General features: G+C 35.5%; 2 protein-coding genes and 1 long non-coding RNA gene across 6 annotated transcripts in view; 2 read left to right on the top strand and 1 right to left on the bottom strand.

The window, feature by feature from the left end:
* Nucleotides 1-16,088, bottom strand: part of LOC123547163 (39S ribosomal protein L43, mitochondrial-like) — an 18,941-nt gene extending 2,853 nt beyond the window's left edge. The window contains exons 1-2 of the mRNA XM_045334058.2: nt 15,922-16,088; nt 4,558-4,664 (exon numbers count right to left, since the gene is read on the bottom strand). Of these exons, the coding sequence (XP_045189993.2) occupies nt 4,558-4,664; nt 15,922-16,052 (238 nt within the window). The 5' untranslated portion in view covers nt 16,053-16,088. The remainder of the gene's footprint in view (nt 1-4,557; nt 4,665-15,921) is intronic.
* A 10,731-nt stretch (nt 16,089-26,819) lies between these two features.
* On the top strand, nt 26,820-124,362 carry LOC123547164 (BTB/POZ domain-containing protein 16-like). Of its 4 annotated transcripts, XM_045334059.2 has the most exons (19): nt 26,820-27,166; nt 37,807-37,873; nt 54,350-54,506; nt 57,688-57,856; nt 62,174-62,289; nt 62,877-62,900; nt 68,608-68,655; nt 71,905-72,079; nt 72,969-73,144; nt 73,976-74,090; nt 93,008-93,077; nt 99,385-99,447; nt 101,818-102,005; nt 107,192-107,283; nt 115,146-115,228; nt 117,375-117,452; nt 118,252-118,350; nt 123,411-123,599; nt 124,189-124,362. In XM_045334059.2, the coding sequence occupies exons 1-19, from the start codon at nt 27,051-27,053 to the stop codon at nt 124,255-124,257; spliced, it is 2,094 nt and encodes a 697-aa protein (XP_045189994.2). In that variant the 5' UTR covers nt 26,820-27,050; the 3' UTR covers nt 124,258-124,362. The 4 variants fall into 4 exon arrangements, with proteins under 4 accessions (XP_045189994.2, XP_045189995.2, XP_045189996.2 ...); XM_045334060.2 differs by lacking the exon at nt 62,877-62,900; XM_045334061.2 differs by lacking the exon at nt 68,608-68,655.
* A 9,172-nt stretch (nt 124,363-133,534) lies between these two features.
* LOC123547998 (uncharacterized) lies at nt 133,535-140,780 on the top strand. The gene is made up of 5 exons (XR_008372539.1): nt 133,535-133,671; nt 137,657-137,719; nt 138,280-138,397; nt 138,775-138,886; nt 140,645-140,780. It is a non-coding gene; the product is annotated as an uncharacterized LOC123547998 (long non-coding RNA).
* Nucleotides 140,781-144,179: the final 3,399 nt, after the last annotated feature.

Genomic DNA, 144,179 nt, shown 5'->3' with positions numbered 1-144,179 from the left:
CCCATAACTCTGCAATTTTTGTCGCTGAAAGAACCTAACATGCCCCATGCACAACTACTGTTGTTACTGATCACTTGTGTGAAGTTTCATTAAATTGTGTCAAGGGGATGAGGAGAGATGGTGCGCACAAGAGTGTGTCTATGTATATAGTATAGTAACAAAAAGAACAAAGTCCCATAACTCTGCAAATTTTTTTTCTAAAAGAACCTAACATGCCCCATGCACAACTACTGTTGGTACTGATCACTTGTGTGAAGTTTCATTAAATTGTGTCAAGGGGATGAGGAGAGATGGTGCGCACAAGATTGTGTCTATGTATATAGTACAGTAACAAAAAAAACAAAGTTCCATAACTCTGCAAATTTTTTTTCTAAAAGAACCTAACATGCCCCATGCACAACTACTGTTGGTACTGATCACTTGTGTGAAGTTTCATTAAATTCTGTCAAGGGGATAAGGAGAGATGGTGCGCACAAGATTGCGTCTACGGACAGACGGACAGACAGACAGACAGACGGACAGACAGACAACCTGAAACCAGTATAAGCCCCCCTTACAACTTTGTTGTCGGGGGGTACAATAAAATCAATAATGAAACCACTATCGTGCAGACAAGAAATTGTTGACGGACGGACGGACGCATGCACAGACGAAGGGTGATCACAAAAGCTCACCTTGTCACTATGTGACAGGTGAGCTAAAAAAAAAAAATGCGAATGCGAGAGCGATGATAACAATGCAGATACAGATAATTATCATGGTCTTCCATTCTACAATAAATCTCAGTCATCTTTTACTCCTCCAGCTTGTCGCGATATGTACTTAGACTTTTATATAACAGCTGTTACTGAAGAAATATTACAGAATTGTAACAAGAAAAGACGATATAGTAATATTTCAAAAACTGAACTAGATTCGCTCAGAAAATTATCTCAAGATGAATCGATTGTTATCAAGAAAGCTGACAAATCTAATACAATTGTTATAATGAACACGGAGGATTACAAGAAAGAGATTCTGAGGCAACTTAGTGATGGTAAATATTATGAAAAACTTAAACAAGATCCTAAAGATAATGTTCTTAAGAATATATCTAAATGTATTGAAAGTATAGAAGAGACAAATAGTAATGTAACTAAGGAATTTGACATGTTTCCAGAGTCTGTTAGAACTCCGGTATTTTACGTGCTGCCGAAAATACATTAGACTCCCAACAGCAATCTACCGCTAAATTATCCCGGGCGACCCATTGTGTCGGCATGCAGCTCGCCCACGGAGAACATTTCAAAATATCTTGATTATATACTCAAACCGCACATGATAAACTTACCGTCTAATATAAAGACACAACTGACTTTATTGAAAAGATTAAAAGTTTCAAATTCAAAAGTAAGGCTACTTATTTAGTGACACTAGATGTTTCTTCTCTATACACAAACATACCGCACAGCGACGGAATAGACGCATGTAAATATTTTTTGGACAAGCATTGCCATGGAAGATTGAAAAGTGACGATGTCGCAAACCTCATTAAACTTGTTCTGCAAAATAATTATTTCAAATTTGATGAAGATTTTTATCTCCAAAAAATGGGTACTGCGATGGGCAGCTCAATGGCACCAATCATACGCATCTTTTATTTATGGAAAATTTGAACAAGACTTCCTTAGAAACGAGATCTACAACCGACACTTTGGCTGCGTTTCCGGATGATATTTTATGGTGTGGGATCTTTCCCTTGGAAGAACTAGAAAACTTCATCAGGATTTTAAACAGTTTTCATCCTGACATAAAGTTTCGCATACTATTTCACAAGTTTCGCTCTCGTTTCTAGTGTAAATATATCAAGGGAGAGAATTTATGTGTCGAAACTAACATATATGTGAAAGGAAACTAATAACCACCAGTACCTGGACTATACATCATGTCATCCCAAACAATGTAAGAACGGCATTCCGTATAGTCAAGCAAACGCTTTAGACGTATAATATCAGATGATGACAAGTTCAAACATTCACTATACAGCTTCGTAAATTCTTCGTTGACGGGGTTTACCCACATGATGTGTTAGACCGTGCCTTCCAAAAAGTAGTCAATATATCTCAGCAAGAAGCTTTACAGACTCAAGTTGGGACAAAAATAGTGTAACCCTTTTACTATTGTGTTGACCAGCGTTTCCACGTATTGGTAACACTATTAATAAATACTGGAGTATTCTGAACCTATCAAAAAGCTTTACAACTAAATCCGTTTATGGGGAACTGAAAACTTTTTGTTGCCTATAGACGCCGAAAAATTTATAAGACTATTTGATAAGTTCAGAGTTCAAAGCAAGTGATAAACTTTATCTCTCACAGAGATGTAATGGTAGCCGATGTTCGCATTGTACCAATATCGAAACAGGTTCAGAATTTACCAGTCAAATGACTGGTCAAGCATACATTTTACATCATAACGTAAACTGTAAAAGAACTTTTGTAATTTATTTGATTACTTGCAAAAAATGTGACAAACAGATGTGGGACAAACTAAGAAACCTGTATCAAAACGCATGAACAGTCACCGTTTTGATATAAATAGTTTTACTGACCCACTTTTCCTCAATGGTTGCATACATTTAAATTTACGAGTCATTGCTTAAAGGATTTTTCTTTTTGCCTATTGATTTTGTAAGAAATGACTTTTGATCGTCTCGCAAAGAAACGTGTGGATACATAAACTGAAAACCCCTCTATCCAGATGGTTTAAATTCTAAAGTTTTATTTGAATTAATTGACCAATCAACTAATTTTATTGATCTACAATATAGATATGTAATGCCGAGTATATCGTTGTTTTTTCCTATTTCTGTTTTTTATTACATAAGTTAGGAAATTTTGTATAAACACTATCCGACAATTTATCGGTCTTTTTGTTAAATCCTTTAAAGGAAGTTATTTTTGATTTATTTAACTTTTGGTAAATAATGTAGATTAAACTTTGTATACATTTTACCGCCTTTTTTACGCGACTTTGGTTTAACGACGTCACGTCCGTTGTTTTTATTGTTTTCTTCCCTGAGGAAGGCTTAACACCGAAACGTTGGAAGTTAATAATTATCTATAAACAAACGCTACACGTGTTGTTGTTGATTTTTCTTATTTGTTAATAACAGGTGAGCTAAAAATACATAAAAATGAAATTGATTCAAACACATTTAAATTATGTTTATACACAATTACACAAAAATGTGTTTGGAAATACATATAAATACTGCTTGAAGACTACCAAAGCCACTGAACATTTTAAACATTGACCCAGAATTTCATTTTTCCCTGGCTTTTCTAAAATTTCCTTTTTCACTGACCACTATCAAGATTTCCTTGACAATTCACTGCCTTTTCAAGGTAAATGGCAACCCTGTTGGTATTAGTAATTTAGTACTGACAAAATACAAGTACTGATGAAGGCTTAAGTTACATGAAAACATCACAAATGATACTAACTGACACAATTATTCATACAAGAGGACCACTATGGCCCGAAATAGCTCACCTGAGTTACACCGCTTGCTTCAATAGTTCTGGCAGACGGTTTTGCAAAGAAAATGTCTGTGAACTTATTTTGCAATAGTGCCAGTGTTCTATGACAAGAATATTTTAGAAGTTTCTACAAAATAGGGATGAAGGTAAGAGGATTGGGAAATAATGACATAGGACACTAACAGACAATATCAAACAAATAGATTTTTTTAGTTTCCACTACATACATATAGGGAAAAGTGACCACTACTCCTGGTGGCCATGTTTTTTTGATGAATCGGAACAATTTAAACAGTCTTTGTAAAGGGTCACCAAAGGAACATTTGTGTAAATGGGCCTGCATTTGGTGGCTATTGTAATAATTTGAACAACCTTGGAAGATGGTCACACAAGGACCATTTGTGTAAAATTATTTTTAAATCCAGCTAGTAATTTCACACAAGAAGATTTTTCATCTTTCTTTAGGGAAACATACAGCGAAGTGACAATGCCCCCTGGTGGACATGTTTTTGAAGAATCATAATAATTTGAATAACCTTGGTAGATGGCCATGTTTTTCAATGGATCAGAATAATTCGAAAAACCTTGGTATAGGTTAAAAGGATCATTTGTGTGAAATTATTTCAAAATCAGACTAGCGGTTAAGGAGATGTCATTTAAAGATTTTTCTGTTTTTAGCACTGGCCCCCACTATGTGCAACCAAGCGGAATGGTTTGAAATTTTTGAAAGAAGACCACCCAAAGAACATCTTGGCCAAGTTTCATCAACTTCCACCACACATTTTCAGAGATGTTGTTGGAACAAATGTGTAGTTGGCCGGACGGCGGATGATGAATGATCATAATATAGCTCACACTGAGCACTATATACTTCTAGCTCTCGAGTTAACAGTAAAATTGTTGATGACAGACTACACAAGACAACAGACAATGGGCGATAGCCATCGCTCATCTTTAGCACTTTGTGCTGAAGTGAGTCAAAAATGTAGACTCTAATTGTCATATTTTCACCCTACTAAAAATATATCACACTTACAATACTCTGCTGTTAACATTGGAGTTCTGTGTCTTCTTGGCTTAATGTAAAATACAATACCAGGATTCTGTTTGGTGAAGTCAAGTAAGTCTTCTTCAACAAAATCCCTGAAGAAAAAAACACTGCTGTGAATAACCAGATTGTGAAAAAGAACACCCCCTATGGGCACCAACGCCCATCTGCAACTTATAAGTGACTGACATTAGGCAATAATTAAGCAAGAAAAGAGTTACATCGTGGGCTTGGTGCACGAATGTTGTAAGTCAAAATTTGAAAACTTTACAGGAGAGAGAAAAAACATTTTTATTTTGAAATATAAATTAAAACTAAAGTTTCCTTTATTTATTCACTATATCATAAATGCTTATGAACAGAAAACAGAGAACAGTCAGATTATTTCCACCAAAGCTGAAATATTTAATTATAACTTGGATATAACATTTGTGCGCTGAAATCCAAATGGAAAATATTGTGCACAATTGTTATAACTAAAACTCGAGACAACATCAAGTGCGCATTATTCAAATGAAAATAACTCATTTCAGGAGTATCACAGTGAATAAAATTTGAACATTTTAGACATGAGAATTACTTAATTAAGATCATTCACACATGTATTTTGACAAAAAGTTTGTTCAGCTCTTCAAAATGTATTAAACAGTAGTTAACATTTTTCATACAAGTCCATATTTTGCCTAACCTGTTTGTCATATGGCTTTGAAACTTTGACCATTTGTTTACCATCATAGTCTACATAACTAGGACAAAGACTTTAGCTCAGTTATGGCCCTTTTTTGACATAGAAATTAGTTAATTTTGGCATACCATTCCATATTTTGTCTAAACTGTTAGATATATATGGCTCTGAAACTTTGAACACTTGCTTACTATCATGGTCAAACATTTCCATATAGTGCAAGACTTATCCACATCCACAAATACAGGACCATTAGTTGTCTTAAAATCTATTTTTCTTTTTGTCTAAAAATCTCTGGATATATTTTCATACTTCCATCAATTCTTTGAATTGTTGGGCACGCTGTCAACAGACAGCTCTTGTTTTCATTCAATTTACCGAGCATTAAACACGATTATTTGAATGTTTGCTTTTATAAGTATACCGTCAAAGAATGTCAGATACATGTGGAGGTAGTTTTTTTATTACTCATAAAAATATAGTAATTACTTTTTCGGAAATCTCCTTAGAAAACTCGTTCGTTGAAGTTTTACCATCTAGTGGATAACCTACAGTTACACTGTTTTTCTTTTACAAATATGAGGTTAAAGTATGTCTAAATATTGATAAATGTCAATCAACAATGAACAAGTAGATTTGTGTGTGTGAAATGGCTAAGCGTATTTGCATTGCGATCAAAATTTCTGCAGTATTGTCGAGGCCGTCGTGGTAAGCTCAGGTGGTAAAAGCACAACTGTGACCTTCAAATTACAGGTCGCAGGATTGATCTAGTTTTCTGTGATTCATAAAGTTGTCAGCTACTTTTGGAGTAGTTGTTAGCACCGATAAAAATCTGGGAACACCAGGTAAAACATAGGAAGTGAAATAAAGTAATTTCATTGGTGTTATCACAACTGTCACCGTTTTCATCCTAGAACGTCCGAATAATGTCAAGTAAATAAAGCAAAGACCCAGTCTCCTGTAGCTTGTTAAGAGTGTTCAATTTGCTTCCCTTCGTGTGGGGGTAAAGGGAGACTGCAACGGCACTCTCGGATGAAAACCTTGTCATTCATTTCAGAGAATTTTTTATTGAATGTTTTAATCAAGCTTTCTGAGAAATGTTCTGAAAAACCGACTAGAAAGTCAAACTATGAACAGTTGAAAAACATATAATAGCGATTGGGTGATTCTGCACAAATCTCGTAACTCGTCTTTTCTCCTGCGATAATCTCGAAACTCAGATTATGATATGATTGGGAGAGTCACACAACCGAAAACTGCGTTTTGAAAAAAAAAAATTGTAGATAATGATTGATCTATCATCAATCAACTTCTCATTCAATGACAAAAAATATTTTGTATGCCTATTAAGTGACCTTACACCACAACACTGAAAATTTATTGAAAAATAAAATCTTGTATATTGTAGACACTAATCTATCGTCAAATTTTTCGGAACTTCTGTTTTCTGTTCTAATGTTTCTATAGCGTTGTACAAATATATATAAACTAGAATAAAATGCAACACATTTTTTTTAAAGTTTTGCAAAAACATGGAAATCAAACAACTAATTCTTGTCTTCAACCCTTATCATGCTGGACACGATTGATTCTGCCTTTGCGACCAGTGTAGATCATGATCAGCCTGCAATATTTATAAAATAGTTTAATCCTGATCATTTTTCTAAGACTAAAAGCGGGCATAATTTACCCAAAATACAAGTCAGAGTTATGGGACTTGACCCAGTGAGGTTGGAGTCTAACCAGTAATTTATGATGTTTTGGGATTTTTGACTGTCTTAATTCATTTCCTAACGGCTAAAACAAGATCAGATAGGGAATTTATGTTGCAATTTTGCCAAAAAAATAAAGTTTTTCAAATCCTAAATTTTTTCAGCCATGTCATGGTCTAATATACCAGGGACCAAATACCAAAAAACCTTTTGACTAGGACTGTCTGCTATAAATTTACAAAGGGAGCAATTCTATGAGGTAGCAGAGTCACGGACACTACAAACACTAGGCATAACAAAGTGTAAATTTTTGGAAAACAATGAAGTTAAGATTCATTTGACTGTAACTTGTTAAACAAGTACAATTTACAAGTTTCACTCGAAAACCACTCGATAGAAGACATCATTGTGTTAATATTTGCATAAGAAGTATGATTATAAAACACAAATTGTTTTTTAAACTTTTCAAATTCTTTTATTTAACAGAACAGCTGACAATGATAAGGAAACACTTCAGTTCACTAACAAAAACATTGTGCTTTTATGCAAAACAGATGCTCAGGACTAAAAGTTTATGAGTTTTGAAAATAAATTGGTTTATTAAGACGTTTTAAAATGTCTACGGACACTACAAAAAAATGTTTCTGATTTGATGATGATTCCAACAATGCTGTTTCAATATACAGAGAAAGTTTTGTAATGACTAACTAAAGTAAGGTTTTACACAATCATAAAAAAACAACTGATGTGAATGTTTCTTTTTTTATGGGTTTCATATTTCCAAAACCGAGACAAAAAATTTTTTTCTCATGGTGTTTCTTAAGTAGAAAATGTATTATCTAACCTCTATCCTGGCATTTAAAAAGTATAAAGATTTTGCATAAAAAGCACAATCTTGTAGCCACAAACAAATGCTTAACATTTTAAACATTTTAAATTCATTAACTTGTCTTAAAGAATCACTGTTATAACATCTACGGGACACTACAGAAATTCATATGTGTCTAAACCTTAGTTTCACCATCATTTTTAACCTTTTTGTTACAATTTAGTTTAGAAAATTGACTTTCAAACAGCCATACTTCGAAAAATAACAGTAGAAAACTATTGAATTATTCACAGCTATGAAATCTTTTGTTGAAAAATGTCCATTTAAAAATAAAAATATTAACATTTGAGACAAAAAACTTGTATTCCAAAACAGTTTGTACTAACAAATTAACTCATCAAAAACAACAAAAACCTACCTCAATCAAACCCTTTTTGAACAAACAGCAAACAATTTGAAAAAGAATAACACATGTGACATTTCGATGAACCAAATAGTGGTGCATTCTACGGACAAAATACATACTAGTGCATGAGTATTTACCAGACTGTAGTAACAGTAACACAAGTTTTTAAACTTCAGTGAACATGATAGTTTTGAATACACTTAGAAACAAAATCTTTTAATAGGAAAATTTGAAAAAAAAATACACAAAATTTGATACAAAATTTTATTCCGATGTGGTTTTGCTGGTTACCTTCAAACACACACAATATCACACAGTCACACACGTAAACAGACCCGACAGAAAGACAGACAGAGAGAAAGAACAGGTACATACAACGCTAAAGTAAGTCTTAACAGTTTTTGTCCCGAATTCGACACTTTTTTAGGGATAGCAGTTTACTCAGAATTGATAGCTTATGAGATTTTAGCTCGACTATTTATAGAATAGTGAGCTATTGCACTCGCCCATGCGTCGGCGTCGGCGTCGCCGTCCGCGTCCGCGTCCCGATTTTGGTTAAGGTTTTGTATGTAATGGTATCTCAGTAACCATTGTGGGGAATTGGATTGAAACTTTTACACACTTATTCACTGGACAAACTGACTTTCATTGCCCCAGGTTCCATAACTCTATTTTGCTTTTTTACAAAAATTTTGCCCCTTTTTTTCGACTTAGAAATTTTTGGTTAAGGTTTTGTATGTAAGCTGGTAACTCAGTAACCATTGTGGGAATGGATTGAAACTTCACACACTTATTCACTGTGATGAACTGATCTACATTGCACAGGTTTTCCCTAACTCTATTTTGCTTTTTTTCAAAATTATGCCCTTTTTCGACTTAGGGAAAATTTTGGTTAAGGTTTTGTATGTAAGTGGTATCTCAGTACTTACTAATGGGAATGGATTGAAACTTCACATTATTGTTCACTATCATGATCTGACATTTCCCCTAAGCAAGTCCATAACTCTACTCTCTTTTTTTTCAAAATTATGCCCCTTTTTCGACCCCTTTGCAGTTTTTGGTTGAATTTTTTTATTTTAATCTGATATTCAGTATCCCCCTAATTGGAATGGATTTAAAAATTCACACACTTGTTCCCCGTCATGATCTAACATGCACTGTGAAGGTCCCATAACTCTACTTGGCATTTTTACAAAATTTTTGCCCCTTTGACTTAGCAGTTTTTGTTAAGTTTTTGTATGTAAGGTGTACTCAGTATCCACAAATTGGAAAAAGGGTGAAACTTCACACACTTGTTACTGTCATGATATGACAAAGCAGACAAAAGGTTCAATACCTCTACTTTGCATTTTACAAAATTATGCCCTTTTCAACTTTTGGGATTATTCAATTGACAAGGCTGTTGAATAGTCGAGCGTTGCTGTCTCCGACAGCTCTTGTTAAGAAAGGTAATACTCATATCTAACCAATAAAATATAAATGCCTTAAAACACATTTAATCAATTTTATTCAGAAAATCGACCCGTAGTATTTCCTAGTCAATTTTTGTTAGGGTCAGATACGCCAAAATAGAGCATAAACCAGTGGGTGTTTACCCTCTTTAACCACTGTGAAAACAAGCAAAACAATACATTCCTTGTGTAGTTAACTTTTCGTACACAAAATAATCATATAATTCAAAGACGTAAAGGTCCATTAGTTTTTATTAGCTAACTATTATAAATATAGAGTATTACTCCCCCACTCCTCGCAATCCTGTCCCGTCCCGATTGGTTAAATTTTTGTATTTAAGCTGGTATCTCGCCCACTTGTGGGAATGGATTGAAACTTCACACACTTATCAAATGTGATAAACTGACTACATTGCACAGGTTCCATAATCGTTTTTTTTTTACAAAATTATGCCCCTTTTTTAACTTAGACATTTTTGGTTAAGGTTTTGTATGTAAGCTGGTATCTCAGTAACCAACTTGTGGGAATGGATTGAAACTTCACACACTTATTTTCTGTATAAACTGACTTACATTGCACAGGTTCCATAATCTATTTTGCTTTTTTTACAAAATTATGCCCCTTTTTCGAAATTAGAATTTTTTGGTTAAGGTTTTGTATGTAAGCTGGTATCTCAGTACTCACTAATGGGAATGGATTGAAACTTTACACACTTGTTCACTATCATGATCTGATAAAGCAGGCGGTTATACGTCAGCGTAATAATTTAACGAGGGCACAGTCCTAGTGCAATTATTTGTACGACATATTACCGCCCGAATTATTTTGATTCTAATATGCCTTTAATCTTAGGGAAAAAAGTAGATAAAATATGTAGCACTCTTTGCAACAAAAAACACTAACTTCACTGCCGAAACGTGACGTTTATTCTAGCTTTTTGTGTTTTAACAGAGAATGCATATGAGAATATTTCTTTTCGCAACGTTATATCTATCAAGGCTTTATCTAACTTCTGTTTATTCCTAAATCTTCTCTGTTGTTCTCTTTTTGACGTCTTAGTTCATTGCACAGTACCGGATTTAGTCTGTTTTGCTATTCTCTAAATTTCCCTTTCCCTTTTTTCTCTCTCTGTCCTTAAGTTTCATCTTTTCGTATTTTGCACTGTCACTTTTAACTTTTGCCCTGTATCTACGCATAATTTTTGGCCTTCTTACTCTCAAGCACATAATTTTTTCATCTATTCATTGTTATCTTTCGTAATGTTTTTTTTTGGTCTCATTTTGTTATAAATTTTCCCTTTTTTTAATTTTTAATTTTTTAAAAAGCTGTAAACACTAAGTATATTAGAGATTGTGTACATATCATGCATTCTTGTAGTGTCCCTAGATCAAGTGACAATATAAAAAATCGCTCTGTTAAGAGATCAAGTGTGGTTAAATGTACATTATAGTTTGCTGATTCATATTAGATAGTTATACTGTATGTAAATAACGCAATCTGGCTAAAGTACACTTAGTGAAACTCGTTTTATAACTTGCTAAAGTTCATTTTCACTTGAAAAGTAGACAAAAACATATTTTTCTAAAATACTCTGAAAGATGAAGTTTTATCTCTTTGGAATCAGTATATCCTTATAAAAACTCAATAATAACCCAAGCTCATTGATTATGTACTGGTTTTAAGAAAATTACTACAGTTAAATTATTGATCTACGGACACTACGGTCTAGGACAAATTTCTGTTGCTTCCCAACAAATAACCAGTCGCAAAGCAGAAAGATGTTTAGTTCTGCAATTCTCTGAGGGCGTTCAAATAGAAAATAATACAAAATAGTAAATATTATTTGGGTCTTACAATTTACTATTGCAAACATTGATCTACGGACAATACGAAAAAGTCATGTTACCAATTTTGACTCAATTTTTTTCATTGGACCTGAAGCAAATCTTTATATTCAGAGTGGATATGATTATCAGCAACAGCACACACTACCATACTGTATCTGGCATATCACTGTTGCCTTTGTAATAGGGTGATGAGACAGACCTTCAAAAACCAAAAAAACCATAACGAAGGCTGTTTTCATATTTTTTTTATTAAAACTTATACCTTCACTGACAAAGAATAATTTGACTTTCTTTAATTTGAAATGCCACATTTTAAGTCTGTTATTGCCAATTCACATTAATGTAATACGCTTTGATCACTTGCTTGCTTAAAAATTTTCCATTTTTATTTGCAAACAACCATAACGATTTAAAAACACCATTTTTCGACATATTATCTTTTACAGTGTGTAAGAAATTGTAGGACAGTATGTAATGTTATACATCTTAAGAAAGCCCGAAACCTGTACTTTTGCATGCACAAAGTACTTATTCCCTATCTGTCAACAGTAAGGAAGGCCATCACCATAACATGGGCCCATTTCATTTTCCCTATCTGATCTTGTTTTAGCCGTAACAGGAAAATGCAGATATTTTTCTTTATACTGATGTAAAAATATCTTTTTTTTTACTAATTTTGTTCTAAGGTGAGCTTTTTATTATTCTACATGAAAAAATTATTATTCTTTGACCTGGTAACTAACAGTTCATTGGATAATTATATTCTTTATTCTATTATCTATATTCTTTAGTTAGACATTGTGAAAATATTCTTAGGACGGGCTTCGGAATGTGTTTGATATTGGGGCCGCGAAAGGTGGGGTAGGTACTGGAGGGAGATACCTCCTCCCATAATGGGGGTACAGGGAGGCTCCCCGGAAATTTTTTGCTCTGGTACATTTTAGGGGTATTGACTCCAGTATTTTCTTACCATTTACATAATGTTACAAATTTAAGAAATGATTTAAAAAGTTTTTCATGATGAAAACATGTGAAATCAGAGAATACATACCTCATCATAGTGAAGCCAAGCACTGAACACTGAATGAGCACTGTTCAGGATTTTTTATTCCAGAAGTGCGTTTTGGAAATTTGAAATTTAGTGGTTGGTTAGGAGTATCCATTATGAGTATTATAAAAGATATGACATAAGTTAAACTTCACTTCTTATTTTGTTTGAAATATCAATTTTTGAGTAAAAACAATTTATGCAATTAATTCCTTACATATTAGCGGTGTGATAAATCTTAATACTTAATTACCTCTTCCATAAAAAAAAACATGACAATTATTTTTCTTAATTTTCTATATTAATTCCGTAGATCTTAGCGGCAGGGTATATTATGTGGTATCATTTTTAAGTGTATTGACTCTATATTGTGTGGCTTCTTTAATAAACTTAGCTATCTTAAGAAGCAATTTAGCATTTTTCGAAGACATTGAATTATTATTATTTTTCTGAATAGTGGGCCATTTTGTATTACCAAGGTTCTTCTTTCTAATATCTGTATATTGAGTGTAGGACAAAATCCCCAGCAGATTTTTCAATATCTATAATTATCTACATCTAATGAATGTGAATGGAAAGAGGTGTCTTGAAAATAATTATAATCATAGAGTATAATATCGATAACTGATGCACTTATTAAAGAACAAAATTCAGCCAAAAGACTCAAAAAGAGATTTATGTTAACTGTGCCATTGGTTAACTGTATCCATTATTTTAACTAATGTAGATATTTTCAGGACACAAATATCGCATAAAATATGAGAACGCCAGAAAATATTGGCAAAGATTAATGAGTGCCAGGTCAGTACTTACGGACAATTATAACTCACAGGACCACTGCATCCGCTTTATTTGATTTTATATATATGTAGAATATGATAATTACTTCCAGCTTATAGAAGGATTATTTACACATGAAACAGGAAATAGTACTTGTATAAAATAAATCTCAAACCTTTTTGGGATATTTTATTCCAGAAAAAAACCCTAAAATGTGTAATAATTAAGGGATACATACAAACAAATCATTGTTCCTTTGACTTCTCAATTCGATTGAAAGGTGCTGATTACCAGAATCGCGTAATGACATTATTGCAATTAAACAAATTTAATCAAAATGGTAACCAGTCAATCTTTCACACCTCTTGATTGAATTACCAGCTGCAAAACAGTAATCAAAGCTGACATTGATCAATCATGATACTGTTGCTGTTACATTTTAATTGTGTTCTATGTGTTAGGATTATGATATTTATAAACAATATAACAATTTGTCCATGTATAATGACAATTATCAGTATTACTAACTTTGTGTGATACTTTTGATGAAGCACTTGTTGGAAATTGTGATAAACCAAAATTAGATAATGCCAATCAACTTCTTCTTGTAAGAAATTTATCAAAACCTGTATTATAAGGATATAGTATTTTTTATCCAGAGAAAATACTATTACTCCATGCTTTCTGGAATGAAAGCAAACCAACACATGTAACATCCTTAATAAATTTCATGGTGAATTCCAAGGACGTTTCAACTTGTAAAATTGTATTGATATTTCATCGTTTTTTTAATTCATGTTTGCAGCTTCGTTTTTGATCAAGTTTTTCATATTAATGTTTAAAGTGGTATTATTGGCTTTTATTAACATAACTGTAATCTTTATAGTTTTCCCCAATTAATATGATTAAGATAGTTTTATTGTCCAACATCGGGAAACTCGGAAAACATGAAAGAACATTATGGTTAGATTATCTCTCATGTAATTAGATATTTGATTCGATTTTTATTCTAGTAAAATAATATATAAACTACTAACATAAAATTAGAAAGAATGTAAAATAATTATGTATATAAAACACTAATGAAAATGCTATAAATGATACTTTAATGCTTTATAGCACTAGCCAGCTATTATCCAAAGTAGTACAACTTCAAATAGAAATAAGCATTATTTTGACGATCAGACAACCTTATCAAATGTAAATATTTCTTACTTCTTTTTATATATGTTGTAACATAAAGGTTAATTCTCTATAGATAAATACAAAAATTAACTTAATTGCTTTAAGTGTATTGAAGTTCTAAGCACTTTTATGATTGCCACGTTCCCGAAAATGCCACATTTTCACATAGAAAAATATGCTATTTTGACGATCAGATTACCTTATTAAATGTAAATATTTTCTATTTTTTACATACATCTTTGCACAGAGGTTCCATTATAATTTATAGATAACGTTAACAAATAAATAAATTGCTTTAAAAATAATAAGTTCTCAGCCATGGCTACTTATCCAAAATGCTACTACTTCACATAAAAAAATCCTTATTTTGGGTACCAAATTAATGCATCAAATATAAGTTTTTCTATTTATTTTTAAATATATGTAGTATTGGAGTATAGGATTTTTCCATATTAAATAATCTTTACAACCCTTTAAACATATTATAAATTATATGGAGAGGGGGAACTGTCACCCTTACATAACATTGTGGGTGGAATTGTCCGGGAGTGAATTGTCTTGGGGGGAATTGTCTTGAGGGGGAATCATCTTGCGGGGGAATAGTCTGACAACTAGTGGGGAGCCCCAATTTTCCAAATCGGCTATTTTCACCAGTCTATTCTATTTCAAACACTGCATACTGCAATAGAATGTAGAACATTGCTTTCTGAGGTTCTTGCCCTATGTTTCATAAACATATGAATGCCTTTACACTGCTCAAAAATACTGTCGGGATTTAACATTCGTTTAAATTTCACTAGTCCAGGTATCCTATAGGAGAGATCGCCATTACGTCACGCATAAATTAAATACCTGTTTATCTGGTGGTGGGTAAAACAAATGTTTTTACACCGTTTGTGTATGGGATCTGAATTTTTAATTTTTAATAACTTTTTCGCTCATTTATGGATTTTAAAAATTAAAAAAGTTTTGGAATGCTTAGGATTTTCATATTTTCCCATTTAAATATCTTTTTAAAATGAATATCCGTTTTAAATGACGTAAGATTTTAATAGCGGCGTAGCGATCCTCCAAACATTTTGAAAAAACACTGTAAGTTAAGCGTTCATAATTAATCCATTTAATTTCGAATTTATAATCAAAAGTAATCAATAAATTGCTTGTTTTATACACTTTCCATTGATCAAAAAATTATTGATATATTATTTGTGTTTTAAGAAAGTTTAAGCCGTTAGAAAAACATCACTGTTTACAAAAAACATGGACGCTCATCGTCGGCCCACCCGGTCTTTGTCTTATCAGTTCTAAAAATAGAAAATACAATGGATCTGTTTACAAACACGATCACTCCTATTTCTGTACTATCCGAGTACACGTAAAGTTTCATGAAATAAATGCAGACATTTACCTAGCAGCTAAACTTGAGGGATGTGACTTGCAAAGGGAAAGTGTTATCCTTTGCAGTTGACATACATGCCTTCCAACACCATTTTGCAATACATTTTTAAGAAAAGCACTAGGAAGCGAAGAGCTGGTCATATTGTCCTTGGTACGATTGATTATAATGTTCCATAATTTGACCGATTTGTTCTTATTGTTGAACAGTCTTGTTGATCATTTAAAAAACAGAAAATTTTAATTCTTCCTCTTCTTATTCTTCATTTTCCTTTTCTTTCATTCCATAACTGCACAGATCAGGAAAAATACCCAGCAAACAGAAGTCAACTTAATTGAAGACGTACCTCATACACATTCTGTTGTTTAACAGTCGCTGTGGCTGTGACCAGAAAAAGATGCGTTCGTGATTTCTAACAGATAAAGACGTCTTTTAAAAGACATTTTAAAGCCGTCATAATGACATCTTTTGTATACGACCAGATTCAAGTTTTCGATCTTCTAAGCTGGAATGACATTTACAATATAAATTGTTAGAAAAACTGACGATATTGGATATATGTTGGATCGAAAATTTGATCATTTCATTACTTCGTAATAGAGCTGAAGGGTACGTATACGTATGGCTGTTTTTATTGAAAGGTTATATATAAGTTTATGTAAGTTTTTTTTATATACGTTACTATAAATAGTAACAAAAAAAAATCGTTAAAAACGGCCATTACGGCCTCTGTTAACGAATCCATAATGGCGCCATAATCATAACGGCCCCGGGTAACAGGAACGTCAGCACGTTCTGACGTTGACGTCATGTAGCAACGTCATTATGGCGTGCGAAAGGGTGCTGAATGATTTTCAGATCGATTGTCAAATATTTATGGCATTGTTGATGAAAAAAACAAACAATACAAATTATGCTTTTAAGTTTTTGGAAAATACGTGAAATGAAAATACAAAAATAAATATGAAGAGAAGGTATATAATAAAAAGGTCAATAAACGGCTGCTTTTAACTTCTAGCCATAATTATAATGGCACACCTAGTTTCATAATAGCCCGAGGGCTTTAAGTCAATAAGCGGCTGCTTGCATCTTCTAGCCATAATGGCACACCTAGTTTTATAATGGCCCTCGGGCTAAAGCCCTCGGACAATTATGATACTATGTGTGCCATTATGGCAAGAAGACACAACCAAGCCGAATATTAACCTCTTAATACATCATGTAAAGAAACTTAATGCAAACAAGTGAGTACATAACTTCATGATTTTATTCATCAATGATATTATACTTTATATTGAAGGGTTATGGAATATTTATTAGACTTTTTAATCTATTTGCATTTTTAAATATATCTTATATTTACAAATTCGGAAAGAATTTTTAGTTTTTATTAACGGTTTTGCTTTAAGCTTTTACGTATGTATTTCATTTACAAGACTATACGGGAAAATAATAAATAATAATAATGAAACATTCGCATTCGATACATTTTAGGTGATACTAGAACCAGCGTATTAGCCGTTTTAACATTTTTGAGAATTAAACTATCAAGTTCAAACACACTGATTGGATTGCCTGTTGGACTTACTATGTTATATATTTATTTAGACATAATACGATCACAGACATACGAAATAAAGATGAGTAAAATGTATGCTGTTTACAAGTTTAATTTAAGTAAACATGAGGACCATGAAGGCCCTGTATCGCTCACCTGACATATTGACCTAAAGATCATCAAGATTAACATTCTGACCAAGTTTCATTAAGATATTGTCAGAAATGTGGCCTCTAAAGTGTTAACAAGTTTTTCCTTTGATTCGACCTGGTGACCTAGTTTTTGACCCCACATGACCCAGATTCAAATTTGACCTAACGATCATCAAGATTAACATTCTGACTAAGTTTCATGAAGTTACAGTCATAAATGTGGCCTCTAGAGTGTTAAAAAGCTTTTCCTTTGGTTTGACCTAGTGACCTAGTTTTTGACCCCATCTAACCCAGATTTTAACGTGAACTATAGATCATCAAGATTAACAATCTGACCATGTTTCATTAATATAAGATCATAAACGTGGCCTCTACAGTGTTTACCAGCTTTTCCTTTGATTCGACCTGGTGACCTAGTTTTTGACCTTAATGACCCAGATTCAAACTGGACCTTGAGATCATCAAGATTAACATTCTTACCAAGTTTCATGAAGATACAGTCATAAATGCTGCATCTACAGTGTTAACAAGCTTTTCCTTTGATTTGACCTGGTGACCTAGTTTATGAACCCAGATGACCCAATATCGAACTCTTCGAAGATTTTATTGAGGGTAACATTCTGACCAAGTTTCATTAAGATTGGGCCAAAATTGTGACCTCTAGAGTGTTAACAAGCTTTTCCTTTGATTTGACCTGGTGACCTTGTTTTTAACTTCAGATGACCCAATATCAAAATCATCCAAGATTTTATTGAGGGTAACATTCTGACTAAGTTTCATTAAGATTAGGTAAAAATTGTGCCCTCTAGAATGTTAACAAGCTTTTCCTTTGATTTGACCTGGTGACCTAGTTTTTGACTCCAGATAACCCAATATCTAACTCATCCAAGATTTTATTGAGGATAACATTCTGGCCAAGTTTCATTAAGATTGGGCTAAAATTGTGACCTCTAGAGTGTTAACAAGTTTTTCCTTTGATTTGACCTGGTGACCTAGTTTTTGACCCCAGATAATCCAATATCAAATCTTCTAAGATTTTATTGAGGGTAACATTCTGACTAAGTTTCATTAAGTTTAGGTAAAAATTGTGCCCTCTAGAGTGTTAACAAGTTTTTCCTTTGATTTGACCTGGCGACCTAGTTTTTGACTCCAGACCACCCAATATCAAACTCATCCAAGATTTTATGGAGAGTAACATTCTGACCAAGTTTTATTTTATTAAGATTGGGCTAAAATTGTGACCTCTAGAATGTTAACAAACTTTTCTTTTGATTTGACTTGGTGACCTAGTTTTTGACCCAAGATAACTCAATATCAAACTCGTCCAAAATTTTATTAGTAGTAGAATCTAGCGGCGCGTCTCTGGACAGTTTCTTCCTTGCTTTTGTTGGTCCTCGCACAGTGTTTGCATACTCTAACTGGTGGTAATCCGGTGGTTTATACAATTTTATCTTCACGTCTCTTGGGCAGGAAGACGTTTTCTTTGCCAAAATGCTGTAGTGATATTTGTCTTCCAGGTCATGCTATTTATGGGACTGTTGAATGTCAGGCTGGAGTCTAGGGTTACATAAAAAACATCAAGCACTGTGTGTTTTTGCTTGTAATAGGTACTAGTAATTGGATGCTTATTGTTGGTGATTCGAATGTGCTTAACTTGCTTGAACGCCATCTGCCAGTCCCTTTCCCATTCACAGAGGTTGACTTGGTTCATCTGTGGAAGTTCTGCATCCTATACGTTGTTAATCACTTCATACAGCAAGCAACTGTTAGCAAACAGGCGAGCTGTAGACGTGAAATTTAGGGACAGGTCGTTGATGTAAACCAACTAGATAGCGCATGACGTGACTGTGGACAATATGCTGCATGACCTTGCTACAAATGGAAGTAAGAAAGACCGGGCGGCATTTATAGCCTTGATTTTATTACCCTTTGTGTAGTGTGGAATGACGTTCGCATCTTTCTAGCCATCTGGGACTTGCCCTGATAACGTGAGGTCTGAAAGATGAGCGCAAGCCTGCTTGCAATGGATATAACATTTCCGTCACATAGCAAGAATATATTTCTTATGGCTAAGTGGCTTTATGTAGGTAGAGGCTAGGCTTTTTATACGCCTACTTCTTCCTCCTTGACAGACGACGAATCACACGGTTTCACTATGGTTGGCTAAAGCGAAATACTTCGGGTTCAGATATGAATGAACTATTTAAACAATGTTTTACTTGTCAGAATTACACCTGGGATGCGAGGCTTCTTAGAAAGTGACAATGTTGATGTCGGTGGTGACAAAGTAAATTTTGGTGATCCGATATTGGATCAATCAAACCGATCCTCCTATTATGTTACATGGTTGCGTTCTATGTTTCCAAAGGATCTTTCCACAGATTTAGTTAACTATCTATACAACTGCCTGAGTGCCTAGTGTTGGCTGAAAAAGTCTCCCTGTGCATGAGATTATTGAGAGCATTCGCTTCTTCTTCAATAGAATTCAACTTAAGCCGATGCTAGGGGGCGTGACAGGTGTTGTACATTTCGTTATAAGGCACCCATGGGTATCCGACGATGGTTTAGGCCTAAGAAAATCATTTTGACATATCAGTTACCGAAATCTTTGACATGTAATGATCAATTTATCGAGGTCGCATAAAAACTACAGCCGCATATTTTCCTATATTGTCCATTGGATAATTTTGTTAAATATAGCAAAATCTTTAGTAAGTTTTTTTTTTATAAAAGTTGATTCTGATGGCATTCTTAAGAGAGAAAGGTTTGTTACCTAATGTACATTAAAACAATTACACAGTGAAATACCGTCTAGCAGAATTATTATGATGGTACAGCAATCCTATACAGAAGAAGAATGTAATATGTTCTGTGCATTTGAAAGTAGTCATACTGGTATTATACATTCTGGATGCCTTTAGTAGGAAGTTGTGAAAGAGAGTCCCGTGGTGTAAGAAGTTAGGAGGATGGCATAAAACTAAGAGTCAGTCGAGATCCTGAAAAAAACTAGCTAGGGCTGCAGCAACCAGTGTAACAGAGTGGAGACAATATCAGTGAAATATAAAGATATTGAATGAATTTTTCCTTTCACTCGTTCTTCGTTCTTTTTCTTGGGCTGATTACTTTCGTTTCTGCAGCTTTTACTGGCGACAACAAATAACGTTGCCTGTTGTCTTAGGTTATACACATAAGGCAATAACCAATCATTATGCATTACAAATGCAAGTACAATGTATTTTGATCTATCCTCCATGAGAGAACGTTGTTTAACTTTACCTAGAATCTCATCCATCATGTTTGTTTATGTAGTCGTTAGGCAACTAAGGCATTGAATAGTCGTACTTTCACATCAAAAATGTGTTTAGATTTTATTCAACGTTTTATGATAGATTTATGAGAAGCAAATCAGGGTTTTTGAGATAACTGCTAGAAACTTTTAGTAGTAATTTGTGGTACTTTAAATAGATTTAGTTTAAGTCTTAGTTATTTTTTGAAAAGCTTAAATAAATATTGGAGTGAACATCTGTAAAGATTGACTAGTCAAAATACGAACTTGATACTAGTCACATCGTGCAGTTTACGGTGATAAAGTTACGTTGAGCAGTTTACAGAGGTCAGTCTCGTGGAACAGTCTACAGATATCCAGTAACGACGGGCAGTGTACAGAGGTCCAGTCACGTGAAGCAGTCTTCAGAGGTCCAGTCTACGGTGATCCAGTCACTTTGAGCAGTCTTCATAGGTCCAGTCACATGGAGCAGTCCACAGAGAACCAATCACGCCACACAGTCTACAGAAGTCAAGTTAAAATGACATTGAGCAGTGTACAGATATCTAGTCAGGTTGAGCAGTCTACAGAGGGAGGTCTATTTACGCTGAACAGTCTACAGAGGTGCAATCACATAAAGCAGTCTTCTGTGGTCAAGTCTCATTGAGCAGTCGATGAGTCACAGTTACGTCTACCTATTTATAACAGGCATACTCAATATCCGATGCATCGGTCCAGTCCAGTCTGGTACTGTAGTGAGGTAGCTAGGCAGCGACTGCCCACTGTATAAGTATATAGGCTATATACATAATATACACATAGTCCCGAATGCTCCAAGGGCTAGAGCGAAACGTTAATTTTGTGTCGGCCGCGGTGGGATCTACGCCAACAGAAGGGTGGTATTTGTTATACCGCAATACAGAATATACTGCGGATGATGCTCCAGATATGCTCCAGATGTAAGCCCGCCCGCTTAGCTCAGTAGGTAGAGCGTTGGTCTACGGATCGCGGGGTCGTGAGTTAATTCGATCCTCGGGCGGGGCGTATGTTCTCCGTGACTATTTGATAAACGACATTGTATCTGAAATCATTAGTCCTCCACCTCTGATTCATTTGGGGAAGTTGGCAGTTACTTGCGGAGAACAGGTTTGTACTGGTATAGAATCCAGGAACACTGGTTAGGTTAACTGCCCACCGTTACATGACTGAAATACTGTTGAAAAATGGCGTTAAACACAAAACAAACAAAATGCTCCAGATGTTGATTCGGTGGCAAGTGGCAGATTATATGATGTAGCCCGACGTGTTCAAAGCAGCATTGACAACGCAGTTAATTCTCTGTTCGAAATGACAAGCATTTTGAAAGACGTTGTTAAAGTGCTACAATAGGTAAAACAACTTTTGACAAGGCAAATATGTTGTTCAAATTTTGCTTACTATGATACTCAAACCAAGCACTAAATTTCCCAGCCTTTTACTGCAGGGAATTATATGAAACTAGGCAAGTTACAGCAACACTGATGTTTAGCAGCCTGCTCAACATTCACAATCACATCAAGTCCTTAGGTCTTAGAACATTAATTTACAAGCACAACATCATAACTTGACTGATGACCCCTGTGGTCATTCCATGGCAATAGTTCAACTTAAGATAACGTTTTTCACAAGAATGAACCATCTGATTTTCTAACATATAACAGAAACACGAAACAAACTAATCTTTCTCTAAATAATGTGCACCAGTATGGCCGACAAGTGAAGTTCAAGCAAGCTTCCCTTATGAAGCTAGTAAAAGACCATGTGGTGCAAAACATGTAAAACAAAATCCCCCTTCAACAAAAGAGATGATTCTTTAGTTTGGATAACACGCTTTTTGGAGCAATAACTCGTGAAGATGAGATGGGGATGTGATGTGGCGTTGGACCAGCTTTTGCCGAATATTGAAAGACAAGCATCGCAGTCTCTGATAAAATTGTCGATTTCACCTAAATTGAACTAGTAATATAAATGCATGAAAATTAACAGTGTATTCTGTAAGCATATACAAAAAGTATAGACAAAGTAAAATACTAGTATAATTAAAGACAGCCAGGACGAAAATAAGAACAAGGAGCACAGCTAGTGGAAAACATGTAAAATATAAAATACATATACAATAATACAGTTTCTAAAAGAAGCTGTTATTTGTAAATAGTAGGCTGGCGCCTACCTGTCATTTAAGGAGCTGCAAATATGTCAGCCACGAATGTACAGACACATTGCTGATGAATATATACCAGAAGTAGTCCTTCTACGTACTTAACAGATATCCCCTTTTCTCATATTTTGAAGGTTTCTCATATCCACGCTTTTGCCCTTAAGTTGTCAAATGATAAAATGTTTGTTATTTTCTAGACAGTTATGGGGCAAAACTGACACACTTGAAATTTCAAGTGATTTGAATGGGTGAAAATACTGGCATTCTACTGAATTGAAAAAACAACAACAACAACAAAACTTATTTTTCTAGTTAGGTAGGCAAAATTGCTATAAAATATCCATTATACTATTAACTGTCATATTTCTTCATGAATTTACTACAGAATATATCTCTTAATTATTGCATCATGATAATTCAGATGTTTTAAATTCTGCAAGTTGTTTGTGCTGAAGAGTAAAATCCATGGGAAAACGAGAAACTCTTAGTCAATTTCTGAGATTGCGGGTGGTATCAAATACTGTATTAAATAAAACAATTAATCAGCCGGTGGAGGGTGAGGTGGTAATTCATGTAACTTTTCATGGCTCAGGTCGGCATGACGTCACATCCGGAGCAGTCGATTATGCAAATTACCTTGGAGGTGAAAGCAGGACCTCGCAATTCGTAGCGAATTAACTAGCGGTGTGGGTTGTAATGTTTTTATTTTCAAATAAAACAAATCAAGAGTCATCTTTTTTATTATATGCTTACCCAGTGGTACAAACTATATATTTTTCAAAAAAAAAAAAGTAGGTATTTTTTTGTGATAATTGATTTTGTGGCATTTTAAAACGGTCTGGAAAAAGTGACAGATTATGTATTGTCAGCTCTTTGGCGCTACGGATCAGTTATGATTAACACAAATTCCCAAGCTTATTCAACATTTTCTCTGTTTGCATTATATTACATATTAAAATAAACTAAATATCTGAGAACATAACATTTTTTTTATTCAACTTCTTTGCTTAAAATCGCAGCAGTTGTTTATTTCAACTTTCAGAGAATCTTTCAAGTGTCTTGAAAAAGAGTTTTTGTTTGTTTGTTTTCTCAAGAAAGAACAGATAAAATAAATAAGTAAATTAATTTTCTGATTTTTTTATGTCTTTTTAAAATAAGCTGATTTTCTAAATGTTTTAATGCTCTGAAATAAAATATTTTATATTGTTGCCATTTCCTGAAATATACTTTGTGCGATATATTTCATTTAGTTTATGTAAAATGCTATAATTAAGTATGAAAGTCATTTAAATAAAGTTAAAAACTTATTATATATGTAATCTTATTGCAGTCATTTTTTATTTTATATTTATTTATTTTATTTATATATTCTTTTTTTTTTTGAAGAAATGTCCTTCCAGCCAAACATTAGTTTGGTGAATTGATTTTAAAATTTCAAATGAACTATATGTGTATTGATTAAGGTTTTTTTTTCTATGTAGGAGCTCTATTAATCCCTTAGTCAGTTAACACTCAAATAACAATAATGTACATCTTCCAAATATCATAAGACCCTGAAGGCATACATCAAACGGATAAAACAGGAAATTACCATAAGGCCCCGAAGGGGTACATGAGAGGGATGAAACAAACAGGAAATCAATCTATTAATTAGTGATACTCATTAAGAACTGGTCAAAACTGATTATCATTAATATACCACATACTGATTGGTTTCCATAGTGATCTATAACTTATGACTTGAATGAATGCTTTAATTTTATTATATGTGGAAGCAGTCAATTGTGACAGTCTAACAATTAACAAAAAAATATGGATTTTGAAAACTACAAGGTATGGCTAAAATTATTCTAGACAAAGCGTGCAAATTATCGTTCACAGTTTTAAATAATTGACAATTTAATACAAAACAGAGATCAGCATTTTTCAGTATTTTCGTATTTAAGGAAGTCATCAGTTTATTGATACGTCCTGGCTTTTCGTAGAAAAGAAACTAGCAATGAGCATGCAGTTATTACATTGTGTTATAATTATCATTTTATCTCCACGTGTAACAGAGTAGCTCTAGATGTCATATTACATTTAAAACAATTGTTTATATATAAAAAACCTTTGTGTTATAAATGCAGTTAAAGATCTTCTATTTTGATCCTGATACGCTTCGAGGGAGAAAAAAAATCCCTTATCCAGTATTTACGCATTATGTACTAGTATGCTTTAAATTATGACACCTTTTATTAAATCTCATACCAATCAGAATTTAGGTAAGAGGTGTTGATTTAATTAAATTTGGCGTTACTGAATCACTTTTGACACCACAGTATTGGAGAGATCGTTTTTGTATACAAATTCTATTTTTAGAACTGATAAGACAGTGATCGGGTGGGCAGAAGCCGACCGTCCATGTTTTTTGTAAACAGTGATGTTTTTCTAACGGTCTAAACTTTCTTAAAACACAAATTACATAAATAATTTTTTGATCAATGGAAAGGTTATAAAACAAGCAATTTATTGATTACTTTTAATTGTTATTTCGAAATAAAATGGATTAATTATGAACGCTTAACTTACACTGTTTTTCTAAAGGTTGTGAAAATCACTACGCCGCTTTTAAAATTATATGCCATTTAAAACGGTTATTCATTGAAAAAAGATATTTGGATACAAAAATATGAAGATTGTTAGTATTTCAAATCTTTTTGAATTTTGAAAATCCATAAATGAGCAAAAAAGTTATTAAATATTAAAAATTCTGATTCAATACGCAAACGGTGTTAAAATCATTTGTTTTGCCAACCACCAGATAAACAGATGTTAACGCGTGACGTCACGGCGATCTCTCCTATAAGCTATCTGGCTTTCAGAACTGTTTTAATGGTAGGCTACAAAATAGAACGAGAAAAGTGAAACGAATGGAGAAACCTAATTAGATCTCGATGAGCTAGATTTTCTGTTTTATTTATTTGTAAAGACCTCCGATTTTTTAAATTATAATTTTCATTCAGTCCGTCTCAAATATGAGACCTTGTAGCTTACACGGATTAATGATGAATATCACGTCTGAAACCTAAAAAAGAAAGATTTCTTTCTCGGGAGTGATTTCTCGAACATCATGCTACATTATAAATTCACTGACTTCTTAATATTGCCCAAAATTTTACTTTAAATAAAGAAAAATAACCAGCTCTAAGGAAACATTAAACGCTTTTCAATTACAATTTAGCGTTTGCTGTCACCTCCGCTTGTTGCTACGCAACGCGATACGCTGAAGTGCCCGGATATCCGACCTGATCAATCTGAAAGACAATTGAAATTTCTACAAAATTAGACCAAAATACTGTTTATGAAATAGTTAATCTGTTATTGGGAATAAAACAACCCCTTAGGTCCCTTAGGTAGAGAATATGAGAAAACAGCATACAGATTGCAGATACTTAAAACCGCCGCGCTGCTTTTAAATATGGCAATTAATTCTCATTCATCAGATGTACGACATGGTACCCTAGACGAACCGGGGAACCATGGTAGACCTCTGGTATGCGAGAATGTATAAGTTAAATTTAGTTAACTTTTATCTGACGTCAGCAGGACATATAACACAGTAACAAAATCTAATTAAATCATACCACTGCCCGAGTCTCATTGAGTCATCGATTTATCAAGTCATGAATCAAACAGAACAATGACTGGCACCCAGCTTTTTTATTTAAGCTCATCTCGCAATATGAGAACCAGTCATTTCCCGCGGATTCAGTTACAGCGTACGTAGCAACCAATTAAAATGGCCGTGAATGGTTATTTGTAAAAAAATCTTTTGACGTTGTGGATTTACACAAATAATAAAAATGCGCTAACATAAACGAATCGTTTCGTGTTTCCATTAATAATATCATTGAAGTTAAATTTTGGATTTGCTGGATATCAGTTTGATAGTTTTATCTGGACACGGCAAAATTACAGCGAACGAAAATGACGGAAGTATCTCAGTCTAGCAGTAGCATGATGTATGTACAACCGCGCGTTCAGTCATCATATTTTCCAGCAATTCCAGTAGGAGCACCAAAAGCTACATTGTCATATCCAAGGTTTGTAAGATTTAGTGTTAAGTGTGTAGAATAAAATAAAGCTGTAAGATTCAAAACAGAAATTTGCCTCATATGACAGTCTAATAAATGTTGTGTTCAGTTATTCATTGTCCTTACAAAACATAACGAAAAGTTTTGTGTATTGTTATATTATTTCTTTAAAACTGCCCCTAATCATTGAGCCTCCAAACTTGTGTAGATTTGAAGTATCTTGTCAGCAGATTATTATTAATTAGTTTTATGTCAGGTCATTCAATATCAAGTTCACAGGACTTCAAAATGTTCTATCTGCACTTATAATCTGTATCATGATACCAAAGACAATGGTACTGAGGCTACTTTTTCGGAAGCTTAAATATACGTTAAAAACAAAGAAGACAACTATGAAGAATTAAAATGAGTGACAAAACTTTTTTTATGTTGTTTCTTCTGATGTTATGTACATTAAAGAGAAGCAGATTCAATAAAAAATTTTCAAGGTATATTGTTTTTAATAATTACCTTTAATGTGTCGTTTGAAAGCTCAGATTAAAGACACATTATTATCACCTAAAAGACCTTGAACGGGAATGTATTTAGCACCATACAGATGGATTAAAGATGCACGTGCAAACCTAAAAAGACTCTAAATTTGAAATTAACACTCATTAGCGATGACAAAATAATTAGTTAATTTATCAAAAAAATTAATTTTCAATCAGATATGAAAAACATTTATAATTACCCTTTGAACTTCTTTCTTTAAACACTCTACAATTATAACTTACCGTTTTAATGACTCGTTGACATTTTCTTTCCACTAAAAAGTGCAAACTTCCTATTAAGACAACAAATAAATCTTCTCAGAAATCAACTTAATAATTTTATATTCATATTACGGAAACTCTAAAAAAATAAGTGTAACTGATAAATTGTACAGTATGCAATGCGTATATGAAAGCACAGGAGCCTGAAATTCTATCTATAATGCTCCAAAATGGCTAAATATAAAAATGACCCCTCCTATATATATAAAAAAAGAGCCTGAAATTCTATCTATAATGCTCCAAAATGGCTAAATATAAAAATGACCCCTCCTATATATATAAAAAAAGATTCTTTCATTTTAGTCTAATCAGTCTAGCCAAAAAAATCACCTAACCTAGACAAAATTGCAAAAGTTTTGTTTTGTGTATTTTCAAGTTTTACAATGTCTAAACTATAACCAGGAAAAAATCCCCTGTCCAGAAAGTTGGGGAAGTACATAAAATTGCTATTTCAATAAGGACACTGTAATTTTGATCAAATCTTCACTGTTATATTTGGGAATGGAATTTTATCGGTAGTATAACGGTAGATACACTAATACATGTAAACATCGAAGATAACTTATAAATAATAAGACTTAACAGGCAATACATCTTCAATAAACCATTTATTTCAAGTTTTGAGGTAAATAATGTGAGAAGAATGGGGTAAATTTACCCCACCCACTTTTTGTGAAAAAATGTTAATTTGAAAATTTTCACAAAACATGGATTTCTTTCTTTATATAGGTAAATATGTTTAAACATACCTATTTTTATTCATTTCTAATACAACTAATTCATTACTATAAGACAATATAATGTTTATTCAGTTCTACCTTAATTACATAGAGAGTGGTGCAGGACTATAGGAAATAACATTGTTTCTTAAACTACACTGTTTTCTTTGCATGTGCTTAATGTTAATCTACAAAATGCCATTAAGGATATAATATCTATAAAATGATTAAATGATACACATATTCATACAAAAGATAAGCCGCTATTTAATATTACATAACAACATTACTATCAGTATGTTACAGATTTTCTGAAATTCTTATTCAATGAGACAAAATTGATGACAAGAAAATTTGAGTTCAGTTGCTATAGCAAAATCAAAGTAAAGTACTGCAACACCATAATAAAACTTAAATACTACAGTACCATAATCAAAGTATATAACTTTAACATCATAATAAAGTAAAGTACTGCAACAAGATAATAAAATTTTAGTACTGCAATACCCTAATTAAAGTATAATACTGTGTACAGTGTACTGCAACACCATGATTAATGTATAGTACTTCAACAGCATAATTAATGTATAGAAGAGCAACATCATTATCAGAGTATAGTACCGCAACATCATAATCAAAGTATAGTACTATGTACTGCAACACTTAAAGTATACAAAGTATATTACTGCAACACCATTATCAAACTATAGTACAATGTACAGTGTACTGCAAGATAATAATCAATGCACAGTACTGCAACAACATAAAGTTTTAGTTCTGGAAAACCATGGTCAAAGTATAGTACTGCAACGTGACAATCAAAGTAAAGTACTGCAACGTGACAATCAAAGTAAAGTACTGCAACGTGACAATCAAAGTAAAGTACTGCAACATCATAATCAAAGTTCATTACTGTAACATCATAATGAAAGTTTAGGTTTGCAACACTTTAAAACCATACTAAATGTATAGTACTGTAACATGATAACCATTGAATTACAGTACTGTAACACTAAAACCAAAGTTCAGTACTGCAACAAAATAAAGTATAGCATTCAAACACCATAATTATTTACATTTCATCATAACTGTCTTCATCTTCTGCAGTAAGTTCCGTTAATGTAGGAGAATTTGAACAACTGACTCCACGGCAAATTCCACATCCCACAGAACATTCTAAACCGTGTTTCCTGCAAGTACAACGTTTGCTGTCACATCCTGTTTTACAGCTGCATCGGATGACTTTAAGCAAATATTCTGGTGCTGGCGGCAAAGTCATTTTGATTGGGTTTAAAATGTTGTCAGACACCTGCCAACCCCATTCCAAAGGATCAAGATTTTCATTTCCCATCCATGTGTGGGTTTGCCAGTAAACTCTCATACTATGAAACGCCGCAGCAGAACTGGTGGTAGGTAGACTATGCGCTAAATGAAACTTTCCTAGCAAATTTCTGAAAACGAAGGTGATCCAAACTTTCAGAAGTTCCCCCTTCAAACAAACAGATTATCGCATGTTCACCTAACTTTTTTACATCGTCTTTTGTTTCTGCATTGATGAACATTAATGCATTATCCCTGAAATTCTGCTTTGTGCACAAAACTTTAAGAGCTGAGGTTTTGCCGATGCCATGTACTTTTGAAGTTGTGTCGCATCCTGTCAGTGCATGAATAAAGGGAAGTAGACTACAGACATCTTGTCCCAGTATTTGTTTTGTCTTCTGTATATCCCATACCCTTTTGCCTTTCCCTCGTTTCGGTCTTGAATCTGATCGAAAATACACACCATGTTTCATTCCATCAACATGGTAACACAGTAACACAAGCAAATCTGTATCTTCTCCAACAACAACTGTAGTGTCTGTTTCAGCTGACTGGACTGCAGTTTTGACAATGAGGCAATCAGCATCGTTTGTGGCTTGTTTTACAGGTATTCCATGATTGGCAAATGTTTCACTGAGAAGCGCAGTGAAGTTTTTCTTATTGTCAGTATTCCGCAGAAAGACTTCTTTGTTTGTTTTGCATGGCGTTGCTCTTGCAAAAAGAACTTTAGTTCCAACTGCACCTTTCTGTCTCCTTAAATGTGTTAAATCTGTAGTAGATGGACTGTTGCTGTAACCATCAAAAACAACAACAGGTTTCCTGTATCTCTGTTTAAGATAATTGGTGTATTCCTCACATATAGATCCAAATGACATGCCTTTCTGCCATGGAATCCTTTGTAAAAGAGAACCTCCATCAATGACATAAGCACAGTCGTCTGAATTCAGAATGTTTGTTGCACTGCAGTCCCCGAATTTCCACATACTTTTGGCAAGAAGGGATTTCGTAGGTTGCCTTGGCATGCCAGTATTGTCAAAAAGTGAACTTGGAACACTGCATAACTCATATTTAAAAAGGTCTTGTGTGTCATCCACTAATCTTCCTGCAGCGGTGATTAATGTTTGAAAAAGTAGCTGGGTATCTATGTTGATGTTTTCTCCTGACAGTGTAGTTGATGTTTTTTCAGACAATGTGACAGCTTGCCAAGATCTCTGGAATGAAAAGTCATTCAGGGGTTTTCCCATCATTGTCTGAATTGTACTGTTACCAATATCATTGGCCTGATCAGCAGTTACTTTACTCCCTGCTGTTAATCCAGTTTCAATGTTACGCAAAGATATATCAGAGCTATTAAAGGGGTCTCTCTCCTCTAAAAATGACATTATGATACTGGTATCTTTTGCGTCCTTCTCAATTCTAGATTTACGAATCTCTTTGTGCCCTTCATTTGGATTGTTCATGCCCAACAGATCTAACATGGCATTATTCACTTCTGCTTTGGCTGGCATAGACATCAACCAGAGTGCTCTTTGATTCTCACTTATGCCTCTACCTCTTGTCAGTCCTCCTGCAGTTTTAAGAGATCTCATTAATACCTGTTCTATAATTAGATCTGTTGATAATCCAGCCCAAAGTTTGTCTGTTCTCCGCACAGAATGGTAGCCGAAGACGAACGCTTCATGTACTTCAGGATGACTTGCCTTCAACTGCAACATTTTTTGTAGATATATGTATGCCGACTTTAAGTAAAGATTGTGTCCAGATGCAGCAAAGAATGGAAGCATTCTGAAGACAGACCGTAAATGGTCATACCAGTTGCTTGTCCGTTCAGCTCTTATGAAATCACGCAATATTGTAATCATCTCCATGTACTGGATCCAGAGTCTTGCTGTGCGATATCCTTTTAGGTGATCTGTCTTAAGTGTCAGTATTTCACACACAGATTGCAAACTATCATCTTCACATATAGCATCTTTTAGAATTTGTTTTGACTCCATCTTGTCATACAATTCTACAATCCTCTGCATTAACTGCTCATTTCCAGACTGCTGCTTTTCACTGACTGATAGCAAAGAAGTGTCTTGCTCTGAATTAGCAACACAAAATGAAAAGCTCGACTCTTTTGAAGAATGATCTATGCCTATCTTTGTAATGTTCCGAATTCCATCTGACAGCGAAGACTGTTCAGATATCATTTCATCTTCCGACTGTTTCAGTGTGAGAGTAGCATTGTGTTTCATAAAATCATTTCCAAGTCCTGTATGTTGAGATACTTGTATTTCATCTTCTTGGATGGGTGAAATGTAGTGAATGTTTAAAGCAGATGATAGTAAAAAGAGTGTGCAGTGCTGTATCAACCATGAAATGTCCTCTTACAGCTCTTGCTACTGCTTTTCCGGTCAACATGTGTACTACTGCATTGGAAGAATATACAGTTTCTAACATCTCTCTCAAACCTGAACCACTCATCATATGTCCTATGCATCCCAGAAAGCTCATTTGAGTGTGGAAACCACCTAGACGAAGAACAACATTTTTAATCGGGCTTGATGGTTGTACAGTATCAAGTATATATGTAGCTTTCTGAAATAATGGCTGATCAAATGTAAGCACTGGTGTAACATCATACGTCCTACTTACTTTGGCAACGAAGTGTAAGGTAGAGTTTATGCAAGACAAATCACTAGATGGCATATCTATCATAGGAAGGAATGTTATTGTTGACTTTGGAGAAAATTTCTGTTTCTTTTCATACAGGTGCATAAATCCTGACCAACTTGGTCTAGCTGGTCGCATTGGATATACAATATTTGAAAATATGTCAAATACTCTATCTTTACTGTGGGTGTTTGTCACATCAAGCTCTGCAAGGTTGTGAAACACATCTGCTTTAAATTCGTGTTCAGGTTCTTTAAAATACTTGATTTCAATTCTTCCAAGTTCCACTACTTCATCCATACTTATATCTCTGCAAGGAATACGCGCATGAACTTGTGTACCTGGGGTATTACATGCAATAATTCCCATCCCATGGAAGATGTTGCTTCCATCTAATGTTCTTACATTATGATCCACATTATCAGCAGAAAACTGAACAAATGATCCAGGGAAGAAAGATGGCATACTGGTATTCAACATAGCAGCTGCATTTGACTCAAACTTTTGCACTTCCCAGTATGACAAACAAAATCCCATACTATTCAGATTATCAATCAAAAATCTGGAACCAAAATGGTGGTATAATTGCACTGCTAGACCAATCTGTAAAGGGGCTTGGATACTCCTGGGTCTACAACTTTGTATAATTGCTTGTCCTATAGATGCAATCTTTACATCTTTGTCTTTTTCACTGAACAGCAAGTTAAGAAGTAAAAGTAAGCTCTGTGGAATGAAACATCTATTTTTGTCACTTGAACCAATTGAGTCTGGTGATGGATAGACATTATTATCAGCAGGGATGTCTAGAATATCCGATTTAATCAACTTTGAGACTGTTTTGATAAGTCTTGTTTTTTCTTCCTCTTCAGTTCTTTGTCTTTTGTTTTCTTCAAAACTATGTAAAATTGAAGATGCTGTTTGCTTTAGAGTAAATTTGTCAACTTGTCCTTCTTTACTGCTAATAACTAAAGCCTCACCGAAATACTCTACTAATTTCCTTTTCATATGCTTCGCTGAATATGCATTTTCTCCACACTCTTTCTCCATCATTTGAACAAGTTCTGTAACAGTAACAACATCTTCACTATCTTCTATGTACTCAACTACAGCCATAAATCCATCATTTGTTTCTCTACATGGTCTTCCTATTGGGCTTTTAGCAGGAATATCTTGAAACGCTTTTGGAATTTGTCTACCGGTTCTGAAATTAACATTACATGACTGGTGGTACACTGCATCTGCAGCAAACAAATCAATGACATATACTAATCTACATGCAACAATGTCGGCCCACTTATCATTTCTTTGTGTACATATTTCTTTTATTGTTGACTGAAAGTCAGTGCTTCTCACTGGAAATACATCATGTCCACGTTTTCTGGATGAGTTTTTTGCATCTTTTCCACAAAAAAGACATTTACGCTTAAAATCTAAGTCATTAACAGATCTTAGTAACCTAGTTTCATTAGTATGTGCATCTAATTCAATCAATACATGTCTTTTGTCAGTGTACTTCTTCCTGCAATCTGTGTGTACTTTTTGTCCGGCAGTTGTTTTTACTGTATCTTTTTTCAAAGCACTTATCTGGTTGATGCCGTGGCTTCCCTTTTCTCTTAAAACTGCAGTATCATCAGTGTCAGTGAAAGACTTTTCACAAATAGCACAAACTTCCATCTGAAACATACAAAAGAAATAAATGCCAGCTATGACTACTTATGCAAAATGCCTGGTCAAGACGTGTGTAAGAAGAAATATCTTTTTCAATAACTTCATTTAAGCCATTAAATTTTAACCTTAAATCTTTATATGTATCTATATGATTTCTATGTATTTAGCTTAACCAAATGCATTACCAAATGTTTACAAATAAGAACAAGTCTATAAAAATAGCAGTTGAGAACAAATGTTTTGTACTGTAGGTGTACGGACTCACTTACTGTAGTGGGGTATAGCTATAGGGAATATATGTTGGACAACATCAGCATTTACATGTAACTCTTTCAAACGCCATAAATACTAATCCAACATGTATCTGAAAAGAAACATTTCAAAACATTATAAAATAAAAATTCCTCATTAATGAGCACAACCCCTTCATATACGTTAGAAAATGACATCATTTAGATAATTATTACAGAGATAGAAAGTATATGAAAACCATTAGCATGTAATATATATTGGTTCAATCCAGATTAAAAAAAAAAAAAATACATGATAGGACATTGAAACTGACCTGACTTATCTATGAGTTTATCCGAGTTTATGACATATATATTGGATACCCGCAGCATTTTCACTGTTTTAAACACCACCACGCCATAAGACCAAAGCAACATAAATCTTCTCTGAAAAGAAACAAATCACGTAACTAAATATCACTACGTGAATGATATACCTATCGCTAGTAGATTAATTAAATGTGAGTAAATCATCTTAAAAAAATATATAAATACTACATTCAATAATGAAAGAAATATGGAAATAATATACAATCAAAATCAATACAATATAAGACAAATAAAAACCATCGGCATTTGATATTTTTGACATTAGGGTGCTTACCTTATTGCAAATTATATTTAGAACAGCTCAAGCACTTTCAACCTTTCTCAAACCACCACCAAGACCAAGGCAACCTAAAGCTCTGAAAAGAAACAGTTCAGAACACTATAAGTATCCATACAAGAATTATTTGTCTTTCAAATATAAAAGCAGAAACGGTGCCCAAATTAGAAACGATCATCTTTGACTTTAAGCAGTTAAAATTTTGTTGTAAATTATGAATAATATGTACCTAATTACCTATGTTAAGCTATTTATTGACTTGAAACTAGCCATATCCTTCTTGTTTCCTTTCTCTACAAACTGATCTGGAGATCTCTCTGTAAACAAAGAATTACAATTATTCATTGCATCCATTGAAAAAAAATCCTCTCATTACAATAATAACTGTCAAAAATAATATTAGCAGTGAACAGTTTTTAATTTGTATTTTGACGGAAACGGCGTTCCATATTTGAAAAAAAATCGAGCGTGACCTTCACTTAACATGTCTTTTAAAATGTTTTTATTCCTTTATATGACAATTTTATACTACCAATTACTATATTATGTTATATTAGAGCATCTTTGGCTCAAATCTTTGTTTAAAATGCGATTTTTATCCGAAATGAATATCGGTCATTTTACATGCAACACGATGGTCAAAGTGATACTAATACAGTTTAAAGAATGGTCATGGCAAGCTAAATTGATCAAATGTATATTGAAATTGATTACTTACCTTAGATTTAAACTTTATCAATCCGAATTACGTAGTATTTATGAACTTAATCTCGGCCAGATACACTTTCGAAAATTGTCCGCCATTTTAACTTTTAATTATGACATCACAAATGCAAGTATGGGCCGCCGTCTACACAATATGAACAGGGAATGAAAAACACATTTTTTCAAAATATTTTCTTATCAAATGCGAGAAAATGGCAAAGTCTTTTAATGGAGATTTTCTTCTGTGAAAATATGGGACTATACTCTTTTCAAAAATGTACAAAGAAATTCTTTTGCAATTTTGTCTAGGTTCGGACCTTCCCTTATTAGACTATTTTTAAACTGTAATCTATAATGTCGGATAAAACACTTAAACATGCACAAATTAATTCAAAATTTCGCCTGTTATAATAAAATATTATATGAGTCTCGCTATGAGAAAACAAACATAGTGGGTTTGCGACCAGCATGGATCCAGACCAGCCTGCACATCCGCGCAGTCTGGTAACGATCCATGCTGTTCGCTAACAGTTTCTCTAATTGCAATAGGCTTTGAAAGTGAACAGCATGGATCCTGACCAGACTGCGCGGATGCGCAGGCTGTTCTGGATCAGTGCTGGTCACAAAGCCGCTATGTTGGTTTTCTCATGGCACGGCTCATATATTAATAGTATGTATTAAATTAAACATCATAACAGTAATACTTTTAGAAATATAAGTAGTTTTTGGTAGTGAAAACTGGTTTTCGGTAGTTTTCGGTAATGGAGTAGTTTTCAATATTCCCAAATACTTGACTTTGAAGCGAGTCATCCGAAACATGCGCTCTGCAAGTCGTCTCGGTGTTGTGAACATTTGTGCCAAGTTTCTTTGAAATCCTTCAAGCAGTTCAAGACTTACAGAGCGGACACGAAACAAACTGATGTGACCTTTGACCCCTAAGTGTGACCTTGACTTGAAGCGAGACATCCAAAACATGCACTCTGCACGTTGTCTCGGTGTGGTGAACTTTAATTTGTGTCAAGTTTCATTGAAATCAAGAGCGGACACGACATTGCTAACGGACGGACAGACGGACACCGGCGTCATAACATAATACGTCCCTTCTGACGTAAAAAAATCCAACTGTAAGACACCCAGATAATTGACACTAATTAATGTAAATTGGGGTTGATTAATTTTTCTAGCAGGCGCTATAATATTTACAAAAGAAAATCTTAATACATAGCATTTTAATTAATTGTAAATGTTATCGTTCAGCTCTGAAACACATGTCATTTTCACAATAGATTATCACATCCAAAAAAATTCTAAGGCCACAACACATGTTGGTTAATTGCTTAAATCATAATTCTGATCTGGCTTTAATTGACAATATTTCAAATTTATCAGTTAAGGCATCGGACCAGTATAATGACATTTATTTGGGAATCCGCTTCTGCATTATTTGGTACCGTAGAAATGTAGCTCAACACACTTGCCTTTTGGAATAAAACAGAGAATTCCAAATAGCATACGAAAATAATGGAAATTGCCGATTATTTTGTGTCCATTACCTTAAAGGAAACATTTCAATATATTTTAGTAGATATTATCAGGGGTGCTTAAAATTAACAGTCATTGAAAGGCACCCAAAAACTGTTAGACAAAAATTGGCATAAAAAAAGAAACATTAATGTTTTATTTCATTAAATTAAATTATGATTTTTCTGGAAGACCATTTTTCCCCACTTTGATTGAACATAAAGCTTGAAATAATTCTTCCAAGAAATGTTTTCTAAGGGCAATGATGGAGCATTTTAATATGATTCTCCATGTCAAAAGTTCTTGTTTAAATTATATTTTCATTTTGCTGTTTTTCTATTTCCAGAGCTACACAAAGTGCCCCATATTCTGCATTGATGGGTGTTGTTGTTGATGGGAGAATTCCAAGGAGGGTAAGACATATTGGCCATAATATACAATGATTTTAAACCATTTTAAGACTTCAGAGAATTGAATTTTCTGCTTTATTTTGACCATAAGCTGGTTGAGCATTGAAAATTTAAACACATTTAAAGCTGGATGGAATGAAATTTCCAAATTAGAAATTCCAATGATTTTGTTTTGTATAAAAGGTATTATCTTGCTTTTAAATTTACGTTATATAATAAAATATATTGGTCAGTCACATGCCAACTGTTGATTTTGTGAGCCCCGTCTGATGTTCTGATTGTTCTTACAAAAACTCTTAAAAAATCATGAAATTAAAGCAGAAGGCATCTTAAACAAAATACAGTTTTGAATCATTATACACCCACAAAACTAGGTTGGGGAGTGGGTATGTACACGGCTACTAAACGCTAGCGCCACCACCAAATTGTGGTGATAAGGAAAAGAGCTATCACTATTTCCGTGGTGCAGCTATCGCCAGTTTCTATTTGTAAACACGTGAGTAAAATTTATATTTTATCTTATATTTTTATTGATAGAACTTTTTTCGAAAACCGGAGAATGTAGTTCCGTGTAACAACATTTTTACTACAGGTTGGCTGTGATTTCATTAAAATAATATGCAAATTGTGGTGTCAGGAGCTTTTCTCCCGAATCTGACAGTGGCACATTTTCATATCGGCCAGTATTCGAACACCATTCCGATGAATAGACACACTGTAAGAACATACCTGCGCATGCAAATGGTGTAGAAATGATAAATTATTATATACGCACACACCATGAATAATAGAATCTCGGGTTAGAAGAAATATTCCAGAATTTTTAAAAGTGGTGGCGTAATAACTCTAGTGATGGCGCTATACAGTAGTGGTGGCGCTGTTACGGCATTCAGTAATACGAACTGCTGACGCATCCGGAACAAAACAAACACCAACATTCTCGAACTGATAATTTTCCTGCAAGGAATTATGTTATTAAAGAAAGAAAAACACGATCATAGTTTACTTACCTTTATGAAACATTCTCTATCCAAGAAAAAAAGAACAAAATAATCACAGACCCTTGGGACTCTCGTAGTCAAAGTAAATATTTTCCTTTGTTTAATGTTAATGTAGAATTATTTCTAACTTTTAAATATTCTACTTCAGTACAAACGTAAGTGTACTTTAAATTCAGGTCAAGAAAAATAGTAGCAATACTTTTATTTCAAACATAGATTTGTTTCCAAGAAATAATTTGAAGATAGTGTAGAATTTATTTGTTATATTAAGATTCTGAAAGTTACTCCCCTTTGTTTTTATACGTCGTTTGCATGTCATTGTAAACAAAAGTACTTACTTTCATAATTCTTTCTGAAAAGTGAGTACAGTACATTTTCAATTCCAATCGATTAAATACAATTAATCAATAGAGCTTAGATGTACAATCTGAATCCATATACATGTAGTTGTTTTACGATCATGTAGAGGTTACTACATGTATTTTGTTCAGTAACGTAATTTGGGTGTAGTGTGGGATAGGTTGATAACATCGATTATCGTAGAAATTTCCGTGGCTTGCAGACAGACATTTTCATATATTAAAATTGAATATATCAGCCATTAATCATATACAACAGCGCCACCACTGTTGTATAGCGCCACCACTTGAGTGATAGCGCCACCACTTTCAAAAATAGTCGTGTTTTAACTTTTTACTGTGTTTTTCGTAATTTTTTGGTGTATAGGATTACGTGTAATTCATTTCTACACCATTTGCATGCGCAGTTATGTTCTTACAGTGTGTCTATTCATCGGAATGGTGTTCAAATACTGGCCGATATGAAAATATGCCACTGTCAAGTTCGGGAGAAAAGCTACTGGCACCACAATTTGCATAATATATTAATGAAATTACAGCCAACTTGTAGTAAAAGTGTTGTTACACGGAACTACATTCTCCGATTTTCGAAAAAAGTTCTATCAATGAAAATATAAGATAATATATAAACTTTACTCACGTGTTAACAAGTAGAAACGGATGATAGCTGCACCACGGAAATGTCGATAGCTCTTTCCTTTATCACCACAATTTGGTGGTGGCGCTAGCGTTTAGTAGCCGTGATGTAGGAGTGACCTGTTGGTCGGTCGATCTGTCAGTCGGTCTGTTGGTTTTCATGGTTTCCAGACAATAATTTGTGAAAGGCTTGACAGATTTAAATAATTTTTGGCACACAGGTGTAACATTCATAATAAAATACAGGTCACATTCAACTTTGAGGTCAGTAGGTCAAAGGTCAAGGTCACAATGACCCGGAACAGTTAAACGGTTTTTGGATGATTACTTGAGAATGCTTGGGCCAAGGATCATAAACTTAGGTATACAGGTGTAACATTATAAAATACAGGTCAAATTTGACTTTGAGGTCAGTAGGTCAAAGGTCAAGGTCACAATGACCTGGAACAATTAAACGGTTTCCAGATGATAACTTGAGATTGTTTCGGCCTAGGACCATAAATTTTGGTACACAGATGTAACATCATAAAATACAGATCAAGTTCGACTTTGAGGTCAGTAGGTCAAAGGTCAAGGTCACTGACCTGGAACAATTAAACCATTTCCAGACGATAACTTGAGAATGCTTGGGCCTAGGATCATGAAAATAGATAGGAAGGTTGGTCATGACAAGCAGATGACACCTATTGATTTTGAGGTCAGTAGGTCAAAGGTCAAGGTCACAGTGACCCGGAAGAGTTAAATCCTTTCCGGACTTTAACTTGTGAATGCTTCGGCCTAGGATCAATAAAACTTAATAGGGAGGATGATCGTGACCAGCAGATGATCCCTATTGATTTTGAGATTCGACTTAGACATTGGTTTACTTCTGTGACAAGGCCGTATTGTGGGGGTATAATTCGTCATTCTGTGACGAGGCCGTATTGTGGGGGTATAATTCGTCACTCCTGTGACAGCTCTAGTTTCAAGAGGATTAAGTTATTAGCAAATAGCTGTGAAACAAGTACACTTAATGCCAGAATATTACATTAATCTGACTTGAAAATAAGTTTTAATTAGTGAATCATCTCTATGCCCTGACTTGAAATTTGGACTTTTTGTTGATAATTATCAAGATCAATGTGAAGCTTTTTTTTAACCCCTACTCTGCTACATGTAAATTTATATAATGAACTTGCACTGCGAAAAAAGGGTCAATATACGGGAGTGTACGGTCCCGTATATTTCGAAAATATGGGCATATACGGGATGTATATTACAAATATACGGACCTAATATACGATCCCGTATTCGGAACATCTAGTATATGGGAAGTCCGTATATTTGTCATGCATATACGGGATCCCGTATACACCGAATATACATAAATGTATATTTCCCGTATATATGCAATATACGAACTTTCCTAAAAAATCCCTAGAAATGGTGATTATTCGTGTCCTGCTTTAACATAAGTTTCATTTTCATGTATTCGAAGGGTCTTGAGACTTTTTTTCCCGTATACTTTCCGTATTTTAGAATATAACGGAACACGTATACGAGCCTGTATATTCCGAATATACGTAGTAATACGGATCCCGTATTTTTGTCATATACGGACTGTGATTGCATCTAATATACGGGCATATACGGACTTGTATTTTCTAATATACGGGCTTCGGATTTTTTCCGTATACGCATGATATACGTAGTATACGGATCCCGTATTTTTGTCATATATGGACTGTGATTGCATCTAAATATACGGGGCATATACGGACTTGTATTTCTAATATACGGGCTTCGGATTTTTTCCGTATACGCATGATATACTAAGTATACGGATCCAGTACTTTTGTCAATACGGGGCATATACCAAACTGTACTTTTTGATATACGTGCTACGACTAGTCCCGTATATGCATGGTATAAGCAATATACGGATCCCGTACTTGTGTCATATACGGGAAAATACGAACGTATTTTTTATTATACGGCTACGGACTAGTCCCGATATGCATGGTATACGCAATATAAGCGGATCCCGTACTTGTGTCATATACGGAATGTATTTGCATCTGATATACGGGGATATACGAACCTGTAGTGTTTTGATATACGGGCCAGTTTTTCCCCGTTTATGCAAGATATGCAGAGTATACAGATTCCATATTTGTGTCACATTTAGACTGAATTTGGTTTTCGTATTCGGGGAATTCACGGACCAGTATTCTAAAAGATACATTTACCAGACTTTTCCCGTATATGCATGTATAGTATACAAATCCCGTATTTTTCTTTTATGTAAACTGATTTTGTATATGGGCACACACTGAAAGATGACAAAATGAATGTCGGTGATACCTACAGCAGAATACGGTATGTTAGAAAAAAGCAAGACAAAGACAGGGTATGAGAAAAAAATCATATTGTTATTAATTGGAGACATGTCAGATTAAACTAACATTTTATTCAACTTAAATACTTTTTATGCCCCCGAAGGGAGGCATATAGTTTTTGAACCGTCTGTCAGTCTGTCGGTCTGTCAGTCTGTCGGTCTGTCGGTCTGTCAGTCTGTCCGCAATTTTCGTGTCCGGTCCATATCTTTGTCATCGATGGATGGATTTTCAAATAACTTGGCATGAATGTGTACCACAGTAAGACGACGTGTCGCGCGAAAGACCCAGGTCCGTAGCTCAAAGGTCAAGGTCACACTTAGACGTTAAAGGTCATTTTTCATGATAGTTGGGCGTGTCCGGTCCATATCTTTGTCATCCATGGATGGATTTTCAAATAACTTGGCATGAATGTGTACCACAGTAAGACGACGTGTCGCGTGCAAGACTAGGTCCGTAGCTCAAAGTCAAGGTCACACTTAGACGTTAAAGGTCATTTTTCATGATAGTGCATTCGTGTCCGTCGATATCTTTGTCATCCATGGAAGGATTTTCAAATAACTTGGCATAAATGTGTACCACAGTAAGACGACGTGTCGAGCGCAAGACCCAGGTCCGTAGCTCAAAGGTCAAGGTCACACTTAGACGTTAAAGGTCATATTTCAATATAGTGCATTGATGGGTGTGTCCGGTCCATATCTTTGTCATTCATGCTTGGATTTTAAAAATATTGGGCATGGATGTGTACCACAGTAAGACGACATGTCGCGCGCAAGACCCACGTCCGTAGGCCAAAGGTCCTAAACTCTAACATTGGCCATAACTATTCATTCAAAGTGCCATCGGGGGCATGTGTCATCCTGTGGAGACAGCTCTTGTTAAATCAGTTTTTCAAACGGTTATGAATCATTTTCATTTCTTGTCCAAATGAAATAAGCAGAATTAAAATGTGAGTAATCAATAACATCAAGCATTTCTTTATATTATTATATGTTCATTTCTGATTGAAAAACTAGCAATTCGCACAATTAATTCTGCGCGGTTGACTCAACAAATCAGTTGAGTATCACTTCTTTTACTATTGTCTGTACATGTTTTCGTTATTCCCATGAATGCTGATTACCGCTATAGGCTTTTCGATTTGCCGTCTTCTAAAAAGAGCAGTACACCCCTCCTAATGTCCGAAGATGTACTTTAAAAAGAAGCATGTTGGTTCTGTACTGGAACACGATATGTAAGCAGGTTACAAATGATGAACCACATGGAAATATTCAGTTTCCTGATCTCAATAAGTATAAGCTTTTATCTGTTGTTACGAATGTCACTGAAAACGAATGGCTCATCCGGGCTGTCTGTCTGCATCTGTTGATCAAACTAGTAGAAACTTAACACATAAGTATATTCTCTGTCGTGAAAATAAATAGTTGTCCCGTTTTCTGATTCCAGTAAACAACTCTTGTGTCAACCTGGAATAAAAAAAATGCACGCATTAAAAGTTATAAAAAATGGACTCTTGCAATTCATGGATACTGATAATTATATCTATTAAATGATGTGAAAATTATGACGAATAAATGACATGTGGTCGCGCCGGGAAACGAACCCTGACCGCAGCGGCAATAAAGAAGTTTTCCCACTGTCGTTACCAATTATAACGCAAGGAGAGGTTTAGTGTTTAATGCGCGTTAAATATACAATTTTTATCGTAAAAATTAGTTAAAACATCTAACTCTCATGTGTTTCCGCAACATTATAGTCTGTCAGTATACGTAGCATAATTATACACCATTAATATCCATATATCTAAAAAAATATAATGCCGTGCCATGAGAAAACCAACATAGTGGGTTTGCGACCAGCATGGATCGAGACCAGCCTGCGCATCCGTGCAGTCTGGTCAGGTGCCATGCTGTTCGCTTTCAAAGCCTATTGGAATTAGAAAAACTGTTAGCAAACAGCATGGATCCTGAGCAGACTGCGCAGATGCGCAGGTTGGTCTCGATCCATGCTGGTCGAAACTAAGACTATGTTGGTTTTCTCATGGCACGGCTCAATTATATTTTTTTTCTGTTCTTGTCGGACGATCTGGAGGCCTGGGTGCCTTTTTTTAGTATTCGTTTAAACATTGCGTTATTTCTTAAATTTATTTTAACCCCAAGATTGCATACAGTTACACTAAAAATAAGATAATTTAATTGTGTCAAATGTTTAATCACCCTTTAAATTTCATTGTATTACAATATTGCCTGGGGAGTAAGAAATATCCGTCAGTGTTGTTTCAAGCTGGGTCATAAAAATATGATAACCCACTTACTACAAGTGATAGGTACTTTAAAATTTTATGGTTTTATGGTTAACCTGTTAAGTACATCATTTTGCGCCCTGCTGAAAAAAAGACGTTTGTGGTCATATTTGAAGATTACAGCTGTAAAATGGCGTAAAACAGAGAACTGAAAAAATACCAGTCAATCGGAAATATCGTCAACTTTAATTTGTTAAAATGTCAAAATGGTCTGTTGAAAATCGATTTAAAATAACAGACTAAGCTCAGCAATTACTTATTGTTTGTACATGTATGGTCCTGAAAGTAAATGTTTGTTTTAGATGTATAATATGTAACGATTTTAAATATGTTAGATACCATATTCATATTACTAAATATTACTTTTATTTTGACAATAAATAAAGTATTATATACATATTCGACTTGTTCCGCATTTCACTTTAATATTAATTTAAACTTCATTCAAGTACATCGTTAGTAAACCGTTTGCCTGTAAATGCATCAGATAAAAAAATATAATGACCAAAGCTATTAGTTATCGATTCACCCCACCCCCACCCCCGTGTTACAACAACAACACTTTGTACGGAAATCGACAAATTGGATTATTTGTTCTCCTGCTTTATCGGTTTTAAAGATGTTACTAAAAATTGGTAATGCAAAAGATCTATAGTATGTATGTATTTAGGTCACTATAAAATTCTTATAACTTTCAGATTAATAATCAAATTCTACATAATATAAATTGTTATTATTATCAACCTTTTTTTATATAATACTTTGAAAAAAAAATACGCATGACAACCGCTTACATAGACTTACAAAGTCTGTAGAGATAAAATAATCTGTAATAGTATTAATTTTTCATACTGACACTGATATTTCGCAGAGAAAAACATTTTCTCTCTAGACAAGGCAAGAGATGTTGTAATTTTTTGCAAAAGTGCCATCTAGAAAAAAGCGTTATTTTGTCAGATTACCAGTACCCATTTTCTAAAAATAAAAGATTGTAATTATTAACTTTATTAATGCTTTTCCGAGATTCCAGTTTTAATCGAATGAATGAACGTGCGTAACTTCTATCTGGAGTTGTTTTTGTCCTTTCAACTTTAATCTCGTTTAACCCCAATGGTATTCATCAAATGATTTTTGCACGATATTTTTTTATTTCAAACACTTGCAACATCAACATTTGGTGACTAACATCCTTGTGACTATCGGATGAAAGAATGAATGAAATAATAGTTAAATGATTAGCTGTGAAGAAATGATCAATCGAATGAATGAATGAATGAACTACTTAACGGCTATTCTGAATTTCTTTTTTATATTAAGATTACAAAATTAAACTGACCTTTTTGACGCTTCTGAATTTGTTAAAGCAATAAAAAGCAACCCGTGTTTCCGATTAATTGAAATATAATTCATGGTCTGGTTTGTCACAAAAAAAAATCAGTTTATTAAAAATTAAAACATATAAATCAAATAAGGACTTACTCGTGACTAAGAGCTCCTTTCCCTCTGAAATATGCAATACAGTTTATCGCGTGCGGTCACTTGAGCCAGATGTTATCGCTTCGGGATATATGAACGCGCGAAGCGTGACGAAGCGTGTTCTCAACTGATTGGATACCTAATATCTATGCATTAAAGATCCCAATTAATTTGCGCTAATTTTGTGTTAATTTGCATTCATCGATTTCTGATATTGTCATTTTGCAGGTAGAAAAATGTTAGAAATTGTCAACTGGGTTACCAGACTTAGGGTACATGGGCTATCTATCTGATTTTAGTTAATAGCATACAATTATTATCAATTAATGTTGCAGTAAACCTGTTCGGCAAAAATTATATGTACAGTTTATTTTCGTGGAGATGGTAAATCAGTGTAAATGCTTATATCATTTGATTTAATGAAAGACACTCATTAATCTTTGCCAATATTTTTCGAGCGTTTTCGGGAATTTTAAGCAATATTTGTATTTTATACAGTCAATCAGTGTCACGCCATCCACGTTACCACGGTTATCATTGCTTTAAAGTAAAGTAATGTGATGTTATCGCTACCTGTTTTATCTTTATAAATTTTATTTTTCTCTTAAAGTATTTATTTTTTTAGTACGCTTGTGACTGGTAATGTGTCTTTCTTTTTGTCTAGAATATTTTAAATAATTGACTTTTTTACAACGGTGAATATGATAACTTTTAATAAATGGACCATAAAATATCACGGTGCGTTTGACAAATAAGTGGAAAGTTTGCAAATAAATTTAGGGGGGAAAAAGGGATGGCCAAAACTCGAACCCACTACCCTGATATTGGCAGCTAAACGCTTTGCCGCCCAGCTACCTGCACATGCGATAGTATAATATCACCTAAGAATTATATATGTAATATTTGTATCGCTATTTATGTTTGGACATTGAAAATGAATTTATGGAAATATACGAAATATTCACATGTGCTAGGTCAATACTAAAGGACCCTACATCCACGAGAAATAAAATAGTCTGCCACAGTGTATACTACAGTGGAATAGAGGGGACATAGGAAACATTTTATTTATCACGTGCACACGTGTTAGCACCACATTCACACATGTTAGATACCACGTGCGAATGTGTTGATTAACACGTGCGCACGTAATAACTATCTTATCTAACACGTTCGCATTTGATAGCTATCACGTTCGCAGTTGTTAGCTGACACGTTCGAACGTGAAATATTACCAAGGAAACTAATCGAAATATCAGCCTTTTTTTTTATAAACAAGAAACACTTACTTCGTAAATTACAGCTAACTATAAATAACACTTCCTTATGAAAGACATCCATTTAGAAAAATTGCAGATCTTTCATGCTTTTTCATTGATCAGCTAACACGTGCGCACGTGTTAGTTTATCACAAGGCCACATGGTAGTATAACGTGCTGTCACTTGCGCACGTGATAGTTATCACCCCGCACACGGTGTAATTACCACATACGCACGTGGTAGCTAACACGTGCGCACAGAAAAAGTAAAAATATTTCGTATGAAAGGCGTTTGTTCGAATCTTTGGACGCAGACACATTATATCGATTATTTTTTCGTATGTAAAAATATTAGAATTGATTTCATAAGTAAAGTATCAATACATGTCTTATATACTTTTTCAGTACAAAATATAAATGGATTAGTTTCCTTATTTTTCTATAAATATTTGCATTGTATGCACAAGCGTTGGAATGTGCAGAAAAACAGTTAATTATGCTTGCATTAGATTTTACAATGGCGATGATCAACGGATGTATTTATCACTACAAATAAATAGGGATGAATTGATTAATCCTTTTCTTTTCTCAATCGGCTATTTAGATTAAATGTTAAAATAAATCGGGAACGCGCTAGATGAAAAGAAGGATTATATTCATGTTTGATTTTAAATTTATACCTTGTTTTGGTCCGTGAATGCTTTTTTCAGTTCCTGTCATATTAGTTAATTAAACATTTCTTTCTTTAATATTGGCATTCATTCTACATACACGTACAAGTTCGAAAACATGCAAAACGTTTGACCTTTGAAATGGCCGGAGAATATAATTTTCACTACACATATTGATTACATCCCGTATTTTTGAAATATATAAAGTTATTAAACCCCGTATTTCCGGCATATACGGGAGATATACGGAGTTGTATACCAAGCAATATACAGACATATACGTCCCGTATTTTTGAAATATACAAATTATTTAAATCCCGTATTTCCGGCATATACGGGAAATATACGGAGTTGTATACGAAGGATATACGGGAAATTTAATCCCTGTATTTTCAAATATACAAACTATACATACCCCGTATATCCAGAATATACGGGAAATATACGGTGTTGATACAAGAATATACGGGAAATATAAGTCCCGTATTTTTAAAATATACAAATTATTTAAATCCCGTATTTCTGGCATATACGGGAAATATACGGAGTTGTACACCAAGCATATACGGGACATATACGTGCCGTATTTTCGAAATATACAAATTATTTAAATCCCGTATTTCCGGCATATACGGGAAATATACGGAGTTGTATACGAAGAATATACGGGAAATTTAATCCCTGTATTTTCGAAATATACAAACTATACATATCCCGTATATCCAGAATATACGGGAAATATACGGGTTGTATATGAAACATATACGGGAAATATACGTCCCGTATTTTCGTAATATACGGATTTATGTATTCCCGTACACCAGACATATACGGGAATATACGGTGTTGTTTACGATCAGAATAACCCTTTTTAGAATTTCCCGTATTTCAATAATATACGGGGTATCGTATACTAAGAATTCCGTATTTCATAGTATACGGAAATCCGTATTTTATTAGTATACGGACTTTTAAATATACAAGCCCCGTACACGCCCGTATTTTAGTTTTCCCGTATTTCTTCCCGTATATGGGTAATATACGGGATCCCGAACACTCCCGTATATTAACTCTTTTTTCGCAGTGTTGTCCATGTATCAATTTGGACAGTACCATTAACTGTTAAAAGGGGTGCATACCAAAGATATACTGACTGAATGGCGAACAGTGCAGGTTATGATCAGACTGCACGGATGTGCAGACTGATCATGATCTGCACTGGTAGCAAAGGCAGAATCAGTTGTGTTAAGCATGATAAGGGTTAAGTCACACTAAAACTCTGCTTCCTAGTGATGTACTGATGACTGCGTGATGACTCTGTTCTTTACGTGATTATTGTAAACAATTTTTTTTTTCATTGACAAACTTTCATGTTCCGTTAATGCGCCCAAAATATGCTTACTCTCATAAATTTTCCACATTTTATACCGATTTGACCTGACTCCCAATACTACTACTTCCTACTAAAATAGTACTGGTACATGATCTGTAAAGTAAGTAAATTCCCGAGGCGAAGTTCAGACTTGAAATCTGATTCAAATGAGTTCAGGTTTAGTCAAGCTATTTTGTGTAGTAGCAGAGCTTAAAGTTCTTGTTCCGGAAGTCTTAAGTTCAAATTCTGGTGAGCATAGACTTTAGCAGCGGTCTTCACAAACCCTTGGCAAGGTGCGAGTACAAGCCAGATGTACATGACTGAGTAAGAATCTGTGCCTCAGGCTCTAAGCAGTACCGGTAGTTCTGGAACATTTTCTGCAGTCATTTTCACTTTTATTTAGTTTAAGTCAAATCAGAAGTAGAATCTAATAATTATTGCTACATAGCTTTAATGTTATACTTCATGTATTATAAAGCTTTAAAGGTCAGCCTTCATTATACTTTAATAACATTTTGATTATTTTCTCCCTTTGTTATATACGTATTAACTTGACCTTTTTAAGAAGTTTTCAAACAAATTTAAAAAGCCTTGTAAATATTAGCCTTTTCAGATTTGAATAGATTTTCTTGTGTGTTACTTAAATTTAAAACCCATACAGAATAACTTAAAAATGGAATGAAGTGTTCAGTAAATAAATTTAATACCTCTATCTGTACAAACACTACATAATGATTAAATTTTTCTGTTCAATAACTCAAACAAAAACTGATACTTTAAGTAGATCAATATTTGAAGAGCTTTTAGGTAACATGTAAATGGTTAAAGAAAAAAAAAATCTATGTTTAACTTATCGTTAGTAAAGTGTTCTTTCCTTTTCTATTTTAAGTGATGTTCACTAGTTAAACAGTTTGGGTTTAAAACGGCATTGTAAAGTATGATATCGTTGATTCCATATCATGAGAACTGGTTAATTCCTATCGTGTATGGTAGGGCTGTGGATCGTCTGACAAGTGGTGATCCGATCCGATTCGCGAGTCGGGGCCGACGATTCACAGTTCGAACCATGGATCACCAGCAACAACTTATAATGATACAAAAATGCAAGACTGTTATATAAGTACCGTTTCTTTATGGAATTAAACTTTGCAGTTTTCATAGTGCTCAATTTTACAGTTATGACTTATGTTTAATGTTTTGCTCATTAATTAAAGTCAGATTTAGCTGGTGGACTTCATTAATGTTCGGCCATTATTGTTCTTGCAGATGAACGATATGACATCAGTCATTAATATCACAATATTTAGTAACAGTTTCGCATTTTTTGATAAGAAAACTTTACTTGTTGGAAAGAAATTTTGTAATTTAACTTTTTATTGAATTTAATTTCTTAAATGATAAATGTTTATTCACTGTTATGACAGATTTCATATTGATTTTGGTTCGAATATAAGACCGATGCTAACTCTACCTAAGACATTTGTTATCATCTTAGATGTGCAAGAAAATTCATTAAAGACGTTCAATCTGGCATTTATTTAGTTTTATTGATAGAATTTTACATACTGCATGTATTAAAGAAAAAGATTGCGATCCAACGATCTTGACAATGACGAATATCCGTACTCGAACTTTTGGTCGAATTCGTGGATATCCGAGTACTCGGATACTTGTTACAGCCCTAGTGTATGGAATGCTTTTTGAACATATTACAGTGTTTTCCATTAATTTAAATTATTTTCCCAGTATTTGATAATTTATTTTTTGGGAAAATTTTCCCAAATGAGCTAATGGCCATGGAGTTTACCCCACCAGTTACCGCCAATCCAAAGAGGAAATCTGCAGGTTTCTTTGGTTGGTAAAAGAAGAATTTTGAATATAGAAGTTCTCTGGAATAACTTTGGTATTTAAGGCAAAACAAACACATCCTCTATGACTATTGTAGTTTTTAGCTCGACTTTTCGAAGAAAAAATAGCTATTGCACTAGCCCTGGTGTCGGTGTCGGCGTAGCCGTTGGTTAAAGTCGAATATCTCTGTTACTATCAAAGCTATTGACTTGAAGCTTGAAATAGTTATTTACTATCAAAGTCTACACCAGGAGAAACAATCCCCTTAACTCTGATTGAATTTTGACAGAGTTATGCCCCTTTTTAACTTAGAATTTTTTGGTTAAAGTTTTATAAAAAAAATTTATTTTAATTTTATAAAAAAAAAGCTCTAATTCAGAGTCAAGCACTGAGAAAAGTCGAGCGTGCTGTCTTACAGACAGCTCTTGTTATCCTAAAAGTGATTTTTCAGAGGTTCATGATTTAGCTGCAGTGACAGTTGGAATCAAAACTGCATTCTTTTTTAACATGTTTTATTGACCAAAAACTGAACTTTTCAGTGTTTATAGCCCTTGTCAAATTTTTGAGGTATTTCAAAAATAAAATAAATTTGGAGTTCTTTAGAATGTTGTACACTTACAATGGTAAATGACAACCTGGTTGCAGAACGCTGTAAATCAAACTGTAATTAAATTAATTCTGATTTGTCCGAATATTGATGAAAAATCTGTTAAGTATATGGTTGCGAAATTCTAAATTCTGCTGGGTAAATACCACTATTGAATTCACTGTTAAACGTAGGGTTTTATCAGAGTTGCAATCAATATCAAAGTTGGCTTAGACAAAGATAACCTGTGATTATTTAAACATTATTTTGTTTAACATTTCATTTATCTTGTTTGAATAAATCGTTAAACTTTGTAGGTATATATATTTAGCACTTCTTGTGTGATTAGATTATCGATTGATATTGCTAATTTCTGTTTTAGAAACAAGTAAATATGTTTTAATTTAATACCACAGTTGAGGAGACCTCCGTGACCGAGCGGTTAAGATCCTTGGCTTTGAACCACTTGTCCCTCACTCGAGCCTCACTCGGGATTTTGAATTCTCCGTGTGAGGAAGTCATCCAGCTGGCTTACGTAAGGTTTGTGGTTCTACCCAGGTGCCCGCCCCTGATGAAATATTGCACGGAGGGGCACCTGGGGTCTTCCTCCACCATCAAAGCTGGAACCTATAATAGTGTCGGTGCAGCGTTAAACCCAACAAAACAAAACAAACAATAGCACAGTTGAACCTGCTTTAGCTGCTACCTGAACTTAACAGCCACCTGCCTTAAGTAGTCAGCAGTCTTGGCTGGCTCCTTATCACAGGTTTGACAGTATTAATACTGTGATGTCAATCTCTTAGGGTGAAAATAATTTTTTTATTGAAAACTAGGTGCATTTGGAAGAAATGTACGGAATGCTTTTTTACCATGATAAAAAACTTCAAAAAGTACTGCCCAATTATATCAAAAGAGGTGTAGGAATTTTTAGTTGGACCCATGTTTCCTTGACTAGCTTTTCAGTAAAAAACCCCCCAAAAAAACAACAACAAAAAAACAACAACAAAGTATTTCTTTCCTTTGATTTAGAATGGATGAAGTTTTTCATCATCCTGGTTACCTCAGGTTGGTTGATACATAATAAAGAATTTGTATGAGTAGGTTGTCAGTTAATTGTGGAGAAACAATAAAATCTGATATATGATCAAAGATTTGTGTAGGTAAAATGGTTATTTGTTAATTGTGAAGACACACTAAATATAAAAGATTTGTGTACAGGTTGGTTGTCCATTAGTTGTGGAGAAACAGTAAATCCTAGCTGATATATGATCAAGGAATACTTGGTTTCAAGGCATGCTATTTCTTTCCTTTGATTTAGATTGGGTTTGTGTTAGTACAGTTTGGTAAAGAACTCATAAATTGAATGGTTACTATAGCAAAAAGAAATATCGGTAGTAAAACAAAACTGGTCAGTATTTAGAGAATTTTAAAAAGCCTTGAATCACCAGTCCCTAACTTTTCTACCTACCTATGATAATAATAGAAGTTAATATTGTTTTGCATTCTAAAGGCATAAAAAGAAATTGTTTCTGGTAACATGCTCAAAAAAATTAGGGTAGGTCGGTCGGTCAGTAAATTTTTTTATGCCCCCGAAGGGAGGCATATAGTTTTTGAACCGTCTGTCTGTCGGTCTGTCAGTCTGTCGATCTGTCCGCATTTTTCGTGTCCGGTCCATATCTTTGTCATCGATGGATGGATTTTCAAATAACTTGGCATGAATGTGTACCACAGTAAGACGACGTGTCTCACCTAAAGACCCAGGTCCGTAGCTCAGAGGTCAAGGTCACACTTAGACATTAAGGGATAGTGCATTGATTGGCGTGTCCAGTCCATATCTTTGTCATCGATGGATGGATTTTCAAATAACTTGGCATGAATGTGTACCACAGTAAGACGACGTGTCATGTGCAAGACCCAGGTCCGTAGCTCAAAGGTCAAGGTCACACTTAGATGTTAAAGGTCTTTTTTCATGATAGTGCATTGATGGGCGTGTCCGGTCCATATCTTTGTCATTCATGCATGGATTTTAAAATAACTACGCATAAATGTGTGACACAGTAAGACGACGTGTCGCTCGCAAGACCCAGCTCCGTAGGTCAAAGGTCCTAAACTCGAACATCGGCCATAACTATTCATTTAAAGTGCCATCGGGGGCATGTGTCATCCTATGGAGACAGCTCTTGTTTTTGAATTTTTTTTTATTAAGTGGGACTTTTCGGAAATTATTTTCATGTCAAAAAATGAATACAAATAAGGGGTTATGCCTTTAGAGCATCAGTAAATTGATTTCTAATATCACTGACCATGTTTAAGGCATAAAAAGTGCAGTTTTGCAACTTCTTTTAACAAGTTGAAAAAAAAATTTCTCCAAGGCCATAAAAACATTTAGGGTCGTGCCAAAGATTAAGGGTAGGTCGGGATACCGGAAACAATTTTTTTTTTTACGCCTAAGGGAATTTTCACTTCTGAATGTTTAGGAATTAAAGCGAAATGAGTTCTTTTACTGGAACCAGTTTATGATAGTTAGGTTAACAGACTAAAAACCTGTAACTAAGATTCTGTCAAACTAACAAACCTGTCATTTAATTTTTCAGCATCCGGTCACTTCAAGGTGTCGGGTCAGGAAACAAGTAGGTCTAACAAATCGATGGCGACTACCGGAATCTCTTGGTAGCGACCTGCTAGGAAGTGCCCAGGCTATTAAAGCTGTCAGTATGCCATACAACCAAACTCTCGTTAACATTATCACTGGTGAGGCATGTTACATACAGTTTTAAAAAGCACCCTGTTTGATGTACTGTAAAATCATTGATATTTGTGCAAGACTTGTTTTGAAAAGCACCCTGTTTGATGTACTGTAAAATCATTGATATTTGTGCAAGACTTGTTTTGAAAAGCACCCTGTTTGATGCACTGTAAAATCATTGATATTTGTGCAAGACTTGTTTTGAAAAGCACCCTGTTTGATGCACTGTAAAATCATTGATATTTGTGCAAGACTTGTTTTAAAAAGCACCCTGTTTGATGCACTGTAAAATCATTGATTTTTGTGCAAGACTTGTTTTGAAAAGCACCTGTTGATGCACTGTAAATCATTGATATTTGTGCAAGACTTGTTTTGAAAAGCACCCTGTTTGATGCACTGTAAAATCATTGATATTTGTGCAAGACTTGTTTTAAAAAGCACCCTGTTTGATGCACTGTAAAATCATTGATATTTGTGCAAGACTTGTTTTGAAAAGCACCCTGTTTGATGCACTGTAAAATCATTGATACAGTCGACATTGTATTAAGAGACCACGCAAGGGACTGCTAAGAAGTGGTATTAATGGAATGGTCTCTTAATGGATTTCAGTTTTATGAAAAGAAAAGATATTTTTAACTGTTAATGTAACTGTATTTATTATGAACCTAATGTATGGTTTAAAAATCTATTTTAACATCGTGAACACTTTTCCAAGTCCACAAACAGTATAAATTATGGCTAGATTGTTTGTCAGATTGTTTGTCAGTTCGACTGATACAAAGGTTAATTGCATTCAGTCACGTGCAAAACGTACTCGCTAATTACACAGATGAAGAAATGCCTGGTAAAATTTGGTACCCAGTCGCTTTATATATACTTTTGTCGAATATTTTACCTGTCGGGATTTCATTAATGTGGTCGCTAGTCGTTTAATAAAAAAGTCGTTTAATGGAATGAATTTATGTACTGAAAACGTTCGGGAGGGATTTTGACCGGTCGTTTAATACAAAAATCGCTTAATAGAGGTGGTCGCAAGTACGATGTCGACTGTATTTGTGCAAGACTTGTTTTTTCAGTGTATTTAGTGGAAGCTTGCTTTGAATCATGAAAATTAAGTCCAAATGAAAAAAATTAACTTCTCATATACAGTACAATCGTGATCCTACGAAAAGCTAAGGGACCGGCCGTTTTTTTCGTAATATCGCATTAACGTTCTAGCGCAGCATAGGAAATTTCGCTATACAGCACCTTAATATCTACACATCGTAACCCGTGATATTTAAACGTGATTTTCGTATAGGAGTACATGTATACCAATTTTATATATACATCTAGGTTTACTACAAATCTTATTCGAATCTGAACTCAGATGGTATCTGGAATGTAAAACAGGTTTTTTTGGTTTTTTTTCTTCACTTTTTATTCACTGCGCATTAAACATATATAGGGTACAATGTTGCACGAGAACAAAAAATCGCAATTGCATATTCCGATACCCTCAGCTACCCTTTACTGAATTGTTTGGAATAATAAAATGACAATAAACAGACGATCAGGACTTAAATATTTTTTTTATTTTCTTTATGCAGTGATTGTTTGAGATGTATAGATATTGAAGCAAGTGTAACTGGTATGCCATCCGATCTGATAGTTATAGGAGAAACTAGATGTGTGTCCATAGGACACAGGTGCCCCCCACTCCTGCCACTGTAACATGGTTTAATGTATTAGGTTAAACAATTTTTAAGATACAACATTCCTGTAAACTTTGGTGACTCTAGGTCAAATACTTTCGAAGCTATGCGCGACACAACATTAAAATGACCAATCTTTAACTAAGTCAGGGGGCCATAACTCCTACACGACTGAATGAATCCGGACGTGAAACCCCAGGTGCACAACTACACATGCTTGCCAACATTCCTGTAAAGTTTTGTTACTTTAGGTCAAATACTTTTGGAGCTAGGCGCGACACAACACTAAAATGACCAATTTTTACAAAGTCAGGGGCCATAACTCCTACACGACTGAATGAATCAGGACGCGAAACCCCAGGTGCACAACTACACATGCGGTGCACAACTACACATGCTGACCAACATTCCTGTAAAGTTTTGTGACTCTATGTCAAATACTTCTGGAGCTAGGCACGTCACACAACATTCTTGGAAGGACGGATGGACGTTCCTACAGATGGACCTTTATTGGGTATTTCTTTTGTTAAAAAGTACCCAATATGCTACAAAAAGTACCCAATAAACACTACGGAATGAATAGAATTTACCGTTACCTATTGTTCTCTATACCCAACAAATGTTCATTCGTGGGCTCGGACAGAAGGACGGACAAGAGCAAATCTATATGCCCCCACCACTCATTGGGGGTTGGGGGTTGGGGGGGGGGCACAAAAATTGACCACTTTATAGTGTACAGCGTATGTGTTTCAAATTTAATTACTAAGTTTTCACACTTTAATTACTGTTTACACCCAGCTAAATGATAGTGACACTTTCCACTCTAAAGCGTTTTCACGCTGTTATGGAAGGTGTGAAAATGTAGACGATACAGGTATTCGTAAAATCGCAATTTAAATAAGTTGAAAAGATGCTTTAAGGACATAACAATACATTCGTAGGAGCGCATTTTTCGTAAAATTGCATTTTCGTAAAACCAGGAATTTGTAACATAGAAATAAGAAGGAAAGCAGCCGGGACCACAAAACCTTTTCGTAGTATACCGGTATTTCGTTGAATTGCAATTCGTAGCATCGCGAATGCACTGTATTTTATTTAATATTGAAAAATTGAAGTCCACTAACTAAACATGAAACAGCTATTTTGGCCTAACCTGTTAAATTCATGCATATGAATTCAGATGATTCAAACTATAAACTTTCTTCAACATTTTAACTTGGGAGACAGGTAATGTTCAGAATAATAGTTAATAGTTGCTTTTTTTTATGTTCTGTTCTTCCGATTTTGGACGACTGTTTAATATATCTTTCCGAGCTGAAGATCAAATTTCTGTAAAAAGCTGACACGTCCTGAATGTCATGGATAAGTCATTTATCTTGGTCCAGTTAAGGTTGCTGTGGTAACTTCTGGTTTAAAAAAACATTTTTATCCCAAAATATGTTCAGATGTTAAATTTATTTAAAACTATTGACTGACATTTTCATTATTTCAGCGGAGAGTGCACAGATTAATTTGAATCTGGATGTGACGAAGCCCTACACATTCAGACAGACAGAGGACCGACCGTACACGGAGCCTGTGGGTATCCCAAGAGTAGTAACTACAGAGATAAACAAAGACGATTCAGTAAAAGTTCCTGCTACTGCACCCATGACAACAAGGTAAAGAAAAGTGCAGTAAAGCTTCATTATTACATATTCATATCTATTTTCTGTTAAGTTACAATGGTACCGGAAACGTCAATATTTTTCCATACACTGACACCTGAATTTCATATCGGGTGCGTGACGTCTTTTAATTAGTAAAGTCGCGCAATATTTCCGCTGCAGAACTCGTGCATATTTCCCGATTCAAAGCTAATAACCTATAATTATAATTATGGTTTGTCCCTGGATCTCAAGATGCTTAACAATAAACATTAAATTTTGTCCTAGGTCACCTGGTGCAAATGAGTTTGGAGACCAGTCTCAAAACTCCCAACATTTGATTGGTTTATTTTTGACTTCAGTCTTCAAATTGACCAATGAAAAGGTTGCATTTTCAGACTGGTCTACAAACTCAGTTTTACAGCTTTGAACCCTGAAGTGTTGAAATATGGTTCAAAATCTCAGCCCGGGTCATCTTGAACATTTATTGCCAATAATCTAAGCCTCGTAACAAATAGTGAACTGTAGCATCTTATTGCTAAGAAAAGTTTAATTAGAAATTATGTTTCCCCCAGGAGACATATTGTTTTTGCCCTGTCCTTCCGTCCGTCCGTACATCACACTTCATTTCCGAGCAATAACTGGAGAACCATTTGACCTAGAACCTTCAAACTTCATAGGGTTGTAGGGCTGCTGGAGTAGACGACCCCTATTGTTTTTGGGGTCACTCCGTCAAAGGTCAAGGTCACAGGGGCCCGAACATTGAAAACCATTTCCGATCAATAACTAGAGAACCACTTGACCCAGAATGTTGAAACTTCATAGGATGATTGGTCATAAAGGGTAGATGACCCCTATTGATTTTGGGGTCACTCCATTAAAGGTCAAGGTCACAGGGGCCCGAACATTGAAAACCATTTCCGGTCAGTAACTTGAGAACCACTTGACCCAGAGTGTTGAAACTTCATAGGATGATTGGTCATGAAGAGTAGATGACCCCTATTGATTTTGGGGTCACTCTGTCAAAGGTCAAGGTCACAGGGGCCTGAACATTGAAAACCATTTCCGATCAATAACTAGAGAACCACTTGAGCCAGAATGTTGAAACTTCATAGGATGATTGTACATGCAAAGTAGATGACCTCTTTCGATTTTGGGGTCACTCCATTAAAGGTCAAGGTCACAAGGACCCGAACAATGAAAACCATTTCCGGTCAGTAACTTGAGAACCACTTGACCCAGAATGTTGAAACTTCATAGGATGATTGGTCATGAAGAGTAGATAACCCCTATTGATTTTGGGGTCACTCTGTCAAAGGTCAAGGTCACAGGGGCCTGAACATGGAAAACTATTTCCGATCAATAACTAGAGAACCACTTGACCCAGAATGTTGAAACTTCATAGGATGATTGTACATGCAAAGTAGATGACCCCATCGATTTTGGGGTCACTCCATTAAAGGTCAAGGTCACAGGGGCCTGAACATTGAAAACCATTTCCGGTCAGTAACTTGAGAACCACTTGACCCAGAATGTTGAAACTTAATAGGATGATTGGTCATGCAGAGTAGATGACCCCTAACAATTTTGGGGTCACTTTATGAAAGGTCAAGGTCACAGGGGCCTGAACATTGAAAACCATTTCCGGTCAGTAACTTGAGAACCACTTGACCCAGAATGATGAAACTTCATAGGATGATTGGTCATGCAGAGTAAATGACCCCTATTGTTTTTGGGGTCACTCTGTTAAAGGTCAAGGTCACAGGGGCCTGAACATTGATAACCAGTTCCGATCAATAACTTGAGAACCACTTGACCCATAATGTTGAAACTTCATAGGATGATTGAACATGCAGAGTAGATGACCCCTATTGATTTTGGGGTCAGTCTATTAAAGGTCAAGGTCACAGTGGCCTGTTCATGTAAAATCATTTTTTGGAAATAACTTGAGAACCACTTGACCTACAATGTCGAAACTTAATAGGATGATTGGACATGCAGAGTAGATGACCCCTATTTATTTTGAGGTCACTTGATCAAAGGTCAAGGTCACAGAAGCCTGAACAGTGACTTGAGAACCACTAGGCTAAGAGTGTTGAAATTTAGCGGGATGATTGGACATGTAGATGATCCCTATTGCATCCAACCATCAGTGTCTCTTTGACTTTCGCTCCTGACCCCTATTGACTTCTTGCCTATAGGACTTTGCATTGGGGGAGACATGCGCTTTTTTACAAAAGCATTTTCTAGTTTTACTTGATATTAGTACATTTTGTAAAGGTTCAGTAAATGTTGTATATCTGGTAGAATTTAACAGAAAGGATCAGCTGAAAATTCATGCATTTTCACTCTTTTTAGCTCACCTGTCACAAAGTGACAAGGTGAGCTTTTGTGATCGCGCGGTGTCCGTCGTCCGTGCGTGCGTGCGTGCGTGCGTCCGTCCGTCCGTCCGTAAACTTTTGCTTGTGACCACTCTAGAGGTCACATTTTTCATGGGATCTTTATGAAAGTTGGTCAGAATGTTCATCTTGATGATATCTAGGTCAAGTTCGAAACTGGGTCATGTGCCTTCAAAAACTAGGTCAGTAGGTCTAAAAATAGAAAAACCTTGTGACCTCTCTAGAGGCCATATATTTCACAAGATCTTCATGAAAATTGATCAGAATGTTTACCTTGATGATATCTAGGTCAAGTTCGAAACTGGGTCACGTGCCGTCAAAAACTAGGTCAGTAGGTCTAAAAATAGAAAAACCTTGTGACCTCTCTAGAGGCCATATATTTCACAAGATCTTCATGAAAATTGGTCAGAACGTTCACCTTGATGATATCTAGGTCAAGTTTGAAACTGGGTCACGTGCCATCAAAATCTAGGTCAGTAGATCAAATAATAGAAAAACCTTGTGACCTCTCTAAAGGCCATATTTTTCATGGGATCTGTATGAAAGTTGGTCTGAATGTTTATCTTGATGATATCTAGGTCAGGTTTGAAACTGGGTCACGTGTGGTCAAAAACTAGGTCAGTAGGTCTAAAAATAGAAAAACCTTGTGACCTCTCTTGAGGCCATATATTTCACAAGATCTTCATGAAAATTGGTCAGAACGTTCACCTTGATGATATCTAGGTCAAGTTCGAAACTGGGTCACATGCCATCAAAATCTAGGTCAGTAGGTCAAATAATAGAAAAACCTTGTGACCTCTCTAGAGGCCATATTTTTCATGGGATCTGTATGAAAGTTGGTCTGAATGTTCATCTTGAAGATATCTAGGTCAGTTTCGAAAATGTGTCACGTACCTTCAAAAACTAGGTCAGTAGGTCAAATAATAGAAAAGCCTTGTGAGCTCTCTAAAGGCCATATTTTTCATGGGATCTGTATGAAAGTTGGTCTGAATGTTCATCTTGATGATATCTAGGTCAAGTTCGAAACAGGGTCATGTGCGGTCAAAAACTAGGTCAGTAGGTCTAAAAATAGAAAAACCTTGTGACCTCTCTAGAGGCCATACTTGTGAATGGATCTCCAGAAATATTAGTCAGAATGTTCACCTTGATGATATCTAGGTCAGTAGGGCAGATAATAAAAAAACCCTGTGACCTCTCTAGAGGCCATACTTTTCATTGGATCTGTATGAAAGTTGGTCTGAATGTTCATCTTGATGATATCTAGGTCAAGTTTGAAACTGGGTCAACTGCGGTCAAAAACTAGGTCAGTAGATCTAAAATTATTAAAATCTTTTGATCTCTCTAGAGGCCATATTTTTCAATGGATCTTCATGAAATTGATCTGAATGTTTACCTTGATGATATCTAGGTCAGTTTCGAAACTGGGTTAAGTGCGGTCAGAAACTAGGCCGGTAGGTATAAAAATAGAAAAACCTTGTGACCTCTCTAGAGGCCATATTTTTCATGAGATCTTCATGAAAATTAGTGAGAATGTTCACCTTGATGATATCTAGGTAAAGTTCAAAACAGGGTCACGTACCTTCGAAAACTAGGTCAATAGGTCAAATAATAGAAAAACCTTGTGACCTCTCCAGACCATATTTTTCAATGGATCTTCATGAAAATTGGTCACAATTTTTATCTTGATAATATCTAGGTCAAGTTCAAAACTGGGTCACATGAGCTCAAAAACTAGGTCACTATGTCAAATAATAGAAAAAAACGACGTCGTACTCAAAACTGGGTCATGTGGGAAGAGGTGAGCGATTCAGGACCATCATGGTCCTCTTGTTTTGAAAATTGTGCCCGATATGAAAAAAAATATATTTTTGAATTAAATTGTTTGTGTCTTTAAACAGTTATGTATTACTAGAATGTATCTCTTAATTTGCAGTATGACCAAGCCTTTAAGCCCAGTCAAAAAATTTATGCCCCGCAGCGCTCGCCCAGTCACACCAAAGGACATATTTCTGTATCATTCCAAAAGGAGTAAAAGTAACATGGGACCAGGTAGAGTGTTTCTTTTTTCACATTTACCTCAAGAAAATATCTGACGTTTGTTAGGCACAATGTACAAAGTTTCAGGTTGCTATTGTTTTGAAGTGTTTTCCGATTGATAAATATTCAGTGTTCAGAGTTACCTCTTTCCCTGTTCACATTCTTTACAAAGCACTGCCATGTAAGAAATGGAATTCGTTTAGATTTATGTATCACATAAAGTTAACTTTGCCATGTATATATATATATATGTATAATGTGCTTCTATAATATTATGCTACTATCCAAAGCCTGTTCACTTGTGTCCCTCACCCCTGTGGGTTCAAGCACTGCTTTGGCCATTTTGTTTGGATGCCATCCTGCTCGTTTGCTGTAAGTCAAGGCTCTATTGAGGTGCCTGCTTGTGCCTGAAATAAGGCCTGTCTCCAGCATTAAACTTGCAGATACCAAATGACCTTACCCGTGTCAGTATGACTTATAATTAAACATAAAACAAATAGCTATAAACACTTTACTTTATTTTATAAACAAAATTACACGTTTGAAAGAAAAACAGAAATTATTTAGATTTTATTTATGAATTACTTATTTCTACCCAGACTCTCTCAAAACATCTAAATACGGTAAGTGCATGCACATAGTAGCTATAGTAACAGTCTGTGTAACGCTTTTCGCCCAAAACCCAATTCTTTAATGCCTTTCACATCTTTCCTAACAGAGCCTTACAAGATCTGAAACATTTTGCTAACAGTGAAGTACTATTTTTTTAAACTTAGCACAGTTTCAGTAAACTTTCTCCTTTGCCACTATCTTCCCAGTTTCTGTACTGGTTGGAATATGGCATCAGTAGCTGATTTCTGTCAGTTGAAACCCTGAAAGGCTCGGGAGGTTCCACTAAATTTGTTTCTTGGGGTAATTAACCAGTATGGAAAATAAAATTGAGCCGTGCCATAGGAAGACCAACATAGTGGCTTTGCTACCAGCATGGATCCAGACTAGCCTGCGCATCCATGCAGTCTGGTCAGGATCCATGCTGTTTGCTTTCAAAGCCTATTGCAATTAGAGAAACCGTTAGCGAACAGCATGGATCCTGACCAGACTGGGCGGATGCGCAGGCTGGTCTGGATCCATGCTGGCCGCAAAGCCACTATGTTGGTTTTCTCATGGCACAGCTCATTAATGATTTTAAATCTCCTGATTTTGTTATTAGATTAAGAAGAAACGTTTACATGTACACAATATAAAAAAGATCTGTTATATTATTTTATTAAAAATAGAATTTTAATGAAAGGTTTCAATAGCCAAACTTTCTAGAGATGTCACCATAAAAAGTTTTTGACCTCTTGAAAAATACTATTAAGTGAGAAAGATTCTGTTATGAAATATGTGAAACCCACGGTAGTTTTATGCACAGTTGCTTTGCAATTTCATGCTGCTTCATGATGAGTTAGTTTACTGGGAATAAAACAAGAACTCCCTTATGATAAATTAGTTTATTGGGAAAAAATTAAGGACCCCTGGCCTTTATGATGAGTTTATTATTGGGAATAGAATAAGGACACCTTTATGATGAGTTTATTGGGAATAAGATAAGGACCCATTTATGATGAGTTTATTGGGAATAGAATAAGGGCCACTTTATGATGAGTTTAGTGGGAATAAGATAAGGACCCCTTTATGATGAGTTTATTGGGAATAGAATAAGGGCCACTTTATGATGAGTTTATTGGGAACTAGATATAGGACCCTTTATGTATGATGTGTTTTGGGGAATAGAATAAGGACCCCAATTAGATGAGTTTATTGGAATATAGATAAGGACCCCTTTATGATTGAGTTTTTGGGAATAGAATAAGGGACCCCTTTAATGATGAGTTATTGGGAATAAGATAAGGCCCCTTTATGATGAGTTTATTGGAATAAATAAGGGCCCCTTTATGATGAGTTTATATTGGGAATAAGATTAAAGGACCCCTATTATGATTGAGTTTATTGGGAAATAGAATAAGACCCATTTATGATGAGTTTATATGGGAATAGAATAAGGACCCCTAATTATGATGAGTTATTGGAATAGAAATAAGGAGCCTCTTTATGATGAGTTTATTGGGAATAGAATAAGGACCCTTTATGATAGAGTTTTATTGGTGAATAGAAAAGGGCCCCTTTATGATGAGTTTATTGGGAATAAGATAAGGCCCCTTTATGATGAGTTTATTGGATAATAATAAGGACCCATTTATGATGAGTTTATTGGGAATAGAATAAGGACCCCTAATTATGATGAGTTTATTGGAAATAGAATAAGGACCCCTTTATGATGAGTTTATTGGGAATAGAATAAGGGCCACTTTATGATGAGTTTATTGGGAATAAGATAAGGACCCCTTTATGATGAGTTTTAGGGGAATAGAATAAGGACACATTTATGATGAGTTTTTTGGGAATAGAATAAGGACCCCTAATTATGATGAGTTTATTGGAAATAGAATAAGGACCCCTTTATGATGAGTTTTTTTGAGAATAGAATAAGGACCCCTTTATGATGAGTTTATTGGGAATAAGATAAGGACCCCTTTATGATGAGTTTATTGGGAATAGAATAAGGGCCCCTTTATGATGAGTTTATTGGGAATAAGATAAGGACCCCTTTATGATGAGTTTATTGGGAATAGAATAAGGACCCATTAATGATGAGTTAATTGGGAATAGAATAAGGACCCCTAATTATGATGAGTTTATTGGAAATAGAATAAGGACCCTTTATGATGAGTTTATTGGGAATAGAATAAGGACCCCTAATTATGATGAGTTTATTGGAAATAGAATAAGGACCTCTTTATGATGAGTTTATTGGGAATAGAATAAGGACCCCTTTATGATGAGTTTATTGGGAATAGAATAAGGGCCCCTTTATGATGAGTTTATTGGGAATAAGATAAGGACCCCTTTATGATGAGTTTATTGGGAATAGAATAAGGACCCCTAATTATGATGAGTTTATTGGAAATAGAATAAGGACCCCTTTATGATGAGTTTATTGGGAATAGAATAAGGACCCCTTTATGATGAGTTTATTGGGAATAAAATTATACAGACCCCTTTATGATGAGTTTATTGGGAATAGAATAAGAACCCCTTTATCATGTTTATGATGAGTTTACTGGGAATAGAATAAGGACTCCTTTATGATATGTTATTGGAAATAAAATAAGGACCTTTTATGTTGAATTATTTTATTGGGAATAAGAACCCCTTTATGATAAATAACTGTCATGGAAATAAAATAAGACCTGCCTGCATGCGTGTTCTTAAGCATCTGCATGATGTAAATATTTCAAGTCACACATCATTAAGTCAGGATTATGCAGTGGCTAAATAATTTTTATAAATTCTGTTCTTTTGGCTAAATTCTTTTTGCTTAATTTTGTTCTTTAATTGATGAAACAAATAGAATTTGTCCATTGATGGGACTATTATGTTATAGAGTTAATTTATTAATTAGAGATATAAAATTTCAGCTAGTAGTTCATTCTACCAAAATTTGTAGTCCCCAAACAATTTGCAACCACTCATTCAAGGAAAACAAGAAATCTTTGATGTTAACGGCTCCAGCTAGCTAGTAAACAAGCAGATTCAGTTCATTTCCCAGTTTGTGAATTTGAATCAGTTTTTTTTCATCACTGTGAAAAGAGATTTGCAAACCATTGTATTAGATTTAATCATTTTACTTTTTGTTTTTATTTACTTTGAAATACTTTGTTTGTAAGCCTTTTGATGTCTTTTTGTAACTTCTTTTTTTGCAAAGTTAAAATCTGAACACGGTTTGTAGAGCTCTAGCTGTAGTAAAGTTATAGTCACTTTTCCCTGCACACGTGTTGAGAAACCGACAGAGTTTATATATTGCGAAAAATATTCTGAACTTTAATCTATCCTAATCTTATCAAATTTTTCTTGTATTGATTAAGCATTAAGATTTTGTACTACACTAATGTAATAAATGAACCTAATGACATTGAAAATTTGACGTCTTATTTTCACACTGAACTAGATTTTTAATAAATTGATTGACTGAATCTAAATGCCTTGTAGCCATAGTTTTATTTGTAAAAACTAAATGTTTCTCTATCTTTTCTCTTATTTCAGACATTTTGTTTTGTCCTTTTGTTCAACTTGATTTTTTTTTCTTTCAAAAGGTAACATTGTAATACTTGTTTATAAATGTAGAAAATATAGAATTATACTCTTACGTATTTATGTTATGTAGATGATTGTACATATGGTAGATGCTTTTCTGTATTTTGGTGAGATCTGGTCAATATTCTGACATTGTCTTCTTATTAAATATTGATGTTTATGAGAATTTTGTTTAATATATAAAATTTATGAATTATGCACCATTAGTGCCTTCACCCATTTAATTCCATTGGTAAAGTAGGTGCATTAGGGTAGGAGGCAAGGATTACACATACTAGAATGAATGATAATAACAAGTTTTCCCTTTATTATGGAACATTTATCTTAATTAATATGTAAAATTTCCTGTATTATTAAAGTATGATATATAAAGGAAAGACTGGTTAGAATTCTGTTAAGTATGGCATAAAACAACATTGAAATAATACAAAGAATAAAAATTATCTTAAGCAATGAAGAAAATGAAATAATATTTCTTTATCGAGATATTAACTTTCATGAAATGTTGTTATACATGTATATTATATTTGATACACATGCACTATATAAGAAATATGAATATTATAGTTAAAACTTATATATATGTTGCTTGGTGAGATGAAAGAAGTTAAAAGAAGTTGTTTAATTTAAGGAAAATTTATTAATTTAAAAGCTTTTATCTCAAGAAATGTGATAACACAAAAACTATTTATTTGGATAGGAAAATAATTAAATTATTTAGAAGTTATATTTATAATGTAATCTGGTAGCCGTATTCATGTTTTATAGTTTTGCGTTACACAGATTTAAACAGCAAATAATAGTTGTTGTTGTAACACACAGTTATTATTTAGTGATTCTCATTTGGGTAGTTAATGTAGATGCATTATTCTGTGGCTGATTGGTTAAGGCTATTGACTGTTTTTAATCTCTTACTTCTTACTTTCAAAACCTGATCTTGGATGAAATTTTTTCCCAGATTTGGCAATTAAAGGTTTGCAGTTCTACCCAAGTACCTGCTTAAGTGCCTGATATAATGCCTGTAGAGGTATCTAGTCTTTCTCTGCCATAATATCCAGTTGAGGAAAAGCAATATTCTAGTAGGCAACTACCTGTTACTTGTTACTTGGAGACAAAGCCTGCCCGCTTAGCTCAATAGAGAGAGCACAGATCTACGGATCTCTGGGTCGTGAGTTCGATCCCCAAGGGGGCGTATGTTCTCCGTTACGATTTGATAAAAGGTATTGTGTCTGATATCAATCGTCCTCTACCTCTGATTCATGTGGGGAAGTTGGCAGTTACTTGCGGAGAACAGGTTTGTACTGGTACTGAATCCAGGAACACTGGTTAGGTTAACTGCCCGCCGTTACATTATAACTGAAATACTGTTGAAAACGGCGTTAAACCCAAAACAAACAAAAAAGTCATTACTTACAGAAATAGATTATGACAGGCTGTAAGGAAAAGGATATTACCTTACTAACAAATATGATTTCACCAGTTACTTGTTGCTCGCCTGTAATGTCGTTCATCCTGTTGACCTTTCTGTGCCAAATGTGTACGGTGTTTTATTCTTTTGTTATTTGTGTTCCTTCCTTCGTTTAATGGTAAACCCAAAACAGACAAAAAATACTTAGAGACAAAAGCAGCCATACTTTTAAACAATGCATAGTCATGCAGTTCATACAGTTCTCACATACAACAAAAAAAATATTTTAATTTCATGTTTACAACAGATCAAAATTAATGAAATAAAATCTTAAAATATTGCAGTTGTGGTAGTATTGCACCGATTAAAACAGTACACTAGTCGAATAGTATCAACTTACTTTTCCCAAATTACTTTAATTTAATTTTGGTATCTAAAAAGTTATGAAGCTGAGTGTGAAAACCAGTCTTGAAAATATAAAGCTGAGTTTGGAGACCATTCTAAGAATTCATCATTGCCATTGGTTGGTTTAAAAACCTTGCAGCGTCACAGCCAATCAGATGCTGCCATTTTTAGACTGGTCTCAAAACTGTGTTTTTATACACTTGAAGACTTGTAATACTGTAGTTAGATTTTGAATTGTATTTAACTGCTGAACATCTTTGTTATATATATATAATGGCTTATTTCTATTTAAGACTGTTTTTCTGTAATGTTCTTTCCAGGTTCTTACCACAGGCTCACTGGGCCTGTGTCCATTCATCATTTTCATGGTCAGTTATACATGTACTTGTGAATCTAATGTACATATTTGTCCCATTTAGTTCTTCCATAAAAGCTTTTGCCTTGACATTAATCAGTTGTCATCTCTGTGCAGAAAGTGGATAACTGCATTGATATAAAGGAGCAGATACCCACTTTTTGCCTCATGAGATGACAAAATGTCAGTCAAGTTCATGTCAAGAAATGTTTTGTGTGTGTAAGCAGCAGCTAGAGGTTGCCAATTCGTTTAAAGATTTCAGTAAAAAAGCGGTTTGTTTTAGATATAAACATTTAAATACCTTTTTCCTGTTACCGATTATGAAAAACTAAATGGGATGAAAGTGTTAGATTTAGAGGACTTTTTGTCAGTTTTCATTAACTGGAGCGACTTTGGGCAAGGTATAATACTTGTTGTTTAAGCCTCAAATCATGAAGATCACAATGAAATTTCTATACCTTTAGCATAAAAAGTTTACTTCCAACTGTCCCCATTTAAAGGGCCCTTGTTTCATATTTTTCTTGTGCCAAAATTTCGCCTGAGAATGTTATACTTTTTATGCCCCCAAAGGGAGGCATATAGTTTTTGAACCGTCAGTCAGTCTGTCGGTCTGTCCGCAATTTTCGTGTACGGTCCATATCTTTGTCATCGATGGATGGATTTTCAAATAACTTGGCATGAATGTGTACCACAGTAAGACGACGTGTTGCGCGCAAGACCTAGGTCAGTAGCTCAAAAGGTCAAGGTCACACTTAGACGTTAAAGGATAGTGCATTGATGGGCGTGTCCGGTCCATATCTTTGTCAACCATGGATGGATTTTCAAATAACTTGGCATGAATGTGTACCACAGTAAGATGATGTGTCGCGCCCAAGACCCAGGTCCGTAGTTCAAAGGTCAAGGTCACACTTAGACGTTAAAGGATAGTGCATTGATGGGCGTGTCCGGTCCATATCTTTGTCATCCATGGATGGATCTTCAAATAACTTGGCATGAATGTGTACCACAGTAAGACGACGTGTCGTGCGCAAGACCCAGGTCCGTAGCTCAAAGGTCAAGGTCACACTTAGACGTTAAAAGATAGTGCATTGATGGGCGTGTCCGGTCCATATCTTTGTCATCCATGGATGGATTTTCAAATAACTTGGCATGAATGTGTACCACAGTAAGACGACATGTGGCGCACAAGACCCAGCTCTGTAGCTCAAAGGTCAAGGTCACACTTAGACGTTAAAGGTCATTTTTCATGATAGTGCATTGATGGGCGTGTCCGGTCCATATCTTTGTCATTCATGCATGGATTTTAAAATAACTACGCATGAATGTGTGGCACAGTAAGACGACGTGTTGCGCGCAAGACCCAGCTCCGTAGGTCAAAGGTCCTAAACTCTAACATCAGCCATAACTATTCATTCAGAGTGCCATCGGGGGCATGTGTCATCCTATGGAGACAGCTCTTGTTTCTGCTAATTTTGTCTCCCACACCACTGAGTTGGAAGACATATTGATTTACTCCTGTCTGTGTGTCCGTGTGTCTGTCACAAATTCGATCTTCACCAAACTTGAACAAAATGTGTTTGCCAATAAGTCCTCGGCCAAGTTCGATAACTAGCCAAATCAGCCCAGGCACTTCAAAATTATGGCTTTTGAACTGTACACAGATGTCAGTATCCACACACTAAGTGATTGGTGCATGGTTGACTCGGATACATAACTGTTCAGATGATTAGGCAGCTGTGGGAGACATGCGCTTTTCTCAAAAGCAGCTCTAGTTTTTATAAATATTTTCAAGATCAGATCATAAACATAATAATAATAAAATTTTTTATAATATTATGTTAATTTTATGTTAGGGTAGGACACCAAAAACAGCATTTCTTTGTCCTCCTAAGACTTAATTGTTGATAAAAATTGGTATTTATTCATCATTCACTATAGTGTGCATTGCAGAATCTCTTTGTCATGATCACTTAGTAATAGAAAAACAATTTCTCTTTCCCAAATAAATGCCGAGAAGATCCCCCTGAAGAAAGTGTCCCTTTCTCTGTTAATAGGTAGACCTCTGTTAAACGATATTTTTGTATATTTAAATCTGTGTCTGTATATTTCATATAAATTTTCCAACAACAATTTTAATATATTTTCAATATTATTAAAAAGTATAAAAAGTAAAGTCTGTTAACAATCCTATAAGAAAATACCAGATTTTGGTCCATTTTTTTTGTATGTTCTATTTTGTCAATGCATTTATTTGGATCAAATCAATTTAAGTAAAGGCCTTGAATGTACTAAAAGGAATATCTTAATAAAGCATTATGTTTCCGTGCTCTTTTTTTTTTTAACACTTTTTAAGTAAATCTGTTTCCATTTTCTATAGAAGAGTATACCTTTTTAGCTAAATAGAGAATTAAATTATTTGGTAACTTACAGGGTACATTTTAGCATGAAGCAATTTTCAGATAAAACAAGCTCAGCTTACATGTGCTGTGTTCTAATTAAATTCCATCAAAAGGCTAAAAATGTAGCTTATATCATTCAAAAGCTAGAGTTTTTTTCAAAGCTATAGTCTGATAACATATAGAATCAAAACGTAATGTTAGCCCTATAAATTGTTTCAAAGGTGACATAACTTAAGCAGGTCAAAACCAGCTTAATTACAGACTGAAGTAGTCAGATTCCTGGAATAAAATAGATACTAACTTTGTACATTGTAGGTACAGTAGTGGCTTAATGCACAGCATTTTAGAGATTGTTAACATTGCATGAAAATTCTTATGAGTTGCTAAGCAAGATTGTAATCCTAGTACAGTTCATGAAGAATGTTTTAGTGTGACATGTGGCAAGAATGATTAATGCATGTAACTTTAATACTAAAATTATTTTGCATGAATTAACATGCTCGCTTAAGAGAATAATGCCGCAGTTTACTTGCAGTAATGAGCATTTCTGTATGATTAATGGTAAATAGTCAACTTTAAGTCAACTGTTCGAAACATTTTTAAGAGATAAAGCTCAAATTTTAGGCATCATGCTAAATTTTCATTGATAAACTGATATGTCTTGGATAAAGTTAAAGGACTACTTCAGAATTTCGAACAATACCTTTGCTTATGTAATACAGAATGAAATGCATTTTCTGTTGAACTAAAAATATTGCAGCTTAAATTCCATGTTTGTGTCCTTGAATCTAACATATTTCAGTACGATATAATGTGTTTCTATTTTTAGCACTGCATTATGTACTACCGTATATTTATTGCAGATGTGTTGTTGAGGAGTTTGGGAATGGACTGGGAGTTACATCGTCCATTCTTGCGCAAGTCTGAGACCCTGACTGCCCTCCTACAAGGAGCTGATGATCCACGTCCCCAGCTCTACTACAAGAGTCCCGCGTCCGAGACTTTAGACAATTACATCAAGAAGAGCAATTTCTACAGGTAATTTCTGCTGTTAACCCTTACCATGCTAGACACGATTGGTTCTGCCTTTGCAAACAGTGTAGATCATGATCAGCCTGCACATCCATGCAGTCTGATCATGATCTGCACTATTTGCCATTCAGTCAGTACCTTTTTGATAAGCACCCCTTTCAACAGTAAATGGTACTGTCCAAATTGGAAGATGGACAAGTTCATTATAGGAATTTAGCAGGGTAAAGGTTAAGGTAGGTAGTCCATAATGACTGTCGGTGATTTCAATACGAATACGTTTTCTCTGAATGTAATTTCGGCATTTTCCGGTTATTACTGGGAAGTTGGGAACATCGCTCTTATGAGCTGTATTGACGTCAAAGATGCCGAAATAACAAACTAGAATTATAACGTAATTGCACAGAAAATGTGGAATGTCATTATGGGTACACTGCCAAATAGAGAACATTTTACTGATTGATGTCCATTGGCCCTATTGTTAGTTGTATTTATAAGTGTTATTAATTGCCCATTGATATTGATATTATAAACTTTTCTTGTCATGGAGAGGATTTGTTATCAGTTCAGTTGAAACTATAAAACAAGATAACACTTGGGTTTATTTTGCGTTTTGTTTGTATGTTACTTTTGCGTTTTGTTTGTATGTCATTTCTTAATCGATGATTCATTCCTTCATTTCTGATATTCACCACATGTATACAGCAACTTCCAAATATTTTAAACAGCATTCTGTATCTTTTGCTTTTATCAATATACCAGGGAAATGTAACTATGCAATCAGTTTCTTGCGGTAGATATTTGGAGTTTTCTCCCTTGGACCAGAAATAGAAAGAAATCAGATTGAAAGTTTTAAATCAATAAATTGCAGTCACGGTATGAAACTTTTAATTTGTAGTAATGAGTATCGTGAGATGTCTAACAGACTGAGTACTGTGGAGGGTTTGGAACTGCAAGGTCCTAAAGAGGCAGAGTCAAAGAAGATCGACCATCCATCCCATACCTCTGAGGGTCGTGTGAACAATGTCACGCTTATACAGATAGATATACATGACCCCTATGTTACAAAAACTGGTGAATGATTTTTTTATTTTGATAAAAAAATTAGAATTGCCATTTAATTCGAATGATGAAACCATGGCAATATTTACATTTTAAGAAGTCATATTTAGGATTTATTCAATAGATGTTTTTCAGTGAATTAATGAATTTCTAGAAGTGACATCTAGTAGTTTCACAATGAAAATTTTCAGTGATATTTTTTACTGGTGCAGAATTGGTAAAATTTGGTTAAAAAGCAACATGAAATTAAAAGAAAATTTGTGAACATGAATCATCATTATGAAAAATATTTTTCACTTGTGTCTACGGTACCAGATCTTATATTTTCATGTGTGGCTTAATGCCAACCTGTGAAAATGTTGCATCTGTTATCCATATGATGAAGGATATGAAACAAGCAAATATCCAGTATATACCTCCTGAATGTCTTCATGAGTAGTAGTGATTTTTCAACTTAAATGGTATATTGACTCAGATTAGTTGTCCTTCAGTATATATTTTTGGCACAATCATGAGAATATTTAGGAAGTGCAGGAATGTGATATTGAATACATTTCTGTCATATCTAAATAATTGCAAGTAAATAAAGTAAAAAGAATACATTTCTGTGCGGGCGGCTGATTCTGTAAATTTGTTTCTGAAATTTCATCATAAAAGGGGCAGTTTATGTACTGCTAAACTAAGTTGATACTAGTTTTGCAGCACACAGTTTGTTTTGTAACTGAAATTAATGTATTAAAAAAAAAGTATCTCCAGTCTTTCAAACATCTGGAGAAATTGCTCTCTCTTTTTTTTTCTCATAAAAGGTTGTTTTACAATAAATGATTGGAATTGTATTTCTAGGAATGGCGATCGCTCTCGGCAACATGTACCACGATGATATTGATGTTGATAACGAACGTCTCGCAGAAGTTCTGGCGGCAGCTTGCATATTACAGTTTAAGGCATTAATTAAAGGGTAATTTCAATGAATTATTTACACTTTTTTTTGTAGAAGTTTCATTATAATTGACGATATGTCCTAGGGGAACCCTAGATAATTTTTAATCAACAAGAAAATGTATGTCAGTGTCCCCGCAAGGTTCAAATTTTTACCATATAAAGTATACGGAGAATATTTGAGCCGCGCCATGAGAAAACCAACATAGTGGCTTTGCGACCAGCATGGATCCACACCAGCCTGCGCATCCGCGCAGTCTGGTCAGGATCCATGCTGTTCGCTTTCAAAACCTATTGGAATTAGAGAAACTGTTAGCGAACAGCATAGATCCTGACCAGACTGCGCGGATGCGCAGGCTGGTCTGGATCCATGCTGGTCGCAAAACCACTATGTTGATTTTCTCATGGCACGGCTCATATAAAGTATACAGAGAATATTTTTTGGGGCAGTGTCCTCTTTCCAATGCTTTTGTTCAATGTGTCATTAGTGTCATTTTCTTCAGGCTTAATGGTTATGGACCTGTAAAAGAGTGCACTCAGAAATTTCCATTTCACAACACATTTTTTGTATTCGATTTTGGAATTTTAGGGCAGATTTGTTTGAGCAACATTAACGACAGAAAAATGTATAAGAAAATAATGCACTCTCACGGAGATTCGTGAACACAATTATGGGTTCAATACCTTAACCTAAATTAGCCTGCCGGTGGCAAGTGATTTTGCTTTTGCGACCGGTGCAGACTAAGACCAGCCTGCACTTCGCTATTCAGTCAGTAAATTTTCAGTGAACACCCCTTTGAATAATAAGTGGTACTGTCCAAATTGAATGATGGACCAGTCTTTTTTAGAAATATAGCAGGGTAAAGTATTAAGAGGTCAACTTTGTTCTATATTTTATGAATGATGCTCCATTTTTAGCTTGACTATTCGAGGAATAGTCTAGCTATTCTGCGTACTCTGGCATCGGTGTCTGTGTCGGCATCACACCTTGGTTAAAGAGTTTTGCATGCAAGTACATATGGCTATCATTTAAAGGTATATAGGTTTGAAACTTATTAGCTTGACTATTCAAAGAATAGGGGAGCTATCCTACTCCCCCCGGCGTCGGCGTTAGCATCACATAAATGTTAAAGTTTGCGTACCACCTCAAATATTTTCAAAGTCCATTGAGATATTGCTTTCATATTTTGCATACTTGTTTACCATCATGACCCCAGTCTGTAAAAAGGAGGAGGCAACTCTATCAAGCATTTTGACTGAATTATGGCCCCTTTTCGACTTAGAATAAATGTTAAAGTTTGCGTACCACCCCAATATTTTCAAAGTCCATTGAGATATTGCTTTCATATTTATGTCTCCCCCAGGAGACATATTGTTTTTGCCATGTCCGTCCGTCCGTCTGTCCGTCCGTCCGTCCGTCCGTCCATACGTCACAGTTCATTTCCGAGCAATAACTGGAGAACCATTTGACCTAGAACCTTCAAACTTCATAGGGTTGTAGGGCTGCTGGAGTAGACGACCCCTATTGTTTTTGGGGTCACTCCGTCAAAGGTCAAGGTCACAGGGGCCTGAACATTGAAAACCGTTTCCGATCTATAACTAGAGAACTACTTGACCCAGAATGTTGAAACTTCATAGGATGATTGGTCATGAAGAGTAGATGACCCCTATTGATCTTGGGGTCACTCCGTCAAAAGTCAAGGTCACAGGGGCCTGAACATTGAAAACCATTTCCGATCAATAACTAGAGAACCACTTGACCCAGAATGTTGAAACTTCATAGGATGATTGGTCATGAAGAGTAGATGACCCCTATTGATTTTGGGGTCACTCCATCAAAGGTCAAGGTCACAGGGGCCTAAACATGGAAAACCATTTCCGATCAATAACTAGAGAACCACTTGACCCAGAATGTTGAAACTTCATAGGATGATTGTACATACAAAGTAGATGACCCCTATCGATTTTTGGGTCACTCCATTAAAGGTCAAGGTCACAGGGGCCTGAACATTTCCGGTCAATAACTTGAGAATCACTTGACCCAGAATGTTGAAACTTAGTACATAGTACACAGGATGTACGCTGGAGGAATTTAGTATGCGGGAAATAGTACGCAGCATGTACGCGGCACATACACTTTTCACATGCAAATGAGCCTGCGGTGTACTACCCCTGCGGCGTACATTCTGTGTACTCCTGGTCCGAGTCCTGCGGCGTACATGCTGTGTACTCCTGCGGCGTACATTCTGTGTACTCCTGGCCTGAGTCCTGCGGCGTACATGCTGTGTACTCCTGCTGCATACATGCTGTGTACTCTTGTGGCGAAACTGCTGTGAGAATGTACATTCTTTACCCCACCAACTTTCTTATGCAAATGCTGATCATTTGGACAGAAAAAAACAGAAAAAAGATAAGTGACATGCATCAATAAGTATTTACCCTTACCAAAATAATGTAGATTGATGTTATCAAATAAATTAGTATGCTTTTCTTCATCCACTTTTCAATGAAATAAATCAATTTTTGTAGCATGTAATTTGGTAAACATCTGAAGAAAATGGCGTAACTGCATCAAGGGGAAACAACTTTAATGCAACTGAATATAAGTGTTATAAATTTCGAAGTATCTAAGGTGTACATGCAGTGTACTATTTTCTTGTACAAGTCCCTCCTGCGTACATGCAGTGTACTCCTTAAATTTTCAGAGTCTGTGCTGCGTACTTGAAGTGTACTAGTGACCTCCTGCGTACATGCTGTGTACTCGTCGAAATAGTACGCGGCATGTACGTGGCATGCGGTGTATGTAAAATGTACTCCTCAGGCGTACTACTGTGTTCGCGGCATATACACAGCAAATATGCAGCATGTACGCCACAGAGCCTTGCTTCTGTAAGGGCCGACCCTACCTAACAAAAGTCTCCGACCTTGCTGTATTTTTCGACGCCAGACATCGCGAAATTCGTTGGTCCGACTGACAAGACCGGAAGATTTTGGCGCGGACCGCCGTTTTACGAGTCGAGGCTGGTCCGACTGTCTGTCATACTCGGCCGATCGGGCGAGTGGTTTTTACGTCATAACTTACCAAATTCAGAAATTACATCCAGAAAAATAACCTGGATTTCGTGGAATTTACCCGCGAATCGTAAAGATATCAATACGGTCATGCCGGTAATTTTCCACTCCATGAGCACGTGCGACCTATCGTAATATCTCATTTACATCGCCGTTACTTTTGTTTTAAATATCGACACGTACACGAAAAACGCGCGTAGTGCATTCATTCTTTAATATAATCGCTTCAAATTTTCATCACTGCTTGAGAAGTAATACAGTTTGAATTCTATAACGATTTTAATAAGATATCTACAGAAATGTAGGCAAAATTCTATAAAAACCATCGAACTTTCATATAATTATTTGTAAAATTTCAAACAGCGCGATCTTAATTATTTCTTTATTTCTAAAAGTAAATAAATAATACATACTATGGTCATACAATTCAGACTTTTGACCAGAAAGTACAAAAAAAAAAAAACAGAATTAAAAAATCTTAAATAATGAAAAAGCGGCAGCAATTTAAATACATGGAGTAAAATGATCTTTGGCTAGCAGATTTCCGTAAGAATAGGTTACAAGACCTCGTGGACGTAGATAGAAATGTGGTTTTAAAATAAAGCAGTATGATGTCATGGTTTTTAATAAGAATTAAATGAATCTTTGTACACTTATTTTTTGACACGACTCTATGTAAGATATTCTTCTCACAATAATGTAAATTCCTTGAGGGCAAAATAGTCACAGAGGTAGGATATCTACTATTATCTTTTGACACATTTACCTGTCAGTTAATACGGGATATTGCACATTCGCTTTAAAAAAAAAAAATTAAAGAAGGAACTTTTTTTTATTGATTTCTTCTCAGCAATTTAAAGAACGAGACGGTACGATCAGACAGTGATGTGTCACATGGCGCAAAAACATGACGTAATGTCATGACAATCTCGGGCAACTATACAGCTTTGATCTCCACTTCAGATCCCTTACAGAAGAAAAAGGCCTGCTGCGTACTCTTGCTGTGTACATACAGCGTATATGATGCGTACATGATGTGTACTGAAATCAAGGGCTTCAAATAGTACGCAGGATATACACCGCACATACACCAATAGTACGTTTGTAGTACACTTTTGACATGCAAATGAGCTCTGCCGCATACTACTTGCTGCGTACATGCTGTGAACTACATAGTACACAGGATGTACGCTGGAGGAATTTAGTTTGCGGGAAATAGTACGCAGCATGTACGCAGCACATGCAAATGAGCCTGCGGTGTACTACCCCTGTGGCGTACATACTGTGTACTCCTGCAGCGTACGTGCTGTGTACTCCTGCAGCGTACGTGCTGTGTACTCCTGCGGCGTACATGCTGTGTACTCCTGGCCCGAGTCCTGCGGCATACATGCTGTGTACTCCTGCTGCATACATGCTGTGTACTCTTGTGGCGAAACTGCTGTGATAATGTAAATTCCTTACCCCACCAACTTTCATATGCAAATGCTGATCATTTGGACAGAAAAAAACAGAAGAAAGGTAAGTGACATGCATCAGTAAGTATTTACCCTTACCAAAATAATGTAGAGTGATGTTATCAAATAAATTAGTATGCTTTTCTTCATCCACTTTTCAATGAAATAAATCAGTTTTTGTAGCATGTAATTTGGTAAACATTTGAAGAAAATGGCGTAACTGCATCAAGGGGAAACAACTTTAATGCAACTAAATATAAGTGTTATGATTTAATATTATAGACGATGTGTACGTAGTATGTATTTATTTTGATTAAAATCCATCTGAGAAAATCTAGGACTGGAATTATATAAGCATTTATACACTTTTACGTCCGTAAAAAGTAGCACACCAAAAAATTTTGGATTGATTTTTTCCAATGGGGCAAGCGCAATTAGCCAAAAACGTTCTGAAAATATACGAGCGGCAAATCTGATGAACAACTTTTTAATTTGGTTAGGCCTTAATGAGTTAACATAATGAGCATTAAAGCCTTTATAAAACATGATAGAATGGTGTTTTGCTTAAGAGTTTTCAAATAACAGTGAGAGCTTTTAATTCTTCTCATTCGGGCGCTGTTGAGGCATTATCTTGGTAATTATTTCATGTATTACAAAATGTGATGCAACGAAGTTCAAATAAGGCTTTTCAATTATCCAAGTTGCAGCTCAGAAATCACTAAGATGTAAGCTTCACAAATGAACATTGCAAATAGTTTGGCAAATTTTCATTGTTCAGAATACCGGTAATCTGAACTATTCTATGCTATTAAGATAAAAGTTACTCGGAAATCAAGTTCTTGCTTCCAAAAAAAAAAAATGTACAAATCCTTCCTGCATGAAGTGTACTTCAGACTTTTACCTAAAAAAATTCAAAGTATAAACACCAAAAGAAAATGAACAAGTCCCTCCCGCGTATATGAAGTTTACTTCAGACTTTAACTTATAAAAGAAAAACCAAGTATAAATGCCAAAAGAAATTGTACAAGTCTTTCCCGTGTATATGAAGTGTACTGCACAAATTTCAAAGTATCTGCGGTGTACATGCAGTGTACTGTTTTCTTGTACAAGTCCCTCCTGCGTACATGCAGTGTACTCCTTAAATTTTCAGAGTCTGTGCTGCGTACTTGAAGTGTACTAGTGACCTCCTGCGTACATGCTGTGTACTCCTCGAAATAGTACGCGGCATGTACGCGGCATGCGGTGTATGTAAAATGTACTCCTCTGCCGTACTACTGTGTTTGCTGCATATACACAGCAAATACGCAGCATGTACGCCACAGAGGCTTGCTTCTGTAAGGGATGCAATGATTCCGACACACTTCTTTTGGCTCTTTGAGGGGGTTTTAATTGATGATGAGAAAACAAGGCCAATTACTTAGTTTATCAACAGAATAATTACCGATAATTGTTAATGTTTTTTTTTTTGGTGCCTTTTGCTAGGTAGGGTCAGGTGACCCGAACCACAACATTTTTTTAGGCCTAAATTCGGCGAGTTCCGACTTCTTGTTTAAATGATGATAGTTTAAAATATCCCAGTATGTATTTGCACGTATTAAAAAAGAAATAAATAGTATGGAAAATGTTCAGTCGAAATTTATTATTTTTTGTTTGAAAACGATCTGATGAAGCCTTCATAAACGTTACTGGTTTATCAAACGGGTGCACGAATCGAACTTCAAACAAGCGCGACCTATATATATGTGACCCAGTGCTTCCCTAAAATACCGGTATTCCCCGATGGTACCGCGGTATCGTACCACGGGAAGATGGTACCACGGTTACCGGTATACCGGTAATACCGCACACCTCTAGTTATTCCTCTTTTTAACTTAGAATTTTTTGTTAAAATTTTTGATTAAGTCAGTATCTCTGTTACTGTCAAAGCTATTGACTTGAAACTTAAAATATACTGACGAGATAAAGAAACGCCTCATTGAAATTTGGCGTTATTTTTTTCCTAACGCTTTTAATTGTTGTGAAATGTAGTAAATCTACATGTACTCTGACCGACAAACACAGTGAACAAAAACTCGCGCGATTTCATTCAGCCATTTGTTCACTTCATGTACCTGGTCATGATTTCCTCATGCAGTCCGTGCATGTAAACCATGTGGTTTGATTGAACGATTTTTGCACATGTACATGTGTAATACGACACACAACCATATTTTCAGCTATTCTCTGAAAAAAAACATTAGTTTTCGTAATGCCGAGGCTGAATTCTGAAGAGAGGGCTCAGGTTTTGGCTATGCTTGAATGTGGGCGAATGCAGGAACAAGTTGCTAGACGTTTTAACATCTCTCGTTCGACAATTGTGCGTCTTATTCGACGTGTTAGAGACACGGGAACGTCTATCGATAGACCACTTCAGGTAGACCGCGTGTAACGTCAATACGACAGGATAATTATATATGTCAACGTCATTTACGTGACAGATTTGTGACGGCGCAATCTACGTCACGTATAGTTGTAGGTAACCGCGGACGTCCAATTAGTCGACATACAGTGAGAAATCGACTCAGAGAACGCGGAATTACCTGTCGTAGGCCCTACCGCGGTCTAATTCTAACGTTACGCCACCGTCACCAACGTCTTATTTGGGCCCGCAACCATCGCGGCCAGCGTTGGCAGAACGTAGTGTTCAGTGACGAGTCGCGTTTCAACTTGTGGAACGCCGACGGACGTATCCGTGTCTATAGACGACGCCATGAACGCTACGCAAACAATTGCGTTTTGGAGCACAATCGTTACGGTGGAGGTGGAGTAATGGTGTGCGCAGCAATCAACCATAGGTTTAAGTCCCAACTCGTCGTTTGCCAAGGTAATCTCACAGCCAGGCGTTACATCGACCAGATATTACGTCATGTAGTTGTCCCTTTATTCTGTCAACGTCAAGGATTAGTCTATCAGCACGACAACGCGCCACCTCATGTTGCACGCGTCACCAGGGACTTTCTACAGGCAAGAAACATTAATGTTTTACCTTGGCCAGCGTGTTCACCGGACTGCAATCCGATTGAACACACGTGGGATTATCTCGGACGGCGGTTACGCCAACGTCAACCCCAGCCAGCAAACATCCGGGAACTGGTAGCAGCGCTGCACCAGGAGTGGGCCAGAATCCCACGGTATCTGTTACGCAACTGGTGCGGCTCTATGAGGCGTCGCCTTGCTGCTGTGGTTGCTAGCAGAGGTGGCCACACGCGCTACTGATTTTTCTAATGCAATTTCTCCGACCGGGCTATTAAAATTCAAGATTAAAGCATAATGCGACAATGAAATGATTTCTTATTGACCATAAATTCTTGTAAAGCATCTAATTTGCGAATGGAATTGTTCTTTTCTAATTTTGAATCACTGTTAACGAAAAATTGTATACCGAGTTTGAATGAGGCGTTTCTTTATCTCGTCAGTGTATTTATTATCTGTCAAAGTCTACTCAAGAAGAAACAATCCCCATAACTCTGATTGAATTTTGACAGAGTTATGCCCCTTTTAACTTAGAATTTTTGGTTAAAGTTTTTGATAAAGTCAAATATCTCTGTTGCTATCAAGGCTATTGACTTGAAACTTAAAATAGTTACCTACTATCAAAGTCTACATCAGGAGAAACAATCCCCATAACTCTGTTTGAATTTTGATGAAGTTATGCCCCTTTTTAAGTTAGAATTTTCGGTTTAAGTTTCTGATTAAAAGTCAAATATCTCTGTTACTATCAAAGCTATTGACTTGAAACTTAAAATAGTTATCTACTATCAAAGTCTACACCAGGAGAAACAATACCTATAACTCTGATTTGAATTTTGATGGAGTTATTCCCCTTTTTGACTTAGGTTTTTTTTGTTTAAGTTTCTGATAAAGTCAAATATCTCTGTTACTATCAGAGCTATTGACTTGAAATTTAAAATAGTTGTTAACTATCAAAGTGTACACTTGGAGAAACAATCCCCATAACTTTGTTTGAATGTTGTCAGAGTTATGCCCCTTTTTAGCTCACCTGAGCCAAAGGCTCATGGTGAGCTATTGTGTGGAACCAAAATTTGTAGTCCTGTTTGGCGCCATATAACTTATACTGTGTTGGTGCGCCGTAAGACCCAAATAAATAAATAAATCAGTGTCAGTTGTCCGTCGTGTGGTGTGCGTCGTGTGTCCGTCAACATTTTCTAAAAAAATCTTCTTGAAAACCGCTGGGCAGAATTACACCAAACTTCACAGGAATGATCCTTGGATTCCCCCCCCCCCCACCTTTCAAAATTGTTCAAAGAATTGAATTCCATGCAGAACTCTGGTTGCCATGGCAACCGAAAGGAAAAACTTTAAAAATCTTCTTGTCCAAAACCACAGGGCCTAGGGCTTTGATATCTGGTGTGAAGCATCACCTAGTGGTCCTCTACCAAAATTGTTTACATTATCCCCCTAGGGTCAAATATGGCCCCGCCCCGGGGGTCACATGGTTTATAAAGACTTATACAGGGAAAACTTTGAAAATCTTCTTGTACAAAACCACATGGCCTAGGGCTTTGGTATTTGGTATGTAGCATCATCTAGTGGTCCTTTACCATAATTATTCAAATTATCCCCCTAGGGTCAAATATGGCCCCGTCTTGGGGGTCACATGGCTTATATAGACTTATATAGGGAAAACTTTGAAAATCTTCTTGTACAAAACCACACAGCCTAGGGCTTTTATATTTGGTGTGTGGCATCATCTAGTAGTCCTCTACCAAGATTGTTGAAATTATCCCTCTAGGGTCAAATATTGCCCCGCCCCGGGGGTCCCAAGTTTTACATAGATTTACATATGAAAAAAAGTTTAAAAATCTTCTTGTCTGAAACCACAACACTTAGACCTTTGATATTTGGTTTGTAGCATTGTCTTATGGTCCTCAACCAAAATTGTTCAAATTGTACCCCTGGGGTGAAAAGAGGCCCTGCCCTGGGGGTCCAAAGTTTTATATAGACTTATATAGGAAAAAAACTTTAAAAATCTTCTTGTCTGAAACCATAAGACCTATGCTTTTGATATTTGGTATGATGCATTGTCTTAGTAGTCCTCTACCAAAATTGTTCAAATTATGCCCCTGGGATTAAAAGAGGCCCCACCCTGGGATCACTTAGTTACTATGTGAGTTATATAGGAAAAAATACTTAAAAAATCATTTGATCCTATTTCCAAGACTGTTAAGTAATAATTACCTGATGACCCCAAGTAATATGATGTCACTTGACTGTGACCTTGACCTACTGACCTACTTTCTTGTTTTTTAAGATACAGCCTTGAAATTTTGATGACATACACAGTTTTGCACACCAGTCGTAAAACTGAATATCATTGGCCATGAATGTGACCTACTGACTTTATTAATATTTTGTCATCAGTTTGATATTTGAAACATTTCCCGTCCCTAGATTTGCCACCTAATGCCACTCTTTGCCACTTATTTCCATGAAAAAAGGGTGGCAGTTGGTGGAAATAGGTGGCATTAGTTGGCGTTTGGTGTAATTCAGCTCTTTTTTCATCTAAGTGGTAAATTTGCCACCAATTAAGCCACTTTATTTTGGTGGCATTTAGGTGGCATTAGGTGTAAATTTGAACATAGTTTTTCTTTATGGTGGTAGAAAGGTGTAAAATTGGTGGAAAGTAGAACATAGTTTTTTTTCATGGTGGAAATCGAGTGGCGTTTAGTGGAAAATAGGGACTTAGCAAATTTTCTTGGTGGCGAATAGGTGGGAAAAAAACTTAGAAATTTTTGTGATGTTTGATTTAAAAGAGAACTGTAAGACATTGGATTACCCTATACAAAAATCTTCACATGGACTCAGGTTGGAATCAAGGTATAGTGGACTTCAGGCCTAATTGACACGGAACCTGACTTTGCTAAAACTGCACATTGACAACAGCTCGTAGAACACAAAATGCTCCCCGCCCCCATTTGATGCGTTCAGTAACTGTACAAGAAACAGAAATCATTTGGTCACTGTGCACTGGATGTTTGATGTACTACCTTTAAATCAATAATTATGGGCCATTTACCAGTCATAAGTGACTTCTGTATGAAATGTGATCTTAGACCAAAGCATTCTCTAGTTATTGGGCAAAAAATGTTCTAGTGTTCTGGGTCAATGTGACCTAGACCTTTGACCATTGACTGACCTCAAAATCAGTAGGGGTCCTCTGCCGGTCATGATCAACCTCCCTATATAGTTTCATGATCCTAGGTCAAAGAGTTCTCAAACTAACATCCGAAAACAGCTTAACTGTTCCAGCTCACTGTGACCTTGACCTTTGACCTACTGAACTAAAAATCTATAGGAGTTATCTGCTAGCTATGTTCAACCTTCCCATTCACTTTCATGATCCTAGGCTCAAGAGTATTAGAGTTATCATCTGGAAACTGTTTAAATGTTCCAGGTCGCTGTGATTTTGACCTTTGACCTACTGGCCTCCAAGTCAATATGGGTCACTGCTGGGCATGACCAACCTACATATAAAGTTTCATGATCTTAGGCCCAAGCATTCTTGTGTTATCATCCGGAAACCAATTGGTCAACATACCAAATGACCGACAGACTGACCAACATCTGCAAAACAGTATACCCAGGCTCCTTCTTCAAAGGGTTTCATTAAAATCAGAATAAGTCTATGCTGACTCTAGCTGGACAAAAATAATATTCAGAATGGTATACAGAAAATTTGAATTTTCGTTCTTTTGTGAGACAGAATATTTATTGCTTATTATAGCTTTGCATTATATTCAATGAAAGACAGAAAAGGTGGAAAATAGGTGGCAACTAGTGGAAATTGGCTGTACTAGCTGAATCTGAAAAGATCATTTTTAAATGTGTCTGCAGTGTATTTTTTCTGCATGAGAGAAAGTTGGTTAAAGATAAGATTAATGATAGATCAAGTTACAAGCTCCCACACAAATGTATAGAAACAACCCCAGGTGGAATTTGGGTCAGTTAAGATTTATATATGCAGGCAAACATCAGGTCAGATGCAAAGAAATAGTTCTTGCCTATTCTCTTCATTAATTGAAAAAAAAAGTGTTTATAAAAAGGATGTTTTTACAATAGCTTTTCAACTTAAGGATTTGACACCTTCTTTAGCTGACCAAGAAAGTGTATGTGTGGAATCAATTTATCTGTGTAATAATACCAAATTTTGAAATCTGGCATTTGATGAGTCAGCCTGGGAGAAACTGGAAACACATTGTGAGAGGTAACAATATTATACTGTTTATGTTTTTTTTTTTAATTATTACTGTCTTTAACATTGTCTTAATTACTCTTAACAAATACTTGAATTTGAAACAACATTTACCAAACTGCTTTGAATTTAAGTCAAAAAATCTCCTTCTATGTCTTAGGAAGTTTGGCAGATGGATAAATCCCAGATATATTTTCTGGAATATAGCTCAATCATGTTTATAACACTGTTTGTAAAATTGTATCATTTTGTAATTTTTTACATTATTGATTAGCACTTAGGATACAATATGTACTTTAAACTGTTCATACCAGGTACCTTCTGTGAAAAAAGTCGACTTCGTGACATGATATGCCTGCCTGACTGTTTATACCTGAGCAGCACACAGCTTATTACTGCATAAAAGAAACATATCAAGATAGTTTTGAATCAGGTAAATATTATATGTTTTTATAAAAGCTAATGTTTAAATAACCCTTATTTTTTAAAGAAATACACCAATTAATAGAAATTCCTGGCATATTATATGATAAATATTAATTATAAATGTGATGAAAAACCCAAGTGCTATTACTACCTTTTGCCAAAGGCGGAGGGATATTATTTTTGGTGTTGTCCTTTTTTATCTGTCCGTCGGATTAACTGAAAATGCTTGTAATTGGAATAATATTTTATAGGTTTGTCTATAGAATCACTTAACCTCATGTAATTATTATAAGCTCATTAACACTGCTCAATTATTTACCTAATAAAAGAAGAATTTCCCCTTGATTTGGTTAAAAATAGGGATTTTTCCTGCATCTATTGATGGATCTTCATGAAACTTTACAAAAATGTAGATCACTACAGGACATGTGCATGTGCAATTTCTATCAGGATCACTTCAGTAACCAAAGTTATTGCCCTTTAATTGTTTTTCAATCCATAAATTCCTACATAACAAGTAATCCATTGATAAATATTCATGAAATTTGACACAAGTGTAAATCACCTTAGAGTAATTGTGCTTCCACATCTTTCATCAATTCTCAAGTTCTTGTTATTGATTCAAGATGCATATATTTCCACAAAACAATGTAACCGTTTGAGTGAATAGAATTTTTTCTACAATGTAGATTTTGATGAAACTTCTCATAGTTATAATAAAGATGTTGCATATTACTGTGAAATCATTTTTAGCTCGACTATTCGAAGAATAGTCTAGCTATTCTACTCACCCTGGCGTCGGCGTCGGCGTCGGCGTCACACCTTGGTTAAGTTTTTGCATGCAAGTACATACAGCTATCATTTAAAGGCATATAGCTTTGAAACTTATTTATTCTTTTTCTAGGTCAATTACTAACCTCACTGGGTCAAGTTCCATAACTCTAACATGTATTTTGAGCAAATTATGCCCCCTTTTGGACTTAGAAAATTCTGGTTAAAGTTTTACATGCAAGTTACTATCTCCAAAACTAATGCAGATATTGAATTGAAACTTCACATGTGTCTTCGGGGTTATAAAACTAGTTGATAGCACCAAGTCCCATAACTCTGACCTTCATTTTGGCCAAATTATGCCCCCTTTTGGACTTAGAAAATTCTGGTTAAAGTTTTGCGTGCAAGTACATACAGCTATTACTAAAAGGCATATAGATTTGAAACTTATTTTTTCTTTTTCTAGATCAATTACCTACCTCACTGGGTCAAGTCCCATAACTCTGGCATGTATTTTGGCCAAATTATGCCCCCTTTTCGACTTAGAAAATTCTGGTTAAGTTTTGCGTGCAAGTACATACAGCTATTACTAAAAGGCATATAGATTTGAAACTTATTTTTTCTTTTTCTAGATCAATTACCTACCTCACTGGGTCAAGTCCCATAACTCTGGCATGTATTTTGGCCAAATTATGCCCCCTTTTGGACTTAGAAAATTCTGGTTAAAGTTTTGCGTGCAAGTACATACAGCTATTACTAAAAGGCATATAGATTTGGAACTTATTTATTCTTTTCTAGATCAATTACCTACCTCACTGGGTCAAGTTCCATAACTCTTAACATGTATTTTGAGCAAATTATGCCCCCTTTTGGACTTAGAAAATTCTGGTTAAAGTTTTACATGCAAGTTACTATCCCCAAAACTAATGCAGATATTGAATTGAAACTTAACATGTTTCTTCGGGGTTATTAATCTAGTTGATAGCATCAAGTCCCATAACTCTGATATGTCCCCTTTTGAACTTAAAACTCTTTTGATATTTAACATTTTGGGTAATAATTTCCAGCTTCTGTGACAATATTTCGAATAGTCGAGCTTGGCTGTCTTATGGACAGCTCTTGTTATTTTCGGGCTAGAACCGATGGGTGAATTTAAGACTGCGCTGTTACTTATTTTTTCATTTATAAATTGAAAATGTGCGAATTAAAGCCCGCGCGAAACAGTCCTTTTTTTACGTTTGCTTGAAATTTGATGCCAGCGAATTTAAATGATTTCACAGTTTTTGGTATAGATTAAGTTTGTAGAGTTCTTTGTTATGTCAGTGAGTTACAGTTTAGTCTTTTGATTTCATATATTTTCTAGAGGAAATTTACAATTTTCTGCAAAATTATTCAGAATGTTAGAAAAAAATATCTATTTATAGATGACATTGTATGGTTTGCTGTTACAGACTGTGTGCTGGAAAAATGGCCCTACATCTAAAGGAGTGAAATTTGGAGAGTCATTCGCCATCTACTTAAGCCATCCTGGAATATGAAAAAATAAGACTGCATTGACAACATCCTGATCCTCGTGTTCATATCTTTTGTGATTTCTTGTGAAGAGTCTTTGATTTTTCATAAAAATAAAAAATATATTAATATAATTTGATTTTTGCTTACTACTGAGTTTTTTCAGATTCAGCAGGTGCAGCCAATTTCCGCTAGTTGCGACGTATTTTCCTAATATTGCCAGCTATTTGGTGGCATTTAGTGGAAAATAGGACTGCCACCATAGTGGCGTTTTGGTGAAATTTTGTCTGCTTACTGCCACCTGTTAAGTGGCAATAGGTGGAAGTAAGTGGCGTTTAGTGGAAAATATTTTTACACCATAATGGTGGCATTTTAGTGGTAATTTGTCTAAATACTCCACTTACTGCCACCATGAAGGTGGCTATTGGTGGAATTAAGTGGCAAACAAATTTTCCACCATAATGGTGGCATATTGGTGTAAAACTGTCTAAATACTCCACTTATTGCCACCTAAAGGTGTACACAAGTGGAAAGAGGTGGAATTTAGTGTAAAACGGGTTTGCCACTGTCCTGTTCATTTTTTCACCATTTTGGTGTCATTTTAGGTGGCATTTTGGTGGAAAATTGTCTAAATACTCCACCATTGAAAAGGGTGGCATTATAGTGGCAAATCTAGGGACGGGCTCATATTACTCAGGTGAGCGATCCAAAGTCATCATGACCCTCTTGTTAAATTAGAATGTTTGTTTAAAGTTTTGTAAAGTTTTTACTGGCAAAGCTCTAATTTTGAGTCAAGCACTGAGAAAAGTCAAGCGCGCTGTCTTACGGACAGGCCTTGTTGTAAAATGTTTGTTGAGGCTATACCCCCTTAAGACTGCAAACATTTGAATTATTACCCCTTATTTGTGACAGATGTACCAGTTACAATGGGGCACACCCTGTGTCCTACAGACACATTCTAGTTTAATGCAAATTTGCTATTGGTTAATTTCAAAACTGTGTTTAAAAACACCCAGTCAGATGCTGAGGTTCCTAGACTTGTCTCAAAACTTGGTTTTATATCACAAAAACTTGATCGTAGGAAAATTTTGAACTCCTAGGTCTTAATTCCTAATTTCTGACTTTAATAAATGTTGATCGATACTGGGCCCTGCTCTTATATGGATATTTTCTTCTATTCGGAATTCATCTCAGTTTAGTTTTCTCTGAACCAGACATGAAGATTAAATTTAGATAAGAACATCAGATGTTAAATGCAGATGAAAGACACTATTTCCAGTGGATTTATTTTTGCCCATTGAGTAATGGAAAGATGTGACATTTTGATAAAGGGATCAGACTGTTGTCTTTAAAATGAAATGACTTTTTTTTCTATCTGTTGACTGGGTCTTAGACGATGTCTGGCTGGGTTAATTTAATATGGTTGTTACGTTGTTTATATTTAACTGCAGACTCTGGGTCGGGCTTTTTAATCACTTTTATTTTTCAACTTGATTGGCAGCAGCCTTTTTTTTTTACATTTCTGAAGACATTATTCGTTGTAACTTGTTACAGTGTTAGGAGATAATACTAGTGAAGAGTCTTAAATTTATGTCACAGTTTTTTTTTTTTGCCAGTTAGGGAATTCCTAATTGTTGTCAGTTATGTTCACGACAGGTTTTTCAATACTGTGTAATGAGGAATTCATTTTTGCTATTGTACCATATTTGATTATTCGTGAAAATAAGTCCTAATAAAACTAATTTTATTTACTTTAAATGTAAATTTTAGGGCTTTAATACTCAAAGATTACTGTAAAAGCAGAAATTTTTGCGAAGGTTAATTTTCCCCATATTAGCAAACCATGCAAACATTAATCCTTGCATAATCATTACTAATAGTATAAAGCAAATGAAGAAAATCTCATCATAACTTTCCTCAAAATATCGAATAGAAATGGCCATATTTACAAAAAATTAGATAAGTTCTGTGTTTCAGTAACAATTGTAGGATAATGTTTAGTATAATTTTAACCCTTACCCTGCTAAACTTCTATAATAAACTTGTCCATGTTCCAGTGTGGACAGTACCATTAACTGTTAAAAGAGGTGTTTACCAAAAAGATACTGGCTTAATAGCGAACAGTACAGATCATGATAAATCATTCATCCTCCGCCACTGATTCATCTGGAGAAGTTGGCAGTTACTTGCAGAGAACAGGTTTGTACTGGTACAGAATCCAGGAACACTTGCTAAGTTAACTGCCCGCCATTACCTAACTGAAATAGTGTTGAAGAAATGGCATCAAGCTTTAAACAAACAAATCACAAACAAACTCAGTGATTCAAATTTACAAAATTTAAACCCAGCAAAAATATGTGCTTTTACAGTAAAACGTCTGTTCTTGGATTATTTATTAATTTTGCAAGATTTTGGTCAATGGAACAATTTTCTGATTACAGTTATCAGTACAAACCTGTGTTAAGCAGCAAGTCAATGGAGTGACACTGGCTGCTTCAAGCAGGTGCCTGCTTAAGACATGTTGAAATAAGATCAAAAAGTCTGTTTAGGAAGTTAGGCAACTGGCTGCTAAATTCAGTTGACCTTTGCGGATTCTGAAATAACCAGCTTAGCTCAAAACGGAGAGTGCAGATCTGCAGAGCACGGGGTTATGAGTTTGATCCCCAGGTGAACCATATAGTATCTGTGACAATTGATAAAAGACATAGTGTCTGAAATCGTTGTCCGCCACCTCTGATTCATGTGGGGATGTTGGCAGTTATTTGTGGAGAACACTGATTGGTACGGGTGCAGTTTCCAGGAAAACTGTTTATGTTTACTGCCTGCCATTGCATACTATAAAACAGGGGTTTTTTTTATTCTATAGCAGAGGCCGAATATCGGCCTCGTCCCCCAGCCGAGGATTTCCCCCACAGCCAAGGATTTCCCCTACCGCAGTCGAAATTCCCCTACGTCCGAAATTACCCCCTCCAAAATCGTAAACAAAGCAATGGAGATTACTCCCAGCGATTTTCCCGACCGAATATCGGACCCGTTCACAATTGCAGACGGTCTTTCACAATTTTCAATGGGTGTGAAAACCTTTAGAAATAGTAGAAAAATGTTAGAAGAGCGTTCAGTGGACCCGAGGTTCCGGTTTTGATCAGCGAAAATCGATAAAAACTCGTATCTGACCCGCACATAATATGCCGTGGGCGTCTGCTCGTCTCGCGGTAATACTGTTTGATGCGTAACGAGTTCGAAAGCTCTGCCCCTTGTCAATCAAAATCCCAGTGAACTTCATACTGTTAGTCGACACCAGCGTAAGTATGAAAGTAGGCGGAGCGTCGTATGTTAATTAGCTACTGACAGATGTCAATCACGCCACGCGCGGACTGACACGTGGTTATCATCAGTATGTAATATAGATGATTCATAAACAATGCAGCGTCAGATTATCGTGTTTGTACCTCTTGTTAATTAGCGGTAACAGCTTATGCTGTATTGTGTAATATGTGTTGTTAATTTAAAGTAATTATTTTATGTGCTTGATTCGATTAAATAAGCCGGTTGGCCGTTACGCAAATTTATTATCTTTGCCGAGGTATTTTGCTAGTGCAAAATAAAATACAAATGTTTTAAGTAATCAGATATTATAAGTATGGAATAGTTCTGGTGAAAAGATGAAATTTTATCAAGAATTTTTAATGTTTGCTTTCGTTTTTTCATATTTGTCACACGTTTTCGCGATCGTGATTTTCGGACTTTTTTATCCTTTCTTACAAGATTTTCTAGTACAATTGAAATAAAAAGCCAACAAAAGTATGCATTTAATAATAATATGATGACTCTTGCAAAAGCAACTCTTATTTTAAAGCATTTTTTGTGAATAAAAGCATGTGATCTTTAAATATTCAATGATTTGAGCATTTCAACTCTCCCCACCCACCTTGTTACAATGATAAGTGAACATTAGTGCAAGTCCATCTATTGCTAAGTGACAGTGTGTATAGTTGCTAAAAGTTGCAAGAATATGTAATAAAAACATAGTTTAAAGTGTTTATTATGCATAATTGTAAATTCCCCCCTGAGTGAAAAAATCCCCCAAAACTGCTTGTTGCGCGCTATTTTCTTCCCCCAATGACAGGCTGGGGCCTCTTCCCCCAGTCGTAAAAAAAACCCCTGTAAAAGCAGAAATTTTCGCAAAGGTTTAATTTTCGCTAAGCCCTACATCTCGCGAAAATTAATCCTCACGTAAATATTCACCATTAGCATAATTTTAATTCAAGTTTGATACCATTTTTACAATTTCGTGAATATTATGCCTTGCGAACAATTACTCAAAATTTCATATTCGCGAAATTTTGACCCAGCGAAAATATGTGCTTTTACAGTAACTGAAATACTGTTGACAAATGGCGTTAAATCCAAAAACAAACAAACTAATGTGAATGAACTTTTCTGTTTCAGATGCACAAAGCTGATGTTAAAGAATATCAATAATCAGACAGTTTGCAGATACCATGCTGTGGCCTCAAAGGTAAAACTAAATGAGCCGCGCCATGGGAAAACCAACATAGTGGCTTTGCATCTGTGCAGTCTGGTCAGGATCGATGCTGTTTGCTGACGGTTTCTCTAATTGAAAGCAAACAGCATGGATCCTGACCAGACTGCGCAGATGCAAAGCCACTGTGTCGGTTTTCTCATGGCGTGGCTCAAAAGTTACTTAACAGGAGACCAATCCTGTTACGGTTTCATTATGAAATAAATATGACTAGGAAATTAATTTTCGAAGTAAGAATTGTTTAGTTTTTCCGTTTTCTGAAAAGCAATCAAACTGGCATGAAAGGCTTTTCAAGAACAACAAAAAAGATGCAAAATACCAGTTTTCAAGTCGTTTCCTTAATACCTTAAATGAGAACAAAATCATCCCGGTTCGGTTTGAGACAGACGGAATCCCCAATTCTTTCTTTTCAAACATTTCCAGTTTTCGGGTTGAATTTATTTGAAAATATAGGTAACAAATTATTTTCTTGAATGTTTTATTTTTATAGACCTGTCAGTCGGGACGGGTGGGTTGTTGTGGGATCCACAGAAATTGTCGGCTTTCTAACATGAGTAGTTCATATCCATTCAGTGTTCCCAGAAACCCCCAGAATGGTACTTGGCACCCCCAGTTTTGGAGACAGCTGTTATATATCTCTTAGTGAGGGGGTGCAAAAGTGCAAGAAAAACTGTTTTCAACACCAACTTTAAATGCCAGTGGGAACACTGTTCCATTGTTTACCAAATTTGGTCACACTGTTGGTATACTATCTTGGCCAAAACCAATAACTAGCTGGATCCTACAAGACTGTCTGGTGATATCACCCTTGAATTACTCAAAATTGTGAATAACTGCAGCAAGTTCTTAGCCAGTGTTCACCAGGCTGGGCCAACATGTTCAGTAGCATATTACCTTGGCCAAATTTGATAACCATCCAGATTGTCCTTTGGGCTGGAGTTATGGCCCTTGAATTACTAAAAATTGTAACAATAATTGACGGTACCTCTAACATGAGTAGTACTTATGCAACGTTCCCTAACTTGGTCAAAATATTTATAGGTATAATATCTAGGTCAAGTTTGATAACCAGCTGGATATTCTCAGTCACTCTTGAGTTACGGACCTTGAATGACTTGAAATTGTGAAGATTGACAGTGTCGTTTTAATACTTTGAGCAGTTTTTATCCAGTATTCACAAAACTTAAAATGTTTATTAGCATATTATCTTGGCCAAGTTTGATATTAATCATTTGGACAGTTTTGTCACTCTTGAGTTATGGCCCTTGAATGAGTCAAAATTGGGAAAATTGGCACCTGTGTCTGCTCAGTAACTTGTGTCTTTAACCTTTAGCCTGCTGCCGGGAAGTGATTTTGCCTTTGGGACTAGTGCAGACCAAGATTAGCCTGCACCTCTGTGCAGGCTGATCCTGGTCTGCACTGTTTGCTATTCAGTCAGTAAATTTTCAGTGAGCACCCCTTTGAATAATAAATGGAAGTGTCCAAATTGAACGATAGACCAGTCAAAAGTAATTTGTCATGATGGGCATATATTAAGGCAGTTTTGCACTGTTGTCTAATAAATTTTTATACTAAATTTTTTGATTAAAACAAAATCATAAGAGGGATTTTTAGCTCGACTATTCGAAGAATAAGTAGAGCTATCCTACTCACCACGGCGTAGGCGTCACACCTTGGTAAAGTATTTCGTACCAGTCCACATTTTGACAAAGTCTTTTGAGATAAAGCTTTGAAACTTTCAGCACTTTTTTACCATCACCATGGCCAGTTATAGGCAAGAGCACATAACTCCATCAAGGATTTTGGCTGAATTATGGCCCCTTTTGACTTAGAAATCATGGTTAAGTTTTTCGTACCAGTTCATATTTTGACAAAGTCTTCTAATATAAAGCTTTGAAACTTTCAACACTTGTTTACCATCACCATGGCCAGTTATAGGCAAGAGCATATAACTCCATCAAGGATTTTGGCTGAATTATGGCCCCTTTCGACTTAGAAATCTTGGTTAAGTTTTTGGTACAAGTTCGTATTTTGACAAAGTCTTTTGAGATAAAGCTCTGAAACTTTCAACACTTGTTTATCATCACCATGTCCAGTTATAGGCAAGAGCACATAACTCCATCAAGGATTTTGGCTGAATTATGGCCCCTTTTGACTTATAAATCTTGGTTAAGTTTTCCGTACCAGTTCATATTTTTTGTAAAGTGTTTGACATATGGCTTTGAAACTTTTATCATTTGTTAAGCATAATAGTCTCTATCTGTAGGAAAGAGTACATAACTCTGTCATCTATTCTGGCTGAATTATGGCCCTTTTTGGACTTTGAAATTGGTTCTGTTTTCATTAAGTCCACATTTTGTCAAAATTATTTGACATATGGCTTTTAAACTTTGAACAGTTGTATATTAATCCCCCGCTGTGGCGGAGGGATTATAGGAATGGTCTGCGTCCATCCTTCCGTCCGTCCATCCTTCCATCCGTTCGTCCTTCCGTCCGTAACAAAATCGTGTCCGGTCCATATCTCCTAAACCCCTTGAAGGATTTTCATGAAACTTGGGTCAAATGATCACCTCATCAAGACGATGTGCAGAACCCATGAGTCAGCCTTGTCGGTTCGAGGTCAAGGTCACAACTCAAGGTCAAAGGTTTGAGCCTGCCATTTTGTGTCCGCTCTATATCTCCTAAACCCCTTGAAGGAATTTTATAAAACTTGGGTCAAATGATCACCTCATCAAGACGATGTGCAGAACCCATGAGTCAGCCATGCCGGCTCAAGGTCAAGGTCACAACTCAAGGTCAAAGGTTTGAGCCTTCCATTTTGTGTCCGCTCTATATCTCTTAAACCCCTTGAAGGAATTTTATAAAAACTTGGGTCAAATGATCACCTCATCAAGATGATATGCAGAACCCATGAGTCAGTCATGCCAGCTCAAGGTCAAGGTCACAACTTAGGGTCAAAGGTTTGAGCCTTCCATTTTGTGTCCGCTCTATATCTCCTAAACCCCTTGAAGGAATTTTATAAAACTTGGGTCAAATGATTACCTCATCAGAATGATGTGCAGAAATTATGAGTCAACCATGCCAGCTCAAGGTCAAGGTCACAACTAAGGGTCGAAGGTTTGAGCCTTCCATTTGGTGTCCACTCTGTATCTCCTTAACCCCTTGAAGGATTTTCATCAAATTTGGGTCAAATGATCTCCTCATCAAGAACTCATGAGTCAGCCATGTCAACTGAAGGTCAAGGTCACAACTGAAGGTCAAAGGTTTCAGCTCTGTATTTCCTAAGCCCCTTGAAGGATTTTCATGAAACTTTGGTCAAATGATCACCTCATCAAGACGTTGTGCAGAATTCATGAGTCAGCCATGTCAGTTCAAGGTCACGGTCACAGCTAAAATCAAAGGTTTACCCTTTCACTATCCATAGCAGTGGTGGGGGATTTAGCTGTCTTTCAGACTGCCTTGTCATTATGATTTCCCTCTGTAGGCAAGAGTACATAACTATTTTGACTGAATTATGGCCCTTTTTGGACTTTAAAATTGGTTCATACATTGCCATTTAGTGCAAGACTTATCGAAATCAAAGAAATACAGGAACATTGTTTGTCTAATCTATTTATTTCTTTTGTCTGAATATCTGTGGAAATATTTTGACCCAATTCTTCAATCAATTCTTCGAATAGTCAAGCGCGCTGTCGTCAGACAGCTCTTGTTCTGCAGGAGGTAGGTATGATTTCGTCCTACATTCACCTTCTAGGATATTATAAATCATGAAGAAGAAAAAAGCCATTACAGAAAGGGTAGGTGAATTTTGTCAAATTAAAATCTTCTGTCTGACCTTTCAGCTAGAAAGTTGTTATTTTAGTTGGTTGCCTGAGTGCTGGAAATGAACAAAATTAGATTATAGGTGTGTTAGTTTGTTTGTCTCGTAAATCATTTGAGAATATCCAGACAGACTTTCACAGAGAAAAAATACATCCTTAAGATTATCACAAGATATTGTGAAAAAATTTTGACCAAGAAGTAAGACAAGAATTTTAAGAAGTAAAGTCTTTCTTTCAAAAACCCTTAATGAAAGTATGCCAAGGATGAGTTAAATAGTAATTAGTTAACCTTTACCCTGCTAAATTTCTAAAATGGACTGGTCCATGCCTTTCAGTTTGGGCAGTACCACTTATTATTTGAAGCGGGTGTTCACTGAAATTTACTGACTGAATAGGGAACAGGCTGGTCTTGGTCTGCACTGGTTGCAAAGGCATAATCACTTGCGGTCAGCGGCTAAAGGTTAAATGTACTGTACTTGTTAATAATGAATCAGATAACATGGCAGTATAAGATCCAGTATTAAGTTTTTCTCATTCTTCAAATTAAAGGGGTACCTCTGTATTTGTCAGTGTTTTGAAATTAAGAAAATGGTTTCATTAGCTTAGAGTTACAGAAAATATGTTTAAAATTATGTTAAATTTCCTTAGCTTAAGGATTAGTTTGTTTTAATTTGTAAAATGTATATAATTATTCAAAGATAGAGCAAGACCTTCAGTGGTAGAGCTAGCTGTTATGATCGCTGACTTGTTATGATTGCTCACTTGCCACTCAACTATGTTCTGTAGGTTCAAGTCCTGTTTAGGTTCTCATGTGAGGAAGCCATATAGGTGACTTAAGGAAAGCCAGTGGTTCTATCCAGATGCTCGACTGTGCTTAAAATAATGTTCAGAAGGTCACATGCTCAGTGGCTGCACCATTAAAGATTGAAATTCACCATATGACCTGAAATGTGTGAGTGTGACTAAAAAACCAACCAAACAAAAAAAAGAAGGGCTATCATTAAAAAAAACATTTGTTTGCGGTAACACGACCTACTGTTGAAAATCACTGCGACTCATTTTTAGCTCGACTATACGAAGTATAAGGAGAGCTATCCTACTCGACCCGGTGTCGGCGTCGGCGTCTTTCCGCGTCCCCACCTTGGTTAAAGTTTTTTAACACTTTCTCTTTTTTCATCATATCTCTGTATTTACTTGATGGATTTGATTCAAACTTAAAATAGTTATTCCTTATCATCACCCATATCATCTGACATAAGGGCCATAACTCTTGCACCAATATTTTTTTTATTTATCCCCCCTTTACACTTAGATTTTCAGGTTAAAGTTTTGATGCACTTTCACTCTATCTCTGTTATTATGGAATGGATTTGATTCAAACTTAAAATAATTCTTCATCATCATCACCCACATCATATGACACAAGGTGCATAACTCTGGCACAAATTTTTCATGAATTATTCCCCCTTTTTACTTAGAATTTCTGGTTAAAGTTTTGATGCACTTTCACTCTAACTCTGTTATTACCAAGTGGATTCGATTAAAACTCAAAATAGTTCTTCAACATCATCACCCACATCATATGACACAAGGTGCATAACTGTGGCACAAATTTTTATGAATTATTCCCCCTTTTTACTTAGAATTTCAGGTTAAAGTTTTGATGCACTTTCACTCCAACTCTGTTATTCCCGAATGGATTTGATTCCTACTTAAAATAGTTGTTCAGCATCATCACCCACATCATGTGAGTTAAGGTACATAACTCTTACACAAATTTTTCATGAATTATTCCCCCTTTTTACTTAATTTGAGGTTTAAAGTTTTGATGCACTTTGAACGACACTCCAACTCTGTTATTACCGAATGGATTTGATTTTTTAATAGTGTTTATAGAATTAGTACAAGTGTTAATCTGATATTTATATCATGTCTATTTAATATCATTACTTCATTGTATTTTTATTTTCATTTTAGCTGATGGTTTATTACATGTTTTAAACATTTCTTTTTGACAATGTATGTAGTTGTTTCATGTTATTTTGTAACTTTTTACTTATTTCATGTGTATAATTTCATAATATTGTCACAACAATACATTATGTTCCCTATAGGTTGAGTATTTCTTAATATTTTTGACACAAACTTGTTCTGTTGTTCAATATCTTCATCCACATTTTAGTCATTAAACACTCTAGTGACAGCTCCATTTCCTCAGATATGCCCACTTCCACTATCCAGCACAGAAATAGTTGAGCATGGCTGTCTCCTGTGACAGCTCTTGTTTTTCACTAGCCAGTCAGATGAGAAAATTTTTCTTCCTATATGATTATATGCAAAAAAAATCCTTACCTAACCTACCCAGACAAAAAACTTTAGGTTGTTTTACCGCAAACAATTTTTTAATTACGGCCATGATGGAGCAAAACTTTTTCATTTTTGTACACAACATTCCATTTCAGCATCAACAGGAACATGTGGTGTTGGCGTGTGAGAGATGGTTGGAGCTTAATCTCATTCCAGATGTAAGTTTTCTTAAGGTTAGAGACCAGTCTCAAAATGCAACCATGCTATTGGTCAGTTTTAAAACTGTGCAAAGGGAATCACCAATCAGATTTGAGACTGGTCTTCAAATTCAGTTTTATAACTGTGAACCCAGCACATTGAATAATTTATTCCTAACACAGTCTTTAAATTGATCTATTGCAAGGGTACAAATACCCATATTGATAAGGAAAGATCATTGATGTTATCTTGTGCAGCTTATCCACTATGACTATGGCTGTAGAAATAGGTTTTAAAGCAACATTTTTGTGCCCCCACCCCCATGAGTGGTGGGGGCATATAGATTTGCTCTTGTCCGTCCGTCCGTCCGTCCGAGAATGTTGTGTCGTGCCTAGCTCCAAAAGTATTTGACGTAGAGTCACAAAACTTCACAGGAATGTTGGTCAGCATGTGTAGTTGTGCACCTGGGGTTTCTCGTCCGGATTCATTCAGTCATGTAGGAGTTATGGCCCCTGACTTTGTAAAAATTGGTCATTTTAGCGTTGTGACGCACGTAGCTTCAGAAGTATTTGACCTAGAGTCAACAAAGTTTACAGGAATGTTGGTCAGCATGTGCAGTTGTGCACCTGGGGTTTCGCATCCAGATTCATTCAGTCTTGTAGGAGTTATGACCCCTGACTTAGTTAAAAATTGGTCATTTTAATGCTGCCTTGCGCGTAGCTCCAAAAGTATTTGACCTAGAGTCACCAAAGTTTATAGGAATGTTGGTCAGCATGTGCAGTTGTGCATCTCGGGTTTCGCGTCCGGATTCATTCAGTCGTGTAGGAGTTATGGCCCCTGACTTAGTTAAAAATTGGTCATTTTAATGTTGTGTCGTGCGTAGCTCCAAAAGTATTTGACCTAGAGTCACCAAAGTTCACAGGAATGTTGGTCAGCATGTGCAGTTGTGCACCTGGGGTTTCGCGTCCAGATTCATTCAGTATTGTAGGAGTAATGGCCCCTGACCTAGGAAAAAATTGTCATTTTAATGTTTTGTTGCGCGTAGCTCTGAAAATATTTTACCTACAGTCATTATTTCACTACACAAGACCAGACTTTTTGTCCAGACTTACTCCAAAAAAAAAAATAAATTGTGAAACATGTATGTTAAAATGTACTTGACCTAGAATCATAAAACAGAGGATTGTTTTATAGCCTATGAAGTGTTCTCTTTAGGATTTTACTCAGCTAGGCCAGAGTTGTGGCCAACTAAGTGAAAAATACACATAAGGTTCTTAAAAGTTTGTGTTGCAAACATCTTAAAAATTGTTTAACCTGAGTCATTTAACCATGTTACAGTGGCAGGAGGGGGGCACCTGTGTCCTATGGACACACATTTAGTTTTGTTTTTTATTGATCAGTTTTCATAACTCCTTCCTGTCTGATTATTTTTTTTAGCTCGACTATTCATAGAATAGTAGAGCTATTGGACTCGCCCATGCGTCGGCGTCCGAGTCCCGATTTGGTTAAGTGTTTGTATGTAAGCTGGTATCTCAGCAACCACTTGTGGGAATGGATTGAAACTTCACACACTTATTCACTGTGATAAACTGACTTAGTCATTACACAGGTTACATAACTCTATTTAGCTTTTTTACAAAATTATGCCCCTTTTTTGACTTAGAATTTTTTGGTTAAGTTTTGGTATGTAAGCTGGTATCTCAGTAATCACTAATTGGAATGGATTGAAACTTCACACACTTGTTCACTGTCATAATCTGACATGCACAAAGCCGGTCCCATAACTTTATTTTGCTTTTTTACAAAATTATGCGCCTTTTTCAACATAGAAATTTTTGGTTAAGTTTTTGTATGTAAGCTGGTATTTCAGTATCCACCAATGGGAAAGGATTGAAACTTCACACATTTGTTCACTGTCATGATTTGACATGCAGTGCAAAGGGTCAATAACTCAGCTTCGCATTTTACAAAATTATGCCCCTTTTTCAACTTAGGAGCATTGGGTTAAATTCTTATATGTAAGCTGGTATCTCAGTACCCACTAATGGGAATGGATTGAAACTTCACACACTTGGCCACTGTCATGAGCTGATAAGCACCATGCAGGTTCCATAACCCTATTTTGCTTTTTTACTAAATTATGCCCCTTTTTCGACTTTCGTATCAATGCCATCGACAAGGCTGTTGAATAGTCGAGCGTTGCTGTCCTCCGACAGCTCTTGTTAAATTTAATTGTACATTCCATCTGATTACTTAATTATGCTTTGAAATGTTGAGATATGCCGTTTACAGAAGAAATGAAAGAATATCAACAGCTTTTAGTTGAACATTCATGTTATTAAATTGACATGATTTTAATTTGAACTTTTGTGTTTTTGTGTTGTTTTCAGCTGTCGGAGAATATTCAGCTACGTGAAATGCCAATGGAATTACTACAGAAAATTGTGAAGTCCAACCGTCTATTTGTCTTCAATGAGTTCAGTGTATATAGAACTCTAGCTTACTGGCTTTTCATGCAGCTTAACCCACATCTGCAGTTGATGCCCTCTCATAGTACGGTGCTCACATATTTTAACAGGTAACTTTAACTTTGCAATGTAAAATACTGATAAATTTCGGCATATCAAATAAGATTTTAAAATGCTGACTTATCCAGATATATGGCTTTATTATAAAGCTTACTATTAATAATAACAATACTGCATAGGACGAAACCTTGTTACTCGGGGCCAAATAACCAGAAGCGATTATTATTAGAAATTCTAATATGCTTGTTTCTGTTAAAACATGCTTACGCTAAAATGATGTAAGCGATGATGTCAATGTTTCTGTTGGGACCAAGAAAGAGCACTACTATATTTTATCTTCTGTTTTAGACAAAAGGCATATTAGAATTGAAATAGAATAGAACAGCAAAATCGTGTTTTACATAATAAACTAATACACACAAGATGAGTTATACGTAGCCAGAAAAATTCACTCGGGGGCTACCCCAGTGTGAAATTATTCCGTGGACCTATAACCTCTTCTTCGTGTAACATTAAAACATGATTTTTAGCTCCACTATTCCAGGGCACTCTTTTGGCCATTTTTGGGGCCGAATATGGGTACCATTCCCCTCCTAAAATAATACGTGTTTTTCCCCTTTCTCAGAAGAAAATTCCCCTGATGATAGGTTGTTTGACACAAATAGATATGAACTCTTTCTTTTAATATTATATAGTGCCTCTAAGGAAGATTACTGCTGCAATATAGTCACATCAGTTAGGAATGATTGAAAACAGTATTAATAAGTGTGAAAAGTAGTTACATATACATGGCTTAAACTTCCCCTTTTCGTCTTAAAATGTTAAAAAATTCCTCTTTCTGAGGGTATGGGTACCTGTCCCAAAAAGTTGTCTAGTGCCCTGCTATTCAGAGAATAGGGGGGGCTATACTACTCGCCCCGGCGTCGGCGTGACCCTTCTTGGTTAAAGTTTTTTGGCAACCTTTGTTTTTCTGTCATCTCTTTGTTACTAATGCTTATATCTTTCTGTAACTTCACATAAACATTGTCCTGTGTACAAACAAAGTATGTGTAGGGGCTGAGCCCATTATACCCAAGGTCAAGGTCACCAAGCTGTTATACTTAGGTTATTTTTAAGGTTAAAAGTTTTTCGGCAACCTTTGTTTTTCTGTCATATCTTTGTTACTATTGCTTATATCAGACTGTAACTTTTCATAAACATTGTCCAGCATACAAACAAAGTATGTTTAGGGACTGGGCCCATTATACCCAAGGTCAAGGTCACCAAGCTGTTATACTTAGGTTATTTTTAAGGTTAAAGTTTTTTGGCAACCTTTGTTTTCCTGTCATATCTTTGTTACTGTTGCCTATATCTTACTGTAGCTTCACGTAAATATTGTCCAGCACACAAACAAAGTATGTGTAGGGGCTGAGCCCATTATACCCAAGGTCAAGGTCACCAAGCTGTTATACTTAGGTTATTTTTAAGGTTAAAGTTTTTTCGGCAACCTTTGTTTTTCTGTCATATCTTTTTCATGTTACTTTTGCTTATATCATGCTGTAACTTCACATTAACATTGTCCAGCGTACAAACAAAGTATGTGTAGGGGCTGGGCCCATTATACCCAAGGTCAAGGTCACCAAGGAGTTGTACTTTGAACTATTTTCATGTTAAATTTTTTTGAAAGCTTCGTTTATAGACATATCTTTGGTACTTTAAAAGATAATGACTTGAAATTAAAAGTATTTGTTTATAATCATCTGCAAGTGTGGCTACATATGCCATAACTCTGATTGTGTTTTTGATAGAATTATGCCCCTTCTGTACTTAAACTTTTTTTGCAATCTTCACTTTCTGGATACTACTTTAATGCAATATAAGATAAAGACTTGAAAATTAAAATGTATCTTTATCATCATCGTCTGCATGTGTGGTAACAATCCCCATAACTCTGATTTGTATTTTTTACTGAATTATGCCCCTTTTATACTTAAATTTTTTACAAACTTCGTTTTCTGGACATAAATTTGGTACTATATAAGATAATGACTTGAAAGTCAAAATACATCTTTATCATCATCATCTGCATGTGTTGTAACAATCCTAATAACTCAAATTTGTGTATTTGATGGAACTATGCCCCTTGGTGTATCTTCCTTTTAAAGTAGGGGTCTCTTATTCAGACATATATTCATTTTACTGTCAAATCCCCGCATAGTGGAGTGCGCTGTCTTATGGACAGCTCTTGTTCTATACATTATTTCTGAATTGTAACTAATTATTGTCCTGCCTGGATTTAGTTACATGAACCGCACCATGAGAAAACCAACATAGTGGCTTTGCGACCAGCATGGATCCAGACCAGCCTGCGCATCTGGTAGTCTGGTCAGGATCCATGCTGTTCACTTTCAAAGCCTATTGCAATTAGAGAAACTGTTAGCGAACAGCATGGATCCTGACCAGACTGTGCAGATGCGCAGTCTGGTCTGGATCCATGCTGGTCACAAAGCCACTATGTTGGTTTTCTCATGGCGCGGCTCACATTGTTTTTGATGTCATTTTATCCTTTGTTTTGCAGAAAAATTTGTTAACGCCGATATTTCTTATGATTATCTGATTGAAGCAAAAGAGTAGTTGTCATGTGTTTAGGTATATTATAAACATCTTGTTAAATGGCAATGACGTTCCTTACATGGTTATTAGCATTCCTAAACCTATACTGTCACTTGACTAATAGCCACATCAGCCCTGCCATTGTTGTTTAATAAATGTACAGTATTGTACAGAGCAGTGTTAAATAACCTAATAATATTGATTTCACTTCATGACTTTTTTAGCCAAACTTGTGAAGGGGCAAGGGCCTGGTCATTTTGTGAAAAATTGCACGACATTTGGGAAAATAGTGAAAAAAAATGTTCACAATTCTGCAAAATTGTGAATATAAATATAAAAATATAAAGGCCTTAGTCAGTAACTGATGAACATAAACTTCTTTTTCAGCGAAGAAAAAAATTATCAGGGATCTGCCCTGGATTATTTTATGTTTCACTTCAGTACTTTACCAAATACACCTCTGCTAAATCACTTGATTTGATTGAAAGTAAGACACAAATTTGTTATTGTTCAACATCAAGTTTACTGGAGTCTGCACAAAATTGTGAATTTTTTTCCACGGCAATTTTGGATTTTGAAGGGGCTGAATGTCGGCCCCTTTTTAAGAAAGAAAAAAAAGCCCTACACTTAAAATATTTCTTGTTTACTTTTCCTCTTAAACATTACAGAAGTATTGTTACTGTAATACTATGTGTCAGTAGCAAATGAAATATTACAACTTTGGTATTTCACTGTATTCATAGTTCAGCGGGTGATTAATTCTTGTGAACTCTGTGCGATTGTGTCAAAGCATACATTCTGTTCTTGGCAACGTTTTACACATTCAAAGAAAAACAACAGTTCTATCGTCACCAGCAAATGAAATTAGAGGGCATTTTAGTTTCAGGTTACTAAAAGGTCTTTTCATTAACAAAGTTCTATGTGAGGGCAGTTACATAAATTTTACCCATGGGAACAGACATTGACTTTTATATTCAAAACATTTCAGCTTTATTTCTTGGACTTGTTTTTGTTTCCAATGCACTTTAGAAAATTCATCAAGTTAGGTCTAGTAGGTTTTATAGATCCAATCTCTTGATACAGCTATAATTAAAATTTATGACCTCATTGAAAGCAAAATGTACTTTATGTATAATATAAAAATTACTTCTATTGCTATGGGGAAATTTACAAATTATGACGTATTTACAAAAAATTAAGAAGAATTGGAAGTTTGCCCTAGAAGCATCTACAGTGTGAATGATAGTCCAAGTTTCTATATGACTGCACTTTTAGAGAATCTTGATTTACTTTGTTGATAATGAAACAAATCAAACGCAGTCATCAACCTTATTCACTAACATTTCAAACCATCTAGATATGCCTTGGTTCACTCTGTTAATTCCTATTTTTGCCAAGAAGTACTTCCTGTTGTGTTTAGAAATAGAGTCAAACTTGTGCGAAAGACCATTGGTGAACAGAGACCATATAGCTCTAAAGACCGCGAGTTCTACTTCAGATTTTAACAGTAGCAGTGTTTATAAGCTCGCCTGCTTAGCTCATTAGGGAGAGTGCAGATCTACGGATCGCAGGGTCGTGAGTTGGATTCTCGGGCGAGGCGTATGTTCTCTGTGATGATCTGATTCATGTGGGGAAGTTGGCAGTTACTTGCGGAGAACAGGTTTGTATTGGTACAGAATCCAGGAACACTGGTTAGGTTACCGGTAACTGCCCGCCGTTACATAACTGAAATAGTGTTGAAAAATGGTGTTCAACCCAAAACAGACTAACAAAATGTGAATTAAGACCACCTGTAAATGAAGACCAATTTTTGTCTGTCCCAAGGATGGTCTTCACGCACAGTATTATGTCTGTCCTGACCTGTTGCTTTTCATCTTTTCTAAGTTTGGCAATTCAAAAGTTCATCTTTAATTTTAAGCATACAATGAGGTCCCCAGGGAAGATTAGTCCCCTGGCTAATTGGATTATGCCTTACCTGCATATTGTATCCATTTATAGTCTATCTTAGCTATGGTCACCATCCAAAATTGAGAATTAACATTTTTTGGAGAATTAGGGGTTTTCAGCATTAAACATGGGATATCATGTGGCATAGTTATATTTCTGTAAAATGACAAGTTACTAAGCTTAATTTCACCATTTAATGAAATCTCCAAACATGACTGATCATGCTGATAGAAAAAAAAGAAAATGTTTAGAGCAGAAGCTCTCAAAAAACTGCATGAAGAGCATTTTTCATAAAATATGTAATAAAGAATTTGGAGACTAACCCTTATCGTACTGGACACAATTGATTCCTGCCATTGCGACCAGTGAAGATCTTGATCAACCTGCACATCCATGCAGTCTGATCAAGATCTGCACTGTTCGCCATTCAGTCAGTATCTTTTTGGTAAGCACCCCTTTTAACAGACAATGGTACTGTCCAAATTGAAAAGATGGACAAGTTCATTATAGAAATTTAGCAGGGTAAGGGATCAGTTTCAGTTCCTTCATTTTTGGCCTTTTGCATCATTTCGGATAAATTTTAGTCACATTTTTATAGGTTTGTCAGTTTGAATGATGATCATGAATATGAATTATCCCAGTGGCAGTTTCATTTTTTGATGATCCAGAACACATTTTCATTTGTTTGATTTTTCAGTTTACCAAAGACAACATCATTCATCGAACGTGATGATGGCCAGATTTACTCACCCTTGTTCTCAGCTGTACGCCTACATGGAATTTTAGATAGTAAGTATTACTTTATTCATTAAAGAAATGCTGGTATAATTTACAGAATTTGGGTACCTCATGTTCATCCAAGCTATGGAATAGATATGCACATTTATGTTGACTATTTGGGTTCATTGGGAAAATCTTTGAAATATTTTGGATGCATCATTGTTTCAAGATGTTGTTTTCAGAGTATTGTTGATAACCTCTCAAAGAAAATTTATCCATACTGGTATAAATTTTTGCTTTACTTTATAAACCAATATAAATCTCCTGAATACAATTGATGGTAGAACTTAAGTCTCACAGGATTTGTTAATTAGTAGTAGTGTTGATTGATTTCTATTTAAGTGAAGGATGTTGTGAACCAATTTTTTTTAACCTTCTCAGTTTTGTGTGTCAATTCTTTATTATATAAAACATAAAATGGTACAAGAACAAAAAGTCTTTTCTCTTCCTTTTAAAACTGAATTTGATGCTTTTTCACATTTTTCACTTTCAAAATTGTCATTTTCTTGTTGTTTCTTCTGCGCCTTCATTAATGGAGACAAGCTGAAATTATAGATATGCAAGGTTTGCCCTTTATTTGCTTTTAACAAGAGATTTCTGCCTGGCATCTCAGTTATGGTTATAAAATATTACATAGTCTGGAATGTGAAATGGTAAAGTGTGTCTTGGGATAAAACCCTGCATTAATGTAATATGTTAAACTGTCCAGTTTTTTTATGCCCCCGAAGGGAGGCATATAGTTTTTGAACCGTCTGTCTGTCTGTCGGTCTGTCGGTCTGTCAGTCTGTCGGTCTGTCAGTCTGTCGGTCTGTCCGCAATTTTCGTGTCCGGTCCATATCTATGTCATCGATGGATGGATTTTCAAATAACTTGGCATGAATGTGTACCACAGTAAGACGACGTGCAGTGCGCAAGACCCAGGTCCGTAGCTCAAAGGTCAAGGTCACACTTAGACGTTAAAGGATAGTGCATTGATGGGCGTGTCCGGTCCATATCTTTGTCATCGATGGATGGATTTTCAAATAACTCGGCATGAATGTGAACCACAGTAAGACGACGTGTTATGCGCAAGACCCAGGTTCGTAGCTCAAAGGTCAAGGTCACACTTAGATGTTAAAGGATAATGCATTGATGGGCGTGTCCGGTCCATATCTTTGTCATCGATGGATGGATTTTCAAATAACTTGGCATGAATGTGTACCACAGTAAGACGACGTGTCACACGCAAGACCCAGGTCCGTAGCTCAAAGGTCAAGGTCACACTTAGACGTTAAAGATCATTTTTCATGATAGTGCATTGATGGGCGTGTCCGGTCCATATCTTTGTCATCGATGGATGGATTTTCAAAAAACTTGGCATAAATGTGTACCACAGTAAGACGACGTGTTATGCGCAAGACCCAGGTTCGTAGCTCAAAGGTCAAGGTCACACTTAGATGTTAAAGGATAATGCATTGATGGGCGTGTCCGGTCCATATCTTTGTCATCGATGGATGGATTTTCAAATAACTTGGCATGAATGTGTACCACAGTAAGACGACGTGTCACACGCAAGACCCAGGTCCGTAGCTCAAAGGTCAAGGTCACACTTAGATGTTAAAGATCATTTTTCATGATAGTGCATTGATGGGCATGTCCGGTCCATATCTTTGTCATTCATGCATGGATTTTAAAATAACTATGCATGAATGTGTGACACAGTAAGACGATGTGTCTCGCGCAAGACCCAGCTCCGTAGGTCAAAGGTCCTAAACTCTAACATCGGCCATAACTATTCATTCAAAGTGCCATCGGGGGCATGTGTCATCCTACGGAGACAGCTCTTGTTTCTTCAAAAATACCAATTAGAATTTGCACTATATTAAGATCATCCAGGAGCAAAACTTCATTAACCCTTACCCTGCTAAATTTCTAAAATGGACTGGTTCGTTTATTTTTCAAAGGGGTGTTCACTGAAAATTTAATGACTGAATAGCGAACAGTGCAGACCATGATTAGCCTGCATGGATGCGAAGGCTGATCTTGGTCTACACTGGTCGAAAGGGCAGAATCATTTGTCACCTGCAGGCTAAAGTTTGAGGAAGTTCTGCATGTTTGAGTCATTAGAATTAATGGTTTACAGAACTTAGAAACTGTCTACAAGATATTGACAATTTGTGTGTGACTGTATAAAAACAACAATTTCTCTTTACTTCTAATTTAAAGATAAAATAAAATGATAAAATTGTTGACATGTGAAATAGTTCCAAATATTGTCTAAAAACCAGTTTGAAATTTTCAGATCTCTTACATCACCAGCAAATGTCACAGAATTAAGCACGCAGACATGTTAATTTATATCTGTGAGAAGTTTGTGTTTTCCTAATATGGACTCCCATTATAAAAGCTTGCTTGAGTTCCAGGTTTTTGAGATCTAGCAAAAAATCAAGAACATGAAACTATCTGTTTAATTAAATGCCAAACTGAGGTTTAATAAAAAAAAATTGTTTTGAAAATGCAGAAAACCTTAAAAGTTGATATTGTTGATAATTCTAAAGTGAACTGAGAAAGAGTGTTAAACTTTAGTTTTAACCGAATTATTTGAAATTTTGAATTCCTTCGAAATCAAATGTTTCTCCTTTCTATACATTCATTTCACAGCAAGGTGTCACATGTCAAGACAAAGTCTGAGATTAATTTCGTTTAATTCAGAGTTCTAAAATCCAATTTCTTGACTTGTGATTGTTACCAGACACAGTTTTATTTCTTATAGGTTAATTTCCAGCTGTTTTTAGTGTGATGGTGTTGAAATCCTAGACAGCATAAAGTTTTAGAATATAAAGAAAAGGTTTAGAATATAAAACACAAAGCAGTATGATGTATTTACTTAAGGGAGAACAGCAAATGTTGTTAAAAAAAGGTACATTGCTGTGCTATTCTTTTATGAAAACATTTTTGTAACTAATGATGATAGCTTTCTTTCTAATAACAGATATTGGTTGCATTTTTAACTTAAAATTCCCTAAGAATAAAAATATAACTACATTTGTATGTCACTTTGTGACTTCTCTTCCAGCTGCAGGTCCCAGGTCAGAAGTTTTACCAACTTGAAGGTGGTTTGACTTTGACTAGTTTAATGGTTGTTGGGGCAGCTGAGTTTTTCTTTCATTAAAGCTAGAAAGTTGCAATATGGCCTGAACCACTGGCGCCAGACCAGAAAGAAAATGCCTCTGTGCATGTTATACCCTACCCCTAGGTATTCTATAAGAACCATGGTCATGAATGGGAAAATATCCCTTCTGTAAATTTGCCACCATTTTCCACTGAAAAATCGTTGGAAAACACTGGAGTATTGGAACAAGCCTCTTTGAGTGGAAACTGATGGAAAACATTGAAAAAATAGAGGTTGTAAAGGCCAGTCAAAATTTTCCACCATTTTCCATTAAATGCCAGTATCAGTGGATTATTGGAACATTTTTCACTATTTGCCATTAAAGTTTTTCACTGTTTGCCACTGTCACATATTGATGTAAAAACTGACATTGTTTTCCATTGAATGCCACTATCAGTGGAGTATTGGAACGTATTTCACCATTTGCCACTAAAAGTTTCCACTGTTTGCCACTATAACTGTTGTGGCAATCAGTGTAAAATATGCCACTGTTTTTCTCTAAATGCCACTATTTGCCATGGATATTTCTCCACCATTCTCAACTAACCAGCTTGGAGAATGCCACTGTTTTCCACTATTTGCCATCAAGTCCAAGAGGTGTATACCATCACTGCATGTGTTTGAAACATGATATGAAATGAATAATGAAAGAAAGGAATATACATGTAATCATTAGAGCAGCTTATGTAATTTTTCCTTTTTAAACTGTCAATTAATTCACATCATTTTCATGATATTATTAAAGCACTTAATTCAACATTGCTCATTAGACTTAAAAATTCTTGAAGTTAATAAAAAAAATTGCTTTATAGATGAAAGAAACTTGTTTTGTATTAAAGACAAAAGTTTACTAGAACTGTTAAGTAAAAAGATATTACAAGAACATTCCTTACAATAAACACTGTTCAATTGAGTTTTGTGCTAGATTAAAGTACTTGCAGACATACTTACAAAAGTTTACACATCAATAGGGTTTCTCTGTGAGCACCATTCATTCTACAAAGTGTAAATCACTGAAGCCTAAAAATGTCTCATGCCTCATACATTTTATCCATGTGTGTTTTGGCATATGTCAGGTACTGCATATACACATCTTATACTTTATCTGAAAAGTAATTATGATAAAAGAATTTAAACCTTTTTATATTTACTATTGATTTAGTTTGTGTAGAAACTGACAAGAGATGAACCACTGAAGAATAAATGATCATTTGAAAAGATTGAGTCAGCATTTAATTTTATCAAGTTTATTCTGAAGCTTCCTGAATGTTATAAAACATGTTTAAATAGAAAATAAGTAAATAGATGTACTTACCCAGTGTCCATTTAAAGGTTATTTTAGCAACATAACCTGTTTAAATTCCAGCTGCATGTGTAAAGGAATATCTCCAACAAAGAAGTTCCTGTTTACTTTTAAACTTTTGATATTCTTGAGCAGCTTTCTATTTTGCTATCTATTGTTGAAGGAATCTCCACTAGAATGTTTTAACAAATACTAATCTACTAAAAAGAGAATATCTTTCATTGTCTATTTCTAAATATTTAAAAGGCCTTTGAAATAAAACAGGACTGTTGGGATTACTTTGTGTGTTTTGGCTCCACTACATATCTTTATTTTCATTGGTTGAGAGTTCTATTTATAACACAGCAGCATTCCAGAGTTAACCCTTTATCTCTGCAGTGTGTGTACACTGTATTTGTATACAATGTACAGGTATCAAGGTCATGCTGTGAGAGAACAGCCCCTATAATAAATAGTGCCAGTCAACAAATAGATTCTCAGTAACTTAAGTAAGATAAAATGATGAAACAATATTATCTATCTGTAAGTTTGATATTTATTTCAATTGAGGATTGTTACACAGTAAAAACAGCAAATTTAAACAATAAACTACATGCTTAAGAGTGACTCAAACAACAGTTCACCTTCATTATAATTAATAAGCAAAAACTATGATTAGGCCAAAAAGAATTTTTGTTTCCGGTAACATGGAAAAAATTAGGGAAGGTAGCTCGGAAATTTTTTTGGGGGGAATTTTTTTTATTAAGGGAGACTTTTCGGAAAATAAATGAATGCAAATAGGGGGGTTATACCTTTAAAGCATCAGTAAGTTGATTTCTAACATCACTGACCATGTTTAAAGTGTGAAAAGTGCAGTTTTGCAACTTTTTGTCAAAAAGTTGAAGAAATAAGGCCAAAAAAATATTTAGGGTCAGGCCAAAAATTTAGGGTAGGTCGGGATACCGGAAACAAACATTTTTTTACGCCTTATGATTAAAATAATTATGTTTTGCAAGAGGAACTCAATATGACAAGTCTTTACTTAAATTTAATGTTTCGGCTTTATCACTACACAAATGATTTCAACACAGAAATTTCCAGTCTCAGAATTAGAGAAAAATTCTAAGTGTTTTACACTGGTTTACACTCATAAAAATGGCAAAGTTCAATTTTCCACTGATTTCCACTACAGTTCTGTGGCATTTGGTGGAACTTGTGTTGTCATTTGGTGGTAAACAGTGGCAATGTAAGGAAAAGCCAACAGTTTCCCATCAAATGCCAGTATTGTCCATCATATTTTCCATCAGATGTCACTGAATGCCATACAATGCCATGAAAAATAATGGAAAATGATGGACATTTGTGGCATATTTACAGAAGGGATACTAACCCATTTCAATCACGCATTTCATACCTAAAACACGCAGTGCGGTAAATGTGTACTATATATGGATATCAAACAAGTGGTAATTTATCTTCCATTGTGTACCGGTCACATTTTTTCAATACATCTTATCTTAGAAAAACAACGCGTAGTTTATAGTTATTTCAAGTTTACACAAAAAACTTGCTTGAACTTCCCTGGTGAAGTTCCGTTCTAGATTACAAAACCATTCTGATTGGCTAATGTGAAAATGTATGTCAATCGTCATTTTACTACAAGTGTTCGCTAAAATGTGAAAATGCAGCATAAATGTGCAAAATGAATAAAATAAACAGAACAGATGCAGACCAATGTACGATTTCAAATTATTAAGATCATATTCAAGATGAATTTCATTCATCATTTCGAGTTTCATTGTAAAAATGTGATATTTTCTAAATTCTTTTTTTGTTTGTTTACATTTCGCCAAACATGTGCACATTGCCGTGACCTCTAGACCGGATGTTCATTAGAGAAGGTCAAGCAAGTTTTTTCTGTAACGTTGACGAAATCATAAAATATGTTGATAATCTCAGCAATATGGAATATTGAGACAGTGTGACTGGTGCACGATGGAAGATAAATTATCGCTTGTTCAATATACTAGGTACCCATTTACCGAACTGCGCGTTGAAGTTGAGAAATTTATGATTGAAACGGGTTAGTATATTTTCCTGTTCTTGACCATGGTTCTTATAGAATACCTAGGGGGTTGGTATAACATGTACAGAGGCATTTTCTTTCTGTTCTGGTGCCAGTGGCCTGAACGGCTTCTAGTGTCCCATTGTGCTTTAATTCAGGCATGGACGGGCACTTAGGTAAAACCACATGCCTTGCACGACCCAGTTAGATGGCTGTTTTGAATGATGATCTGAGCCGGGCTCAAGCCAACAGAAGTGAAGGCCAAATGATTTAAAGTTTTTGACTGTAACCATTGGGCCACACAGAATAGATCCTTCTAGAGATATTTGGATTGAGCTATGTTAGGGAATATTCATGCTTGCTGGTATATTGCAGACAAGATGGTTTTCAGCAGGGGAAAAGTTGAATTCTTCACACCAAAGTTCATGCTATAATGAATAGTCATAAAGTTAATTTGTTCCACGAGTACTGAAATTAAAGTCTGAAATTAAGTTAAAATTATGTACACATTTGGAAAAGCCAAATCTTAGAAAATTATTTAAAAAAAGATGTATTTCGGATTTTTTTTACAGTAACTTTTTCTGTGAGGTTAAACACACTCCATTACTTCTGGCAGATGCATGACATAAATGTTACCAGTAATGTTTTATTTCATTCCTAGAATGGAATTTTATCGTCTTTAGTCATCAGTCTTTCTGTCTATACTGTTTGATTTGATTATTCTTTGAACTCCTCGGTCTAATCAGAAAACTAATGCTTGTTGATAGACATTAACTATGTAAATGCATTTATAAAACTTTTGTACGGTATTAGCCAAATGAGGTGTCACACTTAACTTATTCCTTTGAGAAATGCTGTCCACTCAGACAGTCAACACCATCATTTATTCAAGACATTTGTAAACGGACTTACTGTCACTGTTCCGCGGTAAAAAAAAAAAAGAGGAAAGTTTAGTCTCGCCATCTTATGAATAAAGATGCTTATTAGTTTTAACAAGTTCCTTTTGGACAATTGAGTCAGAGAAAAGAAGACTTTCAACAACTACTAGTAATTTGGTGTCCGCATTTTTTACATCATTTTTACTGTATCACATTACCACGAAAGAAAGGAACAGGAATTGTGTTCTTCAAAATGTCATGTAATGACTTCGGACATGTTTATAAATTGTTTCTTGTCTTAAGTTTACAGCTGGGTACAACCGAGACATACTCCTAATGAATATCTTCTATTTTTGTCTTTTTTTTCAATAGGAAATATCAAAGTCGTGCAGCTGATAAAAAGTTTGTATTCTTGTTTTGTTTTTACATCAGGAAACGACTAATTCAAGATACCACAGCTGATGAATATTTCATTGCCTTGTTTTACTTTTACAGCGGGAAATATCCAAGACATGCAGCTGATGAATATCTTGCCGAGAGAACAGCTGATAGACCTTCTGTCACAGCATTATCACGCTGTAAGTGGAAGTTTCTATGGTTTATAGAAGCTTTGGGTTTTATTTTAATTCTTTAATGCTTTGAAAGCATGCAACTCACTCTTATACATGTAATCCCTTATACATTAGCTTGACTCATAAACTTATGGCTTGTCATATTAGCTAAGACTTAAAGTATGTAGATCACAAAAACGATGAATTGAGAAGTTGTAAGTTTTACGCCGAGGCACTGTGTATATTGTCACCCATGTGTCATATGGAACCAGTATGCAGAACTATGCAGAACAAAAAGAGGATGAAAAATGGAATTTAAACCAAGTGGAACGAACAAATTTTGGTAATCATACCAGGGTTGAAAAAAGTTCTTTGAAAGGAATTTTCACTCGTCCTGAGACAATTTGTACTCCTGCAATTCCTGAAAAAAAAAAGATTTGACAAACGGCGTCTATTTTAAAATGTGTTAAAAATTTATACATACCAGAATGTGATTGTATTGTGGTACCATAATGGAGCTTAAGGCAGATTTTAGAATTTGGAACAACAAAAACTTTTGTTTAGATACTTCGGCTCAAAAATTGCACTCGAGTACTACAGCAAGTTCCACTTGTCTGGAGCTGATTTCTACCTGTATTTACAAGCAGACGAGTGGATTTGTCAATTTGAGAAGATCCTTACATGACAATGATGACAGTGAGCTAGGGTTTCATGTGAAAATTTATAGAAGTTGCTGTTAATTCTGCCAGCATGATCTTAACCCTTAGCATGCTAGATAAATTGTCGTCTGCTGGAAATGTCGTCTGCTAAAATTGTAAAGTTCATTCAATTTGCTCCAAAATTGGAAGAAATATTGTCAGAGTAGCAAACAGCTTGGAACCTGATCAGACGCCGATTTAATCGGCGTCTGATCTGGTTCCAAGCTGTTTGCAAAGGCTGTTAAATTCGCCTGCAGCAGGCTAAGGGTTAATACACCCTGGCAATGCAATGTGTCTTCTTTAAGCACACGGCATTGCAAATGGTTTGACTGTATCATATTCGCAATGCTTTTCAAACTACAACAGAAAGTGCATGTTATATAACAACAGTAGACAGTTGAGAAACCATGTCTGTCAGTACACTCATTAAAGTTCGGAAGGAAAAGTGTGACTTTTCTAAATTTTATGAAGAATATTAGATTTTTTAATGTTAGTGAAGAGGCGGTAAAATTTCTTCAGAAAGAGATTATCTTCCAGTATTTATGATAGGAAAACAATATTAATCAGCTGACGTAACTCTAAACCATATATTTAGGCATGCTTGATAGTTTACATTTCTTGTAAAACACGTTACCTTCTAATTTTCTATCAAAAAATTTTAATATGGCTGAATTTTATGTAATAAAGCTCACAAACCATCTTTATTATAGCTTTACAGCCATTAAGAAGACCATTAATGGCTAATTGCCCAGATAAAATTGGAAATATCTTATTAAATATGTTGGAAGATTAAAATCCTGGTTAATTTAGTACTTTAATACACGCTACTCTGAAGTTATTCAATGTTGTTGGCATAAAATTAGATTGATATGGTCAAAGGGACTGTTTCATGATGATGAATCCTTCGGATTTGAATAAATGCATAAAATTAATTGATTTTTTTATCTTTTTGTTTGTTTTTAATTTTTCACGGATGTATGAAACCACAAAATCCACAAAAATTAGTTTTTTTGAGTACTAAGGATTTCTTAGTACTTTAAGCCAACTATTTGAAAGTGTCATTGGTTAACAGTAAAGTGCAAGGATTGACAGATGTTCCAAGTTTTGCTTGTAGATATCCAACAGTCAAATTCTTTAAGAAGTCATTACATAAAGACCCACAGATTACCAAAAACATTGACTTATCCCAGCAAGGCGGCTTGGCTTGGTACTGTGATGCTTTGTGTTTGTTGTGGTTATCATTAAATATTCTAAAAAATTAAACAAAATTCAAATATATATGACTGATTCTTGAAAATAGTCACAAAGCATTTTCATTAAATAATATGAAGAACAGAGAAGGTTACCAAAGTGCAGAAAAACAGCCATGGAAAATGCTGATAAATGGCAGATTTGTATTCTTTCAAGTTTTTGTTTGTCCCAAACATTGTTTTTTTTTTACGTTTTGCAAGTTATGGAGTTGTTTATTATTTTAGCTGCAAGGAGGGGGAGACATGTCCCTGCTGAAAAACTTTAACACAGCTGCCATCAGACAAGGCTTCATAATGGATACTGTAAGTAACTTAAGTAATTGATCAATAGTAAGTGCAAATTCATTGTGATTCCCAACTGATTATGTATCAACAGATTCCAGCCCATATTACCGTTTGGAACATTTCCATTGAGGATATCTCCCATCTTGTTTGAAAACAGTCTGTAGTGAAGTTGATTCCAGTGTATGCTTTTTATCAGTACCTGATGGAACACTTTACAAGAAGTCAGAGGGCCTTATTTGTTTGTTTGATTAATTTCAGTACTGTAGTACATTCATTGAAGAGTTTTATTTAACCAACTTATTGTCCAATAATATCAGCAGTCACCATTGTTTATCTGCTGATTCTCTAGGAAATGTACACCAAGGTAAAAAAAGTTGTTTATTTTAGTTTGGCTAAGTTAATCACATTGACCAAAAACAAAACAGGTAGCAGCAACATTATAATTAATGTTTATTTTGAGTATGTGTAATATTAGATGACTTCCACAGATAATTTAAACATTCTTGTATCAGATCCTAGTGTCCATTTCCTCCACTAATACATTTCAGGTATTGGAATTATATATTTTCCAGCACTGAAAAGCACCACTATTTTTTTTCCTTGAAAAGTATATTATACATTATTTTGTACAGTTGAAACTGTCTAAGAGGCAACCTGTCACTTTCATTTAGCAGTGGTTTAGCTAACTTCACAAAATGACTTTGTTCTAATTTCAACGTGTCTTAGGCAGCAACCTGTCCTACGCAGCCAGATTGTTCCACTGCCTTGACTGGCTGCTGATTACAAGTTTTGATTGTATATACTGGATTATTTGCAGGATCCCCTGTACCATTCAGAAGTGTTTTCACTCCATGGGTTCCATTTCGAGTTGAAAGGAGCTGGCTCTAAAGATGGTGTTTATTCTTTCTTCATGCAGGTAATATATAGATACTTTACATTTACCATTATAATATTTTCTAAAATTGGCATCTAGTAATAGATGCTCTGTGTTGTATTGAAGAAAAGAAAGAGCGACATCATCGTAGAAGTAAAAACAGCAATGTCTTTCAACTTTCCTTTATCTTTTTTTTTTTCAACTCTCCATGGAAACGCACCACATTTGGCTTACTTTTTAGCTCACCTGAGCAGGAAGTGTTCGCGTCCATCGTCAAAGATTTCTTTAAACGACATCTCCTCCAAAACCACAGAATGGATTTTGATAAAACTTGGCCTGGATGTCTCTTTGGTGATCCTCTACCAAAGTTGTTCAAACGGTTTTGCTTGGTTGCACATAGGGGCAGCCAAAGCTAAAAATAGAAAAACCTTCAAACAACATCTTCTAAACCGCAGGACCTAGTTTAAAGACACTTGCTGCAGTTTCTTGTATGAGAGATGGGGCAAAAATTCCTCAATAATAGAATTTGTTCAAACTTTGTATATTAACACAGTTTCATGTTAGAAAGAGAAAAATGTAAAAATAATCATAGGTCATGGCCACCAGAGAGTGTAGTCACTTTTCCTTGTATGTATATAGTGGAAAAAATCTTCTCCTTTGAAACTGTTGGCCAGATTTTGAAATAATATTACTCGAATGGTCCTTGTGTGACCCTCTATCAAGATTGTCTAAATTATTGCAATTCATTTCAAAACTTTGCTGCCAAAGGGCAGGGTCACTTTCCCTATGTGTATATAGTGGACACTTAAAAACTCTGGCCTGACTTTAAAATAATTTCACACAAATGGTCCTTGTGTGACTTTCTATCAAGATTGTTCAAATTATAATGATTTGTAAAAAAGAATTGGCCACCAGAGGGCGTGGTCATTTTTCACTATACATATATAGTAGAAAACTTAAAAAATCTTCTTGTGCGAAACTGTTGGCCCGATTTTAAAATAATTTACAATTTTCCTTGTGTGACCTTCTACAAAGTTTGTTCAAATAATTCCAATTCATCAAAAAACATTGCCACCAGAGGACGTGGTCACTTTTCCCTATATGTATATAGTGGAAACGTAAAAAATATACTTGTATGAAACTGCTGGCCAGATTCTAAAATAATTTCACACAAATAGTCCTTTTGTGACCTTTTCCCAAGATTGTTTAATATTTTGATTTGTCATAAAACATTGCGCCCAGGGAGAGTTGTCACTTTTTCCCTATATGTGTTGGAAACTTTAAAAATATTGTTGTCAGAAACAGCAGGCTCAATTTTAAAGCAATTGTACCAAATGTTCCTTGGAAGACATTTTACGAAGATTGTACAGATTGCTCTGTTTTGTCAAAAAATAAACAGCCACTGGGGTGTGTGGTCACTGTTCACTATTATGTACATTTGTATGTAGTGGACTGATAAAGGGTTTGACTCAACTTTGTTCTCAAGTTATTGCCCTAGCTTCAGGCCACACCCCTGAGTATGACATGTAAAACTGTAGTATCATTATGCTATACAAACACATTTGAAGCCTTTCACAGAGGTGAGTGATTTAGGATCAGTGACCCTCTTCTTATTAGTCGCCTACTGGTTGAAAACCAGTTTCAGGGACTATAGAATTGTGCTTTTCCATCTGTCCATAACTATGTCATTTATCAATGGATTTTAATATTGCTTTGCGCAAATGTTCCCCATGATGAGATGATGAGTCCTGCGGAAAACTCGGACCACTAGCTCAAAGGTCAAGTTCACAATTGGAGGTCAAAGGTCATGTCAGATCTTGTCCGGCCCATAACTTTGACATGCATTGAGGAATCTTGTTTATATTTGGCATTAATGTTTAACTCAATGAGACTGAGTGTCATGTGCAAACCCTAGGCTCCTATCTCAAAGGTCAAGGTCAAGGTCACGGTTAGGGGTCAAAGGTCATTTTAGAGCTTTTCCAGGCCATAACTTTGATAAGTATGGAGCAGTCTTGTTTTTTCTTTGGGGTAAAATTATGTTCACCTCTATGAGAAGGAGTGTCTTGCACAAGCCTGGGGTCATAATCCCATAGGTCAAGGTCACACTTGGTGGTCAAAAGTCATTTTAGAGCTTGTCTGAGCTGTAACTTTGCCATGCATAAAGCAATCTTTTTTTTTTATTTGGCATAAATGTTTGCCTCAATGAGACAGGATGTTGCATGCAACTCCAAGACACCTACCTCAAAGGTCAAGGTCATACTTGGAGGTCAAAGGTCAAAACTAGGTTTCTTAAATAACTTGGCACAGTTGTTTGCCGCAGTGAGACAGACTGTCAGGCGTAAGTACTTGAAAGGTCAAGGTCACACTTAGGGGTCAAAGGTCAAAAGTTAATGCAGTTTCTCTTGTCTGGGCTTTAACTTAGCCGTGGATGGAGATGTTCTTAAATAACTTGGCAGAAATGTTTGCTGCAATCAGTCCTTTTGACAGCTGGCGGGCTCGACATGTTGCCCGTGGGCGTCTAATTATATTTATAGATGTTATGAAACAATCAACAACTGTAGATATTTGTATATATGCAAATTTTAATCAAGTGGTTTGTTATAACATTGTATAAATATAGTACCATATTGTTTATACATCACTGACAGATATGAGATCATTATGGTGTATTGCAGTAGAGAAAATCAGGTGCCTTCCAGTAGGGGACTTTGTATTGCATGGCAATACTTCATTCACTTGTTGTATTTGTCATACACTCGAGAACTTTGGCATGTTGTGATTCAATTTGTTTCTCCCGCATTGTGTATTGCAGAGAGTTAAGGAACAATGTTGTTTTCTAGCAGTGTGAGAGTTCATAATGAGACCTTTTTGTCTCTGATTTGCATTTTCATGAATAATTCATTAGAAATTAGGACATGTTTGAGGACAAAAGAAAAAGAAAATACTCAAATGCTTCTCGTAGGCTTATACACATGCATTGCATTTTTAGCTCATCTGATTTTTTTTAAAAAAATGATGAGTTATTGTCATCACTTGAGCGGTTGTCGGCGTCGGCGTCGGCGTTGCCTGGTTAAGTTTTATGTTTAGGTCAGCTTTTCTCCTAAACTATCAAAGCTATTGCTTTGAAACTTGGAATACTTGTTCACCATCATAAGCTGACCCTGTATAGCAAGAAACATAACTCCATCTTGCTTTTTGCAAGATTTATGGCCCCTTTTGTACTTAGAAAATATCAGATTTCTTGGTTAAGTTTTATGTTTAGGTCAACTTTTCTCCTAAACTATCAAAGCTATTGCTTTGAAACTTGGAATACTTGTTCACCATCATAAGCAGACCCTGTACATCAAGAAACATAACTCCATCTTGCTTTTTGCAAGAATTATTGCCCCTTTTGGACTTAGAAAATCAGTTTTCTTGGTTAAATTTTATGTTTAGGTCAGCTTTTATTCTAAACTTATCAAAGCTATTGCTTTAAAACTTGCAACACTTGTTCACCATCATAAGCTGACCCTGTACAGCAAGAAACATAACTCCATCCTGCTTTTTGCAAGATTTATGGCCCCTTTTGGACTTAGAAAATATCAGATTTCTTGGTTAAGTTTTATGTTTAGGTCAACTTTTTCTCTTAAACCATCAAAGCTATTGCTTTAAAACTTGCAACTCTTGTTCACCATCATAAGCTGACCCAGTACAGCAAGCAACATAACTCCATCCTGCATTTTGCAATAATTATTGCCCCTTTTGGACTTAGAAAAATCATTTTCTTGGTTGAATATTATGTTTAAGTCAACTTTTCTCATAAACTATCAAAGCTATTGCTTAAAACTTGCAACGTTTTTCACCATCATAATGGACACTGTACATCAAGAAACATAACTCTATCCTGCTTTTTGCAAGAATGATGGCCCTTTTTAGACTTAGAAAATCATGGTAGGACATATTTCTATTTATACAAAAAAAATCAGATGAGCGTCAGCACCCGCAAGGCGGTGCTCTTGTTAAGTCATACAAGAGTTCTTAATTAGAAAAACTAAATTGTATAACACTAGTAGTGTTCCTTTTATCATTAAGAGAAATAAAACTATTTCTTTATCAAAATTAATGCCCTTGAACATTTTGCAATTACATTGGTTTCTTTCACATTGTAATTACCGGTACAAGTGTTGGGGATCAGTCAAAATTTCCATGTTGATCAGTCAGTATAAAAACATTTTGATCTTTGATTAATGATGATTAATATCAGATAAATGAATTGAGTCTTAAATAGTCTGAAAAGCTAAATGTAGGCAATCAGATTACAGAAATAATTCAGTTAGTATGCTAATTTTAAACACAATACCCAGCTATGATCGTTTTTCAAAAGCATGTCAAATAAGAAATAATTGTATATGCACTTTCAAAGTTAAAGAGTGGCAAGTTTGCCAACCATATAGTTATATAAAACAATTAATTTATCTTTCTTTTGGGGCATCATTAAGAGGTCAAGGTAAGCTAAATAATGGTGCATATGATTAAAGACAAGCAGCAAAGCTTTTTTGACCAATATTGTATCCTGTAACAGGCACATATTTGGGTTTGAAGTTTTGCATTTCACCTCTTCACCTGGTATAACCCTTTATATACTGATTGCAAAGCAAGGGAGCTTAGAACCAGTACCAGTTTTCATGTCTTTAATTGAAACCCCGATGTGAAAAGTCATCTTTTACTTACACTGCAATGACTTTCTTGAAATCATAGATAAAACAGCAGGTGAAATGGAATAAAGATAAGGGAAAAATCCAGATCAGTTGATTTCACATTTTGACTTTGTATGCCATGCAATTAAGTTTACTGTTGCTTGTCAATCTATCAGGGGAGGTTAGTCCTCTGTCTTTTCAAGCCTCCCAAACTTTTCTATTGTTTACTTATGCTGAAACATTGGTACATGTTACTGTCCTGTTACTCTGTAATCAGAAGATGTCTCAAATGTTGTAGACTTCAGTTTTACCATGCTTTTGTGTTTTATAGATATGTTGGAAGAGACTTGATGTAAATAATTCTTTGACAATCTGCTTTTTGCCCCAAACCATTATTTATTTATTTATTTATTTTTTTGTGGACAGAGATTGAAACCAGGTGACCCTATTCTTAGTTTCCGTCAGTGTGAAAGAAACACCTTCTCCATGCGTGTAGATCGAGAAGTCCGCTACTGTATAACAGCGCAATATGTAAGCAAGGGAGATAACCGACTTTTGACCACTGGCATTAAGAGTCAGAAATTTGGACTCGGTGAGAAAACAAGTAAATCAGAGGTTAGTATAAACAGATGTTATTGCTTTATTATGAATGCTTTTAAAGCATTTTAAAAGAAAATTTCAGATATATTTTGAGACAGCTAAAATTTATGAAATTGACAAGATTCTTGTGGAGCGTTATTATTGTTTATTTGTTTTTAATTTCTACTTGCCCCCTGTTCTCAATACATGGTACTGATTACCCACATAGTAATCAAATGAACAGCCTGACTGCTGAGTGAGCAAACGGTGTTTTACTCCTCTATAAAATGCAGCTAAAGAAGCCTGCACTTACTGTCTCTGGGGTCACTTCATTGACCCCAGTTTCATACTCAGTACGTAAAGCTGAAATAAAACTGCATAACCTTAACCTTTAGCCTGCTGGCGGCAAGTGATTCTGCCTTTGTGACCAGTGCAAACCAAGATCAGCCTGCACATCCGTGAAGTCTGATAATGTTTTGCACTGTTCGCTATTCAGTCAGTAAATTTTCAATGAACATCCCTTTAAATAATAAATGGTACTGCCCAAATTGAATGATGGACCAGTCCATTTTAAAAATTTAGTGGGCTAAAGGTTAATTGAGTGACATTTTGTTATTGCTTTCAGGTTTTACAGATGACAGATGTGAAGAAACCACTATATGTACAGTTTGCTGTGTTATTCCCATCATCTTAACATCATTAACAAATTCAGTGTCAAGAAAGCGAGAAAACTCGTCTCTAATCAAGTCATTCATAGTGTCATTATTGTTCTGCAATTATATCTTAAATATATCGGACAGAAAGAAATTACATGTCTATTACCTTATCGAGACTCCCCTCTGCTGTGAACTGTTTTTTGATCTATTTCTTTAAGAAATTAAGAAAAAATGAATGAAGATGTATTTAGTTACCTCAGTTTAGTGATAGATCTGTGAAAAGTTGTCAGAAGAAGGATAATAAACCCGCCCGCTTAGCTCAATAGGTAAGAGTGTTGGTCTACGGATCTCGGGGTCGCGAGTTCGATCCTCGGGCGGGGCGTATGTTCTCCGTGACTATTTGATAAACGACATTGTGTCTGAAATCATTAGTCCTCCACCTCTGATTCATGTGGGGAAGTTGGCAATTACTTGCGGAGAACAGGTTTGTACTGGTACAGAATCCAGGAATACTGGTTAGGTTAACTGCCCGCCGTTACATGACTGAAATACTGTTGAAAAACGGCGTTAAACCCAAAACAAACAAGAAGGATAATATAATAGTTATTAAATTAGATATGCACTATGCCTTTGGTACTTGTGCATTCAGTGAAAGAGCCTTACATTTTGGTACAGTTGTATATAATGTCTTGTTAACAGACCATTGCCAATGACTATATAGGGGCCTAGGTGGCTGAATTTTTAAGGTGGCAGGCAGTTGTTCACTTTCCTCGGTTGTTGCAATGGGTTTGAGCTCTGATTGGGTCTTCATTTTAAGAAGCTATCCAACAAAATGGTAGTGCTACCCAGATGCAGATGCCAGAAATTATGCTTTGAGATGAGCTCAGTCTCCACCATTAAAAGTTAGGAAGGTGTAATTTAACCTAATCTGTGTTGGTGTGGCTTAAAACCAATATAAACAATGACAACATAACATGAAGGATTTTTTTTTTCAAGTTTAGGAGTATTGCACATGTACATAGGATTGTAAAATGAATTTCTTGATTGTAAGCACGAACAGTAAGAAATTATTTGAACTTAAAGCTTGTAAAATATTTCAGAATGAAAGTTTTGCCCTGTGAAAATATCTACTATTGCAGAATTTTAATGGGCATAACTTTAAAAATAGAATAGCTTATTTACATTTTACTGTGATATCTGCCATGACTGTACATTTATATCCATGTTTAAGTTAATGTACTGGCATGGTGATCACAGTGTAATCAGACTTCCCAGTGGCTTTAAAACTGTTAATCATTTTGTGCCAAATTATTTACCAGATTTACTCAATACACGGTTATTATGTAGTTTCTTTGTATACGTTTCATTAATAAAAGATGTTGAAGTAATTCCTAATATAGTGCCATTTATAGATATAGGGAAGTCAACGAAGATAGCACTCCTTGTTCAGTTTCATGACAAAATGTTGAAACTATCTCTTACATTTCACTTCTATCCACTTTTGACATGATGATTTAGGAGTTCAGTTAGTCTATTTTATTATGGTATTGAGTGCAGTTGAATATCTGCTAGTGCATCATTTTACTTAGAGCTGAAATATGAGGCGGAGTGACAGAATAAAAATTAATTAATTAAAAATCTTAAATTGCAATAACTTTGTCAGTGACAGAGGATGGAAAACTACATGTTCTTCATACTATGTCAAGTGACATGTATATTTTAAGTTAAGGCCAAAAATGTGGTTTTGTGAGGTTTAGTGTGCAGCCAGTCAAAACTTGTTTATCATTCACTCCCGCATCAATGATTTTAGGTATGACAATACCAAATTATTTCACTCACTGTGACAATATCAGCTGCAAAATGCTTCTGACAGTTCTTAGATATCATCCAGATCAAAAGCATTGGTATTGTTTTAAAAATAAATCTTCTGCTTGTATGGTTAGATACAGGTAGAAGGAAGAGAAATTTAAAAGAAGTAGGATTATTTCAAGTCTTATCATTTTTGAGAAAAAAATTATAATTGAGCCGCGCCATGAGAAAACCAACATAGTGGCTTTGCGACCAGCATGGATCCAGACCAGCCTGCGCATCCGCGCAGTCTGTTCAGGATCCATACTGTTCGCTTTCAAAGTCTATTGCAATTAGAGAAACTGTTAGCGAACATCGTGGATCCTGACCAGACTGCCCAGATGCACAGGCTGGTCTGGATCCATGCTGGTCGCAAAGCCACTATGTTGGTTTTCTCATGGCGCGGCTCATATGGCTTATTATTGTTAAAAATACAGCTAGGACTACATTTATGCATGTAAATACTTCTAATTTTTCTTTGTGTTAATTTTCATAAGTTTAAAAAATTGTATTATTGTTCAAATTATTAATATTTTCTTTTTTGTTTGTGATAAACGTTAAAAATGTTTTAATTATTAACTTCATTAATCTTATATTGATTTTCACTTTAGCCTGTATCATGATTATTACTGTCTAACATGTTAAATGATATATTAATATATGCTAAACTTTTTTTTAACTACATCCTTTCTGTTCTTTCAAAATCTCATTTGTTGGTTCTTGTCACATTTTAGGAGAGACCAAAACCTAAGTCGTGATGAAATAATGCACGGAGGGGCACCTGGGGTCTTCCTCCACCATTAAAGCTGGAAAGTCGCCATATGACCTATCATGTGTCGGTGCGACGTTAAATCCAACAAAATAAATAAAAAACCTAAGTTATTGATTGCTTTAAATTTTTACATACTACAAGTTTTCAAAACCAAAACAAAAAAATAAAATAAGAAAATTTGAAAATCAAATCCCTGATATTTTCACATGATTATCACATCTTAGGAGAGACCAAAAACTAAGTTATTGATTGCTTTAAATTTTTACATAGTTTTCAAAACAAAACAAAAAAGTAATAAATTCGAAAATCAAATCCCTGATATTTTCACATGATCTTGTATGTCAATTTTGGTCACTTTTTTGGATACAAAAGATATTGGATACAAAAGACAAAATCATTAACTTCTTTTTTGCATGGTATTTAAAGCAGAACAGAATAAAAATCAAAGATATTTTCACATGATTTAAGCAGCTTCTGGCTGTAGTATTCACAGATGATGAAATGAAGTATAAAGCGCCATAGAAATGCTCAAATAATAGTTAAGTGCCAACACTAACATTTGCGACATTCAAAGAACAGCAAGGACAACTTGTAGCAATTAATATTAATGATAAAAGTTCTAGTTTACACAGAAATAAGTATAATGTTCATATCTTACAGTGAGAACGACTTGTTTTCTTGCTCTGTCCATATTCAAGGATTATACTAAAAATACAACTGTATACGTCAGTATATATTCCAGCTATGTCAAGAGTCAGCAGCTAGCATGTATTTTGGACAAAATAGATCAATAGTGATACTGGCCAAAAAGAAGTTTGTGCCAAAAGCAGAGACTTGTTATCAGGAATAATGACAAGCATTTCTTTGGTTTATTTCTATACAAACATGAAGCAGTAGGATTTTTTTTCAAAATTTGGTTATGAGAAACTCATTTGATTTTAGTTAATTATTTTTCTTCCGTGCTTGTATTCTCAGGGTAAAAGATAAAGTCACCAGTACTTCTACAGCCATGACACTGTGATATTTGTTGTTATTGAGTATTAAGAATATTATACGTTTTTTGAGAATATAGAATAACGTTAATATGTATTTTATTTATTTTTTTACTATTTGATGTTTTTAAATATTGTTTGATTTGTACTGCTCAACACAATCATTTATGTTTTTGATTGTTGTGTTTCACAAAATAAAAATGGAGATGTCTGTTTTTTGTGATTACATGCATTCCACATGGCATAAAGCACAATATTCTTTAGTATGATCACATGCTCACATGCTTGACTTACTGTTTCCGCAGATACAACGTATATGAGCTAAATGTTGGAGTAATATTAATGCATGTCCATTTGTCCACAATTCGTGTCTGTTCCATACTTTTATAACCATTTGGAAGATTTTTTGTAAAATTGGCATTAGAAATTTACCCAATCATGATGATATGCAAATAGCACAACGGGTCACTAGGTCCAGGGTCAAGATCACGCAGGTCAGAGGTCAATTGGCTTAACTTGTGTCCACGTGATATCTTCTAAATGCCAAGTGAAGATTTTCATGAAACTAATACCAGTTGTTTAGCTTATTTAGGCGGCATGCAGAGCGCATGACCCAGGCCATTAGGTCCAAGATCAAAATTACACTAGGTAAAAGGTCAAATTACTTAGTGACCAACTGTGAAACGGCTGGACATTAAACAGTCATTGGGTCTCGGAATACAGTCATAGCCTCTTGCAATGAAACGTTTCATAAGAAATGACTGCCTTAGAAATTTTCAAAGTTTGTAAGCGTCTTCAGATTACTTTTTGATTTCATCACTTATTCCCAACTATGGTGATAGAATTTAGTAAACGATATACGAAGTTTATGATAATAAAAGCCCGACTGAATATAAACCCGATAAGATGTGGCACGCACATGGTACATTTTTTTCTAGTAAAATTGCTCCGTCATAACTACAAGCCTAAGGGAGCATTTTTAGCTCATCTGATTTTTTGAAAAAAAAATGATTAGTTATTGTCATCACTTGAGCGGTTGTTGGCGTTGGCGTTGCCTGGTTAAGTTTTATGTTTAGGTCAGCTTTTCTCCTAAACTATCAAAGCCATTGCTTTGAAACATGGATTACTTGTTCACCATCATAAGCTGACTCAGTATAGCCTGCACATCAAGAAACATAACTCCATCTTGCTTTTAGCAAGAATTATTGCCCCTTTTGGACTTAGAAAATCAGTTTTCTTGGTTAAGTTTTATGTTTAGGTCAGCTTTTATCCTAAACCATCAAAGCTATTGCTTTAAAACTTGCAACACTTGTTCACCATCATAAGCTGACCCTGTACAGCAAGAAACATAACTCCATCCTGCTTTTTGCAAGATTTATGGCCCCTTTTGGACTTAGAAAATATCAGACTTCTTGGTTAAGTTTTATGTTTAGGTCAACTTTTTCTCTTAAACTATCAAAGCTATTGCTTTAAAACTTGCAACTCTTGTTCACCATCATAAGCTGACCCTGTACAGCAAGCAACATAACTCTATCCTGCTTTTTGCAATAATTATTGCCCCTTTTGGACTTAGAAAAATCATTTTCTTGGTTGAATATTATGTTTAGGTCAACTTTTCTCCTAAACTATTAAAGCTATTGCTTTAAAACTTGCAACAGTTTTTCACCATCATAAGTGGACACTGTACATCAAGAAACATAACTTGCTTTTTGCAAGAATGATGGCCCTTTTTAGACTTAGAAAATCATGGGTAGGACAATATTTCTATTATACGAAAAAAATCAGATGAGCGTCAGCACCCGCAAGGCGGTGCTCTTGTTTATAAACTAGAATCGCACTGCCAAAGACGGGCGTGTGGATGAGTTCCGGATGTGTAATAAAAAAAAATGGGTTTTGCTAATTTGTTGATTTATAGATCTGTAATGCAATCGTAACAGAACCTTGATTAACCTTATTAGAACCGGAATAAAACCGTAATAGCTCGTTTTTTTTAGCTCGCCTGTCACGTAGTGACAAGGTGAGCTTTTGTGATCGTCCACACAGTTTCTTGTGAACACGATACAGGCCACATTTTGCAATCAATTTTAATTGAACTTGCACATAACTTGTATTGGCATAATATCTCAGTTCCCTTCGAAAACTGGCCAGATCCCATCATGGGTCCAAGAGTTATGGTCCTTTAAAGGGTCAAAATTTGCTATTTTGGCTTTTGCAGCCATATAGAGACTTCATTTATGGTTTGATTCGATACAAACTTGCAAAATATCTTTAACAACAATAGATCTTGGATTGTGGAGTTACGGCCTCTGATTGACCCATGAAAGAGCCAAAATGTGTTACTTTTTACCTTGTGAACACGATGGAAGTGACATTTTACATTCGATTTTAACCACACTTACACACAACTTAAGTCACAATAAAATCTCTGTTCCTTTCGAAAACTGGCTAGATTCCATCATGGGTTCTAGAATTACTGCCCTTTCGGTCATATAGAGGTTTCATTTATGCTTTGATTTGATACAAACTTGCACATAATGTTTATCTTGATGATCTCTAGGACAAGTTAGAAACTAGGTCATTTAGGGTCAAAAACGGCCACCAGGTCAGATCAAAGAAAAAGCTTGTTAACACCCTAGAGGCAACACTTATGACCCGATCTTCATGAAACTTGGTCAGAATGTTTATCTTGATGATTCCTATGCCAGGTTCAAAACTAAGTCATATAGGATCAAAAGCTAGGTCACCCTGTTAAATCAAAAGAAAAGCTTGTTAACACTCTAGAGGCCACATTTTTGAGGCTATCTTCATAAAACTTGGTAAGAATGTTTATCTTTATGATTCCGAGATCAGTTTCGAAACTGGGTCATGTGGGGTCAAAATCTAGGTCACCACTCAAACCAAAGGAAAAGCTTGTTAACACTGTAGAGGCCACATTTATGACCCAATCTTCATGAAACTTGGTCAGAATGTTTATCTTGATGATTCCAAGGCCAAGTTTAACAGGTGAGTGGTATAGGGTCAACATGACCCTCTTGTTTGACCACAGTGATCAAGTTGTCTTCCGGACTGTTACGATATTTTGAGATCTGTTACGATCTTTTCAAGACTGTTACGGATTCCTTACGGATAAATTATCCGTGGCAAAAGTTGAGCATGTTCAAAACTTTGCACCATTGCCCCCGGATGCCTACGATTTCTGAACGGAAACGCCGGATGACTTACGAATGAGTTGGGAGTTCTACGGATGCTGTCTTGATTGAGATTCTGTAGAGAAATCATTTGAGCCGTGCCATGGGAAAACCATCCGCGCAGTCTGGTCAGGATCCATGCTGTTCGCACACCCACTATGTTGGTTTTCCCATGGCATGGCTCATTTGTACTGACAGACGTGCAGTTTGGTTGTTCTTGATATTAATGTAGACAAAAAGCCTTCGCTCTTCTCAACAGACCAAAATAGATTTAAAACCTTGTTAATACTAAAGAGATCACATTTTCTACCAAAACTACAAGAAACATGGTTAGATTATATTTGTCTTCTGTAAATCTAGAACGCGTTTGAAACAGGGTCACCTGAGGTTAAAAACGATGCCACTAGACCGAAACAGAAAAAAAAAACGTGAATACTCTCTTGAGCGGCAACCTTTTCTACCTGATGTGAATGAGCTCCGGTCATCACGTCTGTAGGCAAAGTTTAAAAAAAATGGTTCACCTGGGTTCCAAACTTAGGTCACTTGGTTGAATCACAGAAAACCGTTTTTAACACTTTGACCGGGTTTTCGAAGAAAACTCCGGCTTGTAGATTAGGGCTATCAGGGCGGATGGATGGGATAATGAGTCTCATGTTAACCTTTTTGTTAATTCATTTTTCTCAACAACTATCCAAACTTCAAGAAACTTAGTCAGAACGATCCCCTATTACCCTTGTTGGTCCAAAGAGAGATTAGGGTCACTGGGTCAAAGGTCAGTGTCACAGGAACCTGAACATTGAAAATGGTTTCAGCTCAATATCTGGACAAGTATTTCACCTAGGACCTTGAAACTTCATACGTATATTGGTCTTTATATGTACATGACACCTATTGATTTCGGGGTCAAAGGTCAAGTGACAGTTCTTTATTTCTTTAATTTCATTTTCTCATTTTTCTCAACAACAACTTATTCAAACTTCAAGAAACTTGGTCAGAATGACCCTCTATTACCCTAGTTGGTCCAAAGTGAGAATGGGGTCACTGGGTCAAGGTCACAGGGATCTAAACATTGAAAATTGTTTCCTCTCAATAACTGGACAAGAATTTCACCTAGGACCTTGAAACTTCATACGTATGTTGGTCTTGATGTGTACATGACTCCTATTGATTTCGGGGTCAAAGGTCAAGGTCAGTTTTTTATTTCTTTAATTTCATTTTCTACTTGTCAATTTCTTTTCCCCCCTTTCCTTCGATAGTGCTTATTAATTTGGGGGTTATTTATTGTATGCCTTTATTAGAGTTTTAACTAATTATTACCTAATTCGGAAAACCCGGCCAAAACGTCATCAGGCGTTAGCTGCTTGTCTTCATGAATCTGCTACAGATTCAGTTTGATGTACTTCCGTCCAACGATACTTGCGTGGTGCTCTGTCCGTTTTTTTGAAATGGCTGCTCTACAATTTATACTCATAATACTGTAGCATTCAAGTTTAGGCGAGTAAATCGGTCCCTTTTTGCTTATGTATTCATCATAATGTGTCCCTTTTGAAAAATTTAGTATAGATATAGATAAAAACATTAGCAATTCTTACCCATCTTCAAGTAGACCATTATGGCGAGAATCAACTTCAATTTTCTTATTAATCAATCTTTGAAGGCCTCAACAATATTGTTTTGAAGTACTTGCCCACCAGCCCTATTCCATGATGTCCTCCAGCAAACCCTTCAAACAGTCCCATCTGCACCAGTCCCTGAAAGAAACACCCAGACCAGCCTATTACCAGGCCTTAGTTCAGGAGCACCCTGTTGTTAAAATTGAAATTTCAGATTATAATTGGTTCTTTGCGCTTTCTGCATGCCTACATGCGGAAAACTGCTATTCTAGTGTCCGTTCTGCTTTCGTTATTTCTTTTTTTATAAAACATGGTTCCTTCTAGAACGATCCGTGATAGATTACACAACAACGTTTATGCTGTTGGGTTTAACGTCGGACCGACACAATTATAGGTCATATGGCGACTTTCCAGCTTTGAAGACCCCAGGTGCCCGTTGTGCATTATTTCATCACAGGCGGGCACCCGGGTAGAACCACCGACCTTCCATAAGCCAGCTTGATGGCTTCCTCACATGAAGAATTCAGCGCCTGAGTGAGGCTCGAACCCACATCGGTGAGGGGCAAGTGGTTTAAAGGCAGCGATCTCAACCACTCGGCCACGGAGGCCCCCAATGTTAAATAGATAACATATATAGTCAATTAACGAGTGTACAATGCAGTTGTAGAAATGATTTATGGGATGGAGCATTGAATATTAGGTACGAGGAATTGAAATCCATCGCAAATTAAGGGTTAATAAGGCGATCTTTTCATCATTTCTGAATGGATTCCAATTTTAACTCTATTTTTGAATTACGATATTACTATAACATAATCATACACTCGTATAATTGTGTTCTGATACCGCGATAAGTCTAATGTTGGCGACGTCATGACGTCATCTAAGCAGTTGACGTCGTAGTATAGCAACGCCACACTGCATCAAGAAACGGACATCATCGGCCGTTTTGAAATTTCAGCATGAGGTAATAATGACACAAGAAAGTTCTAGCTATTTTGCTGGGATTTTCAGTCTGAATAAATCATGCAACGAACTGGTAAGTAAAATCATATCAAAGAATCCAAGATTAATTTCTTTTTTTTAATGGTTTGAATTAATGGATTTTCATTTAGAGGCGGTTAGTCAGATTCACTGTAAATGCAAATCTGTAACATTATTATTTGATTGTCTCTCTTTGCCTGTACTGAGTTCGCAACCAAGATATATTGGTTCAGATATTTATTAAATAGGACTGTAAAACTAGACATTACAAGAAATGGAAAGAAAACCTCAACTTTCGTAATAAAGAGGGTTTGACGTGCGCCGATTTCTGTTTTACCTAGAAAAAGCCCATTACCTTAGTTTGTTCCATTAACGTATCATTTTAATGCATAATCATGGAACTTTTATAATATTTCTTTTGATATTTAAAAAGAACCTAAAATTATCCTTGATTTAGAAGGGATGCACAGTGATTGTGTTCAAAACAGGTCTGGGCGGTTTCTGTTTTACCTGTTCTTGCGCTTTTCGCTTATTTGTTTACTATTTGTGCAAACCAAACAGAGCAGAATTTTTATAAGTTAAAACCTACGTGTAAAAGGGAGGAGTTTACAACTGTGTCGGCCGTGCTCTGAAAATAAGTGGATTGCTGAATCAGTACTTTCGTCTGTCGATTAGAAGAATTTTTGGTAGGGTGACTTCGGCCAAGAAAGTCTTCTATTTCTAGGGGTAATCCGGACCCAATTTTTAACAAGGCATGCTATATTACCGAAATATGCCGGCATAAATGGTGGCGACCTGAGAAATCCAAGATGGCGTCAAAGATGGCCGCCATGAAATGAAAAAGGTGCTTTTTGTAAAAAATGTCAAAAGGTCAAATTCCTGCTAAAAATACAAATTTTACCCATTCATTATTACTAATTTGTAATTTTGAAAATAAGAACTTATAAATCCTTTTGAAAGAATTCAAAGAATGGCACAAAAGGATTATTTGATACAAAGAATGACAATTATTGATGTTTTACAGTAAAACTGTTGTAAAGGGTACTCATACTAATGCGACTTTGTATGCGCATTACAAGCAGGTAAACAGAAAAATACTAGAAAAAGTTGATACATATTGATACATGTGTCTAATTTTCTTCCCCAAGTTATGCAGGTATGAAAAACAAATGTTGTGGTCAGTTTCTAGTTCTATTTTATGCTTTGTATCCCCCCAATGACAGAGATTTTTTTTATCCATTATGAGGTCAGAACATCAGAATAGCTACATATTTGGTTCATGTACGGTAATTGTTCTAAAGTCTGTATCTTAGTACATTTATTTATATTTGTTTCCATGGACACGGATAATGTCGTATTATCCATAGACAGGTTTTCAATGCTATTCAATTATTGTGAGCATATTGCCTCAAGCGAAGATTTGCATACAAAAATAGAATATATTTTTGCATAACTTGAAATATATGCATCTTGATAGAACATTATTAAACGTTTTTAAAACGTTTCGACGACGTCACTGAATTAAAAGTCTAATAAATCAGTTTTACAGGAGCTGAAAAAAATTAACATCGTCATATTTTCCAGAAAATTATATAATCATATTCGGTTTTAAATGTCAAAACTGAAAACAAATTGACTCTATTACCCTTCTTAAACGTAAGAAAGATTCCATATATAAACTATTTCTTCAAACCCCTTGTTTAATAGTTGACTGATAACCTATCCCAAAAGGGGATATGGTAGGTTGACAAAAATGTCGCCCCTTTTTTGTTAGAGAAAGGGGCATCGATCCTGTGATGCGTGTATGTGGTCGCACGGTCACATTTTTTTTTACAAGGGTGTCCCTTTTTTTAATGTGGAGAGAAATGTTCAGTGGGAAGGACTCTTAAGAGTGCTGGGGTTACAATTTCTCAGTGATCATTGCAAATTATCAGTGTGGAGTGATCACAGCTCTGAGTACTTTTCACAGAACATTGATCATCTAAATTAGTAGTGTTCACGGCACCATGAGTACTACTTACTGGGTAGTGTTCACGGTACTGTTCTGTGAGTATTGCTCAGTGGATAGTGTTCACGGCACCGTGAGTGTACTGCTCACTGAGTAGTGTTCACGGTACTGTGAGTACCGCTCACTGAGTAATGTTCACATTACCATGAGTACTGCTCACTGAGTAGTGTTCACGGCACCGTGAGTACTGCTCATTGAGTAGTGTTCACATTACCCTGAGTACTGCTCACTGAGTAGTATTCACAGTACTGTCTTTACTGCTCACTGAGTAGTGTTCACATTACCGTGAGTTCTGCTCACTGAGTAGTATTCACGGTACTGTGATTCATGTCACTGAGTAGTGTTCACATTACCGTGAGTACTGCTCACTGAGTAGTATTCACGGTACTGTGATTTATGCTCACTGAGTAGTGTTCACGGTACTTTGATACTGCTTACTGTGTAACATTCACGGTACACTGAGTACTGTTCACCGAGAATGAACTTAAGGACATGTTTTTGCATAAGTGCTTTTGAAATCTCACTGAGTAGTATTTCACGACACAGTGAGTACTGCTCACTGAGAAGTGTTCACGACACCGTGAGTACTGCTCACTGAGTATTGTTCACGGCACGGTGAGTACTGCTCACTGAGTAGTGTTCACATTACCCTGAGTACTGCTCACCGAGTAGTATTCACAGTACTGTCTTTACTGCTCACTGAGTAGTGTTCACATTACCGTGAGTACTGCTCACTGAGTAGTATTCACGGTACTGTGATTCATGTCACTGAGTAGTGTTCACATTACCGTGAGTACTGCTCACTAAGTAGTATTCACGGTACTGTGATTTAAGCTCCTGAGTAGTGTTCACGGTACTTTGATACTCCTTACTGTGTAACATTCACGGTACACTGAGTACTGTTCACCGAGAATGAACTTAAGGACATGTTTTTGCATAAGTGCTTTTGAAATCTGAAAATTGTCCTGAAATCATAATTATGCTAAATATATACTTTTATCTATCCGATATATAAGTTTTATGATTATTTGACCTTTTGACCTTTAATCTGCATAATAATTTTTGGCAATTTATGTTAAAAGGATACTCATAAAATCTGACATATCGTAGTAAACTATTAAATAATTAAAATTTATATGAAAATGTAGACATGATTGTGTGTTTAAACATTGTAGTCATCATTACTTTTGTGGTGGCCATCTTGGACGCCATCTTTGATTTCTCAGATCGCCACCATTTATGTTAATTTATGCCGGCAGCCTGATAAACTTCAGACCTTTACAAACATTTTGGTATATAACTTGCCTTGTTAAAAATTGGGTCCGGGTTCAACTTTTTGAATGGCCTAATTGTTGCTCTGCCATTAATACAATGTAGGAAGAATAAAATTTCTTCGCCTATTTTTTTGTTACAATTCATAACACTAGCTATTACTGGTTTGTTCGTATTCCTATACTTTTTCTTAATATGCAAGGTGAGTACTTGTCTTTCTATTTTTTCTCAAAATGTAAAGTTAATCTTTTTATTTTCATTTTTGTTCTCAGAAACTTGCATTTTTCTAATGCTTTAACCCTTATCATGCTGGACACGATTGATTCAGCCTTTGCGACCAGTGTAGATCATGTTCAGCCTGCACATCCTTGCAGTCTGATCAAGATCTGCACTGTTCGCCATTCAGTCAGTATCTTTTTGATAAGCACCCCTTTTAACAGTTAATGGTGCTGTCCAGTTGAAAGATTGACGAGTGTATTATAGAAATTTAGCAGCGTAAGGGTTAAAATATTCGATTCTATCCAGCCGGTTTATCTCAAAATGCCATGTCAAACATTATTTTTACAATTTTCATGAACATGCGAATGTAAAATCGTTTTTTTCCTTTGTTGTTCTTTCTTTTTCTCAATAAGTAAATTTAGAATAATCATTACATTACTTTTCTATTTCCGTAAACACATAAAATCAAAACCTGCTCTTTTAAATTTTTCTCGTAATGTAAAATCACAACTTCTTTTAATTTTCTTTTTTTTCATGCAAGACCAAGATGTTACAAACGAACATTCACCAACAGCAGACACTAACAAAAACTTCGACAAACGAGGTAAATTTTTAACCGATTAAAATCAACAATACCATTTATTGAACATATTTGACATCTTTGGCCTCAGTTCACATACTGTTAAATCATAAATATCTGTGCCCGACTAATTTTCGTGAATTTTGTGGTTGAAACAATCCATGAAATTTTAACACAGCGAACTAGTTTTAATAACCTCAGAAGTTGAAATCCATGAAGTAGACGTTTTAGCAAAAAACCAAGACATGTCATGTCCACTAGATTAATTGATCTTACAGTACAAACCTGTTTACCGTTAGTAATTTTTAATGGGTTCAACAGTGATGTAGCTTGACCAAAGTTTCTGGATTCTGTGTATCGTTTATAACCTGACCGTATCTGCCTACTTCCGCATGACTCTTTCCAACGGGGATGTATGTTACAGAAGCAAACCTCAGCATTTCGGTGCCTTACATGTACATACAGATTTGGTATTTTGCAAGAGTAATGTCTTCAGACGTAAAAAATAATGGATGTACATCACTAATTAGCTAATTTTTGTATCAGGCATATCGTCTGTGTACATTCTATATGTGTTCATGCAGTTGGCGAATACGTGTCTAGCATTATACACAGTGCTGCAGACGCTCTGGATCAAGCGCCGCTTAGAAACGCAGACGTCGTCAAGGACAATGCCGCAGACGATTTCAAGCATTATAAGCCGTAAGTACATAAAAATGTTAAACGGAAAATGAGTTGCTTCGTAAACGTACAATACAGGCTTTAATTTGATAACCTGTTTGCTATAGTATTGAAACGTGGCCGTTATTTGCAGGTTATCTTTATCTAAAAGTTATGTTTTAAACTAATGGTTTTATAGTTTCTGTTCACATGTGATCCGACTATTAGTATATTCCAAACAGAATAAGTTACTGTCTAAAAGAATAATTGTATCTACCATGTTTTCTCGGGAAAAGACTTTTTAAAAGTCTTAACGAATTTATTAAGTTGGACCTATGAAAAGGAAATAATCGGAAATATAAATTTAATCAGTATATCAAATGCTTTTTTGACTTTAAATTTCCTAATACTTTTATTAGAAACGACCAACACAGCAGTGGCAGATAGTCTGGCGAATATTCTGTTAGAAGCCGATGTCAACCGCTCTGTTATTCATAGTGTCACACCCAAAAATTGTTGACGAACCTGCGGGTGAGTATATATTTGTGTATCAGGTACATGTGTCCTCGTCTGTCAACGAACCTACGGGTATAACCCCATGTTTGTCCAATATGTACAGATTTGTAAGGTTTGTTTTGTGATGAGAGTAGTCCTCAGTTTCTTCTATAATATAAAGTACTGTGAAATCATTAATATTCGTGGGGGGCTTATTTTCGTGGATTTCGTGGGTGAGTCAATCCATGAAATTTAATCCCAACGAACAAGTAAAATTCCCATTCATTTTATGTTCAAAAGTTGAAATCCACGAATTCTTAACCCAACGAAATTTCCATTTTGACCAAAATCACGAAATTTCATGCCCACGAAATTTAATGATTTTACAGTATATAATGCTCTTTAAAACCCACTAGTAATGGAAGGAACTTGTTTTTACATTCTTAAAAAGAAATGTCATAATTACTTTCGCATTGTCCTCAATCATTTAATTGTGTTTCCAAACATGAATTACGAACATTCTGTTTCCTTAATGTTTGGACTTATTGCATAAGCATGCATGTGTACTAGTACTTCTGAAAGACCGTCATATGAGCCATGCCATGGGAAAACCAACATAGTGGCTTTGCGACCAGCATGGATCCAGACCAGCCTGCGCATCCGCGCAGTCTGGTCAGGATCCATGCTGTTCGCTAACGGTTTCTGTGATTGCTATAGGCTTTGAAAGCGAACAGCATGGATCCTGACCAGACTGCGCGGATGCGCAGGCTGGTCTGGATCCATGCTGGTCGCAAAGCCATTATGTTGGTTTTCTCATGGCGCGGCTCAATTTGGTCCTTCGGAATAATGAAGTCAATTGAACGTACCTAAACAGGGTTCTGATGTTATTTAACGTGATTTCATAGAACTGTACTTCCAAAGGATCTTTATATAGCTTGTACGTATTCTTACCGTTTTCCTGGCAGAATCTTTAGCTAAGCAAAGCTATTTCTATCACTAGTAACGCATACCTTTTACCAGCGGCCGTGGTATCACTGTCTGACTGCAAAACAACGGGTCTTGAGTTCGAACCCCGAACCTCCAACTAAAACTAATAACACTGGGATGAGTGTCCAATATATAGGTGCTTTACACCTGACACGCGAAAGAACCGGGAAAGTTTCTGGAATCGGAGCGTTTCTGTGTCTTACCTTATCCTCCAACTAAAAATTACTAACAGTCTTCTAAAGGAGTCGTCCATGTGGGTTTCCGGTGGCAACTTCAATTAACCTTACCCTGCTTTTACATAACGAACTTTCAATTTGGTCTGTACCATTAACTGTTAAAAGGGGGTGCTTACCAAAAAGATACTGACTAAATGACGAACAGTGCAGATCTTGATTAGACTGCACGGATGTGCAGGCTAATCATGACCTACACTTGCCGCAAAGGCAGAATCAATCGTGTCCAGCATGGTAAGGGTTAAGCTTATAAACAAACAAACAAACAAGCCCGCCTTTTGTCATATAAGGCCCTATTTTCTTTTTTGTAATATCAAAGGACTTTTGTCAGGGTACACATTTTTATGAATGTATAAGAGTAATAACAGTAATAAATACATAAATAAAGCTGCATTATATAGGAAATGTGAAAAAATAATGTGTAATTTGGAAACATTTATTCTTAACGAATCAACTGTATGGTTAGACAAAGTCTATATCTATATAGGCATGTATCTGAACGTATTGCCGTTTCAGGTTTTGACTTTAATATTTGTGACATAAACTAAAATAGATTTTTCTTTCTATATTTCAGTGTCCATGTGGGAACTGCAGACCAGTTTGCTTTGTAATTAATTAAGACCTTTTTATACACCAACACATCATTTTAAATTGTTTTTGGAGGTTCCGAATATTATTTGTTACAGTAAAGTTTAATAGATACCTCTCAAGCGTGCTTCGTTTTAAGAAAATACACATGGTATTGCTCTGTGAAAGTATAGAGGAAATGTATCCTACAGTATGGTGCCTGATTTAGGACATGTCGCGTTGGCGTTCGCGCGGCTTTTGTAGCACATTTCGTTGTGTCGTCCTGGCGTCCGGTAACGCGCCACAGCGAAATTTTGAAAGTTTTATGTGTCAATTTGTCGCGTTCGTGCGCGCATCAAAACGAAACTGACAACGCGACATATCGAAACATATAGTAAGAACGCGACAGAAGGAAAAATTTTATTTAGTGATGGCGTGGGCGCCATTAACGAAGATTTCGTTATGTAACATTGGCGTCCGCGCGGGCTTTATAGCACATTTCGAAATGAAATGTTTCGTTCTGTCGCGTTCAATGTTCCGTTATGGCGCATTATTAGATTCGTCTTGTCGCGTTGGCGCGCGCAAAATAAGACACTAAAAACTTTCAACATTTCGTTATGGCGCGTTGGCGCGCGCGCCAGGACGATAACTAAATCCGTCACAAAATGTCCTAAATCAGACACTATATTACAGATATAAAGTCGGGTCAAATTAAAGAGACAGTCACGTCAACGTATACCAGTATCGTGAAAGAGACGAGGTTGAGGTCCCACATCTCCCACAGCATAACGCATATCCGTTCTTCAGATAGTCTAGGAATAATCACTTATCATATAATAAGTTTTTTCTTCAAATTTTTGTTTAATCGTATCTTATCGGGTTTGATCACATGATCTTACAAGGTGCCATTACAGAAGACTTTGCCCATACTTACGTCATTAATTAGTCTTTTATCTATTTGCAATTATGATCAAAAATGGTTATTTACCGACTTCGTCAAAAATGTTTAGACTCTTAAAAAACTAGATTCATAGACTATTTCTGTATGGCTTCTGTGTTCTCAGGTTTCAGCCATGATAAATATTACGCGTATGCAAATAGTTATGGATCTACACTTAAGGTTTTGCATATTTGTATTTGTATTTATATACATAGGATGTTGTTTGGTAAGATACAATCCTTCCATTCTACGCAGTGTCTTCGTGGCTTCTTTTTCCGTGTTACCAAGAAGCTGTATGTCCTCACAACATGCGACTGTCCACAATAAAAATGGCGTCAAAAATTGATCCAATTTCCGGATTGGACATTATAGAATATGGATTTATCAGTCAGTATTTTTGAAATAATGCAGCTTTAAAGACACAAACAAGGTTTTCAAAATCTCATGAACATGTGCAAATATTCAAGTAAAACATAACCCCACTATCTTCTGTCATGGGAGTATGACATGTTTAACTGACTGTAGCTTTCATCTTACTTCTGTATAGATCTGCCATGTAAATATTCATTTGAATGATCACTATTTTTCAAGTATACAAAGGAGTACGACATTTTGGCTAGATATTAAACTTTCAATAATTTGGCAGAACATCATGATGCTCGTTACCAATGATTGGGATTTATGAAGCATTTAGTAGTTGATAATTGAGCCGCGCCATGAGAAAATCAACATGGTGGGTTTGCGACCAGCATGGATTCAGACCAGCCTGCACATCCGCCCAGTCTGGTCAGGATCCATGCTGTTCGCTTTTAAAGCCTATTGCAATTAGAGAAACCGTTAGCGAACAGCATGGATCCTGACCAGACTGCGCGGATGCGCAGGCTGGTCTGGATCCATGCTGGTCGCAAAGCCACTATGTTGGTTTTCACATTGCACGGCTCAAATGTATGTTGACCAGAAAGTTCCCTTTTAATTTGATGTTTCACATAAATCATCGCCTAGAATGACAACTTATGGAATATCTAAACGTTGCTTTGCTTTTTTTCATAATTAGTTTATTTCCCGTAGCAGAACAAGATCATATTTAGAAAAGGGCATCAGATGTTAAAAGAAGAAAGAAATGATTGTCAATGATATTAGTTTTAAAATCAAATAGATGGGAGATCTGGTATTTTGTCTTGCCATTAAAGTGGTCACAAGGCGTCTTGAATCAAACGGGAGCTGATTTTGTCAATTCTTTACGCTTGTTTTGCCGTCGACTCCTTGGACAATATTTAAAGTACATGTCAGTGAGCTCCGCACTAAAAATTATCTGAAAGTAATATCAAGCATTCTTAACAACGGACTACTTTATATTTTGTTGTTATATAAACCTGTATAAAACACAGTCAAAGTATGATTATACATTAAAAAACAATAATTCTGCAATATTTTCAATGTGACGCTGTGTAATAGACATATTCCGTCATGCGCCTATCATGGTTGCTTTTCTATTTTTAGATCATGACTAATCTGGATATCCGATCTTGTTACACTTTTAACAAGGAAATTGCGGGTCATCATTTCAAAATTCTGAAATAATTGCATCGTATTTTCGTACCTGGGGAAAAACTATGATGCATACATTTGCAGCGTTTTCTAGATCTGTTATATTTGAATCTAGGACAGGTCTTGTTTTTAAATGGTATGCTATAAAATCTGAATTTGTGCAGGTCCAGTCGGAATGAATTTTGAATTATGAATTGCTACTCCTCAATGCATTTGAATAATCTTTTATTATACACATACAATATGCTGACACGGTGCATTATATCCTTAAGGTGGCAAGGTATACTACATCCTTAACTTGGCTTAAGTTTCTAGTTAAGTAAGTTTGTACTTTACTATTTACAGATGTTCTAAAATGATACTGATGAACATCATATACCGGCGAGACAACCAGTCCTAAATGGCTTCATTAACCCTTAGCCTGCTGGCGGCAGATGATTCTGCCTTTGCGACCAGTGCAGACCAAGATCAGCCTGCACATCCGTGCAGTCTGATCATGGTCTGCACTGTTCGCTATTCAGTCAGTAAATTTTCAGTGAAAACCCCTTTGAGTAATAAGTGGTACTGTCCAAATTGAAAGATGGACCAGTCCATTATAGAAATATAGCAGGGTAAGTGTTAATATCGACATGGTTCATACAGAATATCAGAGACAAAATTCAAGTACTTTTCAAGGACTTTTTACAATTTTTCAAGCACTATTTTTTTTCAAAACCATGAACTAATCTGAACAACTTCTTCTTCTTCTTCCCGTTATGGAGTGAACTCGTTACTCGAGTGTTGCTACTACAGCGCAACTTTTATTATGTAATGCAAAAATAAAACAACCATCACTTGTCACACCTTTGAAAATGACGTAATTTGATTATTAGATTGATGTGATTCACTATGTTGCTGATGTTTAACGCTTTTCTTGTGATTTTTAGCGCACTCCCACTAATGATACGTCAAAATTTTGTCAAACGACGTACAAATACACTTCGTTATATAGGGCTTCAGCCACTGTTTATATTCGTTTTTTGTCTCCCACTTACTTGAGTAAACATGTTTATTA

This window comes from Mercenaria mercenaria, chromosome 9, assembly GCF_021730395.1.
Source record: "Mercenaria mercenaria strain notata chromosome 9, MADL_Memer_1, whole genome shotgun sequence".
In the NCBI taxonomy this organism is placed as follows: Eukaryota; Metazoa; Mollusca; class Bivalvia; order Venerida; family Veneridae; genus Mercenaria; species Mercenaria mercenaria.
Note: the sequence above shows the minus strand (reverse complement) of the source record. Positions and strands in the feature narration are given on the sequence as shown.

Bases quoted from the DNA above. Each gene is read 5' to 3' on its own strand.
- LOC123547164 (XM_045334059.2), top strand. From the start codon at position 27,051: ATGACGGAAGTATCTCAGTCTAGCAGTAGCATGATGTATGTACAACCG. The intron at 57,857-62,173 runs GTAAAGAAAAGT...CTTAATTTGCAG, and splicing joins ACTGCACCCATGACAACAAG to TATGACCAAGCCTTTAAGCC. The intron at 107,284-115,145 runs GTAAGTATTACT...TTACTTTTACAG, and splicing joins CCTACATGGAATTTTAGATA to CGGGAAATATCCAAGACATG.